The sequence below is a fragment of the Homalodisca vitripennis genome, chromosome 6, assembly GCF_021130785.1.
Source record: "Homalodisca vitripennis isolate AUS2020 chromosome 6, UT_GWSS_2.1, whole genome shotgun sequence".
Classification (NCBI taxonomy): domain Eukaryota; kingdom Metazoa; phylum Arthropoda; class Insecta; order Hemiptera; family Cicadellidae; genus Homalodisca; species Homalodisca vitripennis.
The window spans coordinates 143,370,910-143,513,491 of NC_060212.1; the positions used below are offsets into that span (position 1 = coordinate 143,370,910).

Sequence of the window (142,582 nt, forward strand, 5' to 3'; positions counted from 1 at the left end):
TCGGAAAATACAATTTTCCTTAGCGAGTGACTTCTTTGGCTCATTCCAATTCATTTCCTCTCCTCAAACAATTCATTACATTGTCGGGTACTGGAGACTCCGACTGATTCTTTGAACGTTTTTAAAAGTATTTGTTCTAAATAATGGATTAATTCATTTTATTTCTTTACTCTTATACGACATTGTTTGTCCTCTTTCTCTAACTTAACATTCTTTGGTCCTCCGAGTAATCTCTCTACATGACAAAATGCTTTTATAACTAGTTTTTAAATAAACCACTGTTATAAGCAAGACGTATTTTGTTCCTTCTAATATGTTTAAGTGTAAAGGGAGTTTCATCCCTAGGAATACATCAATCTAAGACTGTCACAAACTCTTTAATGCTATAAGTCTCCATGTTATTCATAATAGATTTTACACAGTTGGATATAAAATAAAGATTTTTTCGATCAACAAAACATTAAAGCATTTGGGAGTGCAGCTTGCCGAGTGGTCTAAGGTCTTTGACTTTGTGTCTGAATTAGAGTCTTGATTATGAAACTTTCAGGTAAGTATGTTTCAAGATAGCGCAGGCGCAAATTCTGCACTTTTTATTAGTACCATTGACCTTGTACTGTATTGACTTAACCCCTTATTCTGTTTGAATAGATCATTGCACAGGCCAGTGTCCCACGAGAACGGGTAGAATATGGTTTAAAAAGGGATGAGCCTGTCTTTAAAAATTGCTAACAACTATTTTTCGGTACTTTGGGATTATACCGACCACATCCAAACATGAATCGTTATTTGACATTTTGCTTTTACTGATTACTAGATTAGCGTAGAACAATATTTCATCAATATAAAACAGGAATTGTCTTATCGCAAACCCCTTCCCATCCTCAGACAGAGGTCAAAGTCGAGCGGTTTAGTTGATAACGTGATTGCAGTCTCGCCGCCCGTTCAGCTGGTGCGTCGCTTTGTTGTACTTCCGTGTTTTACCCCTATATTTCTCCAAACACAAAAATTCAACAAAAACAAACATTACCAAACAAAAACTAAACTCTATTGAAAAAAACACACAAAACTTGTTTTTATTCTTGATCACACTCCGCCACCCAAAATGCGAGTGCCTCCAAAGGTGCTGCCGAAGCCCGCGCTGATGTCAACGAAAGAAAAACATCCCTCGAGATAGTACCTATCAGTAAAATATCAAATTCTAGACGGGCTGATCAGAAATATAAATTGAATTGTAATGGAAAGGCAATTATGTACCGTGCAAAAAACTTAAATAATCATGTGATGCCGCGCGGCCTGACGTAATCGGGATTCTCGAGAAAGATAAGATAACAGCGACAACAATACCGATCACAATACCTGGAAATGCTTGTTGATTAATGGAATGTTAGTTCTGTTAATCAACTACATCGTTTTATAACGTTCTAAGTTAATAGGAAAAAGTTTAAGCGTTGGGGGCGTATAACGGAATCTGACCCCATTAACAACTGATAATCGTTGTAAGTTTGTAATATTTTGTAATGAAAGAGTTGTTTTTTCGTTCTATCATGTTTGTTTTTATAAATTTATATTTTTGTGTTCTCATACTGGTGTGGTCGGTATAATCCCAAAGTACCATTTTTTCATTCATTCGCCCGCGCTTAACAAACAAATTATAGATCTAAAAAAGTAATAATTCTAATCAATGTATGGTCATGGCTCCTAACCTGAGAGAGAGAGAGATCATTTTTTTAATTTAAAATAAAGATATATATTTACTGTTTAAGAAAATACCTCAAGAGTAGTAAAGCAATTCGAATTCGAAGCTGGAAAAGTTAAAAGTTAAAAATATTTTTTATATGTGCTAACTGATGCCAACTTCCTGATTGTTCAGTGGTCATACTGTTCCACTGAACTGTCTTGGTTTTGTATCTATGTCCTGTCGATATTGTGTTTTAAAATTAGAGAATTTTTATGGAATTGGTTGAAAGTCGGTGTTTCTTATCTTGGTGGTTATAGGCTAGTTAAATATTTCATTATAAATTATCTTAGATAGTTTTATACACCTTTTAAGCATGTTGTTTGAGGCTCATAGTATTAACGCTGAACATAAAGATCTCATACACGATGTCGCCTATGATTTTTATGGTCAAAGAATGGCGACATGTTCGAGCGATCAGTTTGTAAAGGTTAGTATTCATAGGTGCTTTAAATAATCGCCACACTATATCAGATCAATTTGTTTCTTTTTTCAAAAATTGAGAGGTAAATACCTTTATTAACTACTTCATATAAGGCTGGTTTTTTACAACAGGAAATACTTTTAAAAGTGAAGGAAAGCATAAAAAATTAACAAAAATATGTAGGCTTCAGCAAGGAGCACCAGAGATTGCAGTTGATGGAGGAGCCTATTTTGACCCATGATCTTGAAGCAGCCAATGAGGACTGAGCTCAATAATTAAATTCATTAGTTTTGGGTTTGTACAGTACAACACTAGGGTAGGGTAGGGTATGATAAGCAGACCCAGTTTTTTATATCAAAGAATGTAGTCCTTCGATACCTAATATCGCATGCTCAAATCCTAGACTATCAATCGATATAAAAAAGTACCTATAGTCCTCAATAACAATCATGTTTTAAATTAAAATATGAAAAAATATTTGCAGTGATCAAACAAATTATTATAACAAAAATTAGGAAAACTAAAGACGACCATATTTGCTCCTCTCACAGTTACAGTTGTTTCTTTCCCACAAATTTCACATAATGGATTTTTCGGTACAAGTCGAACATGTTTGAGGCCACGAAAAACATGTCTTAATCATCTTTCAAAGCAATGTGTAGTTTTTTTCTAAAATTGACTGACATTTTTAATAATCGAAACTAGCCTACTTTATGTAAAATTGGGGTAGGGTCCAATAAGCGGACCCGGTTTTTTTTTATATCGAAGAATATAATCATCGATACCTAATATTCGCATATCGAATCATAGACTATCAATCGATATAAAAGTACCTATAGTCCTCAATAACAATCATATGTTTAAATTAAAATGTGAATTTAATGATAACAAATAATAAATGAACATAACCAAAATCAGGGAAACTCATAACTTTAACTAAATGAAACAGAACGAAAACGTTTTTACTAAAGTTGTGTCCACCATTACCTTCTTTTTTTGCATCTGAAGACGACCATGTTAGCTCCTCTGACAGTTACATTTGTTACCTTTCCACAAATATCACATAATGGATTCTTAGGTACTAACCCAACATCCTGAAGCCATAAAAAACATGTTTTATCGTCTTTTAAAGCAATTTCGTGAAGCTTCCTAAGATTGACAGCCATTTTTAATACACAATGTTACTTATGTGAAATTTAAAATATTACCTTAATTGTATTATTTGAAAGTGTTTACAGCTGTTCATATAGATTATTTGAGTTAATTGTTAAAAATAATTCATCAGTATCGATTGATTATATCGATGGTTATGATTAAGTAATATCGTTTGCCAATTTCGATATAAAAAAAACCGGGTCCGCTTATTGGACCCTACCCGAAATATTACCCTATGTGTATTATTTTAAAGTGTTTGCAGCTGTTGATATAGATTATTTAAGTTAATAGTTTAAAATAATTAATCAGTATCGATTGATTAATATCGATGGTTATGATTAAGTAGACTTGCCATACGTCCCGGTTTGGCCGGGACAGTCCCGGTTTTGCAAGCTTGTCCCGATGTCCCGCCCGGTTGCCTGCTTGTCCCGGTCACATCAGAGGAGCCGAATGTTTAAAACAATTGAGCTAGGCCTAGTTGTAGTTTAGTCTAGAGGTTCACGACTACACAACTACAAAAGACTACAAAAAAGATGTTAAACTTGTTCCTATAGTTGTGCGTTATTTTAAACAGGAATCTGGTGTGCAAGTCAAGCTATTAGACTTTTAAGTCTGTACCAGGCGAAACCGCTGGAATATTTTTTAATCACCTGATGACAGTTGTTAAAGAAAACAAATTAGAAGAGAAAGTTGTAGGATTTTGTGGTGATAACCTGCAATACAAACTTCGGTGGAGTAAAGAGAAGAAGGAAAAACAATGTATTTGCTCTTATAAAGAATGAACTTGGAAGATCAATAAATGGTATTGGTTGTGGTGCTCATATCGTCCACAACGCTGTCCAGACTGCTGTAGGTGTGCTTCCCATTGAAATCGGGGCCCTTGTGAAAATCTACAAGTATTTTCACATTTACACTGTAAGGGTTACTCAACTCAAAGAATTCTGCGAATTTGCAGATATTGAACACCGCAAATTAATACAACACGGAAATACTAGATTTCTCTCCCTTATGTCAGCAATTGAAAGGATGATTCAAATGTTTTCTGCTTTGAAAGAGTACTTCTTGTCTCAGGAAATGTGTCCATCTCTGATAAAGAACTTCTTTGATAACGAGCGAGGTAAAGTGTTCCTATGGTTTGTACATGGTCAGATAGCATTGTTTAATAAAACTATTTTAGCCATGGAGAAAAACAAATCCAGTGCTATTGATGTTGTACATGCCTTACAAAAGTTGAAGGAAAATTTGCAAGAAAGAAAGGAGTCTAACTTCATCCCATATGGAGCAAAAACGGTCCTTAAAACACTTAAGTTTACCCTTTTAAGCAATGTTGACTGTAACCAAATGACCAGTGATTTTAACGAATTTTACAGTAGGTCTATTTCTTACATTACACTTTGGGAAGATAGTTTTGGAGAAGCTCAAAATTTCGTCTGGGTCAATGAAAACAGCATTTCATGGGAAAACATTTAAAGAATTGCAGAAGTAATTAATAAAAGTACCGGAAAACTCAAGATAAAAATCGACGAACATTTTGATGAGCTTGTCCTTGCCAAGAGATTTTGGCAAAAATCAAAAGTAGAAGTATGGAAAAAAGAAGACTAGAAGAAATCAAGTGAAGACAAATGGATGGAGCTGTTCCATTCTTTTAAACAGCAGAATATTTCAGTGCCAAATCTTGGACTTATAATTGAATATGTTTACTGTCTTCCTGGAACATCTGATCCAGTTGAAAGAGTTTTCTCCATGATGAACATTGCCTGGAGTGATGATCGAGGAATAATGCATGAATCCACAGTTCGAAATTTAATGTTATGCAAAGTTAACTTTGCAGTTAGCTGCACTGAATTTTATGAAAAAATCAAAAACAAAAAAGACTTATTGAGAAAGATCTGCTCTAGTGAAAAATACGAATGGTATAAAAAGTAAGCCTTGCTTTTACATTTTATAGTTGTCAATGTTTTTAAGGTATAGCCTGAGTAAGCTTGTACTGTTTAATGGTTTCAATTTATTTAACGAAAGCCGTGTAAAAATAATAACCCAAACTGTATTTTTATTGTTACAAGATATAATCACTTTTATTCTATTTAGAAATTAAATTAAATTCATACAATTATACACAAAGTTTTATGGTTTTTATTTTGAATTTGACTTCATATTTATCCCCCTCACGCATTTCAAACAGAGGCGTCCCGGTTGGCCGGTGAAAAATTATGGCAAGCCTATGATTAAGTAATATCGTTTGCCAATTTCGATGTAAAAAAACCAGATCCGCTTATAATACCCTACCCCAACACTGTAATAAAGGTCTGTGTTGGCCACAGTACGCCTTGCCAGGTGACAGTTGATCTGTTGTGCCAACTGCACTCTTTTGTGGTCTTTACTATGGCTGCAGTATAGTAAGCGACCACCAACACAATATTATGGATTCATCAGTATTCATAACCATCCTAAGGACTGAAAACAAGATGTTGGACCAAATGACGTAATAGATATTTCAAAGAACAGTATTTTTTGGCTAGTTTTAATTTTAGGAATTAATGTATAAATATTAATATAATTTACAAATTAAGATTTAATAGATAATTACAACAAAAGAATAACATTTACTTGCCCTATGTATTTTAAAGGATAAACGTGACTGCTAGTGAAACAACGAAGACACTTACGTCATTGTTCTTGCTGCCATTAGCCAATAACGTCACTGTTTCTGTGCCATTACTCAATAACAAAACACATGATTTTAATTTTCAATTTATTTCCAAACACGTTTTTACTTTGAATAAATTTTGTCAATGATGTCGAATTGAATTAAGTTTTAGACTTTAAAAATGTTAATATAGAGAAGCTATAATTTTATATGTAAAAGAAATGAATTTTTTTAAATGTATGAAATAACCAAACTGTATTTAACTCTTGAGCCATGTAGTACTAACTATTACGGGTAGATTACGATAAGTGGACCCGGTTTTTTTTATATAAAAATTATCAAACGATATATAATTATTATACACATTGGTTTAATCAACCAATAATAACAACAATAATAATGATAATAATGTTTGGTATTCATTTCAATAATAACTAAATCATCTGTACCAACTTTAAACTCATTTTCAAATTCTAAACACAATTTGTTCTATCAGTAGCTGCTTTTAAATAAAAAAAATATAATTAACTATAGAAAACTAAACAAAATAACACTTAAAGATGGTTTACTGTGTCTTTCAGTTTCAAGATGTTTGTTTTGTTGTTACATTTTTTTATTATTTCATTGACATTTTTCCTGTCAACTGTCTTAATTTTATTGTTAATGGTTATGATTCCTTTATTATTTATGACATTACATAATTGTTTAAACTATTTCTATTAATTTGAAACATGTGAGTAATTTAATGTTTTAGGTACGTTGGATATCGATTGATAGTTCTGTTATTTGGTTTATAAAGTATCGATGATTGTATTATTACAATCATCGATACTTGATGAAACCGGATCTGCTTATCATACTCTGCCCACTATTACTTCACAGGGTAGACATGTTTCATAGCATTTAAAAAATGCTTAAATGGGGCACCTCGGATTTAACAGATCTAGATCCTTTTTTTGCAGCCATTTAAAACATTGTTCTGTGTTTATAAAAGCATTTTGAGCCAATATTTGCATATTCATCGCCACTGTTTTTGTCGTCACTAGCCTTCTCTTACATAAACGAAATAACAGCTGGTAATGACGTCATTGGTCTAAATAAAGAATGCTGGCAATGATTAATTATAAATATAGTTTAAATGTATTTGAGAGTATCGAGAAAGATTAGCTGAAAATTTGTATTGGTAGAACAAAATGTGAAAATCAGCCACTTTGGTTTTCTGTGTTGTTGGCAGTTATAGAATGGTTGGTAAACCACTGAAGCGTTGAGTTCCTCTCTACAAAAGAATTAATTTTTATGTTAATTACTCATCAATGTTTTTTCAGGTTTGGGACCAAGATGAGGACGAGAACTGGATACTCACAGCGACATGGAAAGCTCACAGTGGCTCTGTTTGGAAGGTGACTTGGGCACATCCCGAGTTTGGTCAGGTTTTAGCCACATGCAGCTTTGACCGAACTGGGGCTATCTGGGAGGAGATAGGTAATTTATATATAATAGATCTTACAGTAGCTGGATAAATTTAAAGATTTTCACACCTAATGTATAGCTTCTGAGCAGTAGTGTAACTAAGGGGTGGTGAGGGAGATAGAATCCCCGAAAAGCCAAATACAACACTAACAATAGATTAATGCTTAACCAGTTGGCTTTCTTCAGATGGAACATTACTGTCACTGATGACTCACGCCAGACATACTCATCAAAGGCACAAGGGAAGAAACAGTATCGCAAAATTGTAAATGAGAGTCACTTGCACGTCCAAGTCATCAAGTTACGATGTCTGAATGCTCTAAGGTTCTACTCTCGAATGCGGGAGTAAGTCTTGGAGTCGGGAGTTTGATTCTCGTGCCTGACAGGGATATTTGCGGTGTGGTATACACTTATATGAGAGTCACTGGTCTGTGGTAAAGATGGTGGGAGGACCCACATTAAATTAACGGTGGATAGTGTGGGTCCAAGTTGACGGGATCTGTATATTGTGGAGCAACCGAGTTTTCTACACATAAAGTAGCTATGGTGGGAAAGGGTTGATTCACTGTGAACGTTGAGTTTAGCTCCAGTTTATCATGTTTGATGTTATCGGTAATTATTACTGTTCTCTGCCTTCTAGAATAAAGGTATGATTCATTTAAAGACATACAGGTAGCTCTGACACCATGATCAAACATCTTTAACAGTAGTAATACTTAGTGGTCCACACAATCAAAATCCTTAAACAAGTCATAGAACACACCTGCAGTGGCCTGCGATCTGTCCAAGGGTTCAGTAATTTCATTTATAGACTGTTTTAAAGCAGAACCTGTGTTAAGCTTTTTTCTGAACCCATATTGTTTAATTTAACACTTAAAGCGCCAAACAGTTTCAGCACTCTGGATTAGCACTCATTTATTATAAAAAAATTAAAATTAGATTTTCTCAACGCTAATTTTAATTTCTTTTTTTAGTTAACAAAATAAAACAGAAACTGCAAAAAATATCTTTTATCATATTTATTGACCAAAATACACATGATTTACTATTTAGCGTTCCAGCTCCTTTATAAATTTTACCCAATGCTTAAAGAACTCTGTTACTGTTTCCTTTTTTTAATTATGTATATAAGTGATGACATTGCATGCTTATATGTACTAGAATAGAACTAGAAAATAAGTATATTAAATATTTAATACTTACTTTAAGTTATTATAAAAAATTAAATTTACATGCCATAAATATGAAAACAAAATATTTTTCCAAATTCTTAGTCCTCTAACGGGTGTTATTTTTCTAATTACAAAATAGTTTTCAGATGTTTATAGAAGTAAATAAAAGATTGTAACACTTATTGGAGTAAAAAACAAGCCTAAATATAAATAATAAAAATAAATGTAAAATTTCTGAACAAGAGCCAAAATACATAATTATAAATATAAGGAGTAAAAATATTTCTACGAGGAAAAAAGACTTTTATACAGTAAATGTAGGGTTAACAAATAAAAAAGTATACATTTGGTATGTAATACTGGGTAATATGCATATCCTAAAAGTTGGGCAGGGTGTGAAAATGAGAATCGTCTGTATTTCGCCATTCAAGAAACTTTATTTCAAAAAGTTTATAAATATATAACTTTCATAAAAAGATGTTCATATAACACATAAAACTACACAGTAGTTTACCGATCAACTATTCGCACTGCTTCAACAGGATATGAAGAAGAACACAAGAGCTGCCCGGCGAGGCAGTGACGTACACATAAATGCGCTTGCGGCATTGAGCAGTAACTACCAAACTGCCAGCTGTTCAACAGAAACCGGTCCAGTATTGATCAATAAACACAAAGGTTGTCACGTGATGTGGCACAGCCCCGCTACACTACTGTAACATACACCCCGCACAGTCTAGCGGACAAACTCTGAACTAACAGTGCAAAATAGTAAAAACAAGTATATTGCGCGTCTACGCGCTTACAGCGTTTAGAGCAAAGTCGATCCTCGCGCGCATATGCGCTTACAGCGCTTTAAGGGTTAAAAAGATAATTTCCTTCAAAGTATTTAAGTAACCTATAAACTTAAATCTTCTCAAATATCTTGGAAAATTGACACAACTCTGACACTGGACGGTAGTTGTTTACATCTGTATTCACCCTTTTTGAAAACTGGTGAAATTTGAGAGTATTTAAGTTTGTCCATATGAAACTAACCATGAACTACCAAATAAAGTGATTTACATTATTTAGCAAGAAATATATGTGAAAAATAATGAAAACCACATTAGTAGGAATCAACTTTTTTATAGGGTGAAAAACATACAGAGTACCCACAATGTGGTGTTCTGGGTTCACCTACTCCAATCTGACAACTTTGACAAATGACTGACCACAATTTTAACATATAAATTTCTAAAATGGGTATTCCTACTTACAACAAAGTAGAATGTTTGTTTAATTGCAGTATTTCTATGTACATTGTGTTATATGAGAGAAAGTTATGTATTTTTTAACTAATGTAAGGTTTTCTTAAATTGCAATATTTTTCTTAACAATTTATGTTTGTGTGTTTTTCTTTTGTGAAGTTGGTGAAGGGACAAGTCCAGGAGAACGTGGGTTGCGTCACTGGGTGCGTCGAACCAATTTGGTAGACTCCCGTACATCAGTTACCGACGTAAAATTCGGCCCTAAGTCCTTGGGCCTCGTACTGGCCACCTGTTCAGCTGATGGAGTTATCCGTATATACGAGGCTCCAGACGTCATGAATCTCAGTCAATGGACACTCCAACACGAAGTCTCCTGCAAACTGCCTTGTAGCTGCCTCACATGGAGTCCTTCATTCTCAAGGTAAAAATCCTCTGATAGATTTTACTTTTACCTAATAAAGGCTGATGTGACACTTGATTTCAAGAAAAAATTATTCTATTTCGGATTGTTCAAGGTTAACCAGCACAACCAAGAATTTGAATTAATTTGTAAATTGAACTTTATAGTTTCATACATAATTTGCCTTGTGTTTGCTATTAAAATTAATCCAGATCATTAATAGCAACGATTCTTCTTTTTAATGTGTAAAAAATATACATTAGGGTAAGGTGTTTGGAATTTTTGATTTCTGGTCTTTGGAATAACTGTTTCAGTTTTGGAGTTTCAGCAAGAAATTGACAAACTAACACCTGCACTTATGAATGTGAAATTATAACCAAACATTTTATGAATTTAGTTATTAATTTCATCTTTCAAAGATAAAAAATATTGAGTGGGACTTTAGGAAGCTTTTTGAATTCAAAAATACTCCTCTAACTCCTAAATAGTTGTGCCTGTTAGTTAAGGGAAAGTGGGGTCAAACTAAAAGCCTAAAAAGCCAGAAAGCAACAATCCTGTGACACACAGATTTCTGATTGGAAAGCGTACCTTTAATGTATAGAACATCTTATTTATAATTAGTGAAGGAGTTGACTTGTATTAAGAATTAAAAACTTATACTAAGATAACAATTTGACTAAGTGGATGTGTAGGATGCAGCCAGCGATGATTGCAGTGGGTAGTGATGACAGCAACCCCAGCACGGGCAGCAAGGTTCTGCTACTGGAGTACAGTGACAACTCCCGCCGATGGACAAAGACCGATTCAGTACCCAGCGTGTGTGATGCTGTACACGACATTGCCTTTGCACCTAACCTGGGTCGCAGCTACCACCTGTTAGCAGTTGCTACCAAGGACGTGCGCATACTCACGCTCAAGCCCAAAATGTGAGTAGCCTACACTAAATGGAGCAAGAGTTGTGAATTCATCATTATTTTTATTGTACAATTTTAGTTACAAATTCCTTTTGGTTGAATTGGCTTACATAAGTTGTTAGTAATACAACTGAATGGATCATAAACACATTATTCTTTAACCCTTTCCATGCTGTAGACGGATATATTAAAATGGTAGACTTGGACCAAAACACCAAATACAGTTATATCCGATATTATAGATTATGTCTCTTGGAGAGTTTTTTAGTTCACAAAAGACCTTAGTAATGCCCGGTGCATGCTCTGCTTATCGCTGTTGCCAAGGAAGTATTTATAAACGACCTTCACTCTGCGGCAGGGGTAGGGGAGTGTCCTTTGTCTAACTCCGTTCACCTGATCGTCAGTTCTGTGTCTCCTACAGAGCCGTAACGAGGTGTATTTAATTTAATTAAAATATATTTGTAATAAACAATTTTTTAGTAATTGTTATTTTTTATTTTTATCAATAAATACGCAAATTTTAAGTAAAACTTCCTGTTTTATACTTTTTTGCTTTTAACTTTTATAATTTAACTATATTAAAAATTAGTTTTGAACTTGTCTTTGTGTTATAGGAAAGTTAATGGATTTATTAGTGGCATATGAAGGGTTAATTAAACAAATTTTGGATTCATTTTTACAGTTCTCTAAAAATACAAACATACAAGAAAACATATCTGCAAATTATATTTTGAACAAATAAATCTGAAAAAATAAAACCCAAGTTTTTATGGTCAATTACTAATTAATGCTTTGTAAACATAATATACGAGGGCGGTTCAGAAAGTAAGTTTCTTTGGTTAATAAAAAAAATGCAGAATTTACAGATTTTTTATTACACACATTTTAAAGAGCAACTCTTACACTATTTTTCAACATAATTACCAAAATTATTTAAACACTTATCACATCTGGTTACGAGCTTCTCAATACCCGCCGCGTAGAAGTCTGCCGCCTGTGCACGTAACCAGCCGCTAACGGAGTTTTTCAGTTCTTTGTCGTCTGTAAAGCGCTGAGATCCCAGCCATTTCTTCATATTGGGAAAAAGGTGAAAATCGCTGGGCGCCAAATCTGGACTGTAGGGGGATGTTCAAAGATGTCCCAGCCAAAACTGTTCAAAACGTCCTGAGTTGGGCAGTTGTATGCGGCCGCGCATTGTCATGCAGGAGAACAATGCCCGAAGTCAACATTCCCCGCCTACGATTCTGTATAGCCCTTCTCAGTTTTTTGAGAGTGTCTGAATAGACTGTAGCATTTATGGTTGTCCCTCTTTCCATGAATTCCACTAGAATAATCCCTTTTTTGTCCCAAAACACTGTTGCCATAAGTTTTCTTTTCGAAAATGTTTGGCGACATTTCACGGGTTTTCTTGGCGATGACGTGTGACCCCATTCCATCGATTGTCTCTTTTGTTCGGTATTCACATAGGAGACCCATGTCTCGTCACCTGTCACAATCTGACTTCACCTTCTTCATGGTAGCGCGAAAGAAAGGTTAAAGCGGATTCCATTCTCTTCTTTTTGTGCTCATCAGTCAAAAGTTTAGGGACCCAACAAGCACAAAATTTGTGAAAACCAAGTCTCTGTGTCACTATCTCATACACTAGAGTTCTTGAGATATTAGGAAAAACTCAGAACGTTCTGTAATCGTGAATCTGCGATTTTCCCTAATCTTGTGGTCAATGCTCACAAGGTCGTCAGTAATGACAGATGGTCGGCCAGATCGCTTTTAATCGTGGACATTTGTGCGTCCATCATTAAAAAATTGGCACCATTTTCTCACGGCAGTGCAACTCATAATGTTTTCTCCATATATCGAACACAACTCACGATGAATTTCCACTGGTGGCATTTGTTTTGCCCACATGAATCGGATAACCAAACGTACTTCACAGTAAGCGGGAGACTCGATAATGGTGGCCATTTTGAAAGCAGGGTTGTAGCACAACAAATAACATCACGACCTTCACAGCGGCACTGCCAGACGCACACTGAATGGAGCCACACAGCGCTACTCGGATCATGCCGCTACCCCCACCCGTTAGCCAACTAGCCGACAAAGAAACTTACTTTCTGAACCGCCCTCGTACATATGGTATTTGTAACATGTGAATCGAGGAACTGTCTGTAAAAATGTTTAATAATTTGATTGGGATTTCAACACCACTAATTCCATATATGACAGCAAAAGTAAGATCTGCATTTGAACTTTTAAAGACAATAATAACACTTATAACAGTCATCTGTGAAATAAAAAACTAAAACAAAGTAAGTAATAGTAAAATTTATCTTTATTTATAACTCAGGAACTGACAATACTATGTTGTCTGTAGACCTTGTAGCTAAGATCCGATCTTCCATTAGTTATAGATGAAATTTGAAGTCAATAGCACATTTGGTTTCTATTTTATACACATCTAAATATATAAAAGTGTATTTAAATTATATAAATCCCTTTCTGTATTTAATTATGTACAGTTTGAAAAGCCGTTTTTATTCAGAAATGTACAATAAATATATCTCCAAACAGGCAATGCCTTGGAGGTTTTCTTTGTTTCTCCTAAATGTGTTATAACTTTTAATCTATCAGGAAATATGTGTGTGAGTGTGTACGGTCTGGATAGGTTAAAAACTGTAGCAGAGAATGACGTTAGTGAAAATAGTGTGTAGCAAGTATCAGGCCAAGCCATCTGAGACTCTCAATAGTGTTTTCTTATGTTTAATATTATGTAGTAATATATTGTTAACATTATTGTTGATAATGCTGGTGTAAATTTAGTAACTTATTTTGGAGAAATAAAGTTTCTTTCTTTCTTTCAAAAAAAAAAATTTAAAGTAACTTTTTAATTGCATCGTGAAAATGAGTCACTCTCATTACAAGGAAATTGATGTTATTCAAAATTTAGTAAAACCTTTATAAAATTGCTGGTCATCACCAGACAGAGATTACTTACATTGTACATAAAATGGTTTACTTGGTGTTGTAAGTAGTTCTATAAGCAATACTTGCACAATCCCATTTATGTATAGGCGGTTTACTCTCAGGGGTCTTATTTTTCAGAGACAGTAAAAATATTCGGAGCGCCAAAATTGTCAGATGACATTTTCCACCCAGTTATGTTTACCCATTGGTCACCTCTTTTGTGCAGGAAGTTAAGTGTAATATCACAATAATTGCTCTTTCCAAGCTCTCTACAATACAGAAGACGACCTAGATAATAAGTTTTTTAAAGGATGAAATCTCTGATCTTTAGTTATTATTTACAGTTTGACTTCATTCATTCACAAGATACAATGAGAGGTTTGTTTTGATGGAGCTATTTAGGGATTGATCAGAAAAATTTATGGCCTGCATATTAAGAATGCTTGATTTTTCTCTGAAAATTGATTGCAATTTCAAACTAAATTTCTAACCTCAATTATGAAGGAACATCTGAACCACTGATAATGTTTATGATGTGGTACATGTTTTGACAGGGATGGCCCAGCACTGCAGGGCAACTCACCCAGGTTTGATATTCAGGTGGCTGCCCAGTTTGAGGACCACATCTGCACGGTGTGGCGCGTCTGCTGGAATGTCACCGGCACCATCCTGGCATCCTCCGGTGATGACGGCTGCGTTCGCCTTTGGAAGTGTGAGTAATTTTTTGTTATCGATCAAACTAACAATGCTTAACATTTGTGTGCAACACATAACTTATTTGTCATACAGTTTAAAATAATGAAGATTTTTAGATCTGATGATGATCTTATCTTCAATTATTGAACACGCTCTTAACATTGGACAATTTTTAAAATACTTTGTCAATTTAATTAACTTATTTGTCTCAGCAATTATGATACATAAATATCAATGTTACTTGTCTCAAAAGATATAATAATCAACTATAAAATATTTTTGGACTTGTTGACAAGTTCTGTAATAATTGTCTATAATTAGTTCCATGATTTTATAATTATCATAGTTATCCATTAACATTTGTCTTGCTGTTAAAAAATTCATATAGTTATTTTGCATCATTGTGCTAGGTGAGAATGTCAAGGAATTAAGTTATCAATTTTGATGACAATATTATTGGTGCAGAGTAAGAATTAGGCCCAGTATTTATCAGGATAATCTTATAATTTTGTGTTGGAGTTGTCTTTTAGAAAGTGAAAACATTCCACGATCTTCATAATAAAGAAGGTTGAAGTGATTATGAAATTCAGTGGTTGTAGGGATATAGCTTTTGGATGTGTTGTTTCTGTTGTCCTACTGTTATTTTTACCCAAAAATGGAGTCGTGCTTACGGGAAAAAAAAACTGGGTGCATGCTTAGAGAACAATACCCAAGTTAAATGGCTGAAAATGACAGAGATGGATGAAGACAATAGGCTAATGTATGTGTAAAATGACTTGACAATGCCACCTTCACGGTCCCTCATTCCCATACACAACACCACACTCGATTCGTGCTCAACTCTTACCTGTAAAGTACGCGTACTTCGAGTTGTGCAGTTGTATTGGTGCTTTAAGACTAATATTGATATAGTTCAATTTTATTTTTCGAAAGTCAAATCCAAACTATTGATAACTCAGATTTTATTATGACATCCAAATTATTAACACTCTAATGCATTTAGCTTGGTCGTGTACGATAATAAAATGTTACGATGCTAATAGATTGAGTACAAAATCGGCTGGTTATAATTTTCTGTTCTTGTATGTCACAGGCAACCACATGAACAACTGGAAGTGTGTCTCAGTACTGAAGGGAGATGGAACACAGGCCCCTGGGACGGAGCTGCCACCCCCCACCCCTGGCACCATCGCCACTCCTCATCCCCTTCCCCAGCTCAACTCAAACACCAGGTATTTCAAGCTGGGGACCATCAGTCATCCTAACCAGGTTCCCTGGCATTGACGGGATGATGTCCTTTACACTATAGTACAACATAATAGTCTTGGCTAGGATCACCTTGTTACAGTTATAAGGAATAGCATTTGTGTTCTTGTGCAAGACATTGGTTTTGTGTACTTCATTTCTGAGTGCCAATTGATCTTGTTTTCTGGTGCTAACAGCGACTCCATGTAGAATTTTTATTCTGGAAGATGAATTTTTAAAATTATATTCTGTAATCTTTCAAAACGTGGTTTATTAGTGTTTTATAGATGTCAAACCTGTTTTTGAGCAGTTTTTACAAGTAGGTTACCAATGTGTATTGTGAACGTATTCTAAAGCATTTAAGAAAAAGTAAGTTTTTATTGTTTAAATTATAGTTTGCTTAGCAGATTTCCATTTTGTCATGCAACATGTTAAAATGGCATTGGGTCCTCTTTGTTTTTATCAGTTACATAAAATATTTTCCAAAGAATAAAAAAATTATAAGTTGTAAAATTAAAAAGTTATTTTTATACATTTCTATTTCTAGGTTATTTAGTATTTTTTTTTATTAATTCAGTTTTTTCAATTAAAACTTAATATTTTAACTTATTCATTTTTTCCCTAAAGTCTTTAATCAAATGTAATACCTTTTCGACCTATATTTTTAGGACCAGCATAACAATGTGCTGTGAATTTTTTTATAAGAACATTTTATAATGTGTAATTACCCCTAGAATTTAACTGTGAAATTTTGCAATTATGATGTTTGTTAATTATTTGTGCCATGTTGTGCATGTTGTTATGTTAAGGGATTCTTAATGTCATGCTATATGTGAGTTACCAAATTCTATGTAATTTAAATAAAACCAGTGATTTTATAGTCTATAAGTTCGTTTATAATTTTGGTGTTGAAGAACTAGTTATTGATCATGAATTGCTTGCGAGAGTTTTAATTTTTAAAGTTTCTAGACAATAATAATGCTGTAAGACATTATATTTTTATATTATAGTATATAGCCATGTTTTAGTAAATGTAATGATTAAATAATTGTTAAAATATAGATTAAGGGTTATTAAATTTAGTAGCATTTAGTCCTCACTCAAAGTAGTAATGACTGACATACATGGTAACTAAAAAAAAAATTATCAAGCCAATAAATCTACTAGCACTTTTGAAAACAGCTACTTTTAATATTGGTTAGTATAATCCATTGTATGAGCACATTTGTTACGGCCAACTGTTTAAATGGTCACAACACCAAGTTTGCAACATACTTTGTTGTGTTGCAACGTATAGACACATTTCTGAAATATTTCAAGTTTTTTGTTGGTAGAGTGGCACTTGTTTTCCTGAACAGTCAGTTTGTAATCGAGATACACACAGTCACAACATAAAAATAACTAAGATGGTGGTCACTCTGCATTTCCTCTCAAAGTGCTCCCCTATTCTAGTGATATTTAGTAATTAAACCAACCCATATACTTACTGAACCAATCACCATTCAAGCGTAACACATGCAAGTTGAATTTGAACCAAAATATTTGAGAATTACAAAACTGAAGGAGAGAAGATAAATGCTAGAAGTGGTTACATAAGCAGATACCGCACAGACACCTAAGCACCAATTATAAGCATTAGGCCTATAACTCTAAATATCTTCAAAAGTGACAAATTTATCACAATATTATTTGTAACAAAATTCTAATGAAAGCATATCTTATAAATAAAAATGAATTGCAAAGTGTGTTTTAAGTGCTAATCTCAAAAACAGCTAGACCAATTTGGTTAATTCTTTTCGTAAAATATTTGTTGAAATCCGAGGAAAGTTTATATGAAGAGAAAGGTTACAAAAGTTACCTGAAATATTATGGAATTAAAAAGATGGTAATATTTATGTATCGTAATCCAAATTGAACTAACATTAAAGAGCTGTTGACACTTTCAACTAAAGTTCAACAAAGTAGCTTAACAATCTTTTTGTAATTTAAATTTTATAAAATATTAAATGTAGGCCAAAAATGTTTGATCAGTAGTGTAATGCAGATCAAATCAAATCTGTTTTATTGCTGAGACAATAATACATCGTATGGCAAACGTCAATTAATAATAATATCCTAAAATTTCAGTCATTCATACTATAATACACATACAAACACACAATGTTTAAAGTTACACCTCTTTCATTCATCGCCAATGCAACCCACTTCGAACAGCGGTGTCATTCTTCAAATTGGGCGGCCTCCCAGTTGAAAGCCAAAAACTCACCTGCATTATAAAACGCTTGAGACATCAAGAAGCGTTTTAGGCGAGTCTTAAACGCCTTTGGCGTTGGAGCATCTTTGATTGGATTGGACAGTCTGTTGAGGAATTGAACACCCGCTTGTGAAGGCAGGCGTTCATAAACCACCGTTCTGTGTCTACCAGTTCGGTAGTTTGCTCTGCCACGTGTCTCATACATGTGTATGTCTTGTCCTCTGGTTAAGGTACATTTATTCACACAAAACATAGTTGTTTCCAGTATGTAGAGACATGGCAGAGTCAACAGCTGCAATTTCTTGAAAACTTGCCTGCACAACTGTCTGAATTTGATTTTTGCGATGATTCGAATTGCTTTTTTTTTGGTCTGAAAACTCTTTGGAACTGAGTGTTAGCGCAAGCTCCCCAAAGGATCACTCCATAGGCCAGGTGGGGGTATATCAAGCCATAATATGCCGTAATCAGTACCTGACTCGGGCAGTATTTTGCTAAAGACCTCAGAACAAAGATGCCTGAGCAGATTTTGGCGCAAACATGATCAATGTGCACATTCCATGTCACATCGATCAATGTACATTCCAAGGAATTTTGAAGAGTAGACTTCGTCCAGTGTGGAGTCAGCCATCAAGATGGCAGATAACACTGACATGCACTTAAAGAAAAATTTAAAACACCAATCAGTCAACCATCAGTCGAGATTAGGCCGCTTTGGTATTGACCAGTTGTTGATATCAACAAAATGTTCCAAAACTTCGCTTGATCTTACATTGAAAAAAAGAGTCGTATCACTGCAAACTGCACTGTTCTTCCATGCAGAAGCGATGATTCTATGTCGTTGTAATAAACCAATGCGGACCCCTGGGGACTCCATATCTAAGATCTATTGGTTTTGGATGAAGTTTGATATCTGGCATGAACTGTGGCAATAATAACGAAAGGCACGCCTTGAATGCCGTGGGACTCAAGTTTGTCGAGCAGTATATTGTGGTCAACGCCAGTCGAATGCTTTTAGATCCAGGAACACACTCATTGTGTGGTTCCGACATTCAATCCCCTCTACAATCATATCGACAAGAGCAACGACTGCGTCGGTTGTCGATTTACCCTTTCTGAACCCAAACTGTTCATTGTGAGACCTGATTGTATTTTCCAAAAAGTGAAGTTTACTTTTAAAAATGTTGCTGAATTGGCAAAATTGAGACAGGCCGGTAGTTTTGTATTAAGTGCATCGTCTTTCTTTAAAATTGGAACAACTTTTGCAATTTTGACGACAGAGGGGAACACTCCTGTTTTGGAATGAATAATTTACTAATTCAGTTAAGGGTCTCACTAAATGCTTGCATATATAGCAAAGACAAAGATAATATTTAACTTCTACTACAGATTGCGCCAAAACTGTGAAATGAACACTAACCTGCCTCAACGATCATTCTTCCCAAACTACAGTCAGAAAAACAACAAGACTTCTATAATGCAAAACGTTATAAAGGATTATTTTGAAATGTTGCACAAGCTTAATGAGGATTTCCCCCTTATACCGGATATAAGTAGAATTTCTCTGTAAACCGTATTATTAGGCTTCGCAGTTCTACATATGTATGTATATTTTCCTCTTCGTCATAACAAGGCAAACCCAACTATGGGTCTGGAAATATCTTAGACCGAAAGTAGATTACAAGGGCCAGAAGTAGATTCCTGAGAGTTACATATGTATTGTAGATCGGGGCAATAAGAACCAACCAAAACAACTATGGCACCGTAACTTAATTCAAATGTCCGGAAATAGATATTTTTTAATCGAATTAGGCTTCTTAGTCCTAACTATGTAAATATTTTTTCTTCATTAAGATAAGAAAGCAAACACTACTGTGGCAATGGAAATATCTTAGACCTGATGTATATGAAAAGAGTTGGAAGTAAACGCTTTGTGACTGAAGTAGGTTTCCGAGATTAGCTATTTGTATTTTTTGTTCAGGGCAACAAGGCAGACACAGCTATGGTGGCAGAAATATAATTAATTTGAACGAAAAATACTCCTACACATGCAAAACGTGACATAAGTGTCAGGTTAAACTGTGATCTTCTTAACCATGATATCTAATGTGTACCTACTTTAGTTTGAAAATTGTTACAGGACTCCATCATAACCATTTTTACTAAAGTAATATTATAAGTACTTGAAAATTTCGTGTGAAGCCGGGTTACAGCTACTAGAGAATGATTATATTCTACTATACACCTTTCTAGACTAACACTGAATTGACAAGTATTGAACATTATTATTTCTATCAGGTTCTGGGATTGCTGATTAAATCTTATTATATTATATATTTACAGCCTGAAGCAATCTATTAAATAACTATGCGTGACGCATTTTGCATGATTACTGCATTGACGTTTACACACACGCAATGTGTAGGTCTACACGCACAAACAAAAAATAAATAAATTAAAATTTTGTCTAGGCGGTTCATCAAGATTAAAAAAGCAAAAAAAAAAAAATGTGGAGGAAGACATAAAACAACGCCCGAATTCACAATGCACGATGCTTTAGAGCTCATTTCATGAAATTCAACATCAACAAAATACGTGTTTGACAGTGATGGTATTAAGACGGACCAAAACATCATCATAACCACTGAAGCCAAACTAGGCGGAAAAAACTGAATCACCACTCATTGACTATTACTGAAGTTGATTGACATAAAGAACCTGACCCTTGGAACCAGTCAAACCAGAAGTAAAAAAAACTGAAATTCCACCCTCTAGCTATTACCAAACAATATACAAAAACAGCTTAACCCCTGGAAACATTCAAACCAGAAGAAAAAACTGAATCTTCATCCCTTGACAAAGACTCACACCATAACAAAAATCCAAATAAGGGATGACTTTAAACAATCTGAACAAAGCTTGAAGAAATATGTCTTTAGTATGTCTCTTCAAACAGCAAAGTATCAAGCTACCTGTAATGTTGATTCTAGTTCCAATCCATTATCATGCTCCCTCAAGGCTCATAATGGCCCACCCATGACTCCAAAATTACTAGGGAAAGATAAACATTTTGAAGACTTTTCACCAAAAATATAGAAAAAGTAGAAAAAGCTATCAGATTTTCATAGATTACACACAGTTACTGTCAGTTCAGGTTTACACTCTCCTTGTAGTACAGAAGCAGTCTGGATCAGAATGGTGATTGCATGTCTAATATAATTGACATTATGAATCATCTTTTAGAAAAAAATAAACCCGTATATAATTTTAACAGAATACGAACTGTAGTTGGACACAGTCTGTTTTATTTTAAGATTAAAAACTCTTGAAAAAAGCCCTACAGGCTAAAACAAACTTTTTTAAAAAATATGGCTTTGTGGAAAATCATACCCATTTTAATGTGGTTTGCTAAGGGTTGAATACCAAGGTCTCGATCAAACAGCTAAAAAAATAGTTATAAAATCATTAGTATAAAAACACAATATTGGATTATAGAAAATTTCGTAATTAACTGTTTGAAAATGTTATTTTATCATAGAAAGTATGTATTTTTTATTCCTAACACAGACTCACTAAAGGTATCCAAAATGGAATGTAATTAAGTCAAATGAGATTTAAGTGCTTTTTTTAGCTATGAGTTCTCATAAATAAGTCAACAATGAACAGGTTTTATTGACCTTTTCCCCTACTTTTCACTTGGTACCATTCTTTTGTTATCGTGTGAGAGGTTTTACTCTGAAATATTTTGTATACTACTGCTGTCACAGTTATTACTTGAACTTTTAATTCTAGGAACTAACAGAATTGATAATTAGGATCAATCACATGCAGTTATTACACTCTAATCACAGATTGACTAAAAGATTATATTGAATTTAAATTATTGGTAAATATATAAACTCTGCTTTTAAAAAGCTTGAACTCAAGATTTTTAAACTTGAACTCAACTTGGCTTGAAGTCAAAAAGTCAGTTTCATTCTGTATGCATTGTTACAAAGATCTTTCCACTTAGATTGCCAGCAGTTTTGGAAAGTTGTTTAAATAGATCTTACAGATATTTAGTCTGGAAAAATGTATTTGGTAAGTGAAACTGAATTATAAATCAGGTCTCATTAATAAAGAATGTATAATTTCCAACTAAGAAATTAGTAACTTAAACGTATTTGATATATCTGTCTAGGAACGCACAATCATTCACTGCTATGCAAGTTAGTGTTGTTGGTAATCATTAGCACTAATTGTAAAAAAAACACAATTATTTGTAGAATGATCAAAATCAAGGAAATTTGACTTGGAACTGGTTAGTGATTAGAATACAGTACATGAAATGCACTATCATACAAGGGTGGTGTGCAAAGAAATCTAGAAATCTCTTGAGCTCGTTCTGCATGTGAAAATAAACAAAATTTTAGAATTGCTTTGCTAGTAAGTTATGGTCAGTAAAAGATTTCACCTGGATTTTAGGTTCTATGGAATAAGATCAAATTTAAATATTGGGTGTGCTATTTAAAAGGTAGTATTGTCTTATGATATTTGACTGGAAAAATCAATTAAAACAGGTCTAAAATTGCAGCTGATTTAGCTTCTAGCTCAACTTTTATTTAGAAAATTAGTCTAAAATATCGCAAGCATCTGTCGGAACAACATATTTTCTCATTTGGGGTACAGTAAGTTCTTTTGATTACAATTTGTTAAGATTATAAAACTTAATTTAAAACAAAATGCGTAACGGCGTTGTTAAATTGTAGAAATAAAGTGATTGCTTTTTCACTGGGTCTATTTTACACACCATACAAAACTCATCATTGTACCACATCTACACCTTCTGCACATTTCGTTTTGCTAGTTCATTAGAAAGCCTGCAAGTGAAATAAGCATGGAAATTATCTTATGTTTAGGTTTGGTGGCTCTCTGGATTTGGTTACCCATTGGTAGGTTAGCTGCCATCTCAGTTGGGATCGATTTGTCTGAAATGGGAATGGTTTTTATTACTTAGTTTGTGGATGTGGATAGTTAAATGAAATGTAGGTGGCTGAGTGTTGGGTGACAGGTTTGTCTTTGTTTTTATTTTTTACATCTTGTTGATGTGGGATGTGGGGCCTAAGTACTGATCAGAAGAGTGGTGAAGATTGTTTAAATTTATAGACAATAGACAAATGGACAATAGACAAATATTTATTGTACAATACGTTTTCCGCTATCAGAATGTAATAAAAATCGGTACATAGTCAATGATTAAAAACTACATCACTAAACTTATTCTAAAACATTACTTTTCATACATATAAAAAAATCACTTTTGATACGTTGATCTATAAAACATAAAAAAAACATTGATTGGCTTTTATAGGCCTTTTAAAAGCATTATTCCGTATGATTCAAATTAAACTGAAGTCACGAAACCAGAAATATAAAAATAAGACACTAACACACTGTTTGAACTGTACAATATTGTGTAATAAATATATAATATATTTATATGTGTACTGCAAATTTAACTAAGAATAGTTTTCATTTTCCAAGAATAAAAATGTTTTGTTTAAAAAACAAATTCCATGGTATGGGAGGACATGAAGTCAGAGTGAAATCTTTGTCTGACCACAACTTATAGCACTGCATACTTTTTGGCCTGATGTTTATTTGCATTTTTTCATATTTAGGGTAAGATCATAACATTTTTGCATTCCTTTGTATTGTTAATCTGAACCTGTATTTTAAACACCTTTTTACAAAATAAATTATTTAATAGCTGAGGAAAGTTAGTTTATAAATATGTCAATGGAAGTGAAGAAGTTTTTAGTACAAGCCAAACTAAGTTAAAATGTATACTGTACTATTTGTATACTGTTGTTGAAATTTATGTACATTTTCTAATAAAATGTTTTTATCATCTGACGTTATTTTTTTAAATCCAACAGTCCTTTCCCTTTTGCATGTTTGTAAAAGTCTAATTTTAGTTGAAAATTTTCTATAAATGTGATTAAAACGTTGTTTTACCTGATAAAATGGATAGAATAAATAGGTAAAATATTTTTTCATTATATTAGACAAAACTAGTATTAAAAAAATAATGTCAGTTGATAAGTTAGGTGTTAGTCATTTATATCAATTGCAAATCTCCATTATAAACTCTTAAAATTAGGTATCTTCTACAAATAAAAGAAATGGTACTTTGGAAACATGGAAAATTCTGTTGTATTTAAATATTCTTTAAATTTCTATTGTATTAGTATTAAAGCATATAATTTTTGTTATTATAATTATATATAGATTTCTGCTAAAATCATCCATTCCTAATTCATTTATACTGTCAAAATTCATATAACTTTATCATTATATCAACTGACTATTTCATTCTTTGCTTACATTATTAAATGTTTTTTTTTGGATTCAGTGTAAATGAGTGCAAGAAAATAAATTTAATTTAATAATAACAAGATGGACTACAGTAACATTTGTTGAAACTTAGTGATAAGTAATCAGTTTAGAAGAACTGTATTAAAAAATTTTAATTGTATAGCTGTACATCTACAGGTTTAAAATTTGTGATTGTGGTAGAATTGACTACATTGAGGTAACAATATCTCATTCCAACACAATAATTGTAGTTGGTGTATGCTCTTCATTGTACATTTTCCTGAAGGCACATTGTACATTTGACAAGAAGTTCTGTTAATGATTTCCTCTAAAGCTGTGATGGAGTGTTCTCACAGGCTATGGTTTAGAATATCACTTGGCGGCTGGAAAGGGGGGAGGAGCATTGAGCCTATAAAAGTACTTCAACCATGGTTGCAAATCTTGGTTCAGGTATAATGTGTGAGATGATCCAACCAAACTAAAATGTAAATCATCATGTACAGTCCCACATAGAATCGCTAGAATTCTTTCTAATATTTTGATAGTCCTCTATCAAGGGATTCCATTGTTTTGCAAGTTCTACATATATTGGTCTCAGTTTGTTTGAAAGTTATCAATGAATAGAAATTGAAGTTTTAATTCATTATGATTTTCAGAAAATTTGATATCTGTAATAGCAGGTAAGAGAGTGTTATAATTTCACCGAAAGAAATATGCAAGATAAAGGAGTCACACAGTAATTACCGGAGGGTAAATTAAAAAATGTAACCAAGCAGGTGGCCCAATGAAATAATTCCTTGTAGCTGGTCTTTCACTTCCATAGTCTCCCAACAGTATCAGCTTCATCAACATATGCAAACCTGCAGATATAACAAAATAGAGTTACATATCCATACTAGCAGTAACCCACGGCTTCACACGCAATCTTCAAAATCAAAGGCCTTAGTTTTCTTAGGGAAAGCATTTATGATGTAATATGATGGAGCCCTACAATATTTGTGTACATTAGTAGACATCAGGTATATATTATTGTATTATCCATGTTTGAGAGACTCAAAATGTAAAAATATCAATTTTTGCACCATACAAACTTTTTTCTACTTTCTATGATTAAAATATTGATATGTCACAATTAGGAATCTGCCCTATTTCATAACAAAGCCGACCGTGAAAACTGTATCAAAATCCATTGAGTAGTTTAGAAAATATCAATGCACAAACAGACCAACAAAAAAAGCGACTTTAGACTTTAATTCATACTATGTATTGAAACTTTATATTTTACTATCCCAGCAAAATGAAAATTAATTCTGTAATAAGAATCTCAGACCTAAGAAGAATCTAAGATCTCACCTTCTGGGAGTTTTCGACCTCACAGAGCTTCTGATCACATGGAGTGTCCATCCCCAGAACCTTCCGAACTCTAGTGGTTCCCAGCCTCTGGAAGCTTCTCACCTTAAAAATGAGCCTCTAGAGTCACCCGGCTTCTCAGAAGTTTCAGGCACTAAAAGTTTGATTAACACAAATTTTCCAGCCAGCTTTTGGCTTCTGGAAGGTTCTGGTCCTTGGAAGATTCTAACCTGAAGAACCTACAAAATTCTAGGAGCTCCTCCATTTTATGGCTTGCCAACTTTTGAAAAATATTCACTTGCGGATGATAAAAGCTTCTAGTAATCTGGTTTGGTCGTTTTGGAATGAGCTCCCAACCTCTGGATGATTTTTGCTTTTTGAAGACTGGATTTTTTTATTTTTTAAGATTCCTGGATTCCAGCAGCTCCTGGCCTTTGTGAGCTCTTATTGTTTCTGGGTTAAAAATTGTTATTGACGATGGATTATTTAAAAAGGATGATTGATGATTTGAAAGGGTAATAGGATTTTGGACATTTGTCTCCTGGGGGTAAGTGGTTTTTTACACCTGATAAATAGGATCAAGTATTTTAACTAAGAGTAGATTGTTTTTTGAACCAAGGAGGTGCAGACTCTGGTCAAAAACAGTTTTTATACATCTAACATGGAATTTGTTTAACCCTCCAAGTGCTGGTTAGAACTGCCTTAAGTGCTGGGCATTTTTCAGTATGTTTGCAAGCGTTTAGAAAGTTTTTTTTTATATACTGTTACCTTAATGTAAATACTACATATTATATATCATTATTTTCAGGAAAGATCACAGAATATGATAATAATACTTATATGACTTACCTTTACATGGTAAAATATTGCTGAATGTAAATCTTGACAAAAAAAAAAAAAAAGTTTTTATTTTTTTCACTTTGAGCTTAGATATCATTTCACCAAAGTTATGAAAATAAAAATCCAAGATATACAAGTTGTAGGTAATTTAATAATGAACCCAAAAGTATATACATCTTATGGGTTTACATATTGACAGAATTCACTCAGAGCAAAAAACGATAAATTGTAACACGTAAAAAATCAGTGATATTTGAAACATTGTGTACTACATTGTAACACCTTTCACATTCCTTATTGCACTAGACCTACTTAATTCACTCATTTTTACAATAAAACACAATATAAAACAGTAATAGTCAACTACAACACCAAAGGTATGATGCAAACAACGACGGAACAGCAATAAACAGAACGACCGAACCGTATGACTTGGAAATAAACATACGCTTAGAAACAGCTGTCGTATAGCGCCGGTCTTTGAGCAAAGACGTGCTCCATAGAGTATAACGAGTTCCGCATTTCTTCTAGTTTAATACTATATAAAATAGTTCGTGATATTCCGTAATATATAGCCACTAGCGTGGTTTAAAGAGATCGCGTTTCTGACATCGCGCTCCCGCGAGGTCAGCACTGGAAACAGGTACGCTAACATCGCGCTACGCGATGTCAGCACCTGGAGGGTTAATAATTTAATATAAAAATTATTTTAACCAAGGACAGTTATTGAACTAGCCTTCAATATCCTTTTAAGCCTAGAGGCATAGTTGCAGTGTCAGAAACGTTTTCTGGTTCTGGTACAATTACCGTGCAAGTATTTTTGTAAATGTGACAGTTGTAAAAGAAATTAGCATAATAATTCCATGACACAGGTGTTTTGAACACTTTAAGAACCAAGTTCGTGAGTTCCCAATTCAAAACCATTTTTACACAACTCTTAGCTAGGAGCTCTTAAAATTTAGAAGGTTTAAAAACTAGACTCTCACAGAAGCTGAAAGCTTTTTGAAGCGAGAGCTGTAATTGTATAAATCTTGCATAGTCAAGCAACTTTTAGGGGTTAGAATCTAAGATACAAGGAACTTCCACAGGTTAAGATCTTCAACAGGCAAGAAGGTAACAGACACTAGGAAATATAATAGGATTTCAATATTTGTTATTGTTATACTGTATAACGGTGATAAATGTCAAAATCCTATTATCTTTCCTAGCCTCTGTTGCCTTCTTGCCTCTTGAAGATCTTAACTAGTCGAATACTCGGTTTCAGAGTTGTAGAAATAATAGAATATACAGCAGGAATACAAACAGAGGGCAGAATATTATTGATTTATCTGTGATCCATAAATGTACTATGAAATCAAAAACATATACATTTCCAGTTAAACTGTCTAGATTTACTGTGTTAATCACAAACCCCCAAAAACCCATTGGTTGCTTGATTGTAATTTCACTTTTGAACATCTTGTCATGTTACAAGAAATATTAAGTCAGAAATAATCATTAAATATCAATTTTATTTCAAAAGTTTATGAATTCAAACTTTTGTTACTTTAAATATAACCAATGCTTTAATATAATGGATTGTGTGATTACTAATATGTGTAGTGAAGGCCTTTTCCATGCATTTCAAACTTGGTTCTAAAATGTTTATGTTGTGGTTTCATTATAAAAATGAAATCCTATGGGATTTTCTCAGGAAAGTAAATGTATACTAAAACCATCAGTATTAACAGATAATTGTATATTGTACTTATGCATTAAACCTACCACAATCTGTTTTCAGTTTCAAATAACAAAAGCTTAAAATTCATAACAACTACTAGGGTATATTAAACTACCCTAGCCTTATCTTAATTTATCCAATCTATATCTTAACTTGGCATACACACATCTTAAACTTGTCCTACCCAGGAAAATATATTTGTCTTGGGGGAAAAAAGAACAAAAATTGACCTAACCTGACTTTTATCTGTGTGTTCCAATCCAAGTTTTTGTAGCAATAATCTACGTTTCTGAATTAGAACATTTAAAATTAGAAATGAGTTCCTATTTATAACACAATTTTTAACTTTAGTTCCATGTTATAAAAAGAGCCTCAAACTTGCAGCCAACACAGCTAAGCTGTGTGCCCTCTTAATTTAAATTTCTGAAAATTATTTTACAACAATTTTAGATCAGTCAAGGTTAATATACAAAAAATGTCAGGTCTTACATTTTATAATTATTGTTTTAGTGCAGAAGATAAAACAAAAACCAAATACATTAACTTTAGCACTTTGGGGTAACCACTCAAAGCCAGAGACATTACATATGTTAAAGTGATAACTGCGCTTTTCTGGGAATTAAAGGGTGTTTTTATGATTGATTTCCTTGAAACACTATAATTTTAAGCCTAGATGAACTACCAGGACCAATTTTAATTTTACCCATTTTAGTAAAGATTCAATACTTAATGACATAATTCTGTTTCTAGGCTGAATCTCTGACTTCTTTGGAGATTCAAACTTTCATCAATCTTAACGCATACGTTAAAAATTGTTTGGTCAACAGCCTTAACACAAATTATTAATAATACATAAATATTAATATTACATAAACTTCTGTGTACATGGCTGAAATTCTGATGATTATCCATCCCAACAGATATGGTGGATGGTGTTCTGGAAGTGCATATTCTGCTACATCCCTAGGGATACACATTAAGTTAACTTAGAAAATTTGAATGAAATAATTGCATGTGCTCAAATCTTCTAAAGTGTTGGTTCTTTAAAATTTATCAAAGCTTTGCACCACTGATGGCTTATTACAGATTCATGCATGCATGAAATTATTTGTGGGGAAGTCGTTCTATTTTCGGAATATGGAAGAGCACTAAGATGAAAAGCTATTTAAATAACTGTGGAATTCAACTTTGTTGAATCATGTTGAAATTTCTTTGTGGAGTTCAGCTCATTAACTCTACTCAGATGACATATTTAAAAACTAAATTTTACTACATATTTAAAAATTGAATTTACTTCTGATTTAATTGTACTTTGACACAGAGCACTGTTATACACAGATACAAGAGCTAGAGAGTGCTTTTGAGTCCACCAACATAGAACAACACCTTTTAAACACCGTCTTTTTCTGGCTGGGATTAAGCTTTTAAACAATCTCCTTGAAACACAAAAAAATGTCTTTGTCTGAAGTTTGTTTTTTGATGATGGATGGATTGTGAATGAAGGTAACAGGAATGCAAATGTCCAGAAAATCGTGTTTACTTCATAATAATATTATACCAGTGAAAAAAGTTTCAAAGCCTAATGAAAACAGTGCCTGGTGTTCTCTACTTTTTTCAGTTAACGAGTATATAGAACACATCTTGGGAGTAGCAAACGCACAGTATCACAATTTTGGGGGTTGATCCCATAAATGTTGTTTGTGTGGTAGTCAAGTATGCATGCAAGTATATGAAAAATTTAATGAATGAGGTTATTGTAAGTTTGATAATCAATAAAATATGTTATTATGTCTATTGCAGTACAATGTAAAATATTATTAATGCAATAAATACATATTCTATTAAGATCTCTTATCTATTTAGATCATAAGAGTGACCGACCATGACAGGACAGAGCATAATTCAGATAACCTAAAAGTCGGTTAAACAAAGAATCGTAAAAAACAACCTCAGTTGAAAGTTAAAATCTATTGCAGTAATTTAACATTGATTACATACAAATACAATATCAGTTATTGTATTTATATTTTATAAACAAATTAAGTATGATAATATTCATTTACTCACCCATATTACATATCATTCACTGTTCCTTGTACTTCAACTTGTAAAATGCAGTAAGAAAACACTTAACATGTTTAAAAACAAATATAGAGGCTGTGGAGAAGACATTCTTTTTGAGGTTGATTTTAAAGCTGAATTAAGTAGATTTAGGAAGGGAGCATATAACTTACATGAATGAATGAATATTTATTTCTTCATAGAAACACACCATCACACATCACATCATTCAGCATATCATGTTGTGATAGACTTATTGTTTTTATGCAGAGTTTTATAGTGACTCAGCCTATCAAAAAGATGTGTTAAATTTTAGTATAGTTTTTTTTTATTTATAGAAAAATATTAAAGTCTAATAAAAAATGGAATCGATTTTAGAGTATATTTTATTATTTTTTCTAAGAAAGAAATTGAACGTAAGCCACACTATTTTTGTTGGAGGTCAAAGTGAAAAGTATCAAAAGGGTTAAAAATATGAAGCGATAACTTTTTTTGATTATGTTTTTCTTAGTTGATACAGTCAGAAACGACTGTCAGACATGTACATCATAGTTATATCAACATCAGACGACTAGATAAAGAGACTGAAGGTTACTGCTTTAAGGGGGTCTGTATAATAATAATAATAATATTTTATTGCCGTAAAGATTTTACAAATCATTGACAAAGTCATGGTTACAGTAGAGATTTCATACCAAGTCAGTACATACTAAAAATAAATAAAAAATAAATTTGGATTATTAATAATGATTGTATCCAAAAATTAGGAAAAGATTTAATGTAATTAAATTTGAATACTTGTAGAGGTATTGTATTTATGTATTGTATGTGCAATGTTGCAGAGTTCAGGAGAGAGGCAGCAAGTGGCAACCTGCTGTTATTAAGGGAAGATTCACCAAGACCACTTGGATAGGATCAGAACCTGCTCCACCACCTCAGAAGGCAAACAAGAAGTGAGTAAATAGTAAGAGCTAGGGTAGTAAAATGATCCCGTGGTCAACCTTAGTGGATTGAAATGAATAATTCTTCTGCCTGAAGTCCTTATTAACATGTTAAGATCCACCTTAAACGTCAACCTTTCCCCCGGTCATCATCACCTCATTGTTAAGGTTCCACAAAGCACTTCAATCATCAATGACATATGGGTTGTGTTACCAGGTAGCAGCAGGTTTTAAAACGTATTTCTATTTGATCTATTGGTGGGAAAGTTTTATCTGGTTAGTGCTGATACCTAGCGGAAATTTATGAACTGTTTTGTATCTTATTCCCTAACAGTAAACCCAATCCTTCAGTTCTATTTCACAATAACTGGTAAGTTAGAAAGAAATAAAAAGCTATTCAGGCGTGTCAGATATTCAGAGGGATAGTTAAGTGAACTCAAAAATGTGGCCTATTCAAATGTCTGACGATTTGGACGTGACCAAAAGTCATATACTAGTCATCCTAAATGATAATCTGACAATTAGAACTTTCTTAATTACTGTATGTAATAAAACAATGTACATAAATATATATATATATATATATATATATATATATATATAAGTTAAAGTAATATATAGTTTATATATATATATATATATTAAAGTTACATGAGTAAAGTTATAGAACATTTTATTATCACTAGAAATGTTTAAAAAGTTTTTTGTAAAGCCAGTTTGTAAGAAAATTTAAAAAAAACCGTTTGGACTTTTTTCAAGATGGCAGCCAAGAGACAAGAGATGGTGACCCCACAAACTTGGAGTTAAGCTTTTACTAACTATTGAAATATTACCAAATTACTAAAAATTGCATCCCATCAAAAATGCAAACCCAAATGTAACTTTTCAATGGACTATTTGTTACATAATCTATTACATTAATGCTTACTCGCCTACTGCTGTACCAGTAGTCTGCATTGTGGAAGTGCTAGAAATAGATAATTTTGGGTCTCTTGAGCAAGTTCTGGTGCATCTTCACATTTCTGTGCACTTTTCAGTGTAATTTCATTTTGCCATTGAAAATCAAATGGTATTTTTACGAGGTGTGTTCAAAAAGTATCGTGAATTTTGTGTATTTTCAAAAATTATTTATTTATTTGTGAATATCTATTTTGTCCCCTTCAAAGTAATCCCCCTGGGACATTATACACTTGTGCCAACGTTTTTTCCAATCTTCGAAGCACTTAAAAAAATCATTTTTTTGTATCTTGTTCAGCTCCTCCTTCGATGCCGTCTTTATCACGTCAATCGTGGCGTAGCGTCGTCCTTTCATGGGCCTCTTCAGTTTCGGGAACAAGAAAAAGTCACAGGTGGCCAGATCTGGGGAATACGGTGGCTGCGGTATCATTAGTGTGTTGTTTTTGGCCAAGAAGTCGCGTACAAGCAGCGATGTGTGAGCAGGGGCGTTATCGTGGTGCAAAAGCCAATTTTTGTTTTTCCACAAATTCGGGCGTTTCTGGCGGATTGCTTTGCTCAAATTGCGCATAACTTGCAGGTAATATTCCTTATTCACTGTTCTTCTTCCTTGTGGCAAGAACTCATGATGCACCACGCCCCTGCAATCGAAGAAAACTGTAAGCAAAACTTTCACATTCGACCGAACTTGGCGTGCTTTTTTCGGTCTTGGTTCGTGCGGCAGCTTCCATTGAGATGATTGAGCTTTGGTTTCCACGTCATAACCATAAACCCGCGATTCGTCACCAGTTATGATCCTCTGGAGCAAATTCAAGTCGTCGCGGACAGATTCCAACATCTCATTAGCAATGTTCATGCGATGCTGTTTTTGATCAAAATTGAGGAATTTTGGTACGAATTTTGCGGAGACCCGTCTCATGCCCAAATTATCGATTAAAATCTAATGGCATGAGCCAATCGATATGTCTAGGTCCTGGGCAATTTCTCTAACGGTGATTCAACGATTGGCCAATACCATTTTCTTCACTTCATCAATTTTTTCGTCTGTTGTTGAAGTGCTCGGGCGTCCGGCACGCTCTTCGTCGTTCACATCTTCTCGCCCTTCTGAAAACATTTTGTACCACCGATAAACGTTGCTTTTGTCAAAAGTAGCTTCACCGTATGCCACAGTCAACATTCAGAATGCATCCGCGCACTTAATTTAGTTTTTCACACAAAATTTGATACAGGTTCTTTGTTCCAATTTTTTGAATAGGTAAAAATCGAAGACAAACCAAAACATGTGCAAGCAAAGCAGCTGTCAACAATTAACTGAACATTCAAAATGGCCGAAATTGTCAACATAAAGTGAGAGACATATGTACCAACATAACGCAACAAAAAAAATCAAAATTCGAATATACGTAACCCGCGAAAATTCAAAATTTGCGATACTTTTTGAACACACCTCGTATAGCTGTAAAAAGGTAACACTGGGCATGATAGCCATAGTTTCAAGATGTTTCATTAGAAATTTCGATCGTACCATAGCGTTTCTAGATTTTCTTTGAACTGGTTTCACTTTACGATATTCCAAAAATAGTTATACTTTGTAAAATTTTCAGTGTAAAATTTATTTTCACACATTTCTTCTCCACAAAATACACATTTCACACTTAAATCACTCATTATTATAATGCATATAAAACTTATTGCATTAAATTCACAATATTGTATTAAGAGCGTCAACAAAGAAATCAAAGTGTCATTTCAAAAGTTGCCAGATTCTAAAGTCTACAACAGCAAATGCGTTATTATTGTGATCAGCTCAGATGGCATCATGGCGGCAGACTAGTGTGGGGATGGCATGAGAGTGTGAGATAGAGAAAGAGTGAAAAGGAAAGAGAGCCGTGGAGTGAGAAATACAGTTCTCAGCAGCTGTGCGCTCCACACTTTATTATTATTAAAGGATTTCCTTCAAAATAAAAAATTTCAACCACTCATGAGTATCTCAAGATGACGTTTATTTTACAATTTTGTGACGCCAATTTTCTTACACCAACGCACAAATCATCAGATTATTGAAATATACACTTCTTTATGTACTTAAACTTACCTTGTCTTAATCTGACGCGCTCGAGTTTTTCTAAGCATGGTATTTTTTAACTAAACTGACAGACTTCCCTCAACGCACGCCTCAAAATTAAGGGTTCATTCATGGAAAGGGTACAGGTTTCTTCTCATATGATTTTCTGACGCGCTCAAGTAACTCGCAAAATCCCCGCTTGGGCTCCCCTAATACCTTGTTATTGATAATATATTATTTTAAATTTTATAGTTACCATGGTAATTTACTTGGATAAAAATTTCTTTTCTGAAGGTAAATTTAAAATGTTCAAATTAGTTTTTCACAAAATTTAAAATGAAAGATTTATCTATATGTCACAAAGCTGCAGTGAAGGAGATCGTCAGTGCCATTACTATTTTGAAAAACCGAAGAGGCTCAACTGCTAATGACATCTACTTTGTCTTGGATAGTTTCCATGGAAGAGTGCAACGCCATGTAATTCAACATGCTCTTAGCTCTGCAGTAAACAAGGGTCTCTTGATTTGTAAGAACAACCGTTACAAAGTTCGTAGACTGAGGAAGTTGCCCTTTGACATTCCATGTCAATTGAAACTAAGAAGAAAGAAACCGATTCCCAACTATGGATTTCTTTCTGATTCCGGCGTACATGTTCGAAATTTTGAATGTCGAATGAAGAGTCGAACCAAATTGAGGAATACTTACAACAGATCAAAATCGAAAAGAAGTTATGGCACAAGATCCTACCGATTCAGAGAAGTAAGATGTCCCCTCACATGTGATTGCATGACCAGTACTACGTCAGAAGAGACATGTGATACTTGTATAAGCACCATCCTGTCCAGTGGCAGCTCCAGGACAGAACCCAAGAGACCTGCCAGACGACGACCAAAGAGAAGGTATCCGGCACCCAAAAATGTAAAAATTGAGAAGAGCTCATCTAAACTGAACACTAATGAGGCACAGAGAACTTCCTCAAGTTGTAACAAAGATAAAGTCAGTTGCTCAGGTGAAACTGGTGAGCAGATAAGAGACAACAGAGAAACAAGTGCAAAAGAAACTGTGGCTGATGAAAAATTGGAAAAGTGTGATAAGACTCAGACAACAACTGGAGGAGATGATTTAAAATCTGTTTGTAGTAATAGATCCAAATCGACCGCTGGAAAACCTAGTGCTCAAAAAAGTGTAGAAAATTCTATAGCTGACCACAAATCAAGGTCATGTTCAACTGAGACACCCAACACCTCACAACAAACTAAAGCTGTTAACAGAACAAAAAATTCTAAAGCAGAACACAAGTATCAGACTCGTTCAAAATCAAAAGTGGTAAAACGAAAAAGATCTTCTACTTCATCAACTGGTACTAAAAATAGCCGTAAATTGAAGGAAAATTTGTCCAAATCTGTCAAAGAAGAGGATTGTAACAAATCTCAAGGAATCCCATATGAGCATATGTATTCCTGAGTGAAATGGAATTTAATTTTGTAAAATTTTGTTTTATGTTAATAAAAAATATGAACATATATTTGTTCTTTGTAACAATATTTCAATTAGCAATTTGTAATTAAGGCAAAGTAATCAAACCAAGACTTCTAAAGAAACAAACTCAGTATATACCTTTGTCAGTATGTTCCCTCTTTTAGATCACAAAATTGTTTGATATTCCTGTATGAAATTTTGTAACTGCTAGCAATCTACTTTAGGAATAAAATAAAATTTCTGTTTATGAGTTTTTGTATTTTAACAATAATGAAATTAAAATAATTACAATAAGACAATAACATTTAGAATTTTCAAGAATATTAATTTTAATTAATAATATTTATATTTACATATTTTCACACATCAATTATCAATAGAATTTTTTAACATCTGTGAACTGCTATATAAAATTGTCAGATCAGACCGGCACCTTTAAAACTGTGAATTATGCATATTCCTTTTCATGAGACAATACATAATTTTGGTACTGTCGAAAAGTAACTTTAAATAATGTTGGTCCTCAAAGGGTTAATATAAATTAATGTATGTTCAAAAATAATTGCATTTTTCAATTTGTAAAGTCCTGTCTTGTGTTATCTATAAAATGAATCGAATACTTTTCCTTAGTAATCCTCAAGAATTTCTGTCCAATATTGACAATGCAATATACAACTTTAAATAAAACAGAACATTTTGGGTTTCCAATAGCACTGGAATGGATAGGAACAAAAGCAGCCGAGACATGCCACCTTGATAGTTTGTGCAATTTCTACTGTTGTCTATTGTACATTTGTGATTTTTTATTTGTCTGTGACAGGTCTGGAGAGGTGTCAAGTGGTGGTGGCGGGCTCATGACCAAGTGGCAGGCCTCAATCACGTCTGGCCTCATTTCCACCTCCCCACCAGTTGAAAAGTCTCGTACACCTAAAAAGTAACCTGTTTCGCATATTTGTCTTTCAAATCTTTCCTTATATAACCCTTAGTTCCTGTCTCCTTTTTATATATTTCCTAATAGTATTACATGGTTTAAAATACAGATTTCAGTATTATTCAGTGAGTATTTAGAACTAATTTAAATTAAGCTTTTTATTTAAGAAGGAGGCATTTTTACTCTTACAAAAGGTTAGATTTTTAAATTTTCCATACTTTTATAGTACTTAAACTGAGTAGTTTGCTATGTATTTAGGTTTTGCTTATTTTATACGGATTTTTGTAGTTCTACAATTCTGTTGCACCATGTGAAAATATTTGTAACTATTTCTTGTAATTTTTGACAGTATTTTACTCTAAGTTTCATTCCTTTTTTGCTTAAATATCTAGGTGAATATTTTTTTATTTTTATTTCAAATTTTATATAGTTTTGAGTAAAAGACTGGGACGTTAATAGATATATTTGGTAAACTTGAAAAAACTAAGTTGTTTTTGATGAAGGAAAAACTGTGATCAGTTGCTCATTAAATAACTACCCATGACAGTCAAACACAGCTAAGATTAATACGGAATACTTCGACATTATAGTAGCATATATACTATTTTGATCTCTTCTTGAAATTATTTTTTACAGCTGGTTATAAAGAGTTATAAAACATGAAAATAATAGTGTGAGATAATTTTAAATAAAACACGTCTAGCATATCCTGTTTTAACCTTTTTGAAAAAGATTTAGCCATTAACTCTTCAATAGATAGTCTACGTTACAGTATACAATTTCTTTGTTTAACTCTAAAAATAATAAAAATGTAATGGGAATGTTCTAAACCATCCCTAGCATTTTGTAAAACATTGTAAAGACACTACTATTACTTTTAAGCATTTATTTATTTTTGAATAACCAAAATTTGGTATAAACCAGATCTCCAATAATTTAATGTTTGGAAATATATGAGGTACACGTCTTATACGTCTCCTCATGTTGGTGCATTTATTGCAATTTAATGAGCGCAATTATTTTATTGTTATGGAACTTTTGCCTGTGTACTTCTGGTAACTGGAATGATGTTAATAAAAGCCATACAGAGCCTAAAAGGAGATTGTGTGCAGAAGTAAATGGCCACTTCCACCTCCCATCACTGTGTAATCAGTTATTTACATCCGATTGCCTTCTGTTACACAGTGACTGCAGTTGTTTTTGTTAATTAATTATTACACGATTTGCCTTGACAAAAACAACAGTCACATTACATTTGTAATTTATATAATTTTTATGAATAAGCACTTTAACTGTGCAAACTATATATTTTTAATTTAGAGAATATGGTTTTCTTAATGTGTAGTAAGACATTGCCCACGTTGTAATGCCCAACGGAAGTGGTGTATAAAATAAGTCATCTCCATCTGTGAAACACAATGAAACGGAGTTTCTTATAGATATGTCCAGGAAAGTTGATTAACGAGCATATCATGTTGGGGCATAAAGAACCTGGAGCTGTACATATACTGTTATTTAATGATGTGCTGGCAGTCATTTTTATTTTATGTTGGGGATTAATTTGTTATTTTTGTTGGTAGTTTACTCATTTTGTAATTGTATTTTTAATTATTATATATTTGATCTGGTTTAAAATTATTTATAATATTGTCAATTAATATCAATAATTATTTTGAATTAAAGATTGGATAACATTGTATAGATACAGATTCTCCCTATTAATATTAAATAGTTTTGATCCTATGAGTAATAGTTATTCATCTAAACGGGTACCAGTATTTTCTTATTACAAGGAGACTTTCTCAGTATAATTTTGCGTCCATATAAATCTGTTATACCTTTTTTTAGTTATGTTCTGCTAAGTCGTAAATATATAGTTTTTATATATAGAATAATAATTCTCTGAAGTTTTAGAATAAATTCTACATTTATCAGGTAATTTATTCTCAACATTATTAAATCTGTCAGTGTTTTTAATATTTTGTTATAAGATTTAAAATATGTTACTGTTTGGTTGTGATGCTCTGAAGTCATTTTTATTACATTTTAGATAACACTGTATTTTAATCGTATTTGAATATTAACCATAGCAAATGATTTTTTAATACAATGTTGTTGCTCAATAAAATGTAATGTTTCACCTGTATCGTCAGCTTCTACCTGAGTACTACTAGTTATGAATATGTTTTTTATTAGGAAACATTATCATAATTTATTAAACTCTGTTCCTCAATTGTTTATTAAATAATTTAAATAAATAAGATAAATAATTAGCTATTCGTCCAAAAATATATACATGTATGCAGGTAAATTATCAACTTACATGAATGTACCTGTTGCGTATAGAATATTTTATATTGTTAGTTTTATCACTGGTGTGTCAACTTAAATGAGTTAAAGGAAAGCCTAATTGAGCATTTATAAATTGAATTTATTTACAGAACATGTTAACTTATTATTAGTTGATCATATGAACTTTGTGTATAATATTGTGATCATAAAGTAATATTTAGCTTTAAGGAGTTAACAGTTACATACAATTTAATGTGACTTTAGAGGCTCTTGTTATATTTTTTTTGTATTTTGACAAGTGCTATTGTTGATCTCAATTTGAAACTTGCCAAAATTTTGTCAAAAGTTCTAAAACTTAAGTTTTTATTCTAGGTATTTTTAAGATAACAAACATTCTAAGTCTGACTTTTTGAAATAAGATATCACTTTTCTTATTTATTTTTTATATTTTTGGTGTTATTTCAATAGAATTGAGTTGTTATTGCATTGGTTTTGTGTTTTTCTTAACCCATTTTCTTCATATAAACATCCTCTAACGGGTAACGCCCAGGTGATGATGTGGCATGTAGCTGATGCACAAAAACATATGTTGCCACAGCCTACCCAACTAATATTGATATCTACTAGCTGTCTGCAGCTAGATCTTCGCTATCAAAAACAAATTTTATTGAAACTCTTCCTGTGGGTTGTTTTTCTATTTGTGTAGGTTACTGAGTAAAATGTATTAAGGCATAAAGTATTAAATAACCAATATTAAGTCTGCTTATAAATATTATTTATGAGATAATAACTATATAGTGTGTCTTGTCAAAACAGTACAATTCGTGAATGAGTAGAGAAGAAGACATAAACCAAACTATGACAGAGCTTATTTGTTTTATGTAGGATATTTTAATATTATTTCCTCCACATTGTGTTAAATAAAAGCTTTTAGATCTTTTTAATTCTGCTGCCGTAAGAAAATAGAGTTGTTCTGTTGGATATATTTATTATTAGCATATTTCTTTTCAACACTTAATTCTTACTTTAAACTGTTTCATTGAAGTTAAAGCAGTTGTTATCAACAGCTCAGGATCACTGATATGTAGTTGCCGATCCTAAGAATTTGAAGGAAACAAGAATTTTCTGGATATTTGCAATTGTTTAGTTGTACAAGTAATGAGTATTCTGCATTTCGAGATCTGTAATCTGATCTCTTCCTCAGGTCCCTTAGGAATTCGCTACTCTGCATCAGGTACCTTAAACTGATGTGCGGTTGTGTAACTGTAACTGGTTATTGAAAATAGCAGGGTTGCACATCTCTACTATTAACCCTTTGAACCTTGGAGGATAAAACACTGTTCAACTAGTATTGTACCAAGGTAATTTTAGCCCAGGTAAGTAAGAAATCCCAGACTTTTAAGATGTTTCTGGATGGGATTTTTTTAAATTGACAGCTGCTTTGTTATGAGGTTTAATTTTATGGCTATGGCTATGGTATAACGCCGTTCCGACACCATGACACCACTGAAGTTTATCCATTGCCAGCCAATTGATATCCACCAGAATGCCTGCACTATGACATGCAAAGCTGTCAAGTTACTCATACTTACACTTGACTTTGAAAATATCTTATATACACACTTCCACCATCATTATTGATACATAGCTTATAATTTAATCATTACAAGTTATTCTTTAGTCATAAACTAAATCTTATACTCCTCTAGAGCAGCGGTTCCTCAATGTAGATTTTCAATGGAGGCGTCAGTGTATTAGAGAACAATAGGAAAGTATTGTGGAAAATGGCTTGGAAGCAATTCTCATAATCCTTACGTATCAGTTTATTTATTATATGATTCTTGACGCTTGCTTGGTTTGATAGTAGTGTACTGCAGTTTGTTGAACCTGTAAACATAAAAAGTGGGATACCGGTAGTCAAGTTGTATGTTGTAGTAGGCCTGAAAATGGCAAATCACTACAGTAGAAAAGACCGTATAGTGATAATTACAGGGTGTCAATTAAGTCTGGAACCTCTTTTTTAATTTTTGAACCATAATAGAAAGAAATACCAAAGTTCACACGTGCTTACTGGTGATAGTAACGCACACATCTGCCCAATTACCGACCGGATAATCCCTTTGGGAGACGGTCCACAAGGAGTCAGACAAAATTCTTAAATAGCAGCATAGGTCAAGTTTGGTATCAAATTAAAGGTCTTACTTAGCAGAGTACAATTCCACAAACCGGACTTCAAAAGGTGGATTCTTTCAGTAGTTATAGCTATTTGAATTTTAAAACAATTGAACACGGTAAATTTTAAGTATTACAAGTAAACACCAATTTTTAAGTACCTGCGATCAAAGTAAGTGTTCAAAATGTTCCCCTCCCATCATCGGACAATGTAGTAATCGAAGCCAGGAATCAATAATTATTACCAATAACACAACTACTGTTAGAATGTGAAAGTGGCAGATTGAGTCATACATCTACAGAAACTTAACGTTTGGGCAGGTATTATAGGAAATCAAATTATGGGCCCATTATTTATCAATGGTAATTTAAATGGTGACTCGTATCTAGCAATGCTCCAAAATGAGATAATTCGTGCACTACAAGCTGCTCTTGGTCGACAATTTCAAAGAATTTATTTCCAACAAGATGGCGCACCACCACACTTTGCTCTCCTTGTTAGAGAATACTTGGATACAATATTCCTTCACAGATGGATGAAGACGTGGTGCAGTAGAGTGGCCTGCTCGTTCCCCTGATTTATCTCCGCTGGATTTTTTTCTTTGGGGATACCTCAAAGATAAAGCTTATCGTACTAAGCCTCGAGATTTGGCGCACCTAAGAAATCTCATAGTCCAAGAAGCTCAAGATATTCCTCGTGACTACCTTCAAAATGCAGTGGATGGCTTTTACAACCGCCTAGGACATTGCCAGACGATGGTAGGGGAACATTTTGAACACTTAATTTGATCACAGGTACTTAAAAATTGGTGTTTACTTGTAATATTTAATAATTTACATTGTTCAATTGTTTTAAAATTCAAATAGCTATAACTACTGAATGAATCCACCTTTTTAAGTCCGGTTTGCGGCATTGTACTCTGCTAAGTAAGACCTTTAATTTGATACCAAACTTGACATATGCTGCTGTTTAAGAATTTTGTCTGACTCCTTGTGGACCATCCCCCAAAGGGATTATCTGGTCGGTAATTGGGCAGATATGTGCGTTACTATCACCAGTAAGCACGTGTGAACTTTGGTATTTTTTTATATTGTGGTTTAAAAATTAAAAAAGAGGTTCCAGACTTAGTTGACACCCTGTATATTAAATATTTTTTAATATTTGCATTTAAAGACGTGCGTTATTTACAATGTTGATTTGAGTAATGATGTCATACGGTCTAGACGTTTTAAATCCTACTCTACTGGAAGTTTTCTTTTCAATTGGAAAACGAGAAAGGTGTGAAGATACATCTGTCACTCCAGCAATTAATCAATGAATTTAAAGACCTTGTATCACGGCATTTAGTATACCTTAAAAATTAATTACATTGGATAGTATTTTCCAGATGTTAAGACAGAGAGCTGGCAATTTAAGTTGACAAGAGGTCTATTTAAGATCAATGCAGATGTACTTCCTGACCACATTCAGGAACAGGCAATCAACATAAAATGTGATTCTCAAGCGTTGGTGGAATTTTAAAACCTGGATGTTAAAGAATGCTGGTGGAGTTATCTTCCTGTTTACCTACAAGTTGCTTTGGAAGTGTAAAGTTATTGATTAAATTTACATCCACATACCCCTGTGAGTCTGGATTTTCAACATAGGTTTGACTACAGCCAACATTTCAAGCAAAACTGAACATCAAAAATGTTACCAGTAATGTTCTTTGTCAGTTACAACCAGATATTTTTAAAAATTTTAAAACAAACCGTATCAACCTTTTCACTAAGTTACAAAGTGATTGATATAATAATGTCATTAACCACCTTTTGTAGATTTTATAAAACAATATTTTTATTTCCGGTACATTGATTTATTAAAAAAAAAACTTACTAGCAGCAGTAAGTGTAAACAGAGACTGTATGTTCAAAAATGTATTTGAGGTTTTTTTTCTTTTTTTAAAAAAAAGGAGAAGCCGATCTTTTATGCCTTATTCTGCCTGTCCTCATGGGCCACTGGCCTGTGCTGAGGATCTTATCAAACAGAATAAGGGGGGACAGTCGATACAGTACAAGGTCGATGGTACTGATAAAAAGTGCAATGGTCACAGACAGGATTCGAACCCCCACTATCTCTAACTGAGACTCAAAGTCCAACATCTTAGACCACTCGGCCCATCGGCACTCCCTAAGGTAATATTAAAATTGTATAAAAAATGTATTAAACGATTAATTTTAAAATGTGCAAGTCTAACCTGTAACCTAACCTACAAATTTGAATTTTGTTACTTGTGTTGATCACATAAGGTGATAGTGGTAGAGGGGAGGTGCGACCAAGTGTCTGTACTAAGGGAACACAAAGCCTGAAAGGTTAAAAACCTCTGCTGTAGAGCATCAAGTGTGGAACGTCTTTGATGCCTGCATAGCATTTCAAGATTCGTTTTAATACTATAGACAGTGTAATCACATTTTACTGAAATTTTTACAGATTTAGACCTTTTTTACCTCTTAATACTGTATTCTGGGGACACGTTCTTTCTTTGAAGGAACTTAATAAGAACTTTCAGTTCTATGTAACATTTTAGGGCAATGAGAACAGTTGAATCTATAAATACCAAGAAAGTCGTATCATTTTAATTTCTATTGCTTTTTAGGCATATTTCATACAATCGCCATTGTAATCATCCTGACTACTATTTCTGATTCTATTTGGATGATGTTTTGTATTTTCAGCAGTCATAAAAACTTTTAATTTCCAATTTATCATAATGCAAAAAAGTACATGCACATAAAAGAAAATTTTAAGTGAAAGCATAGGTCAAGTAGAACATCAAATTAAAAGGGTTCTATTAGGAGAACCTAATGCTGCAAATCTTTTATCAAAAGATTCACTCTTTTGAAAGAATGGCGGTGGTTTACAGTTTCAAAAGTTACAATGTAGGTTCCGTCATAGACAGCTTATTCTTTCCTTGTTGAGAAATTTACTTTTTAAATGCATAGTGGACCTAAGAAATATTTTTAGGGTAGCTAGTGATTCTTTACATCCAATGGTCCACAAGGAGTTTGACAAAAATTTCTAAAATTTTGACCATTTCGCCTTTGACACACAATAACTGCTTAGGCGTGCCCCCACAATTGCATGGGGATGACATTATATTTTATGAACAATTACATGTAAACTTTACACATTAATAATATACATAAATATCTACTTTTGATTGAATTGTCTTAGTTCTAATCCTACCAGGGGCCGACAACAAGGAGTTAGAATTAAAGGTATCTATTAGGAAAAATAGAGCTCCGTTATCAGAGCTAAGTGTTTATATATCTAGTGCATATGAATCACCACCACCCATAACACGTTGAAGTAAAACACACATTACTGACGACTGTCCATAAACCAACCGCAATAAACTTGTTACACATAGGTAAAGGAGTAACAACAAATTAAAAAATCAGAATTTATTATAAATAATCAAAACATACACATTTATAGGATACAAAATAAAATATATATAAAATATAACAATACTTGCTGAACAAATAATATGTAATAAATATTCCAGTTATATGCAAACTGGATACATGAACATAAAATTTTTTACATATAAAACTCATTAACTTAAAATAATTCTGTTCAAGCAATATATTTTAAATAAAAATTGTAAGTAATTAAAATTAAATTACTCCATAGTTCCAGTTATATTTCTATTTTTATAGAAATTATAATTATACTGTGTTTTATATTAGAAGTCATAATTATTAATATTAATTAAAAAATAACTAGGCCTATAGTGGAATGAAATGTGTATCGTAAATTCACGTAGACTGATACCACAGCGCATTTATATGATAACATTAAAATGTGTTTTAGTTCAATATTATATTCTTGTATGCAAGCATTCTGTGTTATCGCTGCATAGAGTTATAGGTGATTTTTGCCAATGCTGCATAAATCACATGCAAGTGGCTTACATAATGTACATGTTATTTTATCAGTGTTCTGTAGCGAACAGGCAGTTATTAGAACTGCTGTTTTGTTTTTTTGTGACAGATGCAAAAACTACATTCAAGTTAGGTTTTGACTATTTTGTTTATTCCATGTCAAGTTTGAAATAATAATATAATCACATTTAAAATTAAGAAGAAATGTTTAGTTGGATTATTTTGTACAAAACAAAAATATTGTACTATTTAAATTAATTTAATTTAATTTATTCACATCTTCACAAAAATGCAAATGATGGATTCATGGATACCTTATTTTTTTAACAATAGTCAATATTGTTTTAGACAAAAACTAATGACAAATTTTAGTAGCCAAAGTAACCTTATTATTACAACAAAGTTTACACCTGGATATCCCAATTTTTGTCAAAGAAAAACTTGTTGAATATCCAATTATTGTTTTTAATTTTTAATTTTTGCTTTATAATGCAAGTGTATTCCAGCATGCAACTATATGAACAGCATCATATAATTTAGCTTTAAAACAATCACACTAAAATCTTGTTCACTTATTTAAAATTGAAATCAGTCGTTCATTGCTAAGTCAACATTTCTAGGCTATAAATTAGCAGTGTAAAACTAATGTGATGTATATATTAAAGTTAAAAATAAAACATTGTAGAATGACAATTATATACAGTCGACTCTCTCAAATAACCAAGGTGAGAAGGGATACTCTAATAAGGTTCACAGATAGTTCACACTTATGGTTGAAGCAATGGAACACTAACATAAAATACTATACAAAAAGTAAACAAATTAATATTCCTGTTATTATTTCAGTTGTATGGAAAGAAATTACACAAATCAATTGTAGACAGGCCATTTTCCGTAGTAACTAAAATAAAAGTCCACTGCATGAAGGAAAAATGTGTTATCTACAATGTACAGAATACAACAATGATAAGCCAAAATAATAAAACAACACTAATGTTAAGAAGAAAGATAAAGCTTCTGCAGACATGTACAGTAGTGGCGGCCAATATACTATCTATGCAATACCCAATCACACATGGGCAGTGGCAGGACAATTACTCGCCACCACAATTGTCTGCGTCTGCAGGAGCCTACAGGTTAAGTAGTATTCACATTAAAATGTACTGGGTATTTATGAAGCTAGATTACCTTCAACTGACATCAGCAATACTCAATTTTTTTAAGAGAAAAAAAAGCAAAGCAAATAAAATCAAATTTTGTTTATTGCAGACAAACCAAACTTAAAAAAAATAAGAATATAAGGTATAAAACAATAACCAGTAATATGCAAGATCACTGAATCAAGTCACAGGTGAACGTTTTAACATAAACAAATGATTCTCTCACTTCTTCTTATGCTTTAAAACATTTTATAAATCATGTTATAAACATGTCCAAGCACTTTTATTACCATCAAAATACTATTTTTACTGAAATCCGATTTTAACTTATACCATTTTATGAAATATGATGGTAAAATTTCATTGCATGCATGACGTCAGTTCATCAATATTACAACAACTCATTTCATGTGTCAATCTTTCTTCATTTCTCTGTTGTGATGAAAAACAATATATTTTAAATTATGACCATATCGTAATATAAATATTTGTTTAGATAGCCAAAATACAGATAAGCATGAATTAATTTTATCTAATGTAACAATTACTAAACACACTGAAATTCTGAACAACAAAATAATTCTTACAAATAACGTACAATGTACAACACATATTATTACGCTGTATATATAGATAAATAATAAGGTGACTGAAAGTAAAACCACTTTGTCTTATTTTAATGAATGTGATGTATAAGGTTCTATGTAAGCTTTCTTCAAGAGAGGTCCACGAAAAAACTAGTTCTAGCAAATTAAATGAAAGGTCAATGAAAAAAGTATTAGATAAAAGTAAACAAATCTAACAAGACGATACAGTACATGAATCAATGCTCATGCTTTCCAATGCAGAATGGCTGTTAAGTACAATGACATTAATAATTGTAATCAAAGGAAAATTTGAAACAATAAAAAAACCTTATAGTAGGCACTAATTCATAAAGAATATTCGATCATTATCAAGTCTTTTTATATGTTAAAATTGAGCTAATAAATAATACCTAGAAATATTTGGAAGCAAAAATAAATTATTAATAATCATTTACAGCTTTAAAAAGTTACTAAATAAAACCTAAGTTGCTTTCTTGAAGTCAGGATGCGATTGGTAAGGAATCTTTTCTTTTTAAAATTCAGGTATAAAAACTGGTGGAATTTCCTCTGAGTTTTTATCTATACAAACTCAATTTCCTTAACCCTCCAGTAATATGCATTTTAACATTACGTAGCACACCTGTTAGCACAGTCCTTTCAGATTTTTACATCGTAAAATTAATTATTGTCATGTATATATTTTGCAAGACAACTTTCAAGGAAAATTTGTCTAAACACTGCAGTATTTTATACTCAAACAATAATTAGGTGTTTCATTCGATTTAGATGTTCTACTTCTATAATATTGTGAAGTGTTGAGTACATTTAGGGTTTTTATTTTCTTGGAACTGCCACCCCAAAAATATATTAATTTTAGTTGACACAAAAAAATTAAGTATCAAAAAAATAATATAAAAAAATACCGTTTCTGAAATTATTCGGCCCAATCACTTGACAAAAATAATCCTGTCCAGTTCCCACCATTCTTATTAAAAATACAATTCCTCTTAGTCTATAATAAAAATATCTCCATGGACATTTGAGCGATACTCTAAAAAAACACAAGTAAATAAGTCTTCTAAAATAACGACTTGAATTGTTCGGTAGGATTTGATTTGTTCTTACAATGTCATGTCTAACAAGCAGTCTTACTTATTCTATACAGTTATCTATCATACAGAGTTCCTTAGTAGCTTATACTTGTCTACAATAAGTCTATGAAACGTATGAGATGAGGTGAAATCAACAGATAAAAAACTAAGTTTAAGTATAACAACTACATGTGAACAATGAAATCCCAAGAATCCTTCCATCGCAGTTTCATGACGTCATTGGCCGAGAGGGCTGAAGTGCCGTAACTGAGAACGCAGAACTTCCGGAACACATGGAGCACAGCGAACACAAAACATAGAACTACGCAGTAGAACACAAGTCGAGCCAGGGGCCACCTCCTACAGGGCAGGAAATCACCATAAAACAATTGCAACCTAACATGTTTGGGAATTAGTGTTTTCTAAGCTCTGCAGTGCCCTATTTAGGAATCAGTTTTTCTTTATTTAGTGACCTTATTTAATAAATTTGACAATTCTTTTAACTGTCATGAATAATGCATAGAATTGGTTTCACCAATAAATTAGAGGAAACAACAAATTACTGATATTTTATTTTCAAGTATGTATTGGCCCTAAAAGAAATTATAAACTTTAAAATTGGATGATCTTAACAGTTTACAAAACTAGGCTGTGACCTATTCAGTGTAATTCTAAATTGCCATGTAAGTAAACAAAAGTGTAATAAACACATTTATATATATATATATATATATATATATATATATATATATATGAATAGAAAGTTTACAATTAGAGAGACTTGTAAACAAAAAATATTTGAACAGAATCTTTGTCTGTGTTGTTTGATTTATTTTGTAAGGTTTTGATTTCTCTTATTCGGGCGTACAACAAAATGTGATCAGATACCTATTTTGAAATATTTTGTTTTATTTAAAAGGTTAGATGCAATAGCGTAGTAGTATTTATTTCAGGAATTCAGATTAAGATAAACTTTAGTGAGTTGATGATTAATATTTTACTATATTATACGAGGGGTATTAGAAAAATAAGGTTCCCATGATTTTTTTTAAATAGACAGCTCTATATTTCTACTTAGTGTTATACATCAATTTAACACGTAAAAGTTAAGCTATTTCTCCACATAATCACCGTTTCTGTCCAAACACGTTTGTAGACGATGCTCCAACTTTTCTATCCCCATGTGTAGAATTCTGCCGCCAATCCTTTGAGTAACTTCTTCCTTGACTTCATCATTGGTACTGAAGCGTTGGTCACCCAAGTGGTCCTTTAATTTTGGGAATAAGTGATAATCACTTGGGGCTAGGTCTGGGCTGTAGGGGGGATGGGGCACAATAGTCCAGCCAAAATTTGTAAGCAGTTATTGAGTTTGACGTGAGACATGAGGTCGAGCGTTGTCATGGAGAAGCCTCACACCACTGGACAATCTTCCTCTCCGGCGGTTCTGGATCGCGCGTCTCAGTTTTCTTAATGTGTCGCAATATCTGTCAGAGTTTACTGTTGTTCCTGTGAATGATGATTCTCCGATCTTCAAGCAGTATTGTCTCAACTTTTTCAACAACTCCATCTGAAACTGAAGGCCGTCCACTTCGGTTTTCATTGTGAATTTCCATGCGGCCTTCACTGAATTCTCTACACCATTTCCGAACGTGTTGAACAGATATGCAGTTTTCCCTATAAACTTTGATTAACTGACGATGAATTTCAATAGATGAAATCTGTTTTGCATTTAAAAAACGTATCACAGCACGAATTTCGCATCTGGCGGTAACAACGACAGGGAGCTACATCTTCGAAGGCAGCTATGTCGGCACTGTTGGACGTAGCGAGGCGCGAGTGGTATGGATAGAGAGAGGGACAGCTGATGAGTAAGACAGTGTTGCCAGATTTCTCCCAACATATCGCATTCTGTCTCGGCGGCATAGGGAACCTTATTTTTCTAATACCCCTCGTACATGCTTTTGAACATTACTTAAATAATAGGTAATGAATTTCAGTATTTGATTATGAAAATACTCTCAAAATAATTGAGTTTATTTTGTGACATAAAGTAACCTTATAAATGTCAGCGTAAATTGATATTAAAAATTTGTTTTAAATAAGTTAGCGTTAAAAAAAAAATAAATATACTGCAGTAACTTTTCAATTTGTTACAATCACTCTAAGTTCACATGATAATTTAGTAGTTTTTACGATTTGCAGCATAACAACTAAAAGCAATAAGTTCACGAAGTAAACCAAACAAGAGTTGTACAGAACTGACCAAATGACGAAGAGCATGTGCTCAGCTAGAGCGGCCAGCAGCAACACCTTGAAGACAAACGCAGGCAGATAGTGGTGCAGGAACAGTGTCCTTTCTACGAAGAAGAATGGCAGATAGTGGAACAGAAAACCACACAGCAGGACCTCCCCTATTTGAATAAACCGGTGCCACTCCTCTGAAAGTTAACAATTCATCACATTATAACCAGGACAAAAATTATAGATAGCAAAAATAACCTTGTGATAAAATAAACCAGCAGATTGTTTATGGTTTAAAATTGGCATTTAACCATTGGTTTACATCATGTCATCAATATTTTGTTTTTACAGTATGAACAATTACTGCATCTACATAATACAGGCATCAGTTTCCTGCCCTGTTTATGGATATCATTTTGGGCAAATGACACAATCAACTGTTTATAAAGTACAATGTTTTGTCAACTCCCAGTTGTTTCAGACAAATTCAGTTGTTTTTAAATGGTTGCTACGTTACCCATTATTGTTTGTTACTTGATAATTACAAGCTAATTCTTATTAGGAATAAAATCACCATTTTTTTATTCTAATTTCTGATGTGTTAGGCTATTAATTTATTTGTTAAAAAATTTGTTAACTTTGCTATCAAAATGAACTTGATTTGATTGTTCAGCTGAGCTGACCTGAGTTTTACCTTTGGATACGTTTCAATCAGTTGTAACATATTATATATTTAATTGAAAATATTTGTTAAAGTTTCTGACAGAGAATTTATAATGCAGGTTTGACCAGTGTCAGATCCAAATATTACAGCGATGCATGTTGTTCACCAGGTTAAGAAAATAATTCGAATTATCACATTTTCTACGTTTTTTATTTCTAAACATTAGAAATATGTATATATATATATATATATATATATATATATATATATATATATATTTTAGATGCTTATTTCATTTAAAAAGGTATCATAAAAAAAATATATTGAAATCATTTGCAAACTCTGATGTTCTAGGAGAAAATTATTTGGGCAACATACAATCTAATATTAGTTTCCAGTACTTATGCAGTTACAATAGTTTAAGTACTAAACATTTAAAATACCAGGTGGTGGCCATCTGAAGGTTTGATAGGTGATTGATTTGATTAGTCCTTACAAATCACTTGGGGTAGACGAGGTCAGAGAGCTCTACTTACAAAGAGGGTTGGATCACCTCCTTTCTTGAATATGTGGGCATGTGTAGTTGTAATGAAAATTTTCTGGGTTGGTTTTTGTACCAAAGCGAGGAAACCATTTCCTCGGAAAAGAGAGGAGGAGTTTGTGTTGGTGGTCTGTTCTTTAGAGAAACTAGTTCCATGATTTATATGGAATAGTACCTCCTCTGTTACCCCTACATGCAAACCAGCATGCATATAAATTCCAGGAAAATCATGTGATTCTGCCTTGCACCAAGTGGTGTCCAGTATAAGAGGAAGCATTGGCAGCTAGAGAAATGGTTCTGAGTGTCTTCTTGGACATTGAAGGATCTTTTGACAACACTACACTCAAACGATTGATAACATAGTCATGGAAAATGGCACTGATGGTCACATTTGTAACTAGATTAAAGGTTTCCTCATAGACAGAGTGGTGACCATTTCTGGTCAGTGCAAGGACAACAGAATCTATCCTCAGAGCAGTATTTTCAATTCTCTCATTTGGAGCATGGTTGTGGATGATCTGGTGAGCTTACTTAAAAATACTAGTTTTTCTTGCGTAATATTACACACATTTATTGACATTGCCAATCGTATGACTGTAAGTTTAACACCACAGTCACTGAGTTAATCATTGGGGCTCTAGATCTAGTAGGAAACTGGTGTGATAATGATCCATTGTGGGTTGGCCACAATATAAATCCAGTCAATGGTACTGCTGTTACCTTTCTTAAGAAACATCCACTGAAAGGCCAGGCAATTGAGATGTAGAGCTCATCTAGACAGGATAATGAACATGGGAAAGTAGTCCTTGGTACATTGCAGACACGTTATAAGCAGGTTTTGGAGATTGAAGCCAAGGTTGTAAGTCATTGTCATTAGCCCTATATTTGGAGCTGTGGTCTGGTGGCCAAAAATGGAGGTTAAGGTAGTGGTAGCCAAGCTGGCCAACATTCAAAGGATGCTTTTCCAAGTGCTCTATGTGCACCCTTGGAATGTGTCTTAACTTTGTTCCATTGGATATCGTGATCCGAGCTACCAACAGAATGAGTGAGTGTCTATTGTCTTCAGCAGAAAGTACATTTATCAGTCTAGTGTGTAGACTCTGCAATGAGTATGAGCACTTGTTTCTTGACTATTGTGAGTTAGATAGAGATTGTTTTGTCATTTTTGGCACTTTGAACAAGAATGATAAGTTGCTCAAGAGGATCTGTTCAATTGTTTTCATACTTCTGAAACTAAACACTAGTAGGGCTTTATACCATACTTCTAGAGTGTATGATCCAGCACTTAAGTTTATGTGCTTCACAACAAACCAACTTTTAGATACAGAAGAAATAAGATCATTATTCTAATGCAATACAAAAGGCTGTATTGAATATAGCCTTAATTGACTTGCTGTTTCGGGTTTGGCTTTTGTTGGGGAGGGAATAAGAAAAAATAATGCAAAACAAATAAGAGAATATTAATGATATTAAGTAATGAAAATTGAACAACAGGCACGGTTTATAGAAACACTCACCTTCGGGAAGATCATAGCACTGCCTCCGTCGCCGCAATAGATAGAACACTAGCAGACTGCAATACGCAAGCAGACCGGCCGTGCCACTATACCAGATAACCAGGTTGCCCAGAAGATGAACTTGACCCTGTGGACAATATTGCAAGTTCAAGACAGTGCAATATTTGTCTGAAGAAGTGAGAAAAGAGAATTTACACCATGAACATTATTTGTACTCTGTCACACTTTGAGGAAGCTCTTAGTTATTGGTGAAGTTTTATGCATGTTGGTGTTTAACATCAGAAATCAATTTAAATATATCTTCCAGTTTTTTTTTTTTTTTTTTTAATTTTCCTCACTTTTTTGGCCTAAAGTTTTTCTAAAACATGTTCAAATTACTACAACAATACTCACATTATGCTCGGTGCTGACCCAGTACGCAATGCCACGAGTCATCAGAGGCCACTCAAGCGGCTCACTGCTGTACATGTGATTCTGGACGTTCTCCTGGTGCGTAATCAGCATCTTGTACTGAAGCTCGCTCAGTTTGCGCCACCACGACAGTCGCGTCGCTTGCAGCGGGATCATTTCAGCATTCACCAGGTCGCGCTCTCGTTCCTTCTCATCTTCACCTGCATGACATCACCTCAGGTTGGCAACACTGATATGTAAATAATAATATAAACTGTGGGTTTCTTGGTCGGATTTTGTGACCACCAGATGGAAATTAACACATGGATAATTGGAAATTGGTCTTCTCAGATAACAGCACCAAAACAAGACCTATCACCTGTTGTACAGTTTGTCTTCTAAGATGCAGGACATCAGACATAACCCATTTTGAAGAAGAGTTTAGTATGAGTTACTCATATTGACACTACAACAAATGATCACTTCCTCTGATACCCTGTTATCAATTGCCTAATAAGTAAGGCTTTTTCAAGGAAATTTTTTTAAGGAAATTTCAAGAAAAACCAGATTGTATGCTTATACAATGAAAATTGGCTCTCAGCTCCTGGACTAACAGTTGAAATATTTAACAATCTTTAGGCGCTAACCTATTAGTAGTTATTTTATTGTTAAATGTTTTTGAATTCAGTAAGTATTCAATCTGTAACAATTTGAGAAAGATGAAACTATGCAATTGGTGCCACTCATTTGTCACAACTGACTCTCAGCAGTCCTCGCTTATTGCCAATAATTACATTCATTAGCCATTTGCTTGACATACTTTAAAACTATGATAAAACTGTCCTTAAATAACGTGCATTAATGATAAAATAAGAATTTACTTTTTAATTGAAGTAACAGTGATAATGATATACTGTGAAGGAAACAGGATTTTTCTGGACATTTATATTATACTAATTTTTATGATTTGTTTATTTTAGCCTAGTTTGTAATTATGTGTTAGGTTAGTTATTTACCTGAAGAAATCGGATTTCAGATCTCGAAACGTAGTGATATTGAATTTTTGTTTCACTGAACGATGGAAAATGTCTGGAAAAATCCTGTTTTCTTCACAATCTTTCCATTGTCAAAAATAAACTTCAAACAAAGAAATGATATACTAGTATGAGGAAATGTTTGTGGATGAGCTGTTTCTGTGAATTGCACAGTCCACAATGATTCCTAAGTTAATATCACTAGTGAAATAGTAAAATATGTTATCACTTGTGATCAGTTCTGAGGAAGAAACACTCACTCTTGGTGTAACGGTGCTCCTCAACGTTCCAGACGGTATCCTCCTGGTGTACGACACGATCAGTGACCACCTCGTGTTGGTTGAACCCCCAGTCAGGCAACTGTCTACCACTGAACTTGAGGGCTTGGCTGGTGTTCACATGTATCAACCGCACCTGGTGACATATTGTGCATTCAAAAACTGTTCACGTACTTGAAATAAGAGTGAGAAAACAAACCAACATGTCCTTAAGTTGGCTAAGAAATTAGTTTTATGATTGAGGGGAAGGCTTAGTTAATGATTGCCTGAATGTAATTATACGAGGGGTATTAGAAAAATAAGGTTCCCATGATTTTTTAAAATACGTAGCTCTATATTTCTACTTAGTGTTATACATCAATTTAAAACTTAAAAGTTAAGCTATTTTTCCACATAATCACCGTTTCTGTCCAAACACTTTTGTAGACGATGCTCCAAATTTTCTATCCCCATGTTGTAGAATTCTGCCGCCAATCCTTTGAGGAATTGAGTAACCTCTTCCTTGACTTCATCATCGGTACTGAAGCGTTGGCCACCCATGTTCCTTTAATTTTGGGAATAAGTGATAATCACTTGGGGCTAGGTCTGGGCTGTTGGAGGGATAGGGCACAATAGTCCAGCCAAAATTTGTCAGCAGTTCTTGAGTTTGACGTGAGACATGAGGTCGAGCGTTGTCATGGAGAAGTCTCACACCACTGGACAATCTTCCTCTACGACGGTTCTGGATCGCGCGTCTCAGTTTTCTTAATGTGTCTTAATGTTTCCCCATAAACTTCGATTCACTGACGATGAATTTCAATAGGTGAAATCTGTTTTGCATTTAAAAAACGTATCACAGCACGAATTTTTGGCGGTAACATTTTGCATCTGGCGGTAACAACGATAGGGAGCTCCATCTTCGAAGGCAGCTAGACCGGCACTGTTGGACATAGCGAGGCGCGAATGGTATGGATAGAGAGAGGGACAGCTGATGAGTAAGACAGTGTTGCCAGATTTCTCCCAACATATCGCATTCTGTCTCGGCAGCATAGGGAACCTTATTTTTCTAATACCCCTCGTACTTTTTAAGGCATAAAGCTTAATTAAATACTACGTGAGGATGTAAGAACACTAAGAGATTCTGGAGTCCTCACCTGAGACTGAATCGTGTGCCAGACGTCACCTTCCTGCTCCCTGTTGACAATGTCCACCCGCCACAGGTTCTGGGCCGGCATCGACACATTGTAGTCTATGTAGCACGACACCTCCTGTACGCATATCAACTCTTAACAGAAATGAAAAACTTAGCTCAAGTTAGGGCTGTGCACTGTACAAAAAGTTAAGAACTGTTTAATTTAGTGAATTTGTTAATTAAAGTTAGTGATATATTCAGATCAACTTTTGATATGTACGTGAATTAGACCATATCATAGTCAGTAAAATAAATACAATTATACAATTACAATACAGAGACAAAATTAAATATTTTTCAAGTTCAATCAAAATTAAATTAAAATTGTTTTAAATACTGTTGTATTTAAATTATTACTAATATTATTTATTGATTTTACTTTTTATTTTTATAAGGTTGTAGGATTAATTTTTTTCGTGTAGTAGGCATAGAAAGAACCTTGTTATAAGGTATTTTTACATTGTATCATACAGTAAATTTTACTTTGTACAAAATGATATGGATGTGTGTCACATCCATGATGTAGATGGTTGATTTATACCACACAATCATATTGAAGAAGTAAAACAAAATGAAGATAGTGAATTTTACATACATTGACACTTTTCATTACACTTTTCTCTAAATTTAGTGTAAAACCTAAAAAGAAATACTAACTATGACATAATCTATTTAAAAAAAACACCATGTATTAACATGTTTGGTTTGTCCATTATCACAACAAGGTATTTATTTACAATAGCGTGACCATGGAAAATGGACTTTTTTTTCATGGGTTGGGCATTTATAGCCAAGTATTATTATCACAGGTGCATATAAACTGGGGGGAAAGTATATTATTGTATTATATTGATGCCTTTCGGGCATTATTGCGTTAAGGAGCAGGGGCATCACGTGATCTGGGATTCGACTTTTGCAAGCTCGAGTTAAATTTTTTTTCTAAAAGAGCAAGCAGTGCGCAGCACTGCGCAGCGGGCAGGCATCGTTGACAGGATTAACGTACTAGTCAGCATCATTTCAGTAACTTATCACTTACCTTAATGAACATCCAACACAAAGGTGTGCCATTACCACTACTGAACTAGGAGGTTAAGAATAGACACGGAGGAACAAAATAGTTCAAAATGGCGTCCCTTCTTTATTTGAGAGAGCCGCGGAGTAATACCAAACTGTCAAATATGGATAGTGTTGCTAGAGGTACTGTCAAAAACAGAGTTTTCAGAGGATTTAAAAAAATCATAACTCCTTTGATTTTTGTTGCCGACGAATTTTTTCTTCACTATTGTTTTCAGGAAAAAAAATGAACATACCTTTCCATGGTCACGTTATTGTAAATTGATACCCACAACAAAATTGTGCACAAATACTAATTTATCTTGTTTTATGTGTAACATATTATAAACCCTGTAAAATAATACACTTTAGAACTATACTATATACAAGTGTTATAACTTTTATGATTGTTTTAAGTAAAGTTTGTAACACTGCAAAAATAAAGCTACCACTGCTGTAAAACTTTTCTGACTGGTACTTCTATCTAGGGTTATATTGCATTAAATGATATGGTGATAAACATTATTCACTGCCCTTTTCCTGCCAGTCACAAAACATTGGATTCATTAAAAAAATGAAAAGAAAATCTAAGAAAAATATTAAATAAAGACAGTTATTAGTTTAAGAAAAAAATAATATATATTTTGTTGTCCACATTTCGCTCTTGTCATTCAGTGTAAAAATATCAACTAGCTGAAGTAACATTTGAGAAAATAGAAACAGACAGAATTGGGCAAAAATAGCCAACTATTGGTTTTATTGTTTGTGTTGTTACATGTTTTTTAATGGTGTGAATGAAGAAATTTATTGGTATTTCTCCAAGAATATGGAGTTAACATAATGTATACATAGTACTTAAAACAAACAGTTCATACTTGTGGCAACTACATTTTATTGTACAGAGCTTTTTGGATTGCTTTGTAAAATCACAGATTTGGATATAAACCATAATTTCAGAATTCACTGATCATTGGTTTAATTTCTTATATAATCCCTGTACTACTACTTCTAAGACTCCAAAAGACCAGTTAAGAATGTACCTGATTATGAGGTGACATCGCCGCTGCTACGTCGTGGGAGTTGAGTGCTCTGCTGGTGATACCATGCACCAACTGCACCACATCATCATGTTTGATCACGTCAACTGGTTGGGAGACCACCAAGTTGTCCTTGTTGGGCCGCTTCACTATCCACCAATTGTTAACATCCTGGTACAATAACGGCACAATCACAAATCAATTACTACTTGTATTGTTGTGTAAAAGCTTGTTCTCTTGCTTACTGAGTAAAAGTTCTAGTGAAACAGCCTTCTTTCAGTTTAGTCATCGGGGGATTATGAACTCTAATCAAGCTCCCTTCTACTTTAACCCTAGAATTGGCAGATGCTGCATATATGGGGCATTAACATACTTTCATACTATGTAACTTTTGAATTAGTAAATATTATCCGAACGCGATAAAATTTATATGGTTGTGAAGAGCAAGAACCAAAGTTGAATATCAGGTTTTTAACCCTTTGAATGCGGATCCTGTCATTTTAAAGAATGCTGAAACTCCTGAAAAATGCGGTCACATATTTGCGGGATTGATGTTTTACATTTTAGATTATTACACAATAGACAATTTTACGGAATAGTCAAATATTACGTAATTTGACATCTTGTTAGTAATACAGTTCTCCACTAGAACGGCCAAGCTGTATTACATCAGCTAGTTTACAAAGCAACAGTTGATTGCATTATTTGGTTATATTCATCCTTCAAGATGCCTGAATTTTTATAAAAATATGTATACATATAATATGAACTAATGAATTGTAATTACCTAATACATTTCTAAAAACAGCATAGTGTTTGGGGTCTAGTGTATATTTTTTATTTTTTATACAGTCCAAGTTAGGTATAAAACAGAATTCAGGGGGTGAAGAACACACACACAGCACCCATTCACATAGTTTTCAAATGTGTTAACAAATGAAAGTAAAACAAATAAATCAACAAAACATCTTTCTCTGTTTTTGTGTGAAAAATTATGTATAAAATGTTATAATTGTAGTTTATTTTATACATACTGTAATTATATTGGTTGTGGTTAAAATACATTATCCGGTACCCTAAAACACTGTGCCACTAAAGTAAGTTTTGCATGCCGCTCCCAGGGTTAAGGTTAAGGAATTAATTGTATTCTAAATTAAATAAGAGACAAGACCTCCTTTAATAACATTGCTTGGTAAATTGATTCAAGGCTAGTCCTACCAAACCAAATGATTTAGATCTTTTTACTTTCGAAGGCATAAAACTAATTTTAAAATGAAAAAAATGATGTTTTACTGAACAAGTAAAAAGAAGTTAAGAAATAAACAAATTATTTTGATTTTTGTAAATATGCTGAACTGTTATTAATTACGAAAATTGGGCTTATATAGAAAGTTCCATATTGGCACAGTAGTAATAGACTAACAAAATAATTTTTGTGGATGTCAAAAGTTCCAGAGATAGGCATTTGTAAATCAATACTTATAAGAAGGAAAAGAATTAGATTCCCAGAATATGTTGTCAAGATTGGCTCACAGATAACAAGTACAGCAAAAGAAACAAAATTTCCAAGGTGATTGTAAATTCCAAAATAACAATGGTAAAAGAATATTGAATGATACCTTTTAAGTTATAATGACATTTTTTAATGCAGATTTCTACCCATGTTCAGTACTGTAAATATTGAAACACAACGTATCTTTCAAATATCACTCCACCTTAAACGTGTAGCACGTGACTTGCTGCTGGTGTGAGCTGCCTCGTTGGTCTGGGTAGCGTATTGGGTAGACGTGAGGGTGGGAGTGTAGCCAGCAGGCACGTCCGTGCGTGTGCCTCAGAGTCACCTGAGAGCCATGACCCACCTCCAGTGGCTGTCCTCTGGTTATACTGGCTAGTCCACCCTAGACAATCGTTTGGTGAGGGGAGAGGACAACACTATCCTTCCAAGGATTAACTACTGCCAATTACAACAGGCTATTTAATTATATTACCATATTGACTAGATCCCAGATGTTTTAGTTACAGTCAATCTCTTTTTTAAATTGCAATTTTAGTTGTACTGTTAGTTTTTATGCTTATGCAGCCGGTGTCAAAACAAACATAAGAATTTAGTGGTTCCACACCGTGTTGAAACAACGCTCAATACATTTGGCATTGTCCGGACAGTTGCATGTCCTTGCCAAAACTGGAGGGGACTTTCCGGACAGTTGCATGTTCTTGCCAAAACTGGAGGGGACTGTCCGGACAGTTGCACTATCACTGCATATCTCTGACACTTTCAAAGTTATTCTATATGAAATACACTTACTTTTTGTTACCTCAGTTCGACTTGCAAATGCAGGACTTCTGTCTGGACAGTGTCAGTGAAACATGTAAATTTAAGGACCCTTAAAATGTTCTTTGTAAATGAAAATATGCGCGTATTTTTCTTATTATAATGAATAAAAACATTTCTCTGATTTTTGAGTAGAATAAACACATTACAGGTTGTGTCCCACTAAGCTGTTATACGCTAGTGGGGAGGCACTCTCCGATCTTTCTGTAACTACACAGATTAGAGACAGAATCTTATTAAAATCAAGGTCATCTAGTCCTTTTGGATATTACTCATCACAACTGGTAAGTTATTATGATTTTATATCTACTTTTTAAAAAAAAACTTTGTCAAAAATGCGCACTACTGACCCAATAATTAATTAAGTGTAAAAACGTAATACCATCTAACATGATGATTTTATAGTAAAATGGACAAAAATGCAACCATCTGGACGAAAATCATGAGTTTAAAGTTTTATCTCATATTGGTTAACCCTGCAACTGGCTTTAAGCGATTATCGACGCATTAACTACAGTTTCAAAATGGCACTAAGCTATTTTCGACGCATTAACTATGTCGTAATATGATCTCTCACAGCAAGTCTATTTTTACTTTGTTTGAAGTAAAACATACGTAAATATAAAGATAAAGATTCAAGGTTTCATATTATATCATAAAACGCTCTATAGTTAAGTTAAATCTTTCATTATAAAATTCTAAACTTGGATGTTCGCATTTCCGATCGCCATTTGTTTGCGTAATTTCCGAACACGCTAAAATTACCGTATGTTTGTAAAAATTCCTTATCGTGAGTTTACGTTCTACACGATCGTAAGTGTCGTCATTGAAAACAGTGTATTCTTGGCTTTCAGAAACATCTTTTCAATAGCCAATAGGAAAATAAATGTTTATAAAATAAGCGTTTTGAAAAGCTCGTGTTTTGTAAAATCTCAAAATGCCTAATGCGTCAAAAATAGCTTCATTAAATTTTGTTATTTTTTGTTACTTTATCGTTGTCTGGAAATAGTGAAAATCATATCAAAACAAAGAAGAAGAATTGCTCTAAGCAACAGTATAATAGACAACGAAGACTATGAACTAGTATTTTTATTTTTGTTCTGTTGCGCAATCACCGACTCAGCCAGTAGAGAAGAACAACGCATCGCATGGTTGCCGTGTTGATTTCTTTGTTGTTATTACGTCATTGCCGGTATTACTGTATTGCTTGCTATTTATTTGGATATTTTAGACTTCTCGTTATTTAGTGTGTATAAATAAAAGTTTGTTTATTGTTTTTGTTTTTAATTAGTGAAGTGAAAAATGTAGAGGTTAGGTTAAGTTTTAGCAAATAGGTTAGATTTTTGTGAAACTGAAAATAAGCCTATGTTCACGTAGGTTCAGTGTTTTATTATTTTGTAGACAATTTAATTTTAATTAAAATAAAATTTTGATTTAAATTTATGCAAAGGTATTTATTATAAAAGTAATTTTTTTTTACTTTTTCTGAAGGTATTAGCGTTTTATTTCTATGACCATCGCTTGTTTTATTTTTTTAACAAAAAAATAATAGAGATAAAAATACATTGTTGTACATTTTTGTAAACTTCAATAAACGTTCTATCTTTATAAATAATATTTGGATGAAAAGAAAATTGTTAGCTAAAAAAGTTAGGCATTTATTTCACAATTTTGACTTTTGTAAAAATAGAAAAAAAATTTGTTGCCATATAAAAATATCTTATACAATGTAAACTTCTATAAATATCATATTTTTCTCTTCTACATATACTTATCTCTTAGAAAAAAATATTTGTTCATCCAATAGATTCCAAAATGTCACAATGGTATACATAATAGTGCTATACAAACTTTTTTCAGATTTTGTAATTTTTATAGATATATTATCCAAAAGTACCAATAAACTTCTTTTACCTAAATATTTTTTTTGTAATTTGTAATTGAGGTATATAAGAAAACTTTTGTATATTTTAGAATTATTCTAAAAACTTTCATATTACCTGAGAGGGTGCTATACATTTTGAGAAAAATTTATTCTTTACTAATATTTTTACGTTAATCTGTAAAAAAATAAAAATATATTCAATGATTCAAACTTTAATATTTTTTTGAGAAACTGCATTTATTTCTAAAGACATTGATGTTTTTAAAATGTTTGTATCTTAAAAAAATAGATGAGCAGTGATTAAAATACAAAACCCTTACAAAATCACCAAAAGGTGCCTGCCATTTTGGGAAAAAATGATGGCCAGTTCCAGGGTTAATGGGGTCCACAATAAATCTGTTAAACAGTAAAATTCTTAAATATTTCAGCCTTGCTGTCGAGAGAAATCTTTAGTCAACAGACGTTAAACCAAAACTGGAATTGAATTATGTAAGCAATGTACCGACCCGGTGTGAACTTGAGAACTAAATCTCACCTCTAGATTGGCTTGGAAAGCACTGGTCATCACGCTGTCATGTGGGCCTGCCTTGTTGAGCACAGCTAGGTGGATGTAGAACACTGCCAGGTACACAGCTAGGGATGCTACTACGATGACTGCACTGCGAAGCACTGCGTGATACAGTGCACTGATGTCGGACACTGCACGATCAGCCAGCAACCGCCAATAGTCACGACACACCAGAGCAATGCCCAGACACCATGAATAAAATCCTACGTACTTCACACTGTAACAACAGTGGGCCATTGGGTCAGTTATTTTCTGTTGCTAATTTAAATCTTTCTATAAACCGATCATGGGTAAAATTTTAATACTGTTCTTCGTTCATTTAAAAATAATATTCATTTGTTCTAAATGTACACTATACACATTATTTGTTTAAGTTAGTTACAAAATCATTGAGATTAAAGTAGTAAGATTTTTTTGTAAAATGCCAATTAGGAAACTGATAAAAGTAGATCAGTTTACTTTTCATATAATTTATCAAATACCAAAAACAGCCTAGTTATGATCATATTAGAAAAGTAGGAAATCTTGAGTATAAAAAAATAATTTGGTCGCCTCATTTTCCACTGTTATATCCAAGAATAGAATAAAAACATATTATGACATAATAAATATGTAAAAACCTGTCATAATGTAAAATACAACCACCAATATTATTTACATGCTCAATAAATAATTGTTAAAGATAAAGTGATCATAAAAAACATTATCAGTTAAATTGAACACAGCAAAATATGCAAAGCAGACAAACCCAAACAACAAACCTTTCTTGAAATGATTTAGCACCAATTATTCCACTTCCATATAAAATTATTAATGTGATAGTTGAACAAACATAAGAAAATAATTTCTACAGCATTCCTGAATCTTATTTCTTAACACTTTCAGCCCCAGGTGTCTACATTATTCTACAGTAAGTTGTAGTATCATTATCATGAATCATCTCATGAGGCTGAAAATGTTAGGGAAACAAATAGATTCAGTTCTCCTCAAATAAGTTTTCAATAACTCTGTTGTTTTTAATCTGTACATACAAATCCTGCATGATTTTGTGTGGTGCAAGCAACCCCATTAACCTGGCAAGCGTGAAAGCGGAAGCATGATTACCACAAGGAAAGGGTGAGACACACGAAAGCCATGAGAAGCCAAGCCCAACGTCGCAATGAGTAATGATTGCACACAGTCTGGGCTCGGCGGAAACGCAGCACACAGAGCAGTCCGACCACAGAGAACAGCAGCAGTTGCGACTCCATCAGCACGAATCGGGACTGGGTCAGCAGAGCATTATCTGCATCATTTACACAACAACTCAATACTGTATTCCACATGTTAGAAACCACTCAGACAAATTATTACTCATCAAGTTTATATTGTATACTTCTTAAATAGACAGATTTCTTTTTCAGTTCTCTCCATGGAACACCTGGCATTTTGATACTTATGGGGATTGAACCATCTCAATACTGAAAGTCTTTAGTGTGTACACTACAAGACCTCTGGAACAACTCATTTTATGCACTTATTATATGGCATGTACTTATATGGGATCACCTAGATACTGCTACACAATATGACGAGAATAGTTTAAACATTTCTCCTGGTTCCTTGACATTTGCATTACATATAATGTTAAAATAGGGCGGTTAATTTGAATTTTGTGTCTATTATACATTATCGTTCATCATCTTACAAAATAGTTTACTTGTCATAGCTCAGCATGGTTGTACAGGCTGTGCCTAATCTGAATACTATGAGTCACATAATATGTACAGGAAAGAGCCCACCATGATGGTCTTCGTGCCTGTTGTTGGATTTCCAATTATTTAGAAATATAAGCATTCAGAATCAGAATAATTTTAATTGCCAAATTACAGTTCATACAAGTAAACAACATTTAATACAAATAAAGATGTTTGGGAATAGCTCGCCAGATGGTGAGACTAGAGCGGCCAACTTGGGGTAAAAAGATTCCTACGCTTAGTATGTATCGAGTAGCGGGTGGTCTGTATCTCTCCTACTTTTCTCACTGTGACTAGTTAAATTTGCGCTGCAATTGGAAATCCTATTACTTGTGAAGTGCATTTAGTGATTAAGGTTTTATTGGCAAAAAAAATTAATCACAAAACCGATTGGAATGAATGGAAGCAGAGTGAAACAGTAGTAATGATTTTTTAAAATGCATGTACCAATCAATTTTCACAACGAGGTGGTTGGTCTAGCTTTGTTACTGAAGACTTATTGACAAACATTTGTGAAAATAGCTGTTTTACGATTACTGAAGTTTTAGAACACTTCTCTCAAATTTCTCAAAGTTTATTTCGTGAAACTTACGGAGAAGCTTGGCTAACACGTATTTTGTGCCAGGTGGGTTTCATAAATGTTTACAGAAGACCAAAAATAACACAGGCTTACTGCATCACTGAATTTTTTTTTTAAAGATTATGATAGTAATGAACTTCGTGATCATATTGTAAGTGGTAAGAAACATGGGTGAAGTATATTAATTGTGAGATGAAAAGGCTATTGAATGAGGAAAGACGCTTTCTCGCAAAAACCATGAAAATGTCTGTCAAATAGAAAGATCATGGCAACTATTCTCTGAGACTATAAGGGTGTGATTCTGGTTGATTTCCGTGAACAAGCTCAACAATCAATGCAGATAGGTCTTGTGAAACTACACCTGGCAATACAAAACAAGTTTTGGTGAAAATTGAGCTAAAAATGCTTCCTAATGTTCGATGATGCATGTCCACACACAGCCAATCGTACCCAACAGCTCTTGGTTGATTTTGAATGGGTGATGTTCGATCATCCTCCATGCAGCCCAGATCTTGTGCCAAGTAACTATCATTTCTTCCTAGCTCACAAAACAGCACTTCAATATTGACATTGTTCACACTGGTTAAGACCAGCGGTTAAGATCCTAGGCAAAGATTTTTTCAAAACAACAATTAAAAACCTGTGTCATGCTACGATAAGTGCCTTAATTATAATGTCTGTAATGAATGTAACTTACAAAATTTTGTTTATTCACTTTCTTAATTTTTTTTTTATTTCTAAATGGCTGTTACTTTCAATAGCCCTCATACTTAAAATATTTGTTATGGAATGTATAAATTTCAATAATTTCTAGGTACACATAATTGTGGCAGTTATAAATGAGTCTTACCTTGTACACATACTCGTATACCACATACCCCACACCACTTAGGTACCTTGAAACCTTCATTAACATAGGTACTTCACTTCTGACATCAGTGTACATTTTTCTAAAACAATCGAGGTTTGAAAATAAATATGTTACAAAATTATGGAAACTCATAATGAATGATAGATCTGCTGCAAGAACTATGCCTGTTGGGCCACAATTATTATTAGTTATGAGTTATTAAGAAAAAACAGAATTCAATCTGTTTGAAACACAATATAGTACAGAGCACTAACTGTTTGCCCCAAACTGAAAACTAAAATTTTTATGAAAAATAGAACCACCTCACAGAACAGCTTCAAACCGCACACAATACCATAAGGAATTGTAGATATACATACCTGCAAGTAACAAAAAAGCAGCCAAGCCTGCAGCCCACTGAGAACAACCCAGCTCCAGTATGAGATAATACGCAGCCGGAACTAGTAGAGAACCGCAGAGTGCAGGGATCAGGCGCAATGCAAACAGCGGCACTTGACTGCTGTACTGACTCCCAATACGCTCAAATCTGAAGTTACCTGCAACATATACTCATAAAAATACCTGCAAACAAGAATGCAACCAAGCCTGCAGCCCACTGAGAACAACCCAGTTCCAGTATGAAATAATACACAGCTGGAACCAGTAGAGAACCGCAGAGTGCAGGGATACGGCGCAGTGCAAACAGCAGCACTTGACTGCTGTACTGACTCCCAATACGCTCAAATCTGAAGTTACCTACAACATATACTCATAAAAATACCTGCAAACAAGAATGCAACCAAGCCTGCAGCCCACTGAGAACAACCCAGTTCCAGTATAAGATAATACACAGCCGGAACCAGTAGAGAACCGCAGAGTGCAGGGATACGGCGCAGTGCAAACAGCAGCACTTGACTGCTGTATTGGCTCTCGATACACGCATATCAGAAGTTACCTGCAACATCTACTCATCAAAATATCTGCAAGCAACAAGAAACTTGCCAAACCTGCAGCCCACTGAGAACAACCCAGTTCCAGTATGAGATAATACACAGCCGGAACCAGTAGAGAAACCGCAGAGTGCAGGGATCAGGCGCAATGCAAACAGCAGCAGCACTTGACTGCTGTATTGGCTCTCGATACACGCATATCAGAAGTTACCTGCAACATCTACTCATCAAAATATCTGCAAGCAACAAGAAACTTGCCCAAACCTGCAGCCCACAGAGAACAACCCAGTTCCAGTATGAAATAATACACAGCTGGAACCAGTAGAGAACCGCAGAGTGCAGGGATACGGCGCAGTGCAAACAGCAGCACTTGACTGCTGTACTGACTCCCAATACGCTCAAATCTGAAGTTACCTACAACATATACTCATAAAAATACCTGCAAACAAGAATGCAACCAAGCCTGCAGCCCACTGAGAACAACCCAGTTCCAGTATAAGATAATACACAGCCGGAACCAGTAGAGAACCGCAGAGTGCAGGGATACGGCGCAGTGCAAACAGCAGCACTTGACTGCTGTATTGGCTCTCGATACACGCATATCAGAAGTTACCTGCAACATCTACTCATCAAAATATCTGCAAGCAACAAGAAACTTGCCAAACCTGCAGCCCACTGAGAACAACCCAGTTCCAGTATGAGATAATACACAGCCGGAACCAGTAGAGAACCGCAGAGTGCAGGGATCAGGCGCAATGCAAACAGCAGCACTTGACTGCTGTATTGGCTCTCGATACACGCATATCAGAAGTTACCTGCAACATCTACTCATCAAAATATCTGCAAGCAACAAGAAACTTGCCCAAACCTGCAGCCCACAGAGAACACTGCAGCTCCAGTATGAGATAATACGCAGCCGGAACCAGTAGAGAACCGCAGAGTGCAGGGATCAGCCCATAACTTTTGCTAGGAACATCATAGAGATGTTTTATTCATGTAATTGTGTTTTTATTAAATAGACCATTAAAATATAAAAAATAAAATACAAAAATAAAAAATATGTCAGAAGATAGGGGGTTGCAATTTGAAAATTTAAAGTTACCCCTCGTACTACCCTTCTTTGAAAAGGAGGGAAGAAATTTGTTTATCATTCAAAAAATCCAAAACAGTTTTATAATAAGTATGGCAGTGACCAAAAACCTATTCAAATGTCAAATTATTCATTGTCAAAAATACACTTTTAAAATAGTAGTGAATGTTATGAAATAGTATATGGCATGTGAACTATTGAATATGAAGAACGAAAAGCTTTTGATAACTTTTAATTGGCTTTAAGAATGTAATAGCTAGAGCTTTTTCATTAACCAATTTACACTCATGATAATTTACTATACAGTAATGTTATGAGATGAATAGAAAATGTTGAAACAATCAATAATTATGTATGTTCATGGTTGAAATAATTTGGTAAATTGTTTTACTATAGTGATGTTATATAGCTCACCGTCAAATCCAGCTAAGTAAGCCACTGCTGCAATCAGCTGTTTTCCAAACGGAGGATGAGAATCAAAGTAGAATGTCCTTTTCATATACAGACTAACGTACTTTCCGTAATGTAGCTCGTCAAATCTGGAAATTATGGAAAAGGAGGAATAATTAATTAAAGTTGGGAACAGTGAGAGATCAGAAAAGGAAAGACGAGTCAAAATACAGACTTTTAAACTTAATTGACGGTTAAATTTAATATGCTTTTGCCTACTGACCTCATGGTGATCATTTTATTCAACCTAATCAAGTTTATAAGTCAGCTTTAGAGAACACCAGCCTAGATCCTCCAGCACTCTCCAACCACCACTTAAGCAAGCAAATTTTTACTTAACTCTTTCACTCACAGATTATTTTGAGCTTACAACATCCCTCATGGGTTTCTAACATCTCCTCCTATGGCAGAGTTAAACCTGCTTTGATTAAATCCCCTGCTGGTTTACACAATTCCAAAAGGATTATGTGACAATCTCGGATAACATTCTTGGTATTATGTTAATTTTAAAAAACATGGTATTATATTTAACAAGCTTTTCTCAATATTATTATTTATTAAGGGGGAGTAATCATTTCAAACTTGGATACTGAACGTAACACAGGATTAATCCATTCCACTCCAACAACATAGACTATTTTTCAACAATACGGCTTTATTATAGTATACAGTTCTAATTAGTCAATTTAGTTATGAAGTTGTTTAAACATTAATATTCGAAAAAAAAAAAAAAAAAAAAAAAAAAAAAAAAAAACAGGCAAAGAATATTTATATTTCTGGCTGTGAATTTCTATGAAATTTTTTTGCAACACTATGAGACTGATGTACTTTATTGTTGTGAATTATGAATGCTGTGTAGAGTGTTTCTGTATAAGATTGATGTAGTATCTTATTCCTTTTCAGTAATTTGAGTTAATTTACTTAAAAGTCATGCACTATTACTATTCCATGTGTACTTCTAGTACATGTATAGAAACATGTTCAAAGATCTCAAGATAATCTACATATATTACCCTTAGGATATATATTATCCCTTGAAATTGCTTTCCATGTTCTTTTTTATTTGTTGGAAGAAAAAAATAAAAATTGATGTAATAATTAATTTATAATTAGCAATACCTGTGATTATATCATACATAAATAAAAAAGATCTTATATAGGTATGTAAAATTTATAAAAACTACATGTACAGTGTGATTCTAGAAAGTTAAATTTTTGATAAAAACCCAATCAAAATGTAAATTTTTCTTTTTTTTACCTTTCAACTTTATTATAATGCTTAACCAGACGTAAACCTAATGCAAAAAACAATAAGTAGTAATCCAAATAAGTTGACTAGTTTGTTAAATACATTTTATTTAAAGCCATGAATTTGTTCTACTTTCAAAGTTCCAAAGGTTAAATTGGGTACGTAATTAAACTGTAAACGTTTTTACCATCTTTGGTGTGGCACTACATTCAGATTTACATACCAAGCAACTCATAGGTGTAGCATACATCCCAGTAGACTAGTACAGGGTGCTCCGATATTTAAAAAAAGAATAGTGCTTTAAAACACACTATTGAATACCACACATTTGCTGAACCTAGGCCAAAATTTTTTTATTACTTATTAACATGGAGGTGTTAAATAACAATTCAGTACTGGCATTTAGTATCCATGTTATTACTTAGGTTAATGATTTTTTTTCAATTATACTAACCAAGAATTTCTTTTAAAATATTCATATTCTTAAAATTTGAGGAAAATGTGCTGTAAAGAACAAACAAACACAAGTATACACTGTAGAAGGCAATAGGCAATTAATTATGTTAATTTTAAACAGTAAACAACAATGAAAGGTTTAATCATCCACAAGCAGGTTAATAAAAATGTTTTAATGGTTCAATAATATACTGTGACTACAGAGCTAAACCTTATAGACTAGAATGATACCTATGACCTCTGTGAAAAATGGTTACAAAACTGACCATTTCATTTTACAAAAACAATTGTTTGCCTACATTTTCCTTCAAAAAATTCCTTCTAATTTTTACAAATGCTAAATATGCTCAATTTAAATTATCAGTGAAAATACATCTTACACAATGTGTCGAGGTTGCTCAAGTTTGTAGAATCTTGTAGCAATTGCGGCAATGAACAAGATAGCCGCTACTGCATCCAATTCAATGTTAATCTGAAACCTGTTCACTCCGGGTTTCACAGATTTTATGAAAGCAGAACTCTCCATCACGGTACCATCAACCTAAATAAAAACCAAAGGATAAAGTAAAAAAAAAAACCATTATCAATAATTTCTTCTTATTGTCAAGCAATAAGGGCATAAAATAAGTTGATATTTTTGGAATATTAATATAAAACAAGAATTTTTTAATATTTTATCATATTCTAGTTTATTGAATGCTGTTATGATGGACTTACTAAAATATATAACATTTTTGGGTTTACGGGGGTATCGAAAGGTAGAGCAGGGAATCATTCCTTGTCCTTGTTGAAAATCGTCACGGGACACCCAGCTACAGGTTATTAAAGATTGTGTTCTACCCGGTACAACTATTGTAAGCGATTGTTGGAAGGCTTATAACTATCTTGGCAACAAGGGATTAAGGCATTTATCCGTCAACTATTCAATCAATTTCGTTGGCCCAGATACTGGTCCCCTTCCCAAACGATTGAAAGACACTGGCGAGAAGTTAGGGCAAAAATACCCTCATTATGGTGTCCGGGGTGACCATGTTGTCGGGTATCTGGCAGAATTCATTTTCAAATCCAAATATCCCCACCACTTTTTTCTGCTACTCAGCTCTAAAACGCCGCCATACTAAAGGTAAGTGTTCTCTATTACTGTCCATTTATATATTAATATTGGGGTTTTACATTATTTATTACATTTTTTACACTTTAGTTAAATTTGTTTATATTATTTTTAGATTTTTATTTTTATCAGGGGTAGGGTCCAATAAGCGGACCCGGTTTTTTATATCGAAGAATATAATCATCGATACCTAATATTCGCATATCGAATCATTAGACTATCAATCGATATAAAAGTAATAACAATCATATGTTTAAATTAACCCTAGAACTGGCGGTCATTTCATCCTGTAGTGTCAGGGCTGTTTTTGGAGCTTCGCGCAAGGTTTATTTTTTAAAAAAATTATTAAAAATATAAAATAAAAGCAATATAAATAAGAGTATATATTTTTTGTGTTCAGAATTAAACGTAGAATTGCACTATATTGTAAAATTAACCATCAAAAAATTTTCTAATAAAACACTTTTTTTTTTTAATCAAATATAAAATTTACGAAAAATATTTCTTAAATTTGGGGGGGACCATACCTAGCAAATGAAGTTATAGTGAGAAATATTTATAAGTGAGATAGCCATTCTGTGTCAAATTTTATCTAGTTTCAGAAAAACATAAACATTATACACATTTATGAAAGCATCATAAAGCTATAGAACAAAAAGCAGCGATGCGTATAAATTCTGAAAATCGGGTGTACACGTAAGACTTTGGTTGTAAAACAAGTTTTGCTAATACATTTATCTATGAATACATGTTATTTTGCATATTTTATTACTTAGAATAAAAATAGAATATACAGTAGTAATGAAATAATTACCATAAAATTATTTTTTGAAAAGTAAAAAAAGTTAAATTTTTGCCATTATTCAAAAATTTTGCGAAAAATTTTCATTCAGCAAAATATAAAAATAGTTTTTCTAAGCTTTTACTATATCAAAATTTATAAATTTATGGTTTATAAGTAAATAGGAAATATTATGTAGTTAGAAAACTATAAAATATAACTAAAGATATTGAAAAATATATAGAATAACCCAAACAGTTATTATATATATAACCAAAGAAATTACAGGAAATATATATTTTATTTGTGAAAACTATCTATTTACCAAAAATAAATAGTTACTTCAGAGCTAAAAGAGTGCTATAAATAACGTTTAGTAAGTGAAAACAATAACAAACTATGTAAAATGAATTTTAGCCAAGACATTTTGCCATAGCCTACACAAAGCCGGTAATTTCTCAAACATATTTCAGTAAAAAAGAAATTGATTTTATTCTAAAATATATATGTTTACACTACTACGACATCAAACAACACACTACACATTAAATACGACACTAAAACACGCGTAAAACTATTAAAACTTACAAATATCCACAGCTCGGCACGAAAGTGATACAGAACGGCAGCGGCAATATGGCGGTCACAACAAACGGCGTCGCGTTTTTCTTTTACGTTCAAAATAACAAGCTTGCTACGTCATAACCATAATACAAAGAGGAATAAAACTCATCTGTTCCTTAGCATTTTTCTTCCCGAATCCAATGGTGCATGAATTATATCGATACGCTACCGGAGTATATTATAAAAAATAATTATACGAGGGAATGTTTGATCGACAAAAAATTTTGACGGTTAACACACAAAAAAGCGGCATTAACCGACATAATTATGTCGATTAACAGTTCTAGGGTTAAAATGTGAATTTAATGATAACAAATAATAAATGAACATAACCAAAATCAGGGAAACTCATAACTTTAACTAAATGAAACAGAACGAAAACGTTTTTACTAAAGTTGTGTCCACCATTACCTTCTTTTTTTTGCAATATGAAGACGACCATGTTAGTATCACAAATGGATTCTGTTACTGTACACAAATATCATAAAAAACATATGGATTTCTTAGGTACTAAACAACTCCTGTTAAACCCATATATCGTCTTGAAGCTTCCTGAAGCTTCCTAAAAATTGACGGCCATTTTAATACAATGTTAGCTGACAATTTAAAATATTACCTTGTATTAATAGAAATGTTTACAGCTGTTTTATAATGTAATATTTAAGTTGTTAAAAATAATAATTCATCAGTAATCGATGATTATATATTGATGGTTATGATTAAGTAATATCGTTTGCCAATTTCGATATAAAAAAACCGGGTCCGCTTATTGGACCGTACCCTTTATCAGCCCCTCTAGAATTTGATATTTTACTGATAAGTACTATTTCAAAGGTTGTTTTTCTTTTGTTGACATCAGCATAAGCAGCCGCAGCCCATGCTGATGGCCAGGGTCATTCGTAACAACTCGATAAAGAACAAATTAATTTTTAGCTCGAAATTAAGAAAAACATTGTTCATTTGGGTCAAAATTCTTCCCATTTCAATAGCCTATTACTGTTCATTTACATATCCTAAGATGATGGCGCATCCAATGAAATCATAAGGTCGAATCACGGTCACAAAAGATCACGTGATGCCCCGACAGGGCTGTACAAAGAAATAAGCTATTGCTCTGTGCATAAAAAATAGTTCCATTGTTAATGTTCTACAACATCGTTATTTATAATTTCCACTCCATGAATCCTTTCACTGTTTTGTTCAGGAGAAAAATATAAATAATTTTTTGCCAGGTCGGCCTCTAACTTTACGATTATCCAAAAATCTTACATTTTGTCAAAAAAAGGTTTGTGATTTGTCACACATCCACCAAGAACATTGTTGGGGCATATATTTATATATAAAGTTTGGATTAGACCATGTTGCGTTTAGTTATGATAGCCAAAAAATAATCTTTAGGAACCGTTATGAGGGTGATTGTAAAGGTACTGTACATTTGGCTATCCAGAAGCATCAACATCCATTGCTATAGATTATCCATTAGCACAAAACACTCTTACCTGTTTATCTCGATAAATATCCGTTTTTGATTTTTTCATATCCAAATTATTTTCGGTGGCATTCGCATGTTCATTAATATTATCAGAAGGATTTTCGGTGAAGTCCTGTTCAGTTGAGGTTAAGGTTATGTTTTGCTTGAAGTTTTTCTTCTTTCCGTTTCTAAGAAGATTTTTCATCTTTTTGGATTTTAATTCTACTTCCATTTTACATATACAATATAATAACACCTACAAACATTTCAAAAACAATTAAAATCGATGGTTTGATCGATGTCAGTAAAGATAGTTCAATTTTGTTGTGACTGTCTTTACCTATTTTCTTTCTAACTTCAAGCGTCTAACCAGTCAACACATTGTCGCAGCAGACAACCATCATGTACAGACGAAAAGACTGTATTTCTATGGAATGAAAGTAGCACTGTTAAACAAGACACGACGACAAGAATAACGGGTTTGCAGTGTTGCCAATGACAGTGGAATGGAAAATTTTCAAATTACCAAAAATTCATTGATATAAAAATTAATTGCCATATTTAGATATGAAATAACATAAAACTATGTTTTATAATTTTAGTACTCAAACCAACAGCTTTAAAAATTGGAACTTTTGACAGAAAGTATGTTATATGTATTTATTAGCTAAACCACCCACCACCTTTAATGAGCCATTTTACGAGGGTCTTTACTGGAATATGAGACTTTTAACAAGTTCCGGCAGTTCGCTATGTTACTACAACCTGTAAGTATCTTCAAATACGCATAGTTAAATCATCATATCAAATATATTGTAAGTAGTTTGTTAGTGATCTACATTTCAGATTCAAAAAATGATTATGTTAGTTCACAGTTCATGAAAAGAATGCTAAGCTACTATAGTTTGGATCTATACTGACTGGGAAGGCTGTCAATATATGGTTAAGGTGGGGTAGAACATCTTCACGCTTAAGGACTGTCTAATAACTTTTTAGACCGGATTGGTGTTTAAACATTGGAAAAGAAAACAGTGAGAAAGCCCAATCTAAGTGTCCGTTATATACAGTCCTAGGTCTACTATAGGACCGCAATTGCCTCTCACGCAATTGGGTCGTCTTTGGCTATTTCTTTAAGTTTATAATTCTGATTATAGATAGTTTTTCCATATTATTTACTCTACGCTGCATTTTCATAATTTAGAATTTAAGCATCACGCCTGATTTGTTTAAGGTTCTATACTAGCTCTTTCAATATAATACAATTATTTTCTTAGAGAATATCTAATAAAAAGGAAAAGGGATTTTTAGTTTTCACTTCTAAGATAGCTCATCTCTAAAATTTTCTTAAATTGAACATCTTCGTAAAGATAAGGTGTAGAAATAACTCAACATAACAAGTATATAGGGGTCAATTAGCACGCCATTTTGAATAGTGTTACTTTTACAGCATTATAACCTTAATCTATTTATTGTGACTATATCTAGCATTGGGAGCTCTACATTATAAATGAATGGCCTTGTACAGTATACTGACTTAATAACACTACACCACTCTGGCTTTACTACTTGGTTGCTTTCTGTTCCTGAATTAGTCTGCGTATTTCAACTTTAATATAGTTACTAAAATCACGAGGTAGAGCTTGCTGGTTGCCACTTCTGTTATATGGAAGGCAAGTCCGTTTGCCAGATCATGATATTTAGCAGTATTAATAGTTTGGATCGTTGCTTGAGAGATAAAACATAATTATATTTTGTTTACTTGGAACTGACTGCTGAGTTCTGATGACTTCAAGATGGCATATAGTTTAGCTGTTTGACTGGAGGCAAGCTTAAGCAATTATTATCTAAATTAAATTTAAAGACCTTGAGATTTTACTGTTGCTCCAATGCCCTTATTATCTGTGAAGTATGAGTGTGTATTTCAATATAGTATTGGATGTGCTCTTTATGATGTATAAGAAAATTACACTGCATTTATGTTGATGGAACATCCCATTTGCGCATAAAATAACCACTTATACCAAAGATACACTTTATTTTAGTGTCAGTTATAATAAATGTTTATCTAATACACGTAACAGGGTGTTCTGTTTAATGAGACTTTTTATATTTTTACTCTCTTTTAATCCTCAGCATTCGGCCATGCCAGACTCGAAGTACACTGCACATCATGTCTACATACGATTTGACATCCCCGAGATTTCAACCCGTGATTTCTCAATTATAAGGGTGAGATTATATCCATTTGAACACGGAGAAGGACTACTTATAGTCTAGGCTATTTACTTTATCCATAAATTTTATTTATTTTCTTATGCTGATATCTATGGCCAACTGCCAGAAAGTTAAAAGTATCTAAAACAAAGAAAATTGGGTAGGACAGAACATTAACAACTAACGTAACATTATTGTGTCAGTATCCGTCTACGTATATGAAGCTTTGGTGGTTTACGGTTTCCGTTTGAATTACAATAATTGGAGTTGATTTAAATGCGATTAAAACTTACATACGTGTCTCTTGTTCATCGTGTGCTTGGGTTTCAGGAAGAGTCAGACAGGTCAATGATGCTCAAGAAGACATCAGGTCAAGTTAGATAATTGAAACAAATCGTTGGTTTGCACCCCTTAAATTTAATTTCTAAAATTAAAATTTAATTTCGTTTCTATAAATTTAATTTTCTCGTATAAAAAAGACAACAAAATTAGTTTAATATCAGATCTGGAAGACTATTTCAATATAACGTACAATAAATTTGGTGCTTACCTCAAAATCCCTCGCGGAAAAAAATTTAGAAACACGGCGCACTGTAATCAACTTAATTCACGAAAATAACCAAAAGAAGGGCGAAAATTATGAGCTGGCGGTTTTTATAGTTCCCCTTCCCCCCAATTCTGATGGACATCCGCGGTGTTCTCTCATTGGCCCAGCCGTATCCAACTGGAGAACAATAGCCTTCCCAGATCTAACGTAACTGCAGTACAAGACAAGTTCTGATCAATTCAAGGCAGAGAACCGCCTTCCTAATAATTTAAAGTTGCCAGAACTAACTTGCCAAAGGATTACATATTCGTTTTTACCCTAACTTCTCACAATCTAATTAAAATTAAATCCCAATATTTCTTTCCCAAAATTTTCATTTAATTTAAGTTTTAATTTAAAAAACTCAACCAACGTAACTTTGAAAACGCAACATTACCCCCCACCTCTTTTACTTCTAAATACGGCCCAGCAGTTGATAAAAAAATTTTAACACCTATTAGCAATTAAAAATGTTTTTAAAATGTACATCATTTAGTTACCCACCAATGTTTTTGGAAACAGACAGAACAGTTAAACAAATATAGGTTGACCCGCTATAAAAGGAAGGAAGGTCAATGACTCGAGATAGTAAAGCCTAAAACCCACACAATTCTAATTTTACTATATCTACAGCAGGTCAGTCGTTCCCAGTGCAAAGTATTTTGTCCCTTCCGGTCTCCTCCTATTGACGTTTATGTTTTTATGATGATTTTCAATGCCAAGAACAGTCATATGTTGTGCACTGGTTCATGACAGATATTGTATGTAGTGAGCGGGCTATGTCGGGCGCCTGCAGAAGCCGTTTTGTAGGATTCCTGATCTTGATGCGCCAGTCTTCCCTGCCACCACCACCGCTACACAAGTTAATGCATTCCAGTTGATGTCAGTTGTTGTTGCTTAATGAGTTTCAAGAATTCAGGAGACAACTAATGCTATTTTACGTTTATTTTAAGTGGCTATACAAATGCCTTAAAATAAACAAGTTCTTCTCTAAAATCTGAGGCAAGGTCAGTGGGATACTTTTGTATCAAAATTTTACTTTTGCACAGCTTCTTACTCTTTGTCTAATAACGAACAAACCTTTCCCTTGTACTTCTTTGAGAGATCTGTATAAATTGAAATAACTCCAAGATCAGAGTTATTGTTTTGCATAAATGTTTGATTATAAAGAATATAAGTTGACATTTTGATATATACTTCGACTCTTCATTGTTGTTGTCATGTTTACTTCACATGTCAAGTGATCTAATCTTGATAATTTAGTTTCGTTTTTGGTGTTAATTATTGTGATTCATTACTTTAACTTTTAACTTCACAGTCAAACTTATAATGAGAGATAAACTGTGAGTTTATTTGGATTTATTTATGAATTTTGTCTTGTTTTCAGTTGGACGCTTAATGAGAGGTTAGGTTATAGTGGTCAGTTATTACCCCGGTCGAACTTTGGTGAAGTAACTAGTGTTCTTTGCTATAGTTTTCCCAGTGATTTGTATTACTATGTATTATTAGTGTACTTCTGATTTCATTTCCTTCTGTGTATGGGGCCTGACCCAACATGTCGGAGGGTCCGGCCCTGAGCTCCGCTGAGACGGAGAATATGGAGGTACAGAGAGCTGTTCACACTATTATTGTACCCGATCATGATTACATGGATAGTTCTACTTTAGAAAGTAATGAAAATAAACGAAAAAGAGACATAGATGCTAGTAGCCCTTTTGAGAATCAGGACAATAACAAAATTTTACCAAACTTTAAAAAAGCATTTATGAAGAGATATTACAAATCTGACAATCAAAGGGCCTTTTGAAATTATTATTCAAGATACAGAAAAACGTAAATTAAACCCATTTACAATAGGTAAAATAATGAAGAACCATTATGAAGACATTGAACACATAGAACGTTCAGGAAAAAATCATGTAGTAACATGTAAAAACCATGAGGCAGCTAATATTTTAGTAGACTCTCAATATTTGTCTCGTTACAATGTTTTTGTACCATCCGTTAACCTTTATCGTAAACTCGTCAACGGAGTAAAATGCCTTTAACAACAACAAAAAGTCTTCATCGAGATTTGAATTGTTTGGGTTCATTCATTCGCTGAGATCTCCAGGGAGCTAATTGATTACCTAGACACCCACTTGAGATGGCAAGTGTTCGAACATAGTCGTTCTATAATATTCAGTTCTTAAATTTTTCCTGCCTCTGGTCTTGTACTGGTGGACGTCCTGAACCAGTTCACATTAGAACCGGCAGTACCGGGTGACATCGAGAATATAGAGGTTAGGCAAGGTCAAAAATCCAAGCTTCCTAAAGGCAATTTTACACGAATCTCTAAGTTTTAATTTTAAAATTATTCTAACAGCTTTCTTTTGTGTTCTAATTACTCTACCAAATTTGTATTTAAAACAGCTGCCCCATAGTCCCAAACCGTAGGTAAAATGTGGATGTACTATGCCAAAGTAGGCTGTTTTCAGTCCATCCAACGAGTAAAATATTGCTGGACATACATGCCTGAGACAACCTTTGTTGGCAAACTCTGTCAACATGATCGCTCCAGGTAAGTCCCCGGTCCAGGAACATCCCCAGAAACTTGGTGGATTCGGCTTCATCTAGGATAGCGTCATCCGCCACCACAATTAGTCTGTATTCGTCTTCTTGTTGACGGAGACAAAATTTGATTACGTCAGTTTTGACTTAGTAGTTTTCAGATTTATCTTTTAAAAGTGCGTTTAGTTCAATACAGGCTTTGACCTCAAGATCTTGTTTCGTATTTGATCTGATGCAGAGAGTCGTATCGTCCGCATATTGAATCACCTCTCCATTTTTAATTGATGAATTCCTGCCCACTATGCCTAGCGCACAGTTCTTATCAATATAAGCGTTGACTAGTGCCGTCTCCTTATTTATTGGATAATTAGTTGACAGGTCGTGTTGGTGGGGCAGAGTTGAGACAATCACCTTAGCAGTTGTCAGCTTGGCAGTGATGCAGAGCTCCAGATGTCTATAAATATTGTTCAGCAGTAGAGCTGCAAGATCGTTGGTTCCCGCTATGAGAACATAGCAATTGCCAGTTGGAGGGGTAACGTCAGAATTCACGGCCTGCAGCTTTGCTCCCGACCTACGGGCTCCTTCTACTGTTTTACCTCCGGTCACCATGCCTCGAACGAGGTCAGCAATATCACTTCCATTGCTGTCACCGTTGATCCAGACCTTACGGAAAAGCAGTGATGCTTTTGGTTTAAAAACAGGTGGCTAGGCCTGCTTCCTTCGAGCTGGTTTTGTAGCAGTCATATTTGGTGTATTCGTTTATAGTTTTTATTTTTGTTTCGGCTTTCCTGGGATACACCATTCTGCCCTCCACACTGGCCGCACCCTGTCTCCCTCAGATTCCGCAGCTCGGCCTCAAGCCCCTCCACCGTGGTCCTCAGGTTGTTGATGACAACACGTTCATTTTTACACACTGCTAATTATATACTGCTATTATATAGATCAATTGACTTTTTAATATGTTTTACGTGTATTCCAGCCATTTCTAAATATGGTGATAATCTTACAATTATTTGTTACCATCTTAGAGCTACTTTAAGCTTATATACTAAAATACGCACTCAAGTTTATCAATCGATCCTATAGCAGCAGATACAGTAGTAATCAAAAAGTGTGTTATAATTTTATAACCATGTTGTTTAGAGAAATACTATTTTCATTGTTCTTTTCTAAAAATATGGATAGCTCTACCCATCTCAATTTATATACAGAACTGACTAAGCCATTGGATGAATTAAGCCTTTTAGTTTGTTACAGAATTTTGCTGAATTTAAAATTCTAAACTTACTGTTATAGGAAGTAAACCTTGTTTGATATTTTCTAAAATTTAACTAGCAAACTATTTTGGGTTTGAAAAACTTTTAGCAGTCTGTTTTATTAGTTCTTAAATGTATCTCATAACATAGGCTGCTTTCTATGCTGGCTTAAGCTCTATGTTGGCCTTAGACTTTTCGAAAATGAGAAAAACCTGTTCAACGTTATCATATGGTGATCCATACATTTAACCCCCAGATACAACTGAGTAAAAACACTATTGATAAATTAACTGAGATGTAAAAAGTTAGAAACCTACTAAATAATTGTAATAAAATTCACAAAAGTCTGCTCGATATTTTCTATTATCTACCAAAATACTCTCTCTGCCACAAATAACTTTATTAGCTAACAATCATGGTAGAGGTGCTTTCTCCTGACATCTATACTGTTTCCGAATATAGATATATGGCTTTAATTGACTCTACGATCAGAATTGACAATTATGAATGGGCTAGCTCATTTTATGGAAAAATAAATTGGTGTAGTGTTATAATTCTGGCCTAATCTAGATTAAAAACTCCATCCTCCATAATATCTCTTTTCCATGCTAGAAAAAAATAATAAAATAAACGTTAATGTATAAAAAATACACCAGTCTGAATACTCCTGAAGATAACAGTAGACAATCATCAGAATAGAGAGGGTAAGTCAAAGCTGTTGTATATAAAATAGGTTTACTAGGTAAGTTTACCAAATAATACAAACTTGTCTCCCAAGAAACTAAACAACTTGGAAACTTTAAAATTTTATATACAATTTATAAACAAAAATAAAATATGAAATTAACTTTAATTTTGTAAAAAATAACTCTAGAAATAATAAAGTAAAACTGTTCAGACTATTAAAGTAATTATAGCCTTCAGTTTAGTAAAACTCTAAAATGAAGGTTCTGGAGCAATAATGCTAGTTACAAATTTTCCCTACCCAAAATATCATCCAACTATACAGCCGATGTTTTAATTTGAATGTTAATGTGCTCTCACTTTATCACTTGATTGAGATGAAATACTGACCAGAATTTACTTTCATCAATAAATTAGAAAGTAGAGATAATCTATGTTCTATACTCACCGAAAGTTCATTATTTTTGTGTTTTGGTAACATGTTTTATTAAAGAAAGTAACTGAAACTAGTGCATAATTCGTTACGTAAAATCTTTGAGAAAAGATTACACTGGCAATGGTGGTGGCAATACCGATTGTACTTTAACCTTTCTCTATCCTTATTTGATGATTTTTTTTCTATGTGGCGATCTTGTTCTTCTAGAAAGATCAAAGAAAATGGCGTTTGTTTTATATGACTTGTGAAATTAATATCTAGAAATGTAAACTCGGCGTTTTGGTACTTTACTTCTGTTTTAAGGTAATTTGGCGTATACAACATTTTAATCATGATAGATTTATGATTATTAACTTGCCTAACATGACATAGATATTGCCTAACATTCGTTGATTATGTATAGTTTACATGTTCGCGTGCAATTTTCTTGTAGGCATGAAAATTTGTGAAGCTTTGTTGAGAGTACTCTATGGTTGTTAAAAGCAATTATGTACCTAATTGGTCATTAGTTGGTACAGTAGAACTATTATGATCTCTATTATAGTATTTTTATCATTTGATTTTCAAGATATTCATTTCGAATAGTAGTTGGATAGCCTAATTATGAATGGATTCAAAGATGCTCTATGAAACAGTCTGATTACTGACAAATCAATATTTTTCTTATTTCTTTATAAACTTACACCTTGAACATGAATATAGGCTAATGAGTGTTTATGAAAATATAAAAAACTTTTTGCATTTAAAAATCAAATGTAGGCTAGTCTGACAGGCTGTATTAAATTTTTAACACTTGTAAAGACTGTTTTCACAATGTAGGCTATATCGTTAGTGTTTTGCCGGTATTTATTTACAATAGCGTGACCATGGAAAATGGACTTTTTTTCATGGGTTGGGCATTTATAGCCAAGTATTATTATCACAGGTGCATATAAACTGGGGGGAAAGTTTATTATTGTATTATATCGATGCCTTTCGGGCATTATTGCGTTAAGGAGCAGGGGCATCACGTGATTTGGGATTCGACTTTTGCAAGCTCGAGTTAATTTTTTTTCTAAAAGAGCAAGCAGTGCGCAGCAGCGGGCAGGCATCGTTGACAGGATTAACGTACTAGTCAGCATAATTTCAGTAACTTATCACTTACCTTAATGAACATCCAACACAAAGGTGTGCCATTACCACTACTGAACTAGGAGGTTAAGAATAGACACGGAGGAACAAAATAGTTCAAAATGGCGTCCCTTCTTTATTTGAGAGTGCCGCAGAGTAATACCAAAATGTCAAATATGGATAGCGTTGCCAGAGGTACTGTCAAAAACGGAGTTTTCAGAGGATTAAAAAAAATCGTAACTCCTTTGATTTTCGTTGCTGACAAATTGTTTCTTCACTATTGTTTCAGGAAAAATTGTAGTTTTCAGGAAAAAAAAAAAATGAACATACCTTTCCATGGTCACGTTATTGTAAATTGATACCGTTTTGCCAAAATCATTTTCACAATGATATCTTTTTCTTACCGAAAACGGTTCCATAATGGTATGTTGGGTAAATCTTAAGATCAGCGACTACCACTCTCCGATCGCCGTAACTTTTTGCATACTAACACAGGTTACGTAATTTCATAGAAAAAAAATAGTCCTGATTGTCGCCGGGGCCGTTTACCCCGCCCAAAAAAATTGAAAAAAATAAAATTAAAAAAAAATTTAAATTAAAACAATTAAAACTTAAAAAATTTTTTTTCTTAAACCTTAATGTTATTTTGGGGAGTACAACGCAGGCACTGCCTCGAGGAAAGCGTGAACCCTTTCTCCTGGGATTTACACGGTACATAATTGCCTTTCCATTACAATTCAATTTATATTTTTGATCAGCCCCTCTAGAATTTGATATTTTACTGATAGGTACTATCTTGAGGGATGTTTTTCTCTCCTTGACATCAGTGCGGGGCAGCTCCGAGGGTGCTGCCGAAGCTCGTCTCAACTCGTTAACAACTAATTCAACTTCACTAATCATTCCTTGTCCATGTGGGTTTGTTTGTTGACGTCTGGCGGTCAATCGAAGCCGTCCTATCGGTCACGTGATCCGCCTGGCCAATCGGAAACTTTCCTGTTTGTCACGTGACTACTATCAACTCATCAAAACGACCATGGTCGGCCATTGTTTTTAGTTTGATAGTCGAAAATCTTGTTATTTATGTGTTTTGTATTGCCAACATTGTACTGCCGAAAAACGGGTTTTTATAAGTTTATAAGTAAGCGACGATCGGGGCAATTTTTTTCGGTGAAATTACGTTAACCTGTGTTAGTATTTAAAAAATTACGGTGTTCGGAGCGGTAGTCACTGATCTTAATATTTACCATATGTTGTTTTTACACAATAAATTTTGGTAAGGGGAGACTTTAATAAGTGGCCTACACATGTTATTCAGTTGTTTTTATAGACCAATTCGAAGTGTAGGCTACATATCAAATTTCAATATGTAAAAATCGTACACAATAAGGGTTTAAAAAATTACTGAAACAAGAAGAATCTTGTACGTTACAGTTTTAACAACCTAAATTTAACAAACATTTCAAAACAAAACCAACTGTGGCCTGAAATTGTGAATTGTCAACATATGTTCGCTACCTTCATCTGAGGGTTGCCTCCACTAGTGTAGTGGAGTTTATCTTGGTTAAAATTCTACTCCTGTGCCACAGCAAGCCCTCTCCCCCCAAAATAACATGTAACAATGTATTGGCCAATTTATAATTGGCTGACCGTTCCGGACATCAGCACTAAACTAGTGACACGCATTAAGCGGTAAAGTGCAGAGTGCCATACAAAACAGGTTTTATATATTTAAGTATTATTCAGTTGTCGAAGTAAGGCATCGAACAGGTTTAATAGTTCGGTTCGTTGAAAAATATGTTTGACATACTCGGTTTTTTTAGTACACTAGAATTTCAGTTGGTTTCTTAAGGGGACCTTGTAGTCCCTAATACTGCGCATGTTAAAAATGTAATGTTTAGGTACCCTTAGAACAAGAACTACTTGGTGTACACATGTAAAACTTTGTACATTGCTTATTTGTATCTTTCTGAATAATGTTTACTTATCCATAAGTAAATATAACGTTAAAACAAAAAAAATTACTTAAAAATAAAAAAACCACTAAAATTTTCAATTTTTTGCTTATAAATATTTATTTTTAATTTTTTTTCTGACAGTTTTAACAATTTAGTTATAGTTAACATTGTAGGACACACATATATACATAACATAAAAAAAAAAAAATCAGGCTGATAACCAAAGAGGTTAATGAAAAAAGTGTACCTGAGTGTCAGGAAAAAGTGATTTTCCGGTAGGTGCCAAAAACTGCAAACTTGTCCTTTTGTCACACTAAAAGAGTCCAGCACCATACACAACAGTTTTTTCTTCTTCCATATCTTCCCTTTTTCTTTTGGCATTTCGTTTTAGTTTCTTTTATTTTTAAAGCATTCTAGGCTGCTTTGTTGGCATTTTAAAACCCTATTTTGATCAATTTTGTTTTAGGCCGACTACACAATTTTCTCCAGCATTACCACATACTTTCTGAATAACTTGCACCTTACCCACAGCACCACAGTTACATGCAATTATGGCATCTAACACTCCAACTTCCTTAAAAAAATATGTTTTATTTCCAGCATAATAGGCTCAGGCACTGCATTTTTATGGGTATTATTCATCACCTGAAAACAGGCACTTTTGGTAATTTGCACAATGACGATTCACCCTTTTGGGCAAAGTTCGTGCTGGGGAGAGTTTTCATTCGAAAGCAAGATGAAAAATATATCGCCCACACCGCCTTTCTCATTTCATCAACATTTTCAAGGTTGTCTCGGATTGCTTTAGCATAATATGTTTGTATACTGTCAATAATTGCATCAGTAAGCCTACCACGTCCTGAAAAAGGTTTCCCATCATTTAACTTTTGGCCTCGTAGTTTTCAATCTACGTAAACGACTACCCATCCTTTTTCCCCCCCCCCCCACCCCCCCCCCCCCCCACCCCCCCCCCCCCCCACCCCCCCCCCCCCCCACCCCCCCCCCCCCCCACCCCCCCCCCCCCCCACCCCCCAATTTATTTCTTCTTTCCACAACCTTTGTCATAATGGTAAATTCTCTTTAACCACATATGTCTTTCTCTTTCTCTTGGCCGCTTTTTACTATCACAGTTGTGGTTAATGTTTTAAGTACAATATTTCCCAAACTGGTTTCATTTTCTGTAAATCAAAACAAAAAAGTTATTTAAAAATAACACTGAAAACTGTCATTCTTTAATGAATCGCAAACTACATAGCCTTAAAAGAAAACATTCATATCCACTTACTCTTACTACGAGCTTTCTTCTCCTTCTTCTTGCGCTTCTTTTTAGCTTTCTCTTCCATTGCTTTACGTTCTTTCTTCCTAAAACATAAAGGATAAAATAAATATTTGGTTTCCAATTTAAAAGTAAGACGATTCAGCAGTCAATGAAACAATTTGATTTCAATGTTCAGAACCACTACATATAAAAAAAACTTAATTTATTCAAAGAAAGGCATAAAATGCAATGCCTGTAAACCTTGTTTACGAAATAAGGAAAGGGAAACAGGGAATGTGGTGGTGGTTCATGTCATGGACAAATCAACTGTCACAAAAGTGGAAAAAATTATCACTCAACATACTTAAACAAAAGTATTGAACACATCTTAACTTTTTAACTGCTGCATTCCTGGATTCGCCCGATCACCGGGTTTTAGTTACATACTAAGACCCCCCCCCCCCCGCACAGAGTATTTTTCCATGTTTTGGAGTTTTTTACATAACACATTAAACACGTTATTTAAAGATTAATAAATTGAGTAAACAATTAACAATGTTTGCAAATTTATAATGTCAATTTGTCAAATAATTACAATATATAACAACTATCACACAACTATGTACGAATAAACATCGGAAAACACCTTGTAAAATATCAACGTAACAATTTCCGAACTCTTGTACGATACAAAGCATGTGGTGTCCAAGTAGTTTGAGTAATGTCCACAAGATTGCACCACAAATTGGACAGCTATCTTCTAGACATTTCTAAAATGATAGAATACCAAGTAACGCAAATTAACAGCTGATACAACAAAAAATAAAACAGCTGATAATATGGAAATGAGTATACTAGGGCGTGGTGTTTATTTCAAAAAATAGTTGTACAGTACATTTCTGGCATGGCGGTTAAAAGGCTAAGAAAGTATCAAGCTGATCTCAAATTTCTTGTTATTCACATTTGCTGCAAAAGTTCTGAAAACATTCTATCTCTGAGAAGGAACATTATAAAATACTACTTACCATTTGGCAGTTTCATCTAGGAACTTGCGGACTTTCTCCTCATAGTCGGAGTCCCCCTTGGTTTGCTCCAGGAACTTGCACACCCTCTGCTCATACTCAGACTCCTTGTCGGACTTGGCCGATGCAGGATACGCAGAAGCCACAGATGTTGTTTGTTCAGCTGCAACAGCTGCCATACCAAAAATCATTGGAGAATTGCAACTCATACAGTATATAACCTTTTGATAAATATTTTTAGTTACACAAAGTTGAGATTACACATATGCTTCAACTAACTGTACTAGATTCCAATAAGGACTTAAACTGCTTAATGATACTGAATAAAACTAAAATAATGATCAAACCACCTGTAACCCTAGTCTAAAACTAAATATTGTGCATTATGTGCCAAATCTGTTGTGACAGAATTGTTTACAGCATCAGACATGACACTGAAGAATTACTATGTGACTTATTGGTTTCTGCTCACCAATTAGTCTTTTTATGCATGTGAATATCGGATCTGCATTTTGACTGGACTAGATTTGTACTTGATTCCATTTTTAAATAAATACTTACTAATGTTTTAAAAAATGGTATCAACTATAGTCAATTTAAATTAAGGTCCGATTTTGTGAATTGCCAGTTAAATATATTTTAAGGTTTCAACTTTACCAATAATTTTCCACTTTGATTTATTAAAAATGCAAGTCAATAAAGCTTGAATGAAGGATCTTGGAGCAATGGAAAAAAAATTTACTATCATTGGTAAATAAATACCACTTTTCCAATATTTATTTCTTTATAGCAAGACCTTTTTAGAATCAATGATTCCATCATCAGGCACTTCACAAATGAATAACAATTTTAGGAGTCAGATTTAGGAGCTGACTTTTGTTATACTTGGTCCACCAGAGAGCAGACGGAACCTAAAACTGATCCACCAATGTAAATACTATTTTATAACAATTCAATCATAAATGTGGAAATCAAGTAAGAGTGATGATATTATGGTACTGTTGACACCACTCAAAGATCGAATAATTTCTGTAATTAGAATCAGACAATCTTTAATTACCAATGTATGTCGGATAGGCTTGCTAATCTACACTAAAAGTAATTACAAAGTAGCTGTAATCATAGTCAGTTTGCTTGCCAAGCTAAACACTACGCAAAGTAACAACTACCTGAAGAACAGGTGGACAAGGACGGAGGATTTGGAATTGGAGGTGGTAATGACATGTGGTTTCCAGTAGGTTCCAGGGCTGAGGAATCTCCTTTATGATGGAATCCTGGAAGTACAACTTCCAGAAGATGCTGAAGTTGTACAGAATGGTGACGATCTTGCACTAGTGGTGGTAGTTAATACAGAAATAGTTAATTACATTATTTATTATACCACAGTTAATTATTGTTGATTTAATTATGAATAGAGATACTGAATCCAACTTATGTAATATAAGATTTAAATAGCAAAATGTGGGAGGAAAGACAACTCATCATAATGTATTGTTTTAATAACACCTTGTAACATTGATGGTAGTTTGTGTATTTTTTTTATAACTTAGTGTGCAATGATTTATATTTAATTTTATACTTTAAAATATTTATATACACATCCCACAAACAAATTTCAGTTGTATATTTTCAATCAATACTTATAATTTTACAATACAATTTTAATAGAATAAACATTCATCAGTTGATATAACAGGGAGGTTACTGAAATAAAAAAGAACTAAATCAAGCATTGTTCCAGGTACTTTTCAGTTTTCAGAAAAAATTCCAAATATAAAGACTAAAAAATTTTACTGACTTCAGAACACATAATCCAGCACAACGGTAATAGTACAAGCAGAAAGATTTTACTAATAACATCATGTGGCTGAAACGTATGTGATAGGTTTAAAAAAATGCTAACAAACAGGCTCACACAATTTAAAATTTAATACCACAATTCAGGCAGGAAACAATTTATACATATCAATGTTTGATGGCAGAAAAGAAAAATCATTAATGTCGTAAATATTACAACGTTATTAAGGTATTAAAATGCGGAGACAAAAAGTCAGGAGATAACATATGAATTACGACTCATAAATGGTATTGAACACGAACAATACGTAGTTATTAATATTCCATTTTTACATAAGAATGAGACTTTACGATTAGCAGAAATGTTTATAGAGATTTCTTTATATTATTTTTTAAAGAATTATGAACTTAAATTTAAACTAAGTTTTACACATATTATAAAAGAACTAAAAATGGGAGATAATTTAGGAAACCACCAAATATATTTTGAATGAAGTTTGAGGAATGAGATTGTTCCATTAATTGTGTTAAAACAAGTATTTTTTCTTTCTACTTTCTACTCTACTGTTTCTGTGAGTGAAATCAAAAGTTTCTATTAGCTAGAATAGAATTATTTGACACGACTAACTTGTCGTGTCAAATATAAAAGAAAGAAAGAAAGAAATCTTTATTCCTTGGAGAGTACAACAGAAAACCAATAAAATGCTGTAAATCTCTTGTAAGTGGAAGCAAGCAACGTGGTAATAGACCAAGTATCTCCATTGATGTTAATATATTACCTATGTGAAAGCTGTACAACTTTCTCTCTGCAGTAGCAAGTGCTCTTACTGGCTTTTTTTTCTGAGCCACCAGTATGCGCAGATTTCTTGTGGTAGAACCACCCCAGATGAGAAGACCATAGCGCAGGTTAGATTCAAATAAGGCATAGTGAGCTGTTTTGGCTGATACTATGTCACTGACTGCTTTTATTATTTACAAGCTAGTACGCAATTTCCTACACAAGATGTCAATGTGAGATGTCTATTTGAGGTCTTAATCTATTGTCAGTCCCAAGTACTTTGTCTTTGCTGCTGCTTGGACATTGGGCCAGTGCACAGATTTTTTCTTCCTTGTCCCAAATACAAAATAATAGTAAGACAATATTAGTTTGTTGTTTGAAAGTATTGATGATGATGGAAAAATAACCTGAAACCCTAAAATCAAGTTCATAGTAAAGGTTCTCAATCTTGACTGAATGAAGCACGGTGCAGTAAATCATTACTGTTCAGCTGCTGCAATGCAACAAGTTCTCCTACATGTTCAGACACGTGCTCACGAACAAATTGATCTGTAGTGAAGTTTCAAGTTGTGTGTAATGACAGCAAGTCCAATAGGTGTTTCAAGAGTAATCACAAGAAGCAGCTACTAGCAGCAGAAGGGTGATGGCTCTTGAATAGTACATAGCTAATATATTTTGTCGGATCTGCTAAAAGAAGAATTCTCACCTATACTCTGAGTTCCATGATGTCGTACATTGGAATAGTTTGGGATATCTTGACAGGAAATATTGGCAAAATTTCTACAACACTGCTTCAGCTGTGAATATCACACCACACCAACACAGTCACAGGGGACCTGGTGGCATACTTTTAATTTAATCCATGCTCCTGACATTTTGCAGTCTAGTGCATTTTCGTAAGAAATTGGTATAAAATACCAGTGGAAGAACTCCACTTAAATCAGCAATGGTTGGCTTGGGTAGAAGTTAAAAGGACAATTGAATTCTTCAATAAATTGAGACAAAAAAATATATTTTTAATATTTTTGTGAAAAGTTAAATTACTTCAGAAAACTACAGCCTCTAACATTTAACCCCTTCAACTACTTTTTATGTAGGGTTTCTCCACCGTATGGAGTTATTTCAGGATTTCTAAAAATACATGCCGAATCCAGGTTTTTTTTCTTTAACTACGAAGGCAACAGACAATTTGTGTGAAAAAAACACTTACAAGAAAACGAATACGGCATTGCAGGAGGGTTGTAGTGTGATCCTCGTGCACCTGTAAACAAAGAATTCTGTTATATTTTCGTATTTTATCTTAAAATTATTATTGAGAACCTATTTTCAATCAAGATCAAATGACCCATTTGTGAGTCACTATCAAGACCATTAAAGAATAAAGTATGTTTTCCTGCTAAACTTCCATTTCTATTAATTTGTTGTTACATAATTGATTTTTCAAATATTAATAATAAAGAAATAAGAACAAATGTGAAAATCTAATAAAATTGTGGAACAATTTGTTTATATTTATACAATAAAATATAAAACAATTGCAATAATTTCCCATTGAAATATATTTCATAAAATATGAGTTTGAATTTAAATAACAGTTCTGCTCAAGAACGGGCCATGCCGAACCGGAAACTTTGTTGCACCTACACACTACTGAGTATAACCCATATAGGCGGCTGTTCGTAAGATCTCAATGGGAAGTGACCCCAATATTATACTCATTTTAAAAATCCTGCCAATCTGGAAATTGCTCAGAGGACCTTTTATATTTAAGAGCAGTTGAGATATCCTCAGATTCTTCTTCTGGAAAAAAACAGTTATTCACTCTGGATTGTTTTAGTTCTTAGCCAAATGCTCTTTAACCTAAACAGACATTCATTTTATATATAAACATCTTTGTAACAACATCACCATTAAATTAAACCCAGTTGTACGTACCATCAGTCTCAGCAGCTGATGTGTCCATGATGGCCATGCGTTTGCTGAGAGGAGACAGGGACTTCTCTTTGGGCTCACTCTTCCTGCTGTACAACATAGAGAAATTGGTTTAGTAAATAAATACAAACCAGTAAGAACTGACATTCAGATCAGTATAACACTTCTGTTAAATACACTTATATACTTGTGTACAGTGTCCAATAAGACATTGACAAATAAGAGATGACGTTTGACAATGATTATAACTACTATAATAATGGCCTGTACTTTTCTAACATTATGCATAGTCCAGTACAACAATAAGTAAAATTCAACCCTACAAAATATAAAAGATAAAGAAAGGACATATCGTAAAGCCATGGTCTAACATTGATATTATCTCACACAAATGTGAGTAGACTCAGCTTGCCATGATGATTTGAAATAAAGACGAGCCTGACATAAAGTAAACTTAAATAAGGTCATAGCCCACCACAACATTGATCAGAAATGTTTTGACGTGAGATAACAAAACTAACCCCAACTAAACATCATGGATGTGTAAAGCAAAGATCCATAGCAGATTTTAAGCAGCAAGGCAACCACATGGGAATTCCGAATTACGAAAAAGACATAACACATAATTAACATAAAATAGTTTGATTTCAGTTGTGTAATTGATAAAAACAAAACATGTCACACAAATAAAATTTAATTATTATTTAAGTGTTTCTGATTTTAATTAATTAATATATAATTAATGATAAAATATTACACAACAGAATTTATAAAATTAAATGTTTATTTACATGATTGCTCGGTATTCAAATTTATTAAATTTAATTCTTTTGAGTTAAAACGAGTAAAGATATTCCTTCCTCAGTTATTAGAAAGTACTGTACAACAGTAAAAGATACATATTATAGCATGCTAAATAAAGAATATCCTTTAAAAAAACGTCCATGAAATAACTGACTGACCTCTTGTGCTTCTTCTTGCGATGAGAATCATTGGATGAAGCAGAACTGGAGTCTGAGGATGAGGATGAAGAAGAAGAGCTGGAACTACCAGAGGAAGAGGAACTGCTACTGGAGGAGGAATGCCTTTTGTGTTTCTTGGCTCTGAAACAATTAATGTGTTGCTTATGCTGAAGAAATACGTGCAACTTCCTGCCTCATATATTTAGTCACACCAGACTCTGTTACTTATTTAAAGAGAGCTTTCTTAACATTGTGGAATTTTCTGTCTGTTCATGCAATAATTCTTAATATACAGGTCCTAGAGACTAGAACTTGTACATAGGTTTCTCTTGATTCAAGGAAGAGCTGTAATGATTTTAGAGACCAAAAAGTCAAAATTAAAGGTATAAATAAAACTATACAATTTTGCATTGGTCTAATGGGTAATTTTGATGGTAACGAAATAATCACAGAATAAAGCCATTTGTAAATAGATTTGAATTTAATAGGGCTGAAACTCAAGGATTAATACTAATGGATAAGAAAAACAGCACCTTGAAAACCTTCCTTTCAGAGTTAATTACATTGACAACTGGCATGCTCTCTACAGGTTGAGAAAGATTACAGTACAGTTGAAAGTTTATTTATATTATGTGTTTTTTTCCATTAATGGAACTTAGAAGGGATTTTCAAGGTAATTCTGCTGATTTTACTAACCATAAAAAAAGATTTGTAAAAAGACTAAGTAAAATCAAACGTTTATGAAGTTTTACTATATGACATAGTAGGACAAGTCATGGTCATTTTTTTAGATAGGTTGGCAAGACTTTCGTTATGTTCTGTTGGATCCTTCAAGACTCTGTAGATCGATTTATTTCTTCCACAAGTCTATTTCCAAAAATGTTGCCCCATGAACAATTTTTTTTATCATGGTTAACTCCTCAATATTTACTTAGCAAATGTGCTAACTGGTAGGACATACCTGGGAGAGTGGGGCGTGTTGAATTATTAAATCCAGACATAAATATTGTCTTCATACTTACTTTTTCTCCTTCTTCTTCTTCTTGGTGCTCCCCGTGACATCATCCTTGGTCTGCGGCTCTGTGCCCAGCAGATGTTTCAGTGTGTCCTTGACGCCTTGTGCCTTGGTGGTAGCCAGTCCGGTCACCAGTCCATCAGTCAGTGACACAGAACCATTGGCTAACTTGGCCTTGATGAACTCTATGGAGTTGTGGGCCTCCTCGTGATATGGCACCACTTCAAGACACTTCTCATAGCATTTCAGCGCCTCTTCCATCTGGTTCTGGTCCTCGAAGCTAGTTCATAATAAAAGCATAAGTTTAGTAGGTATTTGTAAAACTAAAGTAAACCATTCGATAACTATCATATCTTTATAACATTTTTTGTAGAAACCAAACAACACATGACAAATTTAATGCAAAAGTAAAACTCAGGTAATGACATAAATGACCAACATTAAAAGTTAAAAGTGCTTTATCTATATCAGTTTTCCTAATAGGTTTCCAAATTTAAACATTTTAATCCTTATAGTGCCGGAACATGATAAAAAAGTTTGTCGGAAACATACCAGAGATTTCTCTAAAAGTACTGCTGAAAAATGCCAAGCCTATTTCACAGATTTTGCTAACGTTTTACTAAAACAAATATAAAAACTGTTTTAAATAGGTCCCTAATTTTTATTTTATTTTCTTTACAGATAAATTGTTTAGTTGAAAACACATAAAACATGCATATACTACTGCTAATTTATTATATTTAAAACACACAAATGGTTCTTACCAAAATATTTTTTAACACTTTTCAGTTTCATATGCAAAATAAACACTTGAAAAAAAAATATGTTCACAAAACAACTGATACCACTATGCACAACTAAAACTGTAAATATGCGCCAAAAATTATGTTATTGTCAACAAAATTGTAAAGATATTTTTTCTCCTAGGCCTAATCTAAACTAATGAGATTCAAACAGTTCATAATATACACAGACTATCACTGAATTCTGAATAAGTAAAACTTCATTTAAAATAAGTTAGCAGAAAAATAATTTTCCTTCATAAAAAATATAAAACAAAATCATATATTTAAATCTAAATTAATTTAATTTTGTAGGTTACAAAAATTAAAAATATTTACTTACAGTTTGATTTACAAGTATGATTTTCAGTTTCACATGAAAAATAGCACTTTAAAAAATTATCCGGTTATAAAATATAAAACATAATATCAAAATTGAAAAAGAAAATTAAAGTAAATGAAACATAAAAAGATTTTATTAATATTTTAAAAACTGTAAAAGTTATGTTATAATGAAAGCAGTGTTTTTGGTTGTTTAAATTTAAACTAAACATCTTGCAAAAATTAGTAACTATAAATATTTTTTTTCTAGTAATTTGGTTTACTCTGATCGTTTATATATCAGAGTAAAAACAAAGTATGTAAAAAAACAGTTATTGTACGTAAAAACAATTATCGTGGTAGAATGTTTACCGTGAACGTCAGTTGGCATTTTTCACAATGTCCTTATATCCTATGGATGTTTGCATTTCTCTGTGTTTTAAAAGGATTAAATTGAATTTTTAAGTTAATGCCTCTAAAATCCTATCATTAACTTTCTTTACAATGTTAAACTGTAATAACACTTTAAATTAACAATGAATGTGTGTTGATGAAAGCTCTCATCTATATAATTACAATCTTACTTACTCCCAGGGCCATTTATATCGGAGGTGATATTTAGCTGCACCAACAAAGCTCCTCCATCTTGAACGGTCCTCCGCATCTTCCTCTGAAGCGCCCACCTTCTCCATATCAGCCTTCACCTGGTTCCACCATCTCACTTTCAGTCTCCCACGGGGTCGTCTTCCTTCTGGGTTACCGTACATTACCCTCCTCAGTTTGCATTTCTCTTCTCTTCTCAAAACATGGCCTGCCCAACGGAGTCTTCTGCACTTTATTTCTCCTATTACATCCGTACTATTGTAGAGCTCCCTGATTTCTCTATTATGTTTTCTTCTCCATACCCCTTGTTCATATGATGGCCCATAAATTTTACATAAAATTCTATTCTCGAAAACTAGAAGCTTTTTCTCATCCTTCTTATTTAGCCTCCACGTTTCGGATCCGTACAAAAGCACTGGACATATAATTGTTTTGTATATTCTAGTTTTAGTTTTGTGAGAGAGAGATTTGGTTGAAAGTATCCTATTGCATGCATATGCACATCTATTTGCTGAGTTGATCCTATTTTGTATCTCTGGTTCATCTGTGTTTTTATTTGATATTGTGACCCCAAGGTACTTAAAGTTCTCCACTTGTTCGAAAACATGCCCATCAATTTGTAGGGGTCCTCCTCTTTGATTTTGAATTCCTTCTAAAGTGCATATATTTAGTTTTTGCATCATTCGTCTTCAACCCCACTTTCTCTGCCTCACTCATAAATAGACCAGTTAGTGACCTCAAATCATCTACATTTTCTGCAAATATGACAACATCATCTGCAAAAGCCAGGATGTTTAGTTTAGCTCCAACTTCCCCTAAATCCCTCTCTGCTACACTCTGAAGTGCTTCTTCCATGGCAATATTAAATAAGATTGGAGAAAGACCATCTCCTTGCCTAACTCCTGAGTTTATCCCAAAAGGTACACACAGTCCCGACCATTAATTCTTACTGAGCCTCTTGACTCTGTGACACTCATCTTAACTAAGTTTATAAATTTTCTCGGGATGCCAAATTTATCTAGTTGTGTCCACAACTCCTTTCTGATTATGCTATCGTATGCTTTTTGAAAGTCAATAAATATGGCAAAAAATTCTTTATTATATTCCCAGTATTAAGCTAATATTTCTTTGAAAATGAAAATCTGATTTGTGGTTGATCTGCCCTTTATGAACCCTGCCTGTTCTTCCCTGATTATTTCATTTGTATAATGTTCAAGTCGGTTTAAAACAATTTTTGGATAAAAACTTTATATGGGATGCTGAGTAGTGAGATGCCTCTGTAGTTACCCACACTCTTCTTTTTCACCCTTCTTGTGTATAGGTATTATTATTGCTTCTTGCCATTCAGCTGGCATTTCTTCTTTCTCCCAAATACGAAGTATTAGTTTCCATAGATTTTCCACTATTATTTCTCCTCCTTTCTTCAAGAATTCTGCTGTTATTTCATCCTTCACAGGAGCTTTGTTGGTCTTTAGCGCTTTGACTGCATCCTTTACTTCTTCTATGGTTGGTGGTTCTATATTTGGTTGAACATGATAGTATTCACCAACTTGCTCTTCGTCCCTAGTTTGGTCCTCTACATTTAGTAGCTCGCAAAAGTACTCTCTCCATCTTTCTATAACTTTTGTACTTTCTGTCACCAACTCTCCATTTCTGTTTTTTACCCCATATGGTAAAAATTATATAAATTACAATCTATATAATGTATATAATTATAATCCTTTTTACACTTTTTAAACTTTTTATTTTCATACTATGTACATTTAGAATTCTGGGAATTCATCTTTAGGTACTAAGGTTAAGTTAAATTATCTATATTATTTAAGGTGAGTAATCATATGAACTTAATGTTTGAATATTCAATAAAATTCTTAACAAAAAAGAAGATTGATATATTTTGGTTTCATAATTACCTTCTTCCATATGCCACAAGAGTTTCTCCCATGTACTTTCTTGCATTTTGCGTGACTGTGGTTCAATTTCAGGGCACACTCAAAGTCTTCAATAGCTTTCTTAAAACTTCCGCTGTTTGCAAACCTAGTAAAACAAATTAAGTTGATTAAAGGTGTAAATCACACACAAATAATTATAGCAGCATGCTCATAGTAGAATGTGATTTAACTTATAATAGCAAGTTAAAGAGCCCAGTAGTACTGAGTGCTTAACCCTTTGAGTGCCAAACATTTATGACAGGTTGCCTTTCTCAATGCCAAGCACTTTTTTGGTATTTGTGTAGTATTCAGCCAAATAATTCATAACCTTTTTAAAAAATAAACACAATGAGATGATTATGTGGGGTAAAACATAGCCTATAACTTGTTATATTTATTTGGATGATAAACATGTTAAAAATTTAAATAAAAAAATTATACAAACAAAAATTTAAATTTGAATGTTTTAAACTTTGGAATACAAACATTGTAATTTTATGATCTTATTTATTTACATGAATCTTTCTTTTTGTTCCTTATGTACACAGAAACAACATACCAAATTTCAAAGAAGTAATACTTATTACGACTTTACTTATATATTAGTGCAAAATATTGAAAATCTGCACTTGCTACAAAAAAGTTGTCTCTCATACTTGGCAAATAGCTTTTACCAGCTCTAAAAATCAAATCAAGATAGATAATCTGTGTTTATTTGATTTATTATAATATAAAATGAAACTAAGTACAGTGCCATATGTCAACATTTAGATACAGAATAATAAATATTGGAAAAGCTGATCTAAAAAGCCCTCAGCACTTTTCGGAAATACCCGTGGGCCAATCTCATTGGCTATTGGCACTCAAAGAGTTAAATTTATAGTGACAGGGAGAGAGTTGATGAAGATTGACTTTCCTATTGACTAAAACAAGGAGCATAAAGTGAAATCTCATTGGCTATTGGCACTCAAAGAGTTAAATTTATAGTGACAGGGAGAGAGTTGATAAAGATTGACTTTCCTATTGATTAAAACAAGGAGCATAAAGTTGAAAGTTTAGAAAACCATAGCCTTGAAGGTGTGAGTTTGATCTTCATATATGGCCATATCTATCAAATGGAGCTTTATTCAATCCCAGAAATAGTTGTTTCTACCAGATCACTGAAGATTTACCTTCAGACATATATTAAATTTAAAACTTGAACATGAACTAGCAAAGTAATGTGTAGAGTTTAAATAAACATTTAAATCTTATTAAAATGATCTTACTGTAAAAAGAACACAAGGTCAGTAATAATGTACTTTCAGAGTTAAATTTTATCCTATTTAAATAATCATTTTAAACCCTTTTAACTGGCTTGCAAGTGGCAAGTTTCTTGCTGCTACTTCATATATACAGTACTTTACACTCTAACTTTCTAAGTGTATTAATCTCACTTTAAAATCTAGGCTATTAAGGCTAAAGTATTTAAAATAATAATGCCTTAACAACATTTCTGAGTTAAACTAAAAAATTACAAAGACAGATGAACGGAAAACCTTTTTTCATACTTTAATATAAAAGTAATTGATCTTCTGAACGTTTTGATAAAAACACGCTGTATATAATTTTATAAAGATTAAAATAGTACGGATATCAGCTTTGGCTACTCTTGTTAGAAATCACTGCTAACTGAACATTCATTTTCCAAGATATTTTATTCAATACTGAAACAACTCAAAAATAGCCGAATGTAACAAATCAGTAATTTTATAAAAAAAATAGTAACTATCTCAAAATGATGTATTTGAAAAAGAAAATTGTTAACATAGACAGTGATGAATCCTAAACAAACCAGAAAAAATATACAAAACAAAGAGTTATGTTAGGTCAGTTACTTACAGAGCCCCACGAGCTACCAGACCCTCGATGTTGCTTGCATCAATGCTCAACGCCTTGTTGAGACATTGGAAGGCCTCAGTGACACGACCAGCCTTGAAGTGTTCAATTCCATCGGCCACACTGCGGAATGCCCACTTGGCCGCTTGCACACTGCGCAACTCACTTGCGTACTCCGCTTCTGGGAATCGCCCTCTGACAACATACATCATCAATCAAACTTAAAAGAACAAAACTCCAAATATTATACCCTCCTTTTCCTTTGGACTTCAGTATTTTATTTCACTAGTTGTAACCTAATTAATTATTAATAAAAAAATAGTTCATCTCAAACCAAATTTATAGTCAAATTACCCAAAGTAAGTTATCTTACATTTCCTACTTATATTTACAGGACATTTTTTTCAATTCACTTTATCATTACTATTAACACTAACGTTTCCCCACTCAAAATTCATTCATTCATTGAGGTCATGCTGATTCTGATTTATTGTATGCCTACACACTAGCATTGTATGGTATCAGACTATTTGGTCCTATTTCTTCCACACTAGTATAGATTTTTTAAAAGATGGAACAATCCACATTTTGTTTGGTTAACTACAGAGTCACAAAGTTTTCTCTGAAGGCAGTTGAACACTGTTGTTGTTACTCCACAAGGAAATATAGGCATTTAACAATGCCCTCCTACAAACAGTGATATGCAGTAGTACAAACTGCTTGGTGCCATGCAGTTTTGAGGTGGAACAAGCATTTTCATACAATTATACAATACATTGTTTATCACTAAAACGGTAATTTCCATACTTAAATGAAGGGTAAAATTGTGAAGAATACATACTTATGTAATCAGTCCCCTATGTTTTTTTTTATATACTCAACAACAAAATTTAAACAACTACAAAAATAAAAGATAGTGCATTAAATTATTTTATGACAAATTGAGATTATCTATATCTATATATATATATATATATATATATATATATATATATATATATATATATATAAGGCAATAGCCCTTATTTAATTTCAATAAACACTGAATCGCAAAAAGTACTTGCTCCCGGCGGAGCAAGTACTTTTTGCGATTCAGTGTTTATTGAAATTATATATATATATATACAACTATTTTTTTTTGCTATTGTTACAGTCTATATTTGACCAGATGAATTAGATGTGTCGGTTTTCTATCATCCATTTGACATGTGATATAAAGAAATTATTATGAATAATAATAGAAAACTGTCAGTTAAGTTACAGGGTTGCAGCTTTTTGCCAAAATACTCACTAACACAGAACAATTTCTGAATTTATTATTATAATAAACAGTAGAAGATTACTGACATATTTCTATGTATATTATAGATTTCTTTATCAGTTTATTAATACTAAGTTGCATTTGTACATAAAGTAGTGTTAAGATTCAAAATGTTTGACCTTGCCACTTGATTAAGGTAGAACCGTTAGGTAATTTTGTATCCAGACTGAAGGAAAAAACAACTCATGTTTATTTGTTTTATCATATTTTATAGTTCAGGTTAGAGTTTTCACCAAAGCTCAAATTGGGTTTTTCTAGAAAAAAATACTAAATTATCACTAAATAAAGTAAATATAATACATATATGTGAATACCTCAATTTTAAATTAAATGTGAACCGCAATAAATTTATTATAGAATATTGTTGCTAATGATTAATTGGTAATTTTAGATTATTTGAGAGAGCTAAATATATTTAAACACAAAACTACTAGTGAATGTAAAATCAAAAGAAAAATATAACTGTTATCGAGGTGAAGTTGTCCCAAAGTTACTTCAGTGTAATTAGTACTTACTTGAGTGAAACTATATTGGTGTGATGCAAGTTGCCCAGTCCCATTACTGAAGCCAAACAGGTCACATTGCTCGGGTTGTGGAACCCCACAGTCTTCTCCAACATCTCTTCGTAAGGTTCGTTCTTTGATTCCTGGGACAACCTACGCAAGGCAGACATAAATTACATCATGATTCAACAATGAGTTACAATGCTTACACCCACTGACATTGCTTTCTCTTATATTTCAGTATTATTTGTTGTTAGTACTAAATTGTAGTGTCACCAATCTGTAATGAAACTAAAGTTTTTGATAATCGACACAATTATCTCTTGGATACTCCACACCAAAACTCATTTTAACTAATAAATGCAACTAATAACCCTCTGAGGACCAGCCACACAACTTTACGATGACAATTACTTGTGTAAAAGATATTGGCTATGCTGAATTGCACAGTATTTATTAGAAATCTTCAGTAAACATATGTTAAACCTAAACAGTTTCGGTTCATCATATATTGACTGAGGATGGCTATCCATATCAAGGCTGAAATTTTTTTGGTTTGAATTTTTCTAGATCCTAACAACGAGAATTGATAGATATAACAACACAAGACTTAAAAGCTAATAAATTGATATAGGCTAAAAGTTGTACACCAGTCATGAAAGGATTCAAAAGCACATGATTAAGACTGTACTTGGTGAGTTTCGGTACTCATTCTTTGGAATGTATGTTAGACTTTTGAAACAAACATATTGTCTATCTGGTCTTCAAAGTATTAAAACTGAAAACTGGATATCTTGACTGCAGTCTGACTATAAGAATTTTTAATTCAAAAATGTAAATGTTCAATCTAAAAACAAATATTAATTAGGAGAAAAACAACACTTGAATATTAAAAAAAACAGTCCAAAATGCACAGTAATTGTTCAATGATTAAATAAAAAAAAAATTTTAATAAAGAGATATTTTAAGAGAGAGCACAAACTAATAAAAAGATTTCTTTTGTTTAACTGTTATTTGTATATCACACATGTAAATGAATAAATATACATTATCCTCAAAAGTTTCAAATATCTAATTTAATAAAATTAATATTAAACTTTAATTACCATTATGAGTAGGATATGAGTACAAGGCAAAATCAATTAAACGTTTGCCATTTCTTCATTAATTTTGCCCATCAAAAAGACTTCATCTTACAAAGGTGTAAGTAGACAATCCATTCATGTTCAAATCCTTCGTCACGATCTTCTAATATCTTTTTGTTCTCAGTATCAAAATGTGTGCGTGAGTTTTTAAATGTCTACTTGAGTTGCACTATTGTCCACTGTCAAATCTTTTTCTGGTTCACTGAGCTCAATACTTATTACATAACTTGGGTGATAGTAGTGGATCCTCGTCATAATGTTGCAGTAGTGATTTTTCATGTTCGTTTTCATGTAGTTATAAATTCATGTTCGTCTACATCTGCAGTAAGAAATGGCAAACTTAAATATGTGGTTGGTTGCCAATTTGTAGACACAAAAACTCGAAATCAAACTCTTAATATAACGGTCTGAAGAAATCCAATTTGCCCGTCAAAATGATCTTCAAATTGTCTTTCTTAGTGATCCAGTGAAAAAGTAGTCCATTAACGAAAATAGCTGATACGAATGTTTAAGACTTAAATTATGATTTCCTGTAATAAAAATGGCATGAAACATTTGAACATGAAAAATAAAAATGATGACTACATTTATTAAGTATGGATACACCTAAAATAAAACACAAGATGGAATTTTCACCATTTTATTATCCCCAAAACTAATTCCAGATTCCAAAACCAAACCACTATTCCAATACTACAACAAAAATAAAACTATACAAAATACAAAAATACTGATGAAAATAGAACAATATAAAGTGAAAACTCAACAATGAATTGCCTCAAAATTGATAACGTTTTTATTAAATAATCAAAGTGATACATCATGTAAGTATTCCTAAATAAACTAACATTCCTTTCCATATTCCACACATTATGACATTGACTTATGGATGAACTCAACTTTGGATTGTTCCAACTTTGCAACAATTTCTTTTAATTTTTAATTCTTTGTGTTATTATACACTTTTCAATACTATTTCTTACAACTCTAATTATTTTACAGCCTCATAAACCTAATAAATTGATATTAACTCTCCTGATGAAATCACAAATATATTTTTAATAATAATTTAGTAATTAAATACTATGTACAATGTAATATGAATGCAATAAAACTTGTACAACAGCAATAATTATTCATGACACAATCAATTCTGTAACAGTATTTTTATCCTTTTTTTAATGGAATAGATAAAAGATCCACATAAGCATTATAAAACCGGGAAATTCATGAGTTTAAAATCTTTTTTATTTCAACTAAAGGGAAATTACAACTTACATAGTTTTCTTAATACTTACCCACCTTTTGATAAGTCATTACTAAGATGTATTATACAGGTAGAGTCAGAAACCGAGCACATTCAAGCAAAAGACTAAGTCCTTCCATACTTGGCCTTATGCTTTGTTTACAACATAAACATAAGCACATGTATTGAAACTGGAAATCGGCTCCACTCTTTCTCACATGGTACACATTTATTTTTCAAACCAAATTAAAAACTGTGGAAAGAGGTAATTTTTCATACCTACAAGCTGCAATAAAACAAACAGAGTAATATCCAAGAAAACTTTGCAGAAGATATAGGAAATTGAATTTCATGCATCTTAAAAAGAATTAAAAGCAATAATTATTTTAAGCTGGAAATCAGTTTTAAAGTTAAAAATAAAATGTATCAATGGTTCCTGATTGTATGAATTTTGTTAACAGTTTAAAAGCGTGAGTGTAAAAGATATTGTATATACAGTATGGCACCTTTTATAACTGTACATACTAAATTTAATATGATTAATATAAATTTCAGTCAACTAAATGAGTTCAAACATTTTGAATTTATTTTGTATGAAGAAAGAAAGGATATTTAGAATAATTTCTGATTTTTAGTAATTCTCAAAATTTGTAGATCGGTAGCTGTTTAGCTAAACAACTTCCCTTTGGTACGATTTGTTATAAATTATGCTTTGAACAAATTTTTAGACAGATAAGCTTACCAACAAGTAAGTAAAAGACAACAAGTTTTGTGTCAGTAAAACTGTATGTTTGCAATTGAATTTTGCTACACATTATTTTTAACCTATTGGCTACCATACCAAAATTCAAATATTTTTACTTTCAGGTAACGAATAACTTTTTCATTTTACAATGGAAATCATTGTGTGGATGATTAGTGTCAATTAAAAATAGCAAACGTCCATATAACATGTTAACATTGTATTTTATTATCTTATATTTTAAGTATTTAGTTGTCTAGCAACAATTAAGATTCATACCAGATCTACCACAAAAAAATATTATTGATACCACAAAAAAAGATTATTGAATCATTAGCTTGCCTTGGTCACCCCAAGTTTGAAGATTAGGCCTTGCCACATAATTTGTTTCAATTTCTTCATCACAACTTTCACTCAAAATTTCGTCATTAAGGTCACCATCATTCACTTTATTTTTATTTTCATTGAGTATGTTCTCCACAAAGTCACTAAAACTCTCAGAAAAGAATGACGTCATTTTACCCCAACGACATTTCAGATGGCAACTAATAAAAGCAATCAACCGATGAAATGGTAAACAATTATTGATTTCGAAAGAGCCGAACAGCTTTATAATTGAACACGTTATGACCATCGACATAATAGTACTGACAAATGCAAAAATAATCTATATTTTTACACTAAAATTACGAACTTAGCGTGACTGGCAGTGCTCATCATCGGTAGCCAATGGGTTAAATATTTACTCTCATATTGAAATTTATTAAATTACTGAAAATGGATTTGATTTTTATAAAAATTAATAATTTTTTATAAATAATTAATAATAGTTAATAATTTTATAAAAAGCATTGGTGTACTCTTAATTTGACAAATTGCACTGAATTAATGTATAATTTAAGGTTGTATTTATATTGAACTGTTAGTGATTTTATTCTGATTATAACCACTGCTATGTAGAGTAGTAGATCTTGTTAGTACTTCATAAATTGGAGTGAAGCAATCATTTTTTTTTCTTAGAAAAAGAAAAGTTTTAAGGGAATAACTTATTATTTTTGTCAAAGTTACATTAAGGAATGTTTATATGTACAGCAATTGCCAATTATTTGTTTTATTCTTTGTAAGGTATATTTTCATAATAGCACAAAATTAGAAGATACTGTTTAACAAAGCTATTGGACAAAGCAAAATTCAAATATGAATGAACAACATTTAAATTTAATTTATTTAATAAGAAATACTCGCATGGCAAACCAATACACAAAAAACTAGTTTCCTACGATTTTAAGATTCTTTAAGGAAAACATTAATTCCTTTGAGACTTTTTAGTGTGAACATTAAAAAACAAAAATTCCTTTATTCAAATTTCGAAAAATCTAGATATTCACTTCTTGATACAGACTGTTAAAACAATTACATGAATTCTACTCCAACTTGTACTTTAGTACTGGATTTCGATGACTATTTTAACAACTGATTTATCAAACTAGGGGTAACTAACTTCAGGAAAGGATTGAACTTTTTGAATTATCATCGAGATTATTTTTGTATTTCAGACTCAGTTAATAAAATCTGCCACCCAATTATTTGCTTTCTGAATCAGATCCTCTTAAATATAACACCTCTACTGAATTAGTTACAGGCGTTTAACAATTTTCTTAGTTCCTAGCCAAGTTTGCAGATATTTCATGCTCTGATTTTAATATTGTTATGAATAAGGTAACTGGTCAATGATAAACTGTAAAATCATTTCCCTATAATAGAACTCTATTCAAATCCAGACTTACTAGACAGATACTATATTGGTACTACAAATAAAGAGCTGAAATACAAACTTTGAAATCAAAATAAACTTCTTTGGAATTAATCCATCTTTGGCTTTATAGTTAGTGCAAAAGCAAGCCCCGTATACCTCGGATTCTCACTTATTACAATAAATAATTCCCACTTTACAAATTCTCTTTTTCAAAAATGGGTCAAGATCAGATTTTCTATTTTTCAAAAAATGCTTCTCAACCTGATAAGTTAAAATTAGGTAACCAGAATCTACACTCATACATATATATATATATATATATATATATATATATATATCAATGTATATCACATAGAATAATATTGTAATTTATGGATAGTATTAGACTTCACATTACTTAAGCACTGAAACCATTACAACTATGTTAGTGAGGGAATAAATTTTAATGCGAGTTTAAGGCTACATCATATCAAATCAGCAAATTCCAAAACCTGGATAGAACCAGGATAAATAATTTTTGTCAAACTAAAACTAACTCTTTCTATAGTAAAAGTATAAAGCAGTCAAAAAGATCAATACTCTAATATTGAACTATTTTTAAATGCAGAACATCCACTAGAATATGTGTTTCACTTCATTATTTTGCTGTAATTGCATTGTTCAATAATTATCAAATATTGTTTGTTTCTGATGTAACGTGTTAATGAAGGTCAGGACACTCAACCTTATTTCCTGCGCAGCAATATGTTTTCATCATAATTTCTCTTCAATCTATCTTGGCACTGGTCATTTCCAGAAGTGTTAGCACACAGCAGTCTTCTGCCAACTCCTTGATTTATTTCATTGCTTATCATTGCATTTGTAAACCATTACAGTATATTGCTAATTGACTTGATGTCTTTATTTCACACAATGTTTATTTCATTTATTCAGCCATCTTATCTACGGACATATGATTATAACAAATCTTATCTGTCGATCTTCATTATTTGTATCATCATTTTTATACTTCTTTTTTCCAGCATTTAAAAACAGTATATAGATGTATTGACTATATTAACTGCTTCATATTTCTTTAAAAAAAAGCCAACTCTGAAAAACATCTTGAACACAACTTCCAACATATCTCACCTGAAAAAGAACTGCTATGAGAATATATTAAGTAACATTACCTTTGGCGAAAAGACCGCTCAGGAATTACTGTATCTCTTATTCAAGTAAGCGTTGTCTTCAAATTAGGCTCTACTCCATAAAAACATTGCTTTCAGAAAACCACATAATCATCTTTGTATATAACTGCAGTACCATTCTTTTATTAACAATATCCACAGTAATGAATACATTCCTCTGCTGTTAATATAACGGCATTGCTAAACAAGGAAAGGACAAATAATATGGTTGGTGTCATTCAAGTCGTTCAGTAAAGTACAATTCTACCTCTCAGCAATAAAAAACAGGTTTTACAATCAATATTCTAACCAGTCTACTATAGAATTATAGCATTAGTGAGATACTGTATATCAATTTGTGATAAAGCCACATTTCGAGACAGGAAAATGTCTAAAGAAATTTTATAAATATCATTTAAAGAAAACAAAAGGTGTCATTAATTCTTTAAAATAGAGACGTAGGATGTATTAAAAGTACTTCAATGTCTTAATTTTGTCCATTTAGATACAAATTTGAAAATATGCAAAAACCGATATTATTAAAATAAAAAAACTCTAAATAAAGTTAAAACTGTTGAATTCTAAAATACGGTAAAAATTTCCAAAATATCTTTATAACTGATTTAGGGATTAAAAAATACAGGACATAAAATACTTCTGGAATATAGTAGCCTATTTTAATTTATGAATCATAATTATTAAAGCTAGAAACCAAACAATGTGAATTTAAATATTTAAATGAAATATGAATAACTCTTAACACATAATATTCTTGAATTTAGTCATAATACAACTACAAAATGCCTACTTTTTCAAAACAAATTATATATCAGTAATTACACTATAAGATGTGTTTGATAAATTAAGACAAATTGAAAGAAAACTGTGAGATCCATAATTACATGATATTTGTGAGGAGTCATAATTAAAATAAAAACATGAAATTGCTGCTATTTTGTGTTTACTAACGTATTATTCAGAATAGGTAGAAAATAAAATCCACAACACAATGTAGATTATACTGTTGTGTTCTCTTCTCTCAACTGCCCTGAGGAATCCATTAGTAACAGTAAAATCAGTATTTTCAAGTGTTAAGGTTAATTGTAATTGCAAAAGTAAACAATATGATGACTTGTTGATTTCTTTATAATTTTATTTGATCTTTCTGGTTTACAACTCCAGTAACCAACATTATAAAACAAAATGTTTTTATTAGAGATGTTAAAAACAGATGTTCCCTTTCAATAAAAAATTTGTAACCTCTATAACCATTCAAAGTAAACAAAAACTGAACTTATAATAATTGTCGATATTAATTGTTCCACTTACTTGTAAACTTCAGGAAACTCATCGGAATGGAAGAGACCAAGCCGAGCCTTATGGTCAGATGCATGCACACCCTTCATGCCACAAATAATCTTCTCAGAGTCAGGTATCACTTCCAGAACCTCGCAACACACAAGGTCGTTCAGCATGAATGTACGAGGAATGTTCTTCTTGTCTACAGCAGAGATCAGATTCGATGTTGGGCAGAATGCCTGTTGACAAGATGATGCATGTAAGGAAACAGTCACTCTAAAGTGTCAAAATCAGAAATATACTTATTTTGTTTTTATGGCTATGGTTTACACATAGATGAAGTCATGAAAATTGTTTTATAAGACTAAGAAGACACTGGTATGAAAATCTTTAACCCATTACAGATGTATTTGGTGCAATGAAGATGGTACAAGTGGATATGCCCCAAAAACCCTCAAAGTGGATAGCAATAGGGCATGTTACAAATCATGGACATGCTCTGAACGTTCCAACATTATTAATATTTTTCCAAATCTATTGTCCAATTTATTATGACTAGATTGTATTTAGCTATTTAACAAACACTAGTTTATAACCAATAACAACATTTATCTTTATGTGCTTGTAGGTACAACATCAAGGTTATCCCAAAATAAGCTCTGTGTAAGTATACAGGCGTGAACAAAGTTTGATAATGTCATTACAACGAAATCTGTCACAATCATTTCCAACTAGCCTCATTACCACTCTCTAATAATAGTCAACCTCAAACGGAAATCTCACCCCATTACTGAAACCAGAAAAAATACAGAAACTCACAATTTAGCGCCCAAATATCATATCTATATACAAAGATAAGTTTTGTCCAACACGCTAAAAGTGGTCACCAGCAAGAATCAAGAGGATGTTCACTGCACGTCCTTGTGCTTTTGGTTCACTTTATGCAGGGACATTAGGAGAACGTTTATGATCCACAACAGGTTGAAAGCACATATCGTTTATTGTCTGAAAGAGCCAACTCGTATATCGTAAGTTGCTGCTGAATCTGAAGCTCATAAAAAAGCAATCTCAATATAGTCTAGGGCAAACTACTCTGGAAGCGTCCCTGGTTTAATAAAGAGTATCAGGGCGCTCCGCAGCACCCCGACCCGAAAGACTGCACAGGTCCTCTGTGGTGTCCCCTCCCACACAGGCGCAGCTGGGAACGAAAGAGCAGGTAACCCCAATAATCTGGGGAAATAAAAATCCTGCTCACGGCCTAAGGGACAAGGACACTCAAGAAAGGACAAGAAATTCATGATTCCATGACATACATGACCAAACACTAAGAACTGTCAGACTTATCATTACAAGACTGAATTATCAGAACTTCAAGATTAATCTAACAAACAGCCTCAAGATTGACCGACAACAGCCAATATCTTAAAAACTGATATCTTGGCTAGCTTTTTTCACAGTAACAATCGACCTCTTGACCAACTTTAATCATGTCTAAATACCCATGCAGGTGCGGTGTGTGTGGCATAGGTGTAAGGTATAAGGGAATACTTTGCACTGGAGACTGTAAATATTGGTACCACTCAAAATGCCTAAACTGGACTGACAAATTATCATAAAAATTTGACAGAAGAACACATTAAAAGGTGGAAATGCAGTAACTGTGCACTTGATGATACTTCATCAAACGTGAAAGACATACAAACAAAAAATACAGAACTTGTTCCTTGGGAAGAAAACTTCAACCACGAAACATCTTTAACATTAGCTGCTGAAATTGGAACCGCCCTTCTGTCTGAAAACAACACACTTAAACAAAAAATACAAGACATACAAATCAAGTAAATCACTGCATGAACTAGAACTAGAAGATACCCTGGAGAACACAAAAAGCATTATTAAAGACCAGCTTGAAGAAAACAATCAGCTAAAAAGTGAAATTACATTCATGACCAAAAAGCTCGAAAATGAGAAGAAAATAAGAGATGATTTCATTCGACAAGCCGAAGATGAGAGAACAAACTTCACAGACCAGCTAAACAATCTCATATTACTCAACACACAACTGAGAGACAGAATTTGATCAAAATTGATGCTACTCTGAAAAAGAAGGGTTACGAAAATGAATCACTCAAAAACGAAAATGAAAAGCTCGTTATCTCTAATGCTGAACTGAAAAAATGAACTAGAAAGAGTAAATGAAGTGGCTTAATAAAGCTAAGTGGGAGAACGAAAAAAAAAACCTTTAGTAAAACTAAAAGAACAAGAAATTGCTGCTAAAGCATTTTTTAAAAGTGTTCATAACACCAATACATCTCAATCCCCCTCAAATGCGCAACAAGCAAGAAAAACCCATGCCAAATAACCATTTTGAGGAAAAAAGTGAAAACATCAACTGGGATATACATAACGGGCAACCCCGTTCTCAAGAACTACTCTCGATCAAGTAAACTCACCACCACCAAAAATAAGGCAATATAAGAGAACCATCCCCAGTTCTATACCACAGATAGTGAAAAGGTAAAAAATCTCCACCACTAAATGCTAAAATAAGGAGAGGGATGTTAAGTTATGATGGAATTCTTTCTAAACAATATCAACTTTTATAGAGGAACACATGAAGCAACATTATAACTTCAGGGGAGAACAGAGAGCCTTTTACCAGCCAATGAATCCACCTCAGAGCCATCAAATCAACTACAGCAAACTAATTTTTTTAGGACAGCGCCAAGACGATCAAAACCAAAATGAAAACGAAGGAAACGTTGAACTCATCAGAAACCCATTAAATAGAATGCCTTTAACCATCTTTCACCAAAAAACGCAGGACACCATAGCCAACAAAATTGATAGACTCAATGCTCTTCTTGATACCTTAAAACCCAACCTAGTAATTATCACAGAGCATGGACAAAAGAAGAAACCCTTGCCAACACTAGACTCATTGGATATAGTCTAAAAGCAGCATACTGCCGAAAAGTCACATCGCAAAAGGTGGAGTGGCCATTTACGCTCATGATTCACTGGGATGGGAAGATAGAAACAATTGACAGTGAGGATGTTAGTATCGAAATGACATGTGAGCTAGCGACAGTAAAAGTTAAAACCGGTAAAACATCGCTATTTGTTATGGGAGTCTACAGAACAGATGGCAACCTTGAAGAAGGACTGGAAAGCAATCTATGATTTCCACTTGACAACATATGTGCAGAAAAACATCCTACAATTCTCGTGGGTGATATCAACATTGATTGTCTTTACAAGGGGGAATGACTACTATAGACTGCGAGATACATTAAATTGCCACAGCATGTATAGAGTAGACCTGCCGCCCAACTCGAATAACACCAACATCAATGTCATCAATTGACAGCGTGTGTACAAACATGGAAGAAGAGGAGATCAAAGTGGAAATTATAGATGCAGGAATATCTGACCATACAGGACAGATGTGCAGAATCCAAAGAGACACAGGACCACTACTCTTCAGTCAACCTCTAAAAGAAGAAACATGAATGACAGAAACCTACATAAACTAAAAAGACCTACTCAAGCAGGAAAACTGGGAAGAAGTTTACAACACTGAAAATGCTAATGATAGCCTATATCAAGTTCAACAATACCCTTACAACGAGCCTCAACCACTGTTGCCCTCACTTATACTTTACACGAAGAAAGAAAAAGAACTACACAGTCTTATGCAACCCTGTAGTAACTCAAATAAAAACAAGAGTTTCTTAAAGCCCAAAATACCTACCAAACAAAACCGGTCAAGAAGAGCACAAATAAGGGCACTATCTTTGAAAAAGATTATGACCTGCAGCTCCGGCAATTAAGAAAAACAAGCTAATGTAAATAAAATCCAAGAAGCAAACAATAAATCCAAAGCAATCTGGAACGTTATCAACGATGAGAGGAAGAAGAAAGAAGAAACCATTCAATTAAATAAACTCATAATTCAAGACCAGGAGCTTATAAACCCTAAAAGAAATATCAGACTACTTGAATGAATTCTTTACCTCCATTGCAGAAAAAACAATAAGGGAAAATAGGAACTGTAAACCTACGCCAGCACTGCCTGAATCCAACAGAAACTGTCCAAATTTGGTTCTAACACCGACATCCAGGGCAAGAAATGACCAAAACCATCAGGTCAATACAAACAAAAACCTCAAAAGGATATTTGATGACATCTCATCCAAATTAATAAAGCTGTGTGAAGATGAAATAAGAGAACCCATTGATTGACATTACAAACAAATCACTTAGTTCAGGAATATTCCCTGCAGCATTGAAGATAGCAAAGGTTTATCCAAAATTCAATACAGGGCCCGAACAACTGATGCAGCAAACTACCGACCCATTTCACTAATTCCAACTATATCCAAAATAATTGAAAAACTAGTACTTGCCCGACTTCTTGAACACCTTTCCTCTAACCCATCTGCTAACACCACATCAGCATTGGCTTTATAGCAGGAAGGTCCACAACAACCGCCCTTATAAGCCTCGCTGAGTTTTTGTTGGACCAACGAGGAGAACGGAAGCAACGCAGCAGCCATCTTTCTTGATTACAGCAAGGCGTTTGATTGTCTGGATCACAAGCACCTTCTGAACAAACTAACAAGCCTTGGAATACGAGGAAACTGCAAAGGCATGGTTCACCAGCTACCTGACTGGAAGGAGTCAAATAGTAGAAAAGTGCGGGGACAAAGTGTCCTCTTCCCTCAGAAGGAAAAAAAAAAAAAAAAAAAAAAAAAAAAAAAAAAAATAGTAGAAATCAATCACACAGGACATGGAAGAACCAACACGGTGGTGTGAATTCTGATCCAAAATCAATCACGCGAGGAGGTTCCTCAAGGATCAGTGCTGGGACCTGTTCTTTTTATATTATTTACAAATGACTTCCCCGAGTTCATGCAAGGTTACAGTATAAAACTCTTATGTATGCCGACGACACTGTCCTTTCTATTGGGTGGTCAAAAACCAGAACAACTAGAAGTGGATAGTTTTGTAGCACTAAATATGGCAATACAATACTGCCACAAACATGAACTTGTTGTTAATGAAAATAAAACAAAACATCTGATATTGGGAAAGACATGGCAAAAGCATTGAAACACTTCCGGGCCTAGACGAAACCTCATCCGCAAAGTATCTTGGAATTACTTTTGACAACAAACTCTCTTGGACATCACACATCGACCACTTATGCAGTAAACTTAGCACCGGACTGTTCGTGATACCGACGGATGAAAAGTATAGTGACTTGACAACCTCAAAAAACAGCATATTACGCCATTTTTGAGTCTCACTTTAAAATATGGGATTGCAGTTTGGGGCGGCACAGCTGCAGGCGACTTGCAGCGTGTTCTTGTATTACAAAAAAAGAGCCATTAGACTCCTAAAAAAAACCTTACAGCCCAGAGAATCTTGCAGGCAAGCCTTTTAAAGACTCCGGATCCTGACAGTGATAGATTTTATATGTTCTGGAAGTAGTACTCTACACTCATATCAGGGCAATAGAAACAGTAAAGACCGGAGCACAAACTCACTACTACAATACCAGATTTTCACACGACTACCATTTCCTGCTCACAGACTTTCCTCCACTGAAAAGAAACCAAGCTATATCGGTGCCAAGATATGGAATATACTCCCGGGACGAAACCTCAAGAGAAACTGAACATTCACAATTTGGACGACAACTCAAGAAACTGGCTGCAGGACCGACCATTCTACTCCTTGACTGAATTTTTTAATTGGAAAAATGATAACTAACACTATTCTAATGTTAATGACCTCTGTTACTAATCTTGAAGATTATGTTAATAAAGATATTTTTGACTTTGACTTTGAACTATACTTACTTTAATATTGAGATCAGAAACTGAGCGAGCACATTCACCATCTAAACATAAGACCTTCAGCGAAAGTCCAGAATTGGCCTTGTGGGTGATACTGGAGATGATCACATCTTTTGGCCTCAAACACTGTAACAAACATTGTATATCAAATTTCAAATCAACACTATTGTTTTCTTTTTAGACTGTATATACAGTAAATACCAACTAACTCCTAAGCAGTGCATTTTCTGATATTAGTACAGACCATGTGCTGTTGAATGTGTTATAAGAGGATAACTTAAAACATTGAAAATTATATATAAGAATTTGTAACATGCCATAAAATCTTACCTGTAGAAAATGTTGAGTTCTGCTTGTCTTGTCAAGATTAAGGAAGGTCTCGAAAGCTGGCAAGAGAGCGTAATGTCCAGGTTCCGAGGCTGGTGGGCTTGCCTTGTCCTTTTCAATGAGAGAAGTATCAAACAACACATTGGCTCGTTTGCTGATGAACTGATGCAGCTTCAGCCGTTTTCCTCGGTCTTGAAAACTGTAAAATACATTTGTAGAATTCCATTTCTAGTGTAGGAAGTTTTGGGTTTGGCTGTTGAGTAGATTAAATGTTATTACTTTATATTATAACAGATTCTGAACTACAAAAATGATACTAGGTTTGGCTATTGACCAAATAACCAAGATAGTTAGTTACATAAAATAATATTTCTGAAATTTGTGGATAGCAAATTTAGACTGACAACATTATGTGTTTGATGAAGACGTATAAAATAGTCTGGCAAATTTAACATCACATTTACCATTATATAAATTTTCATCATAAGGGAATTAAGGAAGATAATACGGTTACCTCAAATGTTTCTGACGTTGAGAGTAGATTCCAAAATCTAGATTGTTAACATTATGTTTCTGCAGATCCCCTTCTCCCCGCTCGGCCTCCCACGCTTTCTGCAAAAGTTGTCCATGAAAGTTGAGTGAACGAGTCACCAAATCCGAATCTAGGTTAGAAGGAGGCTCCATTTCCATGTTCATTGTTGTTCTTCAAATGACACCACGTCAGTGGTATAATACACCTCCTGTAAACAAATTCAAGAAATTTAGTCTAGTCAAAATTTAACACTATTAGCAGTTTTCAACACAGAGTTCCAATGGACCAGGAAGCAGATGTCAACTAATAGACACATTTTTAAATCCTGAATTCTGACTAATCCTGAGAAATATAAAATCCCTTTTCTAGTAAGTAAACATATAAAATAAAGAGAATTTTTTATTTTTAAAGTTCAAATTTTGGCTACCAAGCCATAAAAAGTCACATAGTGGAGTCAAAGCCAAATCCCAAACTCTTAAATTCAAAAATCAATCGATGGAATTCAGGAATTGATTCTGCAGAGATATGTCATTTCTTTAGTTATCGGATGATTATCAGTAGACAAATTACCTATTTCTAAAACGTGTTTTTGCCGTACTTCGAGTTTGAAGAATTAATTGTAATGATAATTTGGTTGCTGAATGTATTTTCTATACATTTATGTTCACACGGTGCCATGAATCTGCTATGTCTCTTCATAGACAACCGCTGATATTAGGCAGTACAAAAATTCCAAAAAAGGAAACACCACAGATAATTGACAAATTATCATGGTTTTGTACATAATATTTTGCTTGCTGATCTGTATTCGAGTACACAATTCTTCTGTGTATATTCACAACTTCAAACTAATCACTAAAACATTTTTTTGTCTTGCATAGTATAAAAAAAACCTTAATAGAAAACCAAATAACACATTTATTTTATTTTTGCTGTTAGAAATTTATATATCCGAGTGATTTTGCATCATTACGAGTCTGCTGCATCTATGTGCGGATGTAAACTGTGTGATAGAGAGCAAAAAGACGATTTCCAATTCTGGTTTACTCTTTTGGTTGTATAGATATTTCCTCTATAAATATATTATGTTTGTAATCTAATATTTTATCATAACTGGAGAAGGTTCAAAATGTTTAAGTTTAATATATTTTATGTGGCACAATACAACCTGATATAAATAGTGCATCTAATTTTTGTTTGTAACAAAGGAGAGAAATGAATCTTTATTCATTATATACCTGAACTATTGTAGCTATAGTATACAACCCACTTTGACTAACAAGCAGTGCCTTATCCACTCACTAATGCTGTGACCTGTGGTGGCGAATGTGTTTAACTTATTATTACATGTTTTACTAAATCATGTTCAAAATAAATTAAAAAACATTAAGTTTCTTTAATATTGATATTATTTGTAACAATTTTTTGATTAAATACTGGTCTTAACCCTATATCTTCCAATAAAAAGTCCTTTATGATACTACATCATTTGCATTTCTAAGCTTTTTTATATTTAAGGCAATTTTTTTCAAAACAGTCTAAAATATACCATTAGGACAAAATCGTTGTTTAATTTTGTTCTGAAGGTCACTATATGTAACTGCTAGAATAATATGCAATAATAATATTATTTTGCATATGTACTTTGATGCTGCCATATTATGATATAGAAATTTTAAACAAATCATGACAATTTTTTATGGAACACACAATGTGTCAACAAAACCTTCAGAGAATTGAATTAAAATCTGTATGATGGAAATTGTAAGCAAATTTACTTTTAACTTAAACAAAAGTCAGGTAGTAAAATTCAAAATAATAATAATAATTTGACAGTGATTTTTTTTCTTACTGGACACCAATCCTGCCAATAATGGGGCAGTACAGAGTTGTCTGAAGTAGTGAATATTGTTAACTCAGTATTATTAATGTGTTTTAACATAAATATGTAGTCTAATAAAGAAATTTCTTACAGTTAATTAACCCTTTGAGTGCCGGAGCATCGCTATTTGTGATCCTGCGTTATATGCAAGAAATGCCAGAATCGCTATTTGCGACTTCTGCAGTAACGCTTATATTTTATATAGTATTATCTAAATTGGCTCAATCAATCAAATTCTTTATTGCCAGAACATTTTTACAATGTATAGCAGTGTCAGAAACAAATGACTATACATACGCATTCCAAAGGCTTCAACGCAACTTTTGATGTAGGTTTTGTTGCATTCTGGTTAGATTCTGATTTTTACGGCAGTTGTAAAGTGAGCGCGTCAGTCGAGTTTAGAATCGACCACTATGCTGATCGATGAGCCGTCACATGTTTTGTTTGCGCTGGTGCTTATTTCACAAATAATTATAAATATTGAAAGTGTTTAAGTGCAAATGGGTTTTGTAGTTGTTAGTATCTTCAAATTATTTTGTTTGTGTATGTTGTTCTAGTCTGTGTGTAAGTAGAACAATGACTCGACCGTGAGTTATGGTGATCGTAAGCAGCTAGTACTTTACTAAATACATTTGTATAGTTTTTATGTTTTTTGTGTTTGTTCAGTGATATTTATAAACAATGAGTCGTAAAAACATTGCTTGCAATGAAGACCTAGTACAGCAGGCATTAGATTTAAGCATTAGCAGTTTAGACAATACACAGAGTGTTAGGTTAGGTTAGAAAATTTCTAGTTTTGTAGTGGTTCATATTTTCATATTTATTCCAAACTTTATTTATAAGTATAAAAACAGTTTTTATATGTCTTTTTGTAAATAATTAAATGGAGTATAAGATAGAATAACTAAAAGTGAAAAAATAAAATATTTCAATAACACCAAGTTGTGTCAAAATAAAAAACAAAATGTTTTTGCTCATAAAATTTTTGTTAATGTTTTTTTTATTGGTATAAAAACATTAAATAAGTGATCAATGTATTATATTTATAAAAAAAATATATTTATCTAAAAAAAACACACAAACCCAGGACATTATACCAATAAATAATTTTGTTGTGAATTTTTTAACCAGACCCTTGCAGAATCAGGCATTTTCGCTCGGCATTTTATGCGTACCATATAGCAAAACGCCACAGCACTCAAAGGGTTAATTTATGCCATTCAAACAAAAACCTGTTTTCTATTACTTGCATTTTAACGTTCAACAAACTAATATGCACAACTAATTTCCAAACGTATATATAAAGATTAACTGAGGTAATTTCCCAGTTATATGATGAAAAGTTGGATTATTAATAGTCCTCTATTGCTAGAAACTAATTTAGATAAGAATCAATATATAAATGATACTTGCACCATTACAATAACACTCAGAAAAGAAACCGAAAAAACCAATTGAACACACAGCTACATCAACTTTAAATCAATTAAATTGCTTACAATAAAACTTTAATAGCACACCGGTATCAGAACAATGTACAATAGTCAACTAAAGCTAAATGTGATATGGTAGTTTAACAGGAATAATGATACACAGTTCAAAAAAACAGTATAGGCTAATCATACTACCACGGAATTGGTACTTGGCAAAACTTTATTTTACTTTAAGTACAGTAAACTTTTTACTTCGTATTTGGGTGGTATTCAAATTTTATAAAGTTTTCTGATTATCATATTTATGGCAACATTAAATCATTTGTAATTTTTAGAACAATCTCCAAAATGTTTTTTAATGGTAGCCTTAAAAAAATTAACTTCTTAAGAATGTAAAGTTGTTCAGACTTGTTCAACAACATTACCTAGACTAACCCATAGATTTTTTTCTTACTAAAAGAATCAATGTAAAAATTAGGAGATATTGTTCATGAACATAAAGTAAAGAATAGGTGTCAAAATAATTCACCAAGTTAATGATGTTTAAAAAAACATACAGCCAAATAAATCAATGGATTGTTATCTAGAGCAGAGTAATGTCTGGTATACATATAAGTAGCGAGTGCTATTCTGGATTTTACAAAGTACCAAAACCCCTCTTTTTTATGAATTTGATAGAGGAATTCCTCCTAAGAATAAAATATATTCTCAACCGCCACGTTTTTGGTTGAGGGTCAAGATGGGAGGATATTGAAGTATTACAAAAATTCAAAGATATATGTTTTTCTCAGATCATATTCTTTAGCTTGGAACACTTAACCCACTGGCCAGCGACTCTTTGCAGTCGTTCCCCTTAGTGTGTTGCACAGAGACTCAGTTGTGTAACAATAAAAAATACTGATTTAATCCCTCACACGCCACTAATAACTCCATTAACTTTCCTATAACGCCAAGACAAATAAAAACATTTTTTGTTCAAAGCTAATTTTTATTATAAACTAAATTAAAAAAGGTAAAAGCAAAATAATTATAAAACATGGAATTTCACTTAAAATTAGCATACTTCACATATTTAAAACACTTTGTCCTCAGCAAGGAATCAAAATTGACTAAAATTTCTAACATCCACATTGATTTTACTATAAACAGCTGAGCCTCCTCTGACACAGTTCTTCCCACAGTAAGATGCTACTAGGTTATATTCTACTAATTTAATAGAAAATAGCTCAGACACCAATGTTCAATAAGCATGTAATATCTACATTTTCTTTGTTTTATGTTAAGATCAATTCATCAACTTTATAAATAAAATTTTGGATGTTCCAGTAACATATTTTAAATACTGAATTTGTTCTTGATTTAGCTAACCGAACAGAATAATCCAAAACTACAAACTCTGAATTATTGTGTGTTCTAAAAAATTCTGTTCAGTATTTTTTTTGGGTGGTGTTGTGGATGTTGACTCAAATCCATGGAAGATAGAAAGGTCTGATGGAGATATTGTGAGTTGGCGAGGATTTTGGGATTTGGTAGTCTGGGCAGCGATTGTTTCAGCAAGTGGTTCATAATCCTTTCCAATAATAATCCTATTAAAAGTTTCATGAAAATCCTTAACGTAACATTATTCTTAATCGTTTCAGCTCATATTGAACAAAAACTATATTTTCTAATCACAACACTACCAGACAATGAAGAATAGTAACGAGATACGTGAATACGAGAATAGTAGACGCACACTTGTGACAACCGAGAAAGCAGTAATATACGCCACATATATGTTTGGTTATGGCTCTGTAGGAGACGTAAAACTGAAGAGTAGGTGGTCGGAGTTGGACAAAGGGTGCTCCCTTCCCCATGCCACAAAGTGAAGATCGTTTATAAATACTTCCTTGGCAACCACGACAATCGAATTAACAATCAATTATAAACATCTAAACTATGTAAAAAAAAACATTTGACCAAATAGATAGTCATAATTAACAAAATTGCTAGCTGAACTTTATTTTATAGAAAAACAATATTGCTTAACCCTCCGACTGATAGGTTTTTGTCTTTGCGCAGCATATTTTTCGGATGTATTTTAAAAATATGTGCTTAATGCTAAATAATAGGTGTTATAAATCAATTTTTTGTTATAAACCAGAGAAAAATGTTAAATAATACAAATATGCACTTCTTTTTCTTCTATGGGGCGGCCTCCTGCCATGCACTTAAGCCTCAAGGGACTTTTGCGCACCCTGAAAGCACACTATGAGGCCTAACCAGTCTATGATTTCAGCAGTTCCACAAACAACCTATCAGGTCCTCCAAGGGAAATTCACCACCCTTGTCCAAACTACCTAAGATACCATACTGTTTCGTTGCTCTTGTAGGACAATCAAAGAGCAAGTGTTTCGGCAGTTTCATCTTGCTCGTAAACGGACTCTAAAAATCGTTGTCTCAACGGGTGCATGAGCTTAAGGGGAGTTGAACGCAAAAAATCGTGGTTGTTAAAAAAAAATTGTTTTTTTTGCTTTTTTATTTTTTTATTTTATTTATTTGATTCTTTCTGAACAATTTACTGCAATCCCTACATAAAAATGGAGTTTTAGCCATTTCCGTTAATTATTTAAAGCCTTCTATGGATTTTTTCAAATATAAGGACTTACATAAACAAATTTCGCATCAAACTTTGCCCTCCGCCCTCCATAACACCTGGTCGGCAAAATACAGGTTAGCAAGAAGTATAATGAAAGAAAGAAACGAAATTACCTACAAAATCACAAAAAAATTCTCTACCTCAAGCTGTTATTGACAGCAATAAAACCTACATACAGACATTTGTCCAAGAATTAGATCTAACTTAAAAAAAATTTTCTTCATCCGGTATTAAAAACCCAGAATGTGAACAGAAACTTTTCAACCAAATGTAGTGTGGGAAACCTGTATCCCAAAAAAATGTGTTTTGTGTTGTTGGAAGAGGTTGACTCTTGTATTTAGGTGTTTACATGATGCTGTTCTAACATTCACATGAAAGGTAAAACATTGCGCAAGGAATCATCAAGGTTTTAAAGGAGTTAGGAATAACAAGACTGTGGCAAATACAACAGTAAGCACATTGAAGAGCCTCGGATGAAGTCGAGGGATGAGTGAAGGACAGATCCTGAAAGCAGAGTCAATGACTTAAGGATAAGCAAGAAATAAAGAAATATGGTGCGAGACAGTTATTAGGTGAGGAAGAGGAAATAGGATGGTGCTAGCTACTGTCCTGGCGAGGACTTCTATAGGTATAATATATAACTTATAATTATTATGAATATTTTGGTTTTCCGCTGTTTTTGAAACATTACAGGTTTTTTTAATGTATATATGTACCTTTTTTCTCAGAAAACTTATTAACATGCTAATCACACAATGAAATTTTTATCTGGTTAATTATAAAGTAGCCTTTTAGAAGTATTGTAGATCTTCTAGTTTTATCAAATTTCATTAATAAAATAAAATATTTATGAAAAAATATTTTTCATCTTTAAAATTATACTAAAATAAAAAGTAACACAAATTATAAAATGTTTTTTTCTTTAGTCTTGTATACAAGTTATTTCTACAAAGATTTTAGAGGTATAAAATACAATATTATATCCTAACACCTTGTGTAAAAATTTCAATACTTCCTAACTGTTTATTGAGTTCTGAGGAAAAAAGGTACAATAAGAGTTACCTTATTTTAAACATTGGGGCTTATGGACCGTTCAACTCCCCTTAAGTGAGCTGTGTCGAGCCACTGCATTGCAAACCAGATGGGCGGGACAGTTTGTTTGCAGAAGGAACTGGCGAGATCAGTTTTGACTATTATAAAATTTCAATTATTAAAAAAATTGCCGGAGAACCATCCACTACCATGTGTCAATCTTTGGTAGTTGTGGGACAAGGTGTGTGTGAATATTACCCCAGGGCAGGACCCTGGAATAGGGTTGTTTTCAGCGCGGTTTGTTTGAACTGCTGATGAAATCAAAGACTGGAAGGCCTCATGGTGTGGGTGTGTTCCGGTAGGTGCGCAAAAAGGGCCCATTGAGGCTTAAGTGCATAGGCAGGTAGGACCGCGCCATAGGAAGTAGAAAGGAGGTCGCTGGATCCGAGCGCTGCGGCGACTGTAAAGTTTAATGTTTGTGTCTGTACATATGGGGAAACACTCATGAAAGGCTCTGTGAGCAGCTAGGGTGGTACCACACGATGCCGCTTAATCTTGCCAACCGATTTTAGGACAATAAATGTTTCTCCTGTCCGCTCATCCTCTCAGCTCATACTGTCACTTGCTGTTTAATATGTCAGACGCAAACACACCCCTTCGTGAAGGAAGTTACTTGTTGTAGCTTGACGCACTCAATTCTCTTCTTCCAAAAAGGAAACTTGTCCAGGAATTCATTTAAGAAACCAACACCCCCCCCCCCCCCCACCCCCCCCCCCCCCCACCCCCCCCCCCCCCCACCCCCCCCCCCCCCCACCCCCCCCCCCCCCCACCCCCCCCCCCCCCCACCAACAAGTGTTAAGTCACATGACCTTGGTTGCTATTGATGGTCGGAATTACGAGAAATGACGCGATCATGAAAGCGGTCACGGAACAACACAATTGTTTCACGGGCAGCGTGGCAGGTGGCACCATCCTGCTGAAACCACAACTGGCCAATGTCTATGTTATCAAAATGAGGCACAATAAACTCCCTAATCATCGTACTGTATCGGTCTCCATTCACTGTCACAGCTTGCCCTTCCTGATCTTCAAAAATATAAGGGCCGATGACGCCGCGCCCGACCAAAAGCCGCACCAAACTGTCACTCGTTGTGGATACATTTCCCTTTCGTTAATCATGCGAGGGTTTTCTGAACCCCAGCAGTTCTGATTATTAACAAATCCATTCAATTGGATGTGCGCTTCATCACTGAAGATGATATTCATTGCGAAGTTTCCTCCTCCTGCGAATTTCTCAATACCCGATCAACAAAACTGTCGTCTCTTCTGGTGATCTGCCACTTTCAATTGTTGCGTCAGCTGAATTTTATAGGGGTGATATTTGAGATCGTACCGAAGAATTCTCCGTACAGAAGTACATCTTAAACCCAATTGTTGAGAACGGCGACGTATTGATTTCGCTGGGCTAACAGCCACACTGTCACGAACCACCTCAATGTTCTGTTCAGTTCGGGCACAACGACGACGTCTAGAACTTTTGAGGTCGGCTGTTGAGCCTGTTTCTTGAAACTTTTTGATGAGTCTGCGAACTGTTGATTCATTCGGTGCTTCATTACGCCCTAGAGTACCGCGAAGTGGCCCTAACAGTAGCCGCATAACTCTCTCCACTCTGATAAAACGTTTTCACTATTAACACTCGTTGCGCACAAGTAAACTTCTCCATGGTTGGACACAGAATGCATTAATCAGAGAAATATCAACTGCGTCAACAATCGGGATGTAGCCAGAAATAGAATCAAGGTCAAACATTGTTGCCAACCGATAAAATAAAATTGACCGGTCTTTTTCAAAACCGGCGCTCTTTTTGAATCACCCATTATATATTGCTCAGGCAGTTCTCAATTCACCAACCAACTTAATATCAGCTGATTGTTTATAATATTATGTATTTAGAAATATACATGACTGAGCTTACAGTATTACAAACCTTAAAATGTGAGTTTGATCCTTGGTAAGTAAAAACGATTGGTTACATTGTACAAACCCATTGATTGTCAGTTCTTTGGCTATGACCATCTGCAGTCCTATTGTCTTCTCCGCATCAGTAGATAAGAAATCCAGATAGATTATGACAGTTCTTTTATCTAAACGAAACATATTTACTTTCATTTTACAATATTTCATTTAAACATAGCAAATGTCCATCGGACACGATTTTGGCTTTTTTTTAATAAAGTACTTTTTAAAACGTGTTTCTGTATAGCAGAATTTTAAAAAAAGCCAACAAATTCTGTTTTTTAATAAGTTGGTTCAATATTCGTATCACTTGCATTCTAGCAGTGAATTGTGTAACTAACATCCACACGTACAGATCAAGCAGAATTTGTAAAAATATGGATTAGGCAATATAATTTAGTGGCAAACGTCAAATCAAGGTAGTTCTAGATGATTGTGTTTTTCTGGAGTTTTGCTGTTCTATAAAACTGAGATCAACGCTCAAAAGTATTAATCAGACTTAATTTTCCAGAAATGTCATAAATAACTAAGCTTTTAAATAAATACAGGGCTCCACCCAACCGTGTGAAAAAGCCATGAATTTCATTCACCGTGATAAAACCTTAAATAAGTTTTGAATTTAATGTACAAACTGTGAAAATCTCTATAATTTGCCATTAAATGAATCAAAATGCGTCATCACCATGACTGTCACCGTGTGTCAGGCTGTAAAGCCTGATTCACATGTGAACGAGAATCGGGCGAGCCTAATCGTCGAACCTCATGTGCCAATCTTTCTCGAAATACGATCTCTGTGGATTCGGTTGGAGAGGAGTCCATAGAAGTTCAACTACGTATAAACGTTAGCCGACTTTTTGTACACCGTGATGTAAATATTTTATCGTTTTTTATTTGCAATATTTCATATGATATCTGTGGACTAACTACTAAATCAAAATTTTGATTTATTTTGTATGTGTTTGTTTTTGTCACATATAATGAGATAGATCACCTCAGGAAAATATACCCATGTTTATAAATAATTGTTTACCTGACCTTTTATTGAAGCTGAGTTGAGACGTAAGAACCGGAAAACAGACGCCAAAGTGCCAAGACCTAGGCTACTGAATGCGCTTGTGGTGCGTTTTAGTGCTAGATACTGAAATTGGCCACTCCGTATGAAAAAGCACCATCTTTTTTGTTTGTAATTTAAAACTATTGACTGTGAAAACAATATTTTTGCACCGCAAAAACCATGAAATAGCTTTGAATTTTATGATAAAGATTAAGTTGGGACCCTGAAATAAATTGTATATCTAATGAAATTTACCAAACCCATACAATATGTTTTCGAACAACATTCCTGAATATATCAAATTGTTAAATATATTAATTTAAAATAAATTAGATTTTGTTTCCAGACGATTTTTTTATGGGTTTATAGAAAAGATGTAGATTACTAATATTAAATTCAAATGTACAAATCATACATTTGTGTTAAAATATTCTTCTTATACACCCGCATTAGGTGAATTCTTTTCTTGTTATTAAATAAAATACCCCTTTTAACTTATTATTATGAAATAATTCAAAATTATAAATAATATAATGTTGATAACACATATTCATTTTGTCTATATTCATAAAAAGCGTTTATGTTTGTTATTTCTCAATACTAGTAATAAACACCTATTTGTGAGATTTTTAATCAAGACAGTGGATAAGAGAAAATGGTTTCAAAATTTGGAGTATATAGAGTATAGTATAAGGGTACCTTGGACCTTGTTTCAGAAATGTGCATTTAAGCATTTTTAATGGAACATATAAGATTTGTATACGTTTCCAAACCTTTTTTACTCCTAAACTTCACCTATTAAATAAATGAAGGAAAACAATTTTCGTTTACAGTCATTACAGTCACACTCATTACGGAATTTCCAAAAATATATTTAATATCTTGTACGTTTTTTAAATAGCGTCATGAACAATTTCAAGAAGTATAAAGACAGGTAAAATATGATTGAACATGTTAATTGTAATTTCAAACTGAATCTAACTAAACGTTGTACAAAGTGGTAGTACTTTCACACCTAGGATAAATTCTGTGTTGTAAGTTCTTTAGCTCAGACATGCTTTTATTCATTCATGATTTAATACAAGTATTTATTTTAAATTAAATATAATTGTAGGAAATTATATTTTTAAATTTTTATTTTATTATTTAAATGATTTTTTTTTAATTTTAAATAAATCCATGTTTTCCCTGAAAGTCATGCATATACTGTAAATATTTCACAATTTATCTTCAACTGATTTTTATTCCCTAATTACAAAATTGCCTAAATTTTCTACTTTAATCGTCTAGTTTTACAAGGAATGATACAAAATACTAGTTTTTCTCTATTCAGGAGTGTTATCTGAAAGGGCTATGAATTTAATATAAAACAATATTTTTCAGACCTAAAATCATTTGTGTCACCTTACTATTTTAAAATTACAGCTACACATATAATGTACATTTATATTTTAAGGTTTTATATGTCGCTGACTTTAAGATGACAGTCATAAGTTTTGTTAGCAAAGTTGTATACAGTAACATACCAGCATTAAGGGTGAATACATATAGAAATACAATTTGTGAGTGATTGCAAGCAGGGTTTATTTCTGAAAAAATACAAGTAAAATCAAATCAATTTTATTTTTATATGATAGTCATCACTTTATCCACTTCACTACATAATTGCCACCAATATTAAAGGCACTTATCATATCAAACAAGCTTTTCTACACCGTTGTCATAGAAGTTTACCACCTGGTTTAACAGCACCTTCAAAACAATCTTTCTGGCACTACTGTTGTCATTGTTCTCCAAGATGTGATCATCCTCATCCTTCAGTGTAAAAAGAAATGGTAATCACTAGGTTCTAGATCAGGGTTGTTGGTCAAGTTGTTTATAGCCAAATTATGTAATGAGATCATCTGAAGTTCATTTTACAGCATATAGACGTGCGTTATCTTACAACGAAACAATTAATTCCTTTTTCCAACAGTTTAAACTTTCATTAACAATGTCATAAAAACCCCATATTGAAACTCCTCTGATAACGAAAAACTCGTTTTGCATTTATCATTTTCACTTTCTCATTCACTTTCTGCTCCAAATCTCAGTGATCACTGAAAGTTGCCACTTCATTTCTCATCATTAACAAAAATTCTTTCAGCCCGCCTTTAAAAGCTCTTATCAATTTGCATACCATTCCTATGATGGATATGTCTAATTATTTTTTTTTAACATAAACCCTTTCTTACAATTTATAGTTTTATGACTTTCATGTTACAAGTGTGCGGTAGACAAAATCTCGAATCTGTGACAGTGGATTTAAGCATAAGATATTACACATTGTTGAAGAAAATCCAAGGAATAAGACTGAAGAAATTAGACATTATTAAGAAATTTAGCATTACTCCCTCCGAGTTAGTAACTAACATTGAGAATATAGAAAAGTACAGAATTAAGAGTGAACTAACAGAATTTTGCAAAAAGGCAAAGAAATATATAGAAGATAATATCATCTATAAGTTATAGCTTAGGATCTCATATATTTGTTTGGTAAAGTTTTCTATTTAGCTCTAAGGACCCTTTTTAAAGATTATCGTTACGCATTAAAACAACAAAACTTGTTCCTGATATAACGTTTTTCTTGGTTCTTAAAATTTTTATACCAAAATTTGATTGTATTATTTCTGTCCATTTTATCTGCAAAAACTTTAAATGGAGGACACCTCACGTTTTATAACTGTTATGGACTGTTGATATCGCGTTTTCACTCAATAACAAAACTTATTGTGGTTGAGTATAAAATGAAATATACAAATAATGACCCACCATAACTAGCAACCCAGTCATTATTGTATGGTAAGTCATTAAACCCATTGCAGGTTCAATATTAAACTTACATATCAAGACATACGTGAATACTTTTTCATACAAATTATTTATTTTTCATCATATCAAGGGTCAGCCTATAAGGAGTCGTAATAAAGTCTCAGATGATAGCATAGGCCTATTAATAAATATCTTATTTCATACAAATATGTTATTTTTCATCATATCAAGGGTCAGCCTATAAGGAGTCGTAATAAAGTCTCAGATGATAGCATAGGCCTATTAATAAATATCTTATTTCATACAAATATGTTATTTTTCATCATATCAAGAGTCAGCCTGTAAGGAGTCGTAATAAAGTCTCAGATGATAGCATAGGCCTATTAATAAATATCTCAAATAGTGGTTTATATTTTTCCGTAGCCTATATCTAGTGTTGATTCTGTGGGGTTTTACTATTATAACTAATTAAATAGTGGCAAGAAAGCTATCTTCAACAAGCTCATGTTTGTAAATTCAAAACACTACCATTTTGTATAGATTGAACTATTTAAGGTAGGATTTGTGGCATTTTGGACTCCTAATAGAGAACTTTAATTTGATATCCTACTAGACCTATGCTCTCATTTAAGATTTTATTTTGATTCTTTGTGGGCTGTTGCATGATATGATGAAAAATAAAATATTACATTAAAAAATAGATGTGTGTGTTTAGATTTGAATACATAAAGCTTTTATTACTGAACGTTACTAATATCCTAAGTAAAAATAACATCATTTGATTTATTTAACCCTTTGAGTGCCGTGGCGTTTTGCTATATGGTATGCATGAAATGCCGAGCCAAAATGCCTGATTTTGCAAGGGTCTGATAAAAAATTATTTATTGGTTTTTGTCCTGGGTTTTTTTTTTGTTTTGTAGATGAAAATATTTTCTTTATAAATATAATACATTCATTAGTAATTTAACGTTTTTATAACAATATAAAAAAAAAAAACCTTTATGAGCAAAAACATTTTGTTTTTTATTTTGACACAATGTAATGTTAATGAAATATTTTATTTTTTTCATTTTCAGTTATGCTATCTTATACTCCATTTAATTCTTCACAAAAAGACATATAACATATTTTTTATACTTATAATTAAAGTTTGGAAAATAAATATTAAAATATGAACCGCTACAAAACTAGAAAGTTTCTAACCTAACATGACACTCTATGTCTTGTCTACACTGCTAATACTCAAATCTAATGCCTGCAATACTAGGTCTTCATTGTCAGCAATGTTTTTATGACTCATTGTTTATAAATATCATTGAACAAACACAAAAAAAAAACATAAATACTATACAAATGTATTTAGTAAAGTACTAGCTGCTTACGATCGCTGTAACTTACGGTCAAGTGATTGTTCTACTTACACATAGACTAGAACAACATAAACAAACAAAATAATATGAAGATACTAACACTACAAACCCATTTACACTTAAAAACTTTCAATATTTACAATAATTTATGAAATAAACACCAGCGCAAACAAAACATGTGACGGCTCGTCCGTGTCGCTGTCAATTCTAAACTCGACTATGGACGCGCTCTCTTTACAACCGCCGTAAAAATCAGAATCTACCCAAAATTCAACAAAACCTTCATCAAAAGTTACGTTGAAGCCTATCGAATATCTATTATATAAAAATGAAACTGTTCGTGTGTAACAGCATCACTCACAAACGGCTGGACGGATTCGCCTAATTTTTTTTTTAATTTGTTCGTCTTGATCTGTAGAAGGTTATAGGATACTTTTTTATCCCTTTCCCGATTCAGGATTCCGCCCCACTGGTTACAGAAATACCCGTAAGAAATGCATTGCAGCAAACATATGTTATTAAGTGAAAGAGTTCTTTTCAAATTTTTAATCAGCTGTTCTTTGTAAACATATATAATGCGACAAAAAATATATTTATATATAATTTAATTACTACACTTATAGTTTTAAAGCATAGAGTAAGCTTAAGAGAAACGACAAATTTTGTTTTAAACTGTTTCTGCAATCACTGTTAAACATAGACTTTACTATCCAGATAATACAATTCAAATTTTGACGTAAAAATTCACCTTTAACTGCAATATTTATTTAATATAAACCATGCTCATGCTTGATCAGAAGAGCAATGCAGATATCATAATTACTATCTTACGTTGGCTACAAATATAAAGAATGTTATAAAATCAACCTTAGTTGTTTTTTTTTGACAGAAGTATCAGGAATGTGGTACATACCTTCATAATGCGCCCAAGAAGCTCACGAAGGAAACGACTATCAATTATCTCAGCAATGTTTAGAATGTGATAGAAAATGAATAAGTGAATATAGTGTACTGTTTTCAACGGGAAATTGCGTGCGAAGCCACGGGAAACTTATTGAAATGCGCAGCGAAGCGCGCCGGGTCCGCTAGTGTATGTATAGTCATAGAGCCAATTTAGATAAATACTATATAAAATATAAGCGTTACTGCAGAAGTCCCAAATAGCGATTCTGGCATTTCTTGCATATAACGCAGGATCGCAAATAGCAATGCTCCGGAACTCAAAGGGTTAATAGGTTTTAAATAAATTATCATATTTTCTACATAAATTGATTTTACTTGAAAAGTCCTTTGAAGCGTCATTGATTATAAAAGTGATGATGATGATCAATAAATGTTTGTTAGCTTTATCTTCTGCATCAGAAGAAATAAATAACAAAATCAGTAATCTCCTGCCCAATACAGAGTGAAAGATGTGATAAACTGGTGGAAATCCGAGTCAGCTAATAACAACTCATTATAGCAACTGAAGCTCAAGATAGAAATCAAATCTACAACACTTAGTAATTTATAGAAACCAAAGTCAGTACAGTATGGTATTCTTAAAAGTTACAATAGACATATTTCGTAGCTATGAATAAGATGTAATATTAACCCTTCCCGCGCTACGGCAATTTGGGACGCACCATACCCAAACGCTACATATACCTCAAAATCTTTTTTCCCATAAAGTCAACGCTAATGTTGTTTTTGAGTTTGTTACCATATAAAAAGACTTTTGGGGACGAAAAAAGTATAATTTTTTTTATACGTTTATTTAACTTATAAAACAATACAATATATACACAAAAGTTAACGAAATGTTGAACGAAATTTTACTATCGTGAATAATATTATATCATAGTATATTATATGTATAGTATGTAAATATTATAGTTAAAATAAAACATTTATGGATATAAAAAGATCTAAAATTAGCCATCATGGTGTTCAAGGTAACGTCAATGTGTGGTACGTCTTGAAACACGTATCCGGGTGCAGATTCGGCCGGGCGGTGCATGTTTCGCACACGTAAATGGTCTCCTTGCGTAAACCGTTGCATGTACACACAACACATCTTCCCAATATGTCAAAAACCTATTTGACAACGTATGCATAACAATTCCAATCGCAGTCCGCGAACTAACTAAACCGGCGAGTTTATTTGTCAGTAGCGCTAGTGTCTGGCAAAACAGGCAGTGGCATGGGTAGTGCGCCGCCATTTTGCAGCTTGGAGAACAACCGGGAGGCGGGGAAAACACTATTACTGTGTTTTTCTATTGAGGGATGTATGCTCCAGCAGCTGCTGCACTCCACCAGCAAAACTGGGTACTACTTACTCCCAATAATAAACTCAATGTTTAAATGCGAATATATTTGTCAACAGCGTTTTTAGCAAAGTAAAATTTGGCGGTTATATTTGTCAACAGCGCGCGAAGGGTTAATAAGTGGTGTTACCGTACTGGCTGTGTATCAAGTTCATGATGGCACCATACAGTCATTAGGACTAAATGTATTAACATTGAATCCAAACCAGAAAGATTTCCTGTTTAGGCTACAATGGTAGACTACTAGATTTTTATTTCTGATGTTCACCTTCATCACACAATGATGGTGACGTGGTATGTTTTACAAGGCTTTTTATACTCAAAAGGATTAGTAAGGATGGGGCATCAGATGGCACACTTCCAACTTTAGTACGGTCTTAGCCTTAAACCAGTCTTAAAATTAGACTTCCAGGTACATTAGCTGTATTACAGGACCATGCCAAATCTTCTTTGAGGATTTCTTAAGATTGTTGTTTAGTTAAAATATTTTATTTAACGCATAATAATGTGATTTTCTTTCGTTCACCAATCTTTTTGCTATTGTTGGCAATTTTTTCAATATACATTTTAATTTTTTGTGGAACATATCTTCTGTTAATGATGTGAATGTCTATCTAGCCTCCAAGTCTATAAATGCGTTCTTTTATGGATAAAAAATTGGTCTTTTAAGGTTAAAACAAGGCAAATAGAATACACAATAAGGGTATAAACTGAAAAACAAAACTACGATTGTGCTTAATTTGAATTATTTCATACAGTGGCATATACAGAAAATTATTTGGGGGGGGGGGGGGGAGCTGACATACTGGGTGGTTTAGGATGTTTGAAATAACCTTTGAAAAGAGGCTCAGAAATCTTCCGATTGAAAAGTTTTTAGCATTAAGACCTCTTAAATGTGTTCTAATTTTAAACAAACTACTGGGTGCAATTTAATACATGTCATTAAACATTTCGGGACTGGAACTTGAGCCTTCTGAGCCCCCCTTTAATACACCCATGATTTCATCTGCCTCTTACCTGACTAAATCGTTTTATACAGGATTATCATAGAAATGCTTAAAAAATCTATAAGAAACTCCAAATAAGAAAACAAACATTTCAAATATGTTAGGCCTTAAAAAAAGCTAATTATTTTAAAGATTTAAAATTTGGATAGCTTACATGTTATACATCGGAACACATGCATTTGAATCCCAAGTATTTTAATGGATAGGGTACTAAATTTGCCCCACTGATATTAACTTGTTTTTTGTAAGTACAGTAGCCAGTCAGCCATGTGCTGTAATTTTCCTATGTGGAAGTGCCATGGAACATTTGATAACCATGTAGTGGTAAGTATTTCTCAGAAGACAGAAAAGTCCAGTGCTCATACGGTCAGTGTTTTCGTGACTCTACTTTGTTTTTGATGATTACATATATCATTAGCAACTATTTTTGCAAATTTTATTTTATGACTTGAGAAAACCATCTCATGACTAAACTAAATTGGAAGGAATAAATAACTCTTCCTATTAATGGTTTATTTATCTTATTTTTTGTAATATCCCAAATTTCAATAGGCTTATAGGTTTTTTTTTAAAGTCGTAACAAATAAGGTATGAAGTTTGGGTTTGATATTGATCTGTTTTCAAAATCATGTTGATTTCATTAGAGATAAATGTTAGAATGAAGTGGAGTCAGTAATTGATGTTATGTTTGTTTCTGTTTCAGGGAGTTCTACAAGGATGTGTTGCCCGAATTCGAGCAGTGTGGTACTATCACACAGTTCAAGGTGTGTAACAATGAGGAACCTCATCTTAGAGGAAACGTCTACGTTGAATTTCAGAGCCGTAGAAATGCTCTGAAGGCTTACCGGATATTCCAGGGCCGGTTCTACGCAGGCCGTCGCCTTAATGTGGAGTTCACAAACATCCCGTCTTGGAAAAATGCAATATGTGGTGGGTACATGTATTATTTCCCATCTTTTTGGATTTCTTTTATATCCTATCATTCAACTTGGAATCAAAATTCTTTTAAAAACTACTGAACATAACTGAATATTTAAAAAAAATGGTAACTAATCTGTTGTTTAATGAGATTTACTGTGATAGTTTTATTATTTATTTTCAGGACTCTTTCACAGACAGAAATGTCCAAAAGGAAAAACGTGCAATTTTCTGCATGTATTCAGAAATCCTAACAATGCCTTTAAAATCCAGGAAGGTCACTCATCTTCGAGGCGTCAGTTTTCAAGGTCGAGGTCTAGAAGTCCGAATCGTCACAGGTCAAGGTAAGAAATCTACTCTGTACTAGATCTCAAACTTATATGTAAGAATGTTAAAGTTAGTAAACATGTTATTATATCTTATTCACAAACCGTATACAGGGGGCATTAATGGTTTCAGCTCTGTAGGACAGTGTCTATGAAGTAGCATGTCAATAACTTATAAAAACACTAATCTTATTATAGATTATCTTATGGTAGATTAATGGTGACTAAGGATGGCCCAGAAATAGTTTGTTCAAGGTCATGTGAAAAAGCTCACTAATATAGTACAATTTTTTGCTGAAAACCAATTACTCGATCAACGATTAATATGATATTTAATTTTAGTACAAATTGTTATTATTTATTGAATTGTAGTTTCCAAGTTAATTAGGGGTAAAATTTTGTCCAGTTCAAAGCAACAAATTTAATGAAAAAAATGTATCTGTGAATTAAATAAACATTTCTATTATGGGTGAATGGAAGTCATGCAATGTCATTTATTACATGTGAACAATATAAGGATGTACAGTTTTAAGCCACAAGAGATAATGCACTTATCACTGTTACTCATTGGGAATTTATAAATTAGTCATAGCTGAATATTATAATGTTTTTATTTACAAATCATTATTTGTACAATGGAAATATATACTTCATTTACTTAAACCTTGTAAGCCTGTCATTATTTTTACAGTATCATCCGATGTAGAGCATTAAATAAGATTTATAACAATTACAAAGTTTGTTTGAATGGAATTGTTTAAACAAATAATTATAAATGAGGCTGTTTTCCCCGCAGCAGAGTGGGTAAATTAATTCAGCCTCGTAGTACCAGAAGTGTGTCACTGTAATTTGCCTGGAGAAGGACTAATGTAACAAATACACAGATCAGAAAAGATAAATACCCAAATACAGAAAAAAATGTTAATCTATCCTTATAGAAATTCTATTTAAATTAAATACAGTATGGTTGTAAACAAGTTAGTTGAAGGGAGGAGGAGATTGACAAATGCAAGCTTTTACTAGCCTACATTAGTAGTTTCATGTGTATTTTAGGCTTTTCTTGTTTTTTCTGGCCTCTTGTGTTCCTTGAACAGATTTGTGTTTTGATCTGATCCCACATTAGTTAGGAGTTGACTGTAATGCATGTCAAAAAAGAAATTATTATTTCACAAGTGTATTAATAGCTGTGTATGGTATTCGGTAACAAAATAAATGTTTTTGCTTTTTTTAAAGTATCATTACATTGCCCTTCTGAAAGGCTCACTCAAAATCAACCTCAAAATGTTCAGAATCGTTAATAGATTCTACAGGGTGTCCCGTAACAAAGGTATACCGTGTTATTGATCAGGTAATGGCAAACAGATTTCACCATATGAACATGGGTCTTCAGTGCTTAGTGTCCCATCTTGTCTGTCTGTATGTGTTTTTTATAAAAAATTAATATCTTTAAAAGTGTAAAATTAAATTGTACCACATTTGGCTCAAATGTGTATGATAACGAGGTCAGTTACTGAAAAGACTATAATAATATCATGTAATTATCTTTAGTATTTTCAAAAGAGCAGCCATTAAAACTCTTAATATCTTAAAAACTAGAAATTTTTCAAGAATTGCAGGAATAACAGTTTTTAGATGGCTTTTCTGCAGAGCTATTAAGTTTTTGTATTGTTGGTTATTCGCTGAGAACCTCAATATGGGCCATGTCTTGTCACAGTAAATCTGCTCTAAATCAGTTGTTTATTATTCGATTTAAATAATTTTGGTGTCATTTGATGTGTGATAAAATACTCTAAAAACTGCTATTCTTGCAATTTTTGAGAGAAAATGCTAGTTTTTAAGAAATTTAAAGTTTAAAGGTTTTAATGGCTGCCATTTTTAAAATACCAAAGATAATTTAATTATATTTTTTCAGCAATTGGCCTTGTTATTATAAACATAAACCCCATTAGGTATAATTTAATGTATTAATTTTTAAGATATTAATTTTTTATAAAACACACATACAGACAGATGGGAAACTAAGCATTGGAGACCCATGAACATATGGTGAAATATGTTTGTTTTGACCTGAGCAATAACATGGTATACCTTTGTCCAGAGAGTTATGGGACACCCTGTATAATTTTTTACAAGCTTAACATTTTTAATTTAACGTCTTTGAATTTTAACTTAAAAATACTAATTGATTTGCTATTATGTTGTAGGAGCAAAGAATGGCATTGGTCTGAAGGATCAGGATCTGATAATGAAAGTAAGAGAAGGAGGAGGAGTCGAAGTCACAGCCGAAATAGAGTTCGTTCCAAGTATCGTGGTTCAAGTTCGGAGGATGACAGGAGAAGTAGAAGCACAAGTAGGAGTAAAAACCGTTCAAGAATGCGTGATTCAAGTAGGGACAGAAAGAAGAAACGAAGTAGAAGGGAAAAGAGACGAGATGATAAATATCGAAGTGAGTCAAGAAGTCCCCAAAGAGATCGGAAGCGGCAAAGAAATGACCAAGATGATTCAAATAAAAGGAGCAATAAAGACAAAACTAACAATAAGAGAAATGATAAAGTGACAAATGGAAGAGATGATAACAATAAATATTCTAAAAAAGTCAGAGATGAAGATAGAAAAAGAGTTAGCAAGGATAAGAATGATTCTAATAAAAAGCACCAGAAAGAGAAAAGTGATGAAACAGAAAAAAATGATAGAAAGTCAAAGAAAATCTGTGATGATACACCAAAGAATGACGTAAATGTAGATGCTCAAAATAAGAAAAGTGCAGCAACAGATTTATGATATCTGAATGTTTTAACAAATTTTTTGTATGTATAATTTGTATATATTGTTGTCAATTCATATAAAATGTGTAAATTGGACATAAGTGTAATTATAATTGTAATACAATTGCTAGTAAAAATATTTTGGCTATCAAAATTGAATTTAAGTACCACACCTCACCTGCTTCCTATTTCTTATTTTGTAATATGTAGTTTTAATTTATCAAACCTCCAGATAATGTATACCTGGATATCTGAGGTCAGACACTTTGTCTTTCTACTGGTAACACCACAAATAATTATTACTGATCTGAAATACCAACCATTTTTTGGGGAAATTCAGTTTATGTACTATTTTATACTGTTTCTTTGAATGTTTCTATTTCAAAAGAATACATTTTTTAACTATTTCCTTTCAATATTATAAACAGGAAATTTTAATTTTCAACAAAACAAATTTAAATTATCTTTTAAAATATTTCAATAAATTATATACAAGTTGTTTATTTTAAATTTGTCTTTATCCGATCTGAAAATTTAAATTTAGTAGAGTTCAACAATCTTGCAGGCAAGGGACACTTTAAGAAATCAAAACTTTTCCACTACTGCATCTTAAGAGTCGTAGTCATAAATCTTTATTTTATTAATAAAAAAGAATTATATCGCCAACTGGGATTTCAGAGTCTTCAATCCGTAACTGTTGCTAATTTACAATAAAACACATTAAATTTTCCTCTATTAATGTTTGATGTGTAATAGTTAAATATTTTTATTTTATTTTCCTTTGTAAATATATGTTAATTTAACCCTTTGAGGACCAGGTGGCAGTATATTGTTGCATCATATTATTTTTTATGGATGTCGCTTAATAGTATAACTTAACGTATTGATAATAATACTAGATTAATATTGGTGACCATTTTAAAACTTCCATGCCCAATTTCAATACAAGTATAAACTATCAAGAGAAATAAAACCTGTTCATAAATATAATAAAGTTAACTCAATGTTAGGATTGTTTGATAAGTAACATCGTCATATAACACTTTTGTAATAATTTTTTAGGAAATTTTAATAAATTTTAAATTTAGTTCAACAATAAAAATGTTACAAAATGCTCTTGAACTGTTTTAAAGCTGAATGTTTGGATAGAACAGAAATTTTGTAACTATCCTGTGTATTTATGGTTAACGCATGGTAAGTTATCTATATTTAATTCTGTTTATACATCCTTAGATTAAGTATTTTTCTAAAGGTATAAATAATGTTAACTAAAACTAAATAATCGCTAGCTAATCAAAGCAAGTAGACAAAATTAAACAACTCTGGTAAAATTAGCTATGCTTCACATTAAATTCCGGACAATACAGGGTGAGCCAAACCACCCGGACCACTGTAAAGATAGAAACTCCATTTAAACTATACCTGTTCCCCCCTCCCTTATTTTGTGACCGAAAACCTCAGTAAAATTAGTTTGAACCCACCAAAAAAATCTAAGGGGTATTTTTTGAAGGTAGGGTTGTTTTTTGGGAATTTTTTAAATGTGTGGTATCTCATTTTAAAGTTCTCTTCACATAGATTGTTTAAAAAAGAATCTTTTTTTAATTTACTTGTAAATGTTAAACAGGGTGTTAAAAATCTAAAAAAAAACAGCTTTAACAGGATTTTTATCATTACTTTATTGAACAACTTATGAAACTTCATTCAAATATTTCTGAAAATAGTTGAGGACCTACCCTTCAAAAACATACCTTATAAAAGTTTATTTCCAAAAGTTTGTGGTTTAAAAATTATTTACATTTTGAAAATTAAAAAATGATTATAACTAAAAATTATTTAATAAAACCATATGGTTTGCATTATACTAAATTAAAGGTAATAAAAAACAATTTTGTTGTATTTAAACTTGGGCTTTTTCTCAGGCAGTTTCGGTTCTGTATGCAAAAATAACAATTTCAATTGATTTATTCCAATTTGTTTTCATACAATCTTATCCAAATCATCAGCACTCTAAACAATATCTTTATAAAAGTTGTAAAACTGTTGCAGGTTTTAAAGTCTTATTATCCTCTAGTATGAAGTCCACTAGCCCAATTTCAGTGTTTGTCCACGAGGATGCAAGTCAATTAGCCTTAGCTTCATGTTTTTAGCTTGAAATTGCTTGAAGTGCTTTGAATTTAGCTAAGGTGTACATTGTTCTTCTGGTAAACAATAACAATAATACAGGTTTTGTCATTGTTATAACATTAACCTGGTGTACTAATTTTGAAATAGCCAATTCAGTACTGAACAAGGAAATGATAGGTAGGAAGCATTATCTTCGTTGTTTTTTACTCTTGTATCAGTTTTAATCCTCAGTTCCTGAAACTTAGCCTACTCACCGTAAAATTACACTAATTGTATTTTGTTCTTAATTTTATATATTTAAAATTTTAACTTTGAAATGGCTTATACCAGTGTGAAGATGTTTGATATATTGAAAGTTTTGGGCAGTATTATAACTGTAGTAACTGCATTGTACGCTTTACGCTTTCCTGAAAGACATCACTACTCATGAAAGGTATTTCGAAGCTTATCTGACGTATTCGAGAAACTGGAAGTGGTTATTGTGATTATAGCAAATTTAAGAAACCTTAGTTTGTACGAGGGTCGTCCACAAAGTAACCTCCGTTTTGAAATAAAAATTAAACTAGTTGAGATACAAAAATTTTATTATATAAATGTTAAAACTGCAGCTTTTCTCTACTTTTCTACATATTCACCATACAAATTCAAGCACTTATCATATCTTTTAACAGTTTTTTAAATTCCGTCTTTAAAAAAATCTGCCGCCTGAGAACGTAGCCAACATGTTACAGCGTTTTGAAGCTCTTCATCACTCGCAAACCTCTGAGATGCAAGCCACCGCTTCATGTACGGGAAAAGATGGAAATCACTGGGAGCCAAATCCGGGCTGTAGGGGGGGGGGGGGTGGTCAAAAACGTCCCATTTGAACTTTTTCAAAAGTTCTGTAGTTCTTTGAGCTGTATGAGGGCGGGCGTTGTCATAGACAAACACAACACCAGATGTCAGAAGACCACGACGCTTGTTTTGAATCGCTCGTCGTAGCCGTTTTAAGGTTTCACAGTAAGCTGCAGCTGTAATGAATGGTCGTACCACGCTCCATAAATTCAACGAGCAAGATGCCCTTAGCATCCCAAAAAACTGTAGCCATCAATTTTCTCGCTGAAAAAGATTGGCGAGCTTTCTTCGGCTTGCTTGGCGAAGCGGTATGACCCCATTGCATTGACGGACTACACCTTCGCTCATAATGTTTGGGCCATACACCGCACTCATTTCACGATGAATTTCAGCTGCTGTGTAACTTTTCGACCACAGAAATCTTATTACACCACGCACTTCACACGTGGCGGGATTTTCTATCACGGCGCTCATGTTTTTTACGTTGTACCAAAAGAACGCGCGATCGCACGATGCTCTCCCTTGCACAGCTAGAAGCGTACTGAACGGCTGCGCACACCGATGTGAGAATGGCGGCGCTACCCCCACTACTTATCGCGCCACGCCCAAACGGCGGTTACTTTATGGACGACCCTCGTATAACGGTTTGGGTTTATCAGTCACAAAACTCTTGAATAGAATTCAAGATTAAATTGTAATCAACTCTCTAAGTTGGTATAACAATATTTTTTTATTTGTTGTACCTCAACAATGCTTTATCAGTAAACATGAATTATACTTATCTACAAAATATTATTGTAGTGTTTTAAAAACAAAGTAAATTAAAAGAAATGTAATGTCACTTGGAAATTTCAATATTAAAACACAATGCTGCCGTATTTTCAATCTTAATATTACCATATTGCAACAAGAGTTTTTTATTCAAAATTCCTTTGGCAAAAATTTTAATATTCAAATCAAACTAAAATATAATGCTCTCTTTTATTTTAATAAAAAAATAAAATCAGCTATTTAAAAAAACTAAATTCAGATCAAATTAAATTTATTCTCAAATTTCTATTGAGCACCTTGTGTTAAACTCAAACTGTGGGATATCGTTCAGTTCCCGTTTCAGTTAATTTTTAAAATTCTAATGCAACTTGCTATAAACAGATTTCTTATTAATGTCCAAAATCACACAAATAAATAGTCCACTAACAGTTAAAATCTTAACTATTATAAAGATGAAGTTAATCCTTTGTTAAAACAGGAAAAAATTATTCTACATAAAAATTTTCTTTCTTCATATTACAACAGAAAAATTAAGTGGAAGTCGAGAAGTGTTTTAATATTCGCGCCCCCCCCCCCCCCCATAATTAATGATGTCATCACCGAGCTAATTCATTGGCCCAGCCGTACCAACTAATTAGCCTTCAGCTTTTCTGATCTGGACCAACCAAAACACAGTAATAGTTCGACAAAAGAAACGGTACAACAAAGACTCAATTCAGAATCGAACTACTATCCTCAAGTAACGACAAAAGAAACGGTACTACAAAGGCTCAATTCAGAATCGAACTACTATCCTCAAGTAACGACAAAAGAAACGGTACTACAAAGGCTCAACTCAGAATCGAACTACTATCCTCAAGTAACATGAGCAAACATGCCAAAGGAGTAAATCCCTTTTTTTATTTTCTTATCAAATTAAATCCACTAAATTTTCAAATTAAAACCAATGTAGCCCAAAACACTACATGTTTTTATTTAATATTGTTTAGTTATAAACATTTCTAAATGTAGGTAATTTCAAATGTTGAGTTTTTTTGGAAACTGAACTTAGTTATTTTTTGGAAGGGTAGGGGGTAGTCCTCAATTAATTTTGAAGTTGTTCAATAAAGTAACAATAAAAAATAACATTTTACAGCTTTTATTAGATATTTTAACATACTGTACATTTACAGCAAGATAAATTGATTACTTTTTTAAATGATCTGTGTCCAAGAACCTTTAATAAAAGGTACCACACGCCCCACCTTTAAATTTATTTAAAAAACCTCCATCACCCAAAACTACCCTTTACAGGTACTTTGGAGGGTTCAAAATAATTTTATTGATTTTTTGGCCACAAAATGAGGGCGGGTAGGGGGTTGGTACAGTTGAAACGGAATATCTTCACTTGTAATACCTATACAATCAGGGGCCTACTACATAGTCTGGTCACCCAGTATATACAGGGTGTTCATTTGAAAACTTCAAACTCGAATTAAAAGACTTATAGTCCAAATATCAAAATTCTGTAAACAGGAGTGTAAAGTACTAATTGGGGAACAAAAAAAAGTATTTTTGAAATGGGCGTGCTCACCCCTATGCCCCCCCCCGTACCCAAAGTCAAAATTTTGAAATGGCAACTAATACCTTGTGTCACCTTAAATTGAAGCATAAAAAAATGCTGTATTATGGTACAAAAAAAATTTCAGTGGCCAAGCCGTTTGGTATCAGCAGCCAATAATGTAATTTCTTATACAACAATTATTAGTCTACAAACTACTGTACTACTGCTAATAACAACAAAATTACTCACTGAATACTGGTAGCTATTGTTTTTCAAGCAAAAACACCTATTTTCAAATTCTTGCCACACCTTTCTAAAAGTTTCTCTGGTTAAGCATCTGCACTTAGCAGTGATCCTGTTTTTCAAGTCTTGGACACCAGTGGGATGTGTCAATATTGTTTTCTAGCAAATCTAAGTACGATTCTTCATTTATTTGGGAGTTCAAAACATTTAGGTTCTTCTGTCTAACACT

The 142,582-nt window shown here is 33.1% G+C and overlaps 3 protein-coding genes across 3 annotated transcripts; 1 reads left to right on the forward strand and 2 right to left on the reverse strand.

Annotated features, from left to right (window-relative positions):
* Positions 1-1,937: 1,937 nt before the first annotated feature.
* Positions 1,938-39,796, forward strand: LOC124364970 (nucleoporin SEH1). Its single transcript, XM_046820823.1, has 8 exons — positions 1,938-2,165; positions 7,287-7,443; positions 10,013-10,274; positions 10,946-11,179; positions 14,683-14,840; positions 15,918-16,056; positions 31,491-31,601; positions 36,908-39,796. The coding sequence occupies exons 1-8, from the start codon at positions 2,052-2,054 to the stop codon at positions 37,023-37,025; spliced, it is 1,293 nt and encodes a 430-aa protein (XP_046676779.1). The 5' UTR covers positions 1,938-2,051; the 3' UTR covers positions 37,026-39,796.
* A 7,818-nt stretch (positions 39,797-47,614) lies between these two features.
* LOC124364971 (protein O-mannosyltransferase 1-like) lies at positions 47,615-74,765 on the reverse strand. The gene is made up of 15 exons (XM_046820824.1): positions 74,647-74,765; positions 74,335-74,562; positions 70,700-70,860; positions 68,579-68,703; positions 66,505-66,681; positions 64,063-64,243; positions 62,926-63,175; positions 59,889-60,071; positions 58,177-58,344; positions 56,046-56,159; positions 54,895-55,048; positions 53,604-53,821; positions 53,211-53,337; positions 50,511-50,685; positions 47,615-48,607 (listed from the first exon to the last, which is right to left on the reverse strand). The coding sequence occupies exons 2-15, from the start codon at positions 74,536-74,538 to the stop codon at positions 48,433-48,435; spliced, it is 2,412 nt and encodes an 803-aa protein (XP_046676780.1). The 5' UTR covers positions 74,539-74,562; positions 74,647-74,765; the 3' UTR covers positions 47,615-48,432.
* Positions 74,766-78,611: 3,846 nt separating this feature from the next.
* Positions 78,612-115,517, reverse strand: LOC124365582 (tetratricopeptide repeat protein 14 homolog). Its single transcript, XM_046821575.1, is given in 19 exon segments — positions 78,612-78,728; positions 79,924-80,319; positions 80,454-80,569; positions 86,183-86,275; positions 86,383-86,459; positions 87,381-87,540; positions 88,547-88,708; positions 91,163-91,213; positions 91,888-91,973; positions 92,847-92,987; positions 93,869-94,141; positions 97,481-97,530; positions 97,532-97,604; positions 99,380-99,571; positions 101,213-101,353; positions 108,588-108,796; positions 114,425-114,547; positions 114,752-114,947; positions 115,263-115,517. Coding segments are annotated over 19 exon segments (2,838 nt in total). The 5' UTR covers positions 115,445-115,517.
* Positions 115,518-142,582: the final 27,065 nt, after the last annotated feature.

What these genes read in the sequence shown, in the direction of transcription:
- LOC124364970 (XM_046820823.1), top strand. Translation starts at nt 2,052, where the DNA reads ATGTTGTTTGAGGCTCATAGTATTAACGCTGAACATAAAGATCTCATA. An exon ending in CGAGCGATCAGTTTGTAAAG is followed by an intron (nt 2,166 to 7,286) that starts GTTAGTATTCAT and finishes ATGTTTTTTCAG; the next exon opens with GTTTGGGACCAAGATGAGGA. An exon ending in GGCTATCTGGGAGGAGATAG is followed by an intron (nt 7,444 to 10,012) that starts GTAATTTATATA and finishes TCTTTTGTGAAG; the next exon opens with TTGGTGAAGGGACAAGTCCA.
- LOC124364971 (XM_046820824.1), bottom strand. Translation starts at nt 74,538, where the DNA reads ATGGAAGTAGAATTAAAATCCAAAAAGATGAAAAATCTTCTTAGAAAC. An exon ending in GGCACACGATTCAGTCTCAG is followed by an intron (nt 55,049 to 56,045) that starts GTGAGGACTCCA and finishes ATATGTCACCAG; the next exon opens with GTGCGGTTGATACATGTGAA. An exon ending in GTGCTATGATCTTCCCGAAG is followed by an intron (nt 50,686 to 53,210) that starts GTGAGTGTTTCT and finishes GTTAACTTTCAG; the next exon opens with AGGAGTGGCACCGGTTTATT.